We start from the raw sequence: 136445 nt of genomic DNA, 5'->3' as shown, positions 1-136445 counted from the left end.
ATACTGACTTGGTATTGAGCTATAAAATGCATTTGGAACATGAGAACTGTTTTTGCGAAGATAGGAACATTGGCCAAGATAGGCAAGCAATACAGAGGGAACCAGTATAACACAACTGCTCAGTTGAATTGAGCGAATGTTGAAATGACCCAAATCAGCAAACAGAGCTTCAGAACCCGTAAGGCATAAAATGACACCTCCAAGAGAAATCCAAGCATCCTTTTTATTCCTTTGAAAATACTGTATAATGTATATCGGATTGAGAGCTTTGATTGTACTTGGGTCATGCTTGAAGAAGTTGAAAACCCCAATAAATGCAATCAAAACAAGCCATAGTGCAAGAATTGGAGCAAAACTGTACCCAACTTTATGTGTTCCAAATCTTTGAATTTGAAACAAGACAATCAAGATCTCCACTGAAATCCACATTATTGCGTCTTGTTCAAGGCAAGGTACAGCCAATTTAAGACCTCCCACAGCCGATAGCACTGCACCCACAAATTCAAATACTTTTATAACTTCATTTTGACAGGGACGATCATGTTTTTTTTTTTTTTTTTTTTCTCTCTCTTTTTATCGGTCAATATTTAATTACCAGATATGCAAGGTGTGAGAATTCCATCTCCAAGGACCATGGACACACCGAGCATGGTTGTGATCAGAAGAACGTACTTCATTATATGGCTATTTTCTAGCCATGATTTTAGATATGAAGCCATTGTTGATGCATCAGAGTTATAGATGGAAGCTTCTGTATCCTGTGACTGCTGAGTTGGTATCAAACTCACCCTGACATGTCGGCATATCAAAGAATACAGAGCAAATGTCCCTCCTGCAAGTGACAAAATTTAAGAAGATCATTTACATATATATGTCTTGCTTGGTTTTTGGTAAGTTATTATTTACAGTATGAAGCTTACCACCTCCACTATTGTCTGCAGACATAACGATAAACACATACTTAATCAGAGTGATGACAATAATGGAGTAAAAAATCAAAGATAAAACACCAAGAAGATCATCATTGTGCTTTATCCCATTCTGGAAAACCCCAGGAAACACATACAGTGGAGAAGTAGCCAAATCGCCATAAACTACACCTATGCATTGGAATGCAAGCTTCAAAACAGTTCTCCAATCTTCTACCTGCATAACCAACAGTTGTAAATTAATGAATTTCCGAACTCAAAACAATCATAAATAAAATATTCTGACTTCATGTAAGTTAAAGAAACCAATTACCTGATGGTTTCTATAAGAGCTATTGCTTCCACCGGCCTCCATATCGAACAAGTCTTTTTCTTTTTTAACAGGGCCACTCTCTTGTCGTTGCTCTGTCCCTCGTTCTTCCATCTCCGACATTGTTTTTTCAAGAACGTTATGGATTAGAATCACTCAAATTTCACAGGCTAGTTTATTTTGCTAACATACCAATATATAAAATAATAGAAACCGCGTTTGCATATTATGTTAATATGATTGGTTCTAATAAGTTTCTAGATTGGATGCAGTGTTTCTAAACCCGGGAACCCGAGGATTTTGTCTGGTTTTTTCTGGACACATAGGACATTTGTGGGTTGTTTATCATTTTCTACCAGGGAAAGCAAATCCATTTTTACAGAGTTACTTGGTTTTGATTTGAACTGTTTATGCCTTTCGAAAATTTCCAAGTTTAATTCCTATTGTTTGATTCAACAATTTCTAGTTTGGGAGAGGCAAAATAGAAGAAGGCATTCCCTAGGTAGCCTCTTTTCCAAAAGTTCTTGTCAGACAGTGGCTGTAAGTATCACTATGACTTGTAAAAAACTTATCCTCATTCTTACAAGAAATTTGGTAAATCCCGTGCATGTCTTAGTTGGACTCTTAAGAATGGTTATGACTGATTAATTAGCTGCCTGTACAAAATTGGATGAAAATTATAAATATAGTAACAATAAATTTGATTGCAGCTTTCTTTCCCTATATTCAATAATTTGAAAATTAAAGGTGACCAAATGCTTCGGCCGATTTGATTCGATGAATCCACAATTATTTTTCGGCTCGGTCATAAGGTTCATTTAAAATTGAATTTAATCGATAAAATATTAATACTTCCTTAAATTTCTAAAATAATGAGTAAAATAAAAAAAAAAAAAGAAATGATGAGTCTTAATTAGACAGAGAGGTTATATAAGTTTAAGTTTTATTGCAAATATTTTTCCTATTAAAAGTATCAATTACATTGTTTTTTTTTTTAAACTTTCAATTAACTATAGTGTTATTGTAACTTCTAGAGAGAAAATAGCTGGTTTATGTTACAACTACCTATATCATATAAATTTATGACCAATATTTATATTTTTAAGCAAATGATTATAATTAAATTACTATTAATTACAAATTAAACTTATAGAATTTTATAAAACTCAATCAATTTTATAAAATGAGGCATTCATCATTAAAAATTAAATTTAATTAGTGGAAGGTTTGGTGATAATCAATTCAAATTAAAATAACTTATTGACATGAAATATAAATATTATGCAAGATCTAAACTTATTAATTAACCTTTTATAATGGATCAACGTATATAAGTACCTAAAACAAATACGAGTTTTGGTAAGTATTAAAAAAATTATAATTAAGTAATATTTGAACCACAAAAATATATGAATCGTTTTATTCAAACACAAAGATCCATTTAATTGATTTTTCCTTTTTTATTTTTTAAATTTTTTATTGCCTTACTTTTATCCTTAAAAAAAAAAAAAGTCTAAATGACTTGAATGTTTTAATCGCTAAAAAATAAAATATTTACAATTTTAACTTTTTTTTTTAATATTACGACTAGTATTTTTTTAATTAAAAAAAAGAAAATGAGGGAGAAATGAATAATAGAGGATCCGAGACCCGAAGATGGCCATATCTTCTTTCTCAACAGCCTCTTCGCCATCAATGCTTTGTCGGACCTCGTTTTCCTTCTTCTCCATCCACACTGTCTAGCCTTTCTTCTTCTCTTCTTCGAATCAGGTCTCTATCTTCTCTCTCTCTCTCTCTCTCTCTCTCTCTCTCTCTCTTATATATAGAGGTACTTACATATGTTACTCGATTTTATAATCGCATCTCTTGATCTCTTTCTATTGATCGTTTCTTCATCCTGGATGAATTGCTTTTTTCTATATTTGACAAATTCGTCAACGTCATCTGGTTTCGAGCTCCGATTAGAGCAATTGCTTTGTTTGGTTACTGAGAAATCGTAGGAAAACGGAAGGAAAGAAACCTTCAAGTATCATTTAGGGGAGCTACTCTGATCAAGACCTGAAACTCGATTTAGTGTATTCTCTAATTATTGTTTCGTCTCTTGCTTCTCATGTACCGAATGGTGAATTAGGGTTTTAGACGCCGAGTTTTTCGTTTTAGGTCAAGAAGAGGGGAATTTACAGTGACATTTGTCGTTTTTTACTTTGTGTATTTTAGATACAGTTAGGGTTTTTGTTGTGATGACAATAAGGTCCAGCTCTATATATCTGTTCGTGGAATTACTTTACTCGGACTAGAGTTTGAGTTTGTTGTAAATAGTATTGGTTTCTAAGTTCTTTATGAGTTAATGTCTTAGTCGTTGTGGTCTGTGCAAGAATGGTGAGTTTGTTGCTGTGTTGCTACTAATAAAGGATTTGTACATGATGTTTGCAGATTTTGGTTTGGAGGGTCTGGGAATTAAGGTTTTGGCAATATGACGATGAATGAGCGGAAGACGATTGACCTAGAGCAAGGATGGGAGTTTATGCAAAAAGGGATTACGAAGCTGAAGAACATCCTGGAAGGATTGCCTGAGCCACAGTTCAGCTCCGAGGACTACATGATGCTCTATACGTATCCTTTGATATGTTGCTTGCAATTTATGCTAGTGTGTACACGTTAATCAATCCATGTTCTGGTTTCATTTGCTAATGCTGTTGACTTTGTTATTATGGTTGCCATTATCCTTAATTTACTCTATAGTACCATCTACAACATGTGTACGCAGAAGCCTCCTCATGATTACTCCCAACAACTGTATGACAAGTACCGTGAGTCTTTCGAAGAATACATTACTTCAACGGTGAGGAAAATTAAACTGAGTCTTAGTCTTCCAAGCTGTTTAGTAGTCCATGCATTTTGCTCGTGGCTTTGAATCAAAATATCTTATTGTATGGCATGAAATTTAGGATGAAATGTACTTATTTGGGATCTTTTTATTGCCTATTTTTCTAAAAATTTGAGCATCTATGGGATCTAATGAACACTTAACCCCATAATGCTATATGTGTCATAAATATGTTGAAGTTAATGTTAACTTTCCTAAGTTCTTTGCAATACAGCTAGCTTTTTTTTTATTTTAAAGTTCACTCCATGAGAAATTTGTACTGTTTTTGGATGCTTGCAAACTGGTTTAATTTTTTAATCACTCAAACCATGGATTGAAAAAGGCTTGTATTTTCTCCATTCTTGTGTTGATTGTATTTTCCCCCTTAATTGTTCTCTATCGGTGGTCCTGTTGGGCTTGGGTTACACCATAGTGTGGATGGTGCATTCTTTCAAACTTTCATCATTCAGATGCATATTATCTGTTGGTTGTATTATTTTTGTCAATGAGTTTTATGGTTCAGGTTTTGCCATCCTTGAGAGAAAAACATGATGAGTTTATGTTGAGAGAGCTTGTGAAAAGGTGGGCAAACCATAAAGTTATGGTTAGGTGGCTTTCTCGTTTCTTCCATTACCTGGATCGATACTTTATTGCTCGGAGGTCACTCCCACCCCTTAATGAAGTTGGACTCACATGCTTCCGTGACCTGGTATGTGATGAATGAATCCCTGCTGTCATCTTATTTTCCATCTATATTTGTGAAGGCCATTTTTCCTGCCCTAGTCATCTTGCTTCTTGGACCATAATGTTAAGAACTCCTTTTATCACCCACTTTTGTGTATGCCTTTTCGAAAATCATATTGTAAATTTATGGTGTGCGCGTTTTTTTATAAATTCCAGGTCTACCAGGAGTTAAATGGTAAAGTGAGGGATGCTGTAATTTCTTTGGTATGGTACACTTTGCCTTAAATGTACGTTCTGCTTTATATTTCCTTCATGAAATTAATGAAAAATAATTGTTTTAATACAGATTGACCAGGAGCGTGAGGGAGAGCAGATTGATCGTGCTTTATTAAAGAATGTTTTGGATATATTTGTCGAAATTGGGATGGGGCAGATGGATTATTATGAGAATGATTTTGAAGCAGCCATGCTTAAAGACACAGCTGCTTATTATTCTCGGAAGGCATCAAATTGGATTCTAGAAGATTCTTGTCCAGATTATATGTTAAAAGTAAATTAGCTGTTGTTTAACACATTGAAATAGAATCTTGTTCCATGTTAATTGGTTTCTAATGTATCTTGTTGGTGACTCCAGGCTGAGGAATGTTTAAAACGGGAAAAAGATAGGGTTTCTCACTACTTGCATTCCAGCAGTGAGCCGAAACTGTTGGAGGTTAGTGTTTATTTTTGTATTCCAAATTTTTTGAATAGTTGATTTTATTAGTCGATGATGGTGCCACCCAAAAGACTGCAAAATATTAACTAATATGGGCCTTGACCAAGAATCTCCTTTGGAAATTTTCGGGCCCAACTTAAAATGTACATTTTTATTTTCACTCTTTCTATCGTGACACCATGTGTCTTTGTTTGTCCCCAATTTCTCAGAAAGTTCAACATGAGTTGCTGTCTGTATATGCAAACCAACTACTTGAAAAGGAGCACTCTGGATGCCATGCATTGCTTAGAGATGACAAGGTAGATTACGCATTTACATTTTAATAAACTTTTCTGGTCAGAATAAATTGGCTGATGGTTGGTGTTTCCTTCTATATTTTCTAAATTCTGTTTTAGGTAGAGGATTTGTCACGAATGTTCAGGCTCTTTTCCAAAATTCCTCGAGGCTTAGATCCTGTTTCCAGTATATTTAAGCAGGTAGTTATGCTTGAACAAGTATTTCTTTAGTTGTGGTTGTTCTGAGATGCATGTGCTGTAAGTTCTAAATTGTTCTTGGAAAATTTTCTGTTCTATGTTGCAGCATGTTACTGCTGAAGGCACAGCTTTGGTCAAACAAGCTGAAGATGCAGCAAGCAACAAGAAGGTCTGTATCATGACTGCTTAGTTTTGCCAGATTATGTGATATGGCTCCACTATAGCAATCCCTTCTCTCACCCGTAAATAACATAAAAAGGTTTCTCTTATTCACATGATGTTCTACAGTTGATATTTCTATGCTGTTTTGTGTGCTAAGATCTGTAGTTCTGATTGTTGACTTTCAAGTATTCCTTTTCAACTTGGTATGATTCATTATATTATGATAGTAATAACATTATGTTTAGTTATAAATTTAATTTGTTGATCAGATCAGCAATATTGTGGCATGAATAGTTATATGGAACATTATTTTGCATAGCTGCTTCTCCCTTCTCTTGTTTTGATGATGCTTTTACTGTTAGTCCCCTTTCTGACCTCATGATCTCATGGGTATGTCGCAGTGACTTTCGTATAAAATGCATATCCATGTTTCAACAAGTGAATTTGGACCGATTCTTCTGAGTTTGGATTATCTATTATGTGGCTTATATCTTTTGAAATAATGATTGATCTGCTCAAAATGGTTGCACACACTCTCAACTATTCTTCAACCGATGCCTTTTGTTGTCAAGGATAATATTTTTATATTGATTTTCCCTCCATTTTTACAGGCAGAAAAAAAGGATATTGTTGGTGTGCAAGAACAGGTGAATTTATTAATTTCTACATCTGAAGGTTGAATGTGCTATTAAATTGGTGGGGTACTGAATTTGGTTGTTTTCAGCTTTTTGTTAGGAAGGTTATTGAGCTGCATGACAAATACTTGGCATATGTCAATGATTGTTTCCAGAACCACACTCTTTTCCACAAGGTAGACTATTGTTTGTAACATTGTTAGATAATGTAATTCCAGGTCTATATTGTTTGAATGTTCTGTGTTCTTCCCCAGGCACTGAAAGAGGCTTTTGAAGTTTTTTGTAACAAGGGCGTTGCTGGAAGTTCTAGTGCAGAGCTATTAGCGACTTTCTGTGATAATATCCTGAAGAAAGGTGGGAGTGAAAAATTAAGTGATGAAGCCATTGAAGAAATGTTGGAAAAGGTCTGGTAGCTTTCATCAGTGTCTGATGAGTTGTATATGCTATTTCAGTTTTTTAACTGAATTCATTATTGATATGCAGGTGGTGAAGCTGCTTGCTTATATTAGTGACAAAGACTTATTTGCTGAGTTTTATAGGTAAGCAATGTTGTTTCCTCATTAATAGACATTTTAATTGGATATATTTGCAGGAAAGTTTTCCCCTGATTATTTTTTCTTGCCTGTCATTAACAGGAAAAAACTTGCCCGGCGACTTCTTTTTGATAAGAGTGCTAATGATGACCATGAGAGAAGCATTTTGACAAAGCTGAAGCAACAATGTGGTGGTCAGTTCACCTCAAAGATGGAGGGGATGGTCAGTTGCCTTTTGTCATCCTTTGCTGATCAAAAGTTTAAATGTGTATATGCATGATATTATGATATCAACTGATGTTTCTCAAAATTAATTTTGCTTTCTAGGTTACCGATTTGACATTAGCAAGGGAAAACCAAACCAGTTTTGAGGAGTATCTAAGCAATAACCCTAATGCAAATCCAGGGATTGACTTGACAGTTACTGTTTTGACAACAGGCTTCTGGCCAAGTTACAAGTCTTTTGATTTGAACCTTCCGGCAGAGATGGTATTCTTGTTTCATTCTAGTTTAGTCAGAACGTTAGTATGTTGGTAGAGTAACTAACATCTCTTCTGCTATATGTTGCTTTAGGTTAAGTGTGTTGAAGTTTTCAGGGAATTCTATCAAACGAAAACAAAGCACAGAAAACTTACCTGGATATACTCTCTGGGTACTTGTAACCTCATTGGAAAATTTGAACCGAAAACAATGGAGCTGATTGTGACTACTTATCAGGTAATGTGCTAATAAAGTTAAATCTCTTTTATTTATCAAGTTAATCATTAAAATACGAAGGGATGGGTTTTCATTGAATTTCTTTAGTGCTGAATGCTGATCAATTTCCCCTTCAAATAGGCTTCTGCACTGTTACTTTTCAACTCTTCTGATAGATTGAGTTATTCAGAGATCATGACTCAATTGAACCTGACTGATGATGATGTTGTTAGACTGCTCCATTCTTTGTCATGTGCAAAGTATAAGATTCTAAGCAAGGAGCCAAATACAAAAACAATCTCTCCTACTGATCACTTTGAATTCAACTCCAAGTTCACTGACAAGATGAGGAGGATCAAGGTGCTGAAGGCTTCTAAACATATCTTGTTGGATACTACCTGTTATCTATTACACGAGAGAATGAATTTGCTTTTTTCAACTCGCAGATTCCTCTACCTCCTGTGGATGAGAAGAAGAAAGTAATTGAAGATGTCGACAAGGATAGACGGTATGCTATTGATGCCTCAATCGTACGCATCATGAAGAGCCGGAAAGTTTTGGGTCACCAACAGCTGGTTATGGAGTGTGTTGAGCAGTTGGGTCGCATGTTCAAGGTTTATATGGCAGTTTACTCTTTGATGATTTTGTGTTTCATTTATTTCCTTTGTTCCAACTCTGATTTTTTAATTGGATTATGAAATTCTCAGCCTGATTTCAAGGCAATTAAAAAGCGGATTGAAGATCTGATTACACGAGATTATCTCGAAAGGGACAAAGATAATCCTAACTTGTTCAGATACTTGGCATAAGGTGGCCTGGTCTATTGTCCATGAATAATGAAGTGGTGACAGTGGCTGCTGCAATTTGCATTGAAAGAGAGGCTGTAGACAATTTGAAGAAGCACAAGAATATGTATAAATGCCATTAATTATGCTCTGCTTTTGGTGTTTCCTTAGAAGCAGGAGCTGAGGCTGCTTGTACATTTTGCCTTCAGAGCCAGGTATGAGCAACAACTGTAAGATTGTGCACCCGAGCCGGAGAATTGTAATTGATTCCATAAAGAGGCCCAAGCACCAATAGGACCATTTTGTATCTCGTCTTCTCATTGCTGCAAATCCCATCACATCACTTGGTGCCTCTTTGTTAATTGTTTATTTACCGCCCCTCTGGAAGAAGAGAAGAAAATGTAATTGGATTTTACTTGCACTATGTTTTGATTGCCAGTTTTAAAAACTATCAGGTTAATGGTTTGGTTTTGAATGTGGACGTCGTTGCTTATGCATTTCTGTATATTCTTTTTCAACAAGTACACTTGAGTAACTCTGTTGAACGCAATGGCTTAGCATTCATTGGACTTTTGGAGCTGCTGTTTTTAAGGTTGTAATGAATTACATCAGTCTTTCGTAAGTAAAACTTAAATGATAGCGACTTTTCTTTACTGTCAGATAAAAAGTACAACTTGGTGTTTGGTAAAATTTCTACCAAAATTTGGCATTAATAATATTATAAAATTGATATGAGTAGCTACATTTCAGTGACTGCTGAAATTTCTGGATAAATTCAATAATTATAGACGAAATAAATTGGTTTGAAGCATTAAGATCTGCAAATTTAATTTTCTGTAAATTCCTTATATCTTGTATATATATACTTTTATTTTATTTTTTTTTCTTTTCCCATTTTGTAAAGCAAAGAAGAAGATACACACAGGTGGTGCAGTGGTGTTAGAATAGGATTGGGTGAATGTGGTGCGTGATTGAACCGAACCTGTCTTTCAGAGATCTGCCGCAATGTGGAGCTAAATGGAATGAAATGATAAAGCAAAATTAACGGTTCTCTTAGCATTCCCTAACCACAAGCAAACCCAAACAGTTTGAAATCGCTTTGTCCTTTTCCAACTTAATATTATTGCTATTATTATATAATAAATTTGGGTTGCAACTTGTGATTAGAATTTGCCAAGCTCTGAGTTTGGGGTTGGGGCCCCCATTCGCTGAGCTCACTCTCTCCCCACCACTGAAAAGACCAAAAGAAAATGTAGAAAGTGAAAATCCCACAATGATCGATGCTGATAGCTTGTTATGAAAACACTAATAAATATTTAATTGGGTTGTCCATTCTTTAAATTCTTGTCTAAATATGACTTCATGGTTACAGAGTTGTGTTAGATTTGTATGGAAGGACATTAATTATTCAAGTTGAGCCATTATAGGAGCAAATGGGTTTGCAGATTCTTTTCTTTTCCCATGGACTTGGGATTGATGGAAGTGGAGACAACCAATCCATTTTCCTCTGTTTCCAGCACACGTCACTTGTTAAGTTAATGTGGTGAGTAGTAAAGTCTTTCTTCTTTTTTATTTGGACCACTAATTTGATTTCATCATCATCCTCTTGCTTCTCGTTCTTATTTTTCATCTCTAAATGCTTTTTCAAGCCTAATGACATAAGCATGCTTAATTTGGGTGAATTGTGCGACAAATTGGGCAAATTTAGAGGCTTTTTGAGCTAATTCTACATGAATTATAGGTTGAGGGGATATGAATTCAACCCAAAGATCGATTTTGTAACTTATTTTTTTTAAAGAATAAATTTAGGGAGACAAATTGAGTTTTATTTCTTAACCAATTTTATTTTCATTTCAAGATATAGGACAGTTTTTCTTTTCTTTCATAAAGTTGATCTCATCATCAACATTTCTATGATTCGTATTCTTGTTGATTGAGTTCAACCCAAGACGTGATTCACTCTTACTAAGGTAGTATCGTTTTTCTTTAAAATGGGGTGAATGATTTATTGTCAAAACATTCCAATTTGCATCATTTTTCATTGCCAACGAGGTTTCTTTACTCATTGAAAAAGCTTATTGTGAACCATGTGGCTGGTTTTTATCAATCGTTTTAATTAATATCTCCTGTTTACCTCACATCTAATGGGTTATGTCATGCATGCTAACTAGAGCTCTTCTTTGTGCATTGCTTTTGTTTTTAATTAGCACCAAGAAATGTCATTTCAACTTAGAATCACCAAAATCCCATCACAACTTGCTTGCCTAGTGCTTCCTTCACTTCAATAATAATGAACAACTTACAAGGTGTGGGCTCTCTTTTCTTTCTCTTGCCACTAACAAAAAAGCTTATTTTCCCTCAAAAAATGGAAGACCAGAGATTTTGTCCATTCAGTTTCATTCTTTCATAAAATATATATTAGTACTGGTGTTTTAGTTACCCCACTTGGTTGCAAGCTTCTTTCCTTAATAGGAACCTGATGCAAAAGAAACAGTAAAAGTAGCATTTTATGCTGTTCGGTTTCTTGTTTTCTCTTACTACTTTGTAGTTTCTTATTCATCAAAGTCCTCACAAATCTATTTGACAAGAAAATTGGTATCTTAATACAAATATAGGTTTTTAACACTGTTATTTTAACCTTGCATATATGTTCTACACAACAGAGAAACTGAAACACTAACAACAGTGTGTTAAAAATCTAATGGAAACTATTTAAATGCCTCGAGATGAGGAACCAAGTGGGGCCCTTTTTAACTAGATATTTTGCTTTTAATCTTGGCAAATTCTAGGGTTTTTTTGCCCTGCAACTTGTTAGTTACATAGTGTTTATTGTACTCTCCATGACTGTATCTTCTATACTTGCAGGGGTTATTATCATCCACCAGGTCTTCCATTGGGCCAAGCTCTACTTCATAGCTTGGAGCATAGAAAGTGACAATAGAAAGCCTGTCTTTTTCCTTATGAGTCACTGCCCTATGTTCCACACTCTTGTATTTTCCATTTGTTAGAACCTGTACAATCAAGAAAGACTTAGCTATATATAATATTTATAGAGAAATCAAAATTCAAGATTCTTACTTCTAAAGTGTCACCAATGTTGATTACTAATGCATTTGGAATTGGCTGAATAGGAACCCACTTATTGTCTTTAAGGATTTGAAGTCCTACTGAGCTATCCTTTCCTTGCTGCAACACAGTTAGAGCACTTCCATCTGAATGTGGACTTAGCCCTAAAACAAGGTCTGGTCTTGAACATGGTGGATAATAGTTCATTCTGATTGCTTGCACTGCTTCTCCAAACATTTCCTCAAAAACATTTTCTTTCAACCCAAGGGTCAAAGCTATGTACCTTAACAGATTCTGACATAACTTCCTCACTTCTCTTGAATAAACCTTCACAGTTTCACTGCAGAATAGCACGTGACATTATAGCTCCGAAGACAAAAGAGTCTATTGCTATACTGTAGTCAAAGCTTGTAACAGTAAAAAAAGTTATGGCCTTTAGAACTAACTCTACGGTATCATCGTACAAGAAGATTACCTGAACTTGGGTGGCTTTGTTGGCCATAATTTAGGGTTCCTAATAAAGTGGGGTTCGATCCCTAGAGCAAACATGTTACACCAATCAAGCTTTTGTTCCTCAGAAAACACGAAGGCTTGTCCATATCCCTGAACAGTCCCTGGTGCCATTGGATATTTCTGTTTCTCCTCTAAAGGTAGCATAAAAAAGTCCTTAGCTACTTCTTCTATGTCCTCTAGCAAACTCAAATCAATTCCATGGTTAATCACCTGAAAAAATTAATCAAAAATGCACAACTTAGCTTCAAAATCCATTTTCTTTATATTACTTGTATATATTTTGTTTTACCTGAAAAAATCCCCACTCCTCACAGGCTCTTGCAAGCTGGAAAATTTCAGTTTGGCCCTTCATTAGTTTTGAGAAATCAATAATGGGAACATCAATGACAGATGGTAGAGGTGTAGCCAGTATAGGCCTTTCTGCTATGTCCCTAACAAATCTATGAGGGATTGCTGTTGGCCTAGCCTTTCTTAGTTCTTGAACATCATCAATATGACCAGCTTTGATATGAAAACTAGGTACAGGAGCCATGGAACTAGAATTTAGAGACTTTTAAAAAAAAAATCAAAAAATAAACCCAAGTGAATGTAAGAGGGGCTGGCTACTACCCTTGCTTATGTAGTTTTAAGCTTATAACAGCTCTATTTTTATAGCAGGAGAAAGCATACACTGTGTTTGTGTATTTTTAATGTGGCTTTTACAGGGTGCAATGGCCCTATCATATGCACTTTTTTTCATAAAAATTTTACTTCCACAAGGAATCTTTTAGTGCTTCGATAAATGCAGAAATAACAAGTCTAGCTGAAAGCAGTTTCTTATTTATAACATAAACGACAAAAAAAAAAAAAAATAGTGAATAAAAACAATACTCCCGACATTGCAAGGTCATAGAAGGGTTGGATATAATAATCTGGGGATGGTAAATTTTAACAGTAGAAATTTCTTGACAGTTTTATAATAAGTAATTCGTACTGAAAGATTTATGATTATGAAGATGAGAATCAAAGTTATATATTTTGGTTTCTTTTGATTATGAAGGTCATGTAAGTGAAAACTGAAAAGAGAATGGAATCTGATAAGAAATAGTGGGTTCTGGTACATATATAATTGTCTCTGGTAACAAGACTCCCAAAGTGAGTGGTAGCAGTCAGTAGTACTAAAGGGTAGGTAGGGGCCATCCTTGAAAATTGTCCTAATTAGTTAGGTAGTTTCATATGTCCTATTATTCTCTGAACTTTGCCTTTCTTTCTTGTGTTTTATTATATCTTCTGGTTATGGCTCTTTCAGACCAGAGAGCTCTAGGAGGTCTAAGGATCATAATTCAAGTAGACTGTTTGACGTTCTTGAAAGACATAACAATTGAGGCCTATAATTTAACAAGTAGATTGTTTAACGGTCTTCAAAGACATAACAATTTTTTTCCCGTTTTACATTGTGGTTGTATTTTATGCAAATTGTGGTAAAAGTGTTTTCGTTTATAAATAGGCTATTATTGTCATGTCTGGCTCCAATCACTAGAGGAATTGTTCATTTTGAATCAAATCAATTTCATCACATATTGAATTGGGCTATGAGGTGGTTCTAGCCCAAGAAAAAAATCTTGCGAGCTTGAGTGAGTTTGGTCCAAAGCGGATAATATCTTGTTAGGCCTAAGATGCGACAGACTTGGTATAAGACCCAAGCCTTGTCCCTCTAGCTGGTGGTAGGGCAAACCTCATCTAGCATGTTGAGTCTCTAATGGGGGGGTGAAGCGTAACATCTGCCCCAGATGAGGAGCTAGCTTGAAATGTTAGATTACCTTAGACGAATCTCACATCCGCTAAGCATAAGATACATCACTAAAAGTAATGTATATAAGAATGGGTAAGCCTTAGACTAGTAAAAGGTTTTTTGGGTTATGAGATGGTTCTAGCTTAAGAATAAAACCGTGCGGGCCTGATTGACTTCGATCCAAAGCGAACAATATCTTGTTACGCCTAAGAGCCATAATTTCTCACTAAAAATAAATTTTTTTATGGGTTAGCTGAAACATTAAAAATTGCATCATAAACAAATTATATACTTGTGTCCGACAAAGATATATATAATAAAAGAGAAAAGTTGAAACAGAAAAGATTAGGATTCAATCTTGTAAGGAAGGAAGTGGATTGAAACAAAAAAAGTCAAGCTATCAAATCTAAATGCGCATGCTCTGAGTCTGAGTCTGTAAAGGAATTAACTTTAAGAAAAAGATCATAACGTTATCTCCATTCTCACCTTTCTTTTTACCTTATGGTTCTCCAAGTTCTTCCATACCATTCCAACTTCAATAAACCTTTTTTTTTTATTAAAAAAATTTCTTAACGATTATTATAATCTTAATCGTAAAATAAAATATAAGACCTGACTTGAATCTTACATTGAAAATATAAAATAATTTTAATACGAGCTTTATTTATATGAGATTAAATTAGATTTTTTTTTTTTTCATTAATTTTTGTGAGCTCTATCAAAGTCATACGACCCATTTTCTCATATTACTGGGTAAATTAATACCAAAAATTGAAAAAAGAATTAGCAAGAAAGGTGTAATAAAGATTGAATAAATGAAAAATGAGGTAGAAAGAAAGGGATGTGGTCCAATATTACAAGGAAATCCCTCTAATGACATGTGTCTTGACAAACCAAGCAATGTCCTTAGATCATGTTTATCCACAAAACCCCCCTTTGCTTAGCTCTTTGTGTTTAACTGTTTTTGCTTGTAATGCTCTGTCACTCTCAATCCCATTCATTTGTTATCTTTTCAATTCATTGTATCTAAAAGCCAATATATATATATATATATATATATATATATATATATATATATATATATATATATATATATATAAACCGAGTCTAATTTTATTAATCATATATCTTGATTTCCACCCATTTTATTTTTTATTAAAAATTCAATTTATAACCAATTAGTTATGATCTAATTAGTTTTCTCGCGTCTTACAGAATATATGAGATTTTCACTATAAATATTATTATCGATTTAGTGAAAGTTGTTCAAAGAGAAAAATTAATTTTATTAAACAGTATATAATGTTACTTCGATTCGACAGACTTTGCTCGCATGTATATAAAAAGGAATTCTACAACTCAATAGAGCAAATACACCAAACCATGCTTCTTCAAAGGGGATGAGTGCCCCATGGGCTCATTTTTTGAGCTTTAACTTCTAACCCAAATTTGTGGACGCCTACCCTTAACCTGCAAGTTCATATAGTAGAATTGAATCAAGCCACAAACCGAAGTTTCATATGGTAGAATCAGTTTAAATTGAATTTATATGTGAATCGACATGAATATAACAAGCTCAGTCGATTAGTTTTCACTGGATTAGTTCGATTTTAAGCTCTCTCTCAATTGGTTTTTTAAAATTGAACTGAGCAAAAAAAAAAAAAACTTAAAATTACAGTTTAAAGCAAAAATCGAACTTCCTTTTTATTAAACCGACTTGGTTCAATAATTTACGCTCTCACATTTTTTATGGAAATATGAAGACGAATCAAACCAATTCCACAAGTTAATTACCAAATTTCTATTTGGTCCCCATAAAAATATTTCATTTGTGTTTCACGAAATTTGTAAATTTTGAAAATCTAAACTTAGTAAACTCACCTCTTAATTAACTCAACCGTTGAAGTTAATAAAATATCAGGTTACCATATTGCCCTCGCCTGTCTTTTAATGAAAATTGTAAACCAAAAACCTGTGTATTTGACTCTTTTGAGTCTTTCCCTTTTGATAAATGAAGCGTCTGTTTAACGGAAAGTGCCTTTTTTCCTTAACAACCTTACACCTTTCCCGCCAAAAGAAACGGTCAAATTATCATACAAAAGCCAATTTCATTGAAAAGCTTCGTAATTGCAACCATTTCAATGCAGCTATCTCAACGCATAGTTCTCTATTCAAATCTGGGCTTTTGTTTGACACCTTCACCATCAATCATCTCATCAATTGCTACATTCGTCTCCACAAAACCGGTCATGCGCAGCAGCTGTTCGACGAAATGCCTGAACCTAATGTCGTATCATGGACTTCGATTATAGCTGGCTATGTCGACACGGGTCAACCCAAATTTGCTCTCTGGTTATATACGAAAATGCCTGAGAGTTCAGTAGTACCTAATGATTTCACTTTTTCAACTGTGATTAATGCGTGTTCGATTCTCGCTGACCTCGAAACTGGCAAGAAAATCCACACCCATATTGAGCTTTTGGGTTTTCAAGGAAATCTTGTGGTGTGTTCTTCATTGATTGATATGTATGGGAAATGCAATGATCCTGATGGAGCTAGGCGGGTTTTTGATTTGATGGAGTACAGGAATGTTGTTTCTTGGACTTCACTTGTCGCAGCATATGCACAGAATGCAAGAGGACACGAAGCACTTCAAGTTTTCAGAGAATTCAGTAGTTTGATGAGAGAAAGTCCTAACCATTTTATGTTAGCTAGTGTGATCAATGCTTGTGCAAGCTTGGGGAAGCTGGTTTCAGGGAAAGTTGCACATGGGGCAGTGATTCGCAGTGGCCATGAGATAAATGATGTGGTTGCAAGTGCACTCGTTGACATGTATGCCAAATGTGGGTGTTTTAGTTATTCGGATAAGGTTTTTAGGAGAATTACAGATCCTTCTGTCATTCCATATACATCGATGATTGTCGGTGCTGCAAAATATGGACTTGGAAAACTCTCTCTCCAGTTCTTTGATGAGATGATTGAGAGAAGAATAAAACCAAATGATATCACTTTTGTCGGAGTTTTGCATGCATGTAGTCACTCAGGACTTGTTGACGAAGGGCTAAAACATCTCAATTCCATGTACGAGAAACATGGAATAATGCCTGATACAAAGCACTATACTTGTGTTGTTGACATGCTCAGCCGAATTGGGTGTCTAGACGAGGCTCACCGGTTAGCAAAATCTATTAGGGTGAACCCTGATGAAGGAGCTCTCTTGTGGGGCACGCTTTTGTCGGCTAGTAGGCTCCAGGGACGAGTAGATATAGCTGTCGAAGCCAGTAAATGGCTAATTGAATCCAATCAGCAAGTAGCAGGTGCTTATGTCATATTATCAAACACTTATGCATTGGCTGGGGAGTGGGAAAATGCCAATAGTCTTCGGTCCGAAATGAGGCGTGTTGGAGTTTATAAGGAACCTGGGTGCAGCTGGGTAGAGAATAAGGATTCAACTTATGTGTTCTATGCAGGCGATCTATCGTTTGAAAGAGGAAGTGAAGTGTTGAGTTTGCTAAAGGATTTGGAGAGGAGAATGAAAGAAAAGGGTTATGTGGGGGGAAGCATGGGATTAGTATTTGTTGATGTGGAACAAGAAGCCAAGGAGGAAATTGTGGGTCTGCACAGTGAGAGGTTGGCCTTAGCCTTTGGATTGATAAGCATGCCCAAAGGAATCACTATTAGAGTGATGAAGAACTTGAGAATGTGTAAAGACTGTCACGAGGCTTTCAAACTAATAAGTGAAATTGTAGAGAGAGAGATTGTAGTGAGAGATGTTAATAGATTTCATCATTTTAAGAATGGATCTTGCTCTTGCATGGATTTTTGGTGACAATCATTGCATTATATTACTTACAAATTTACTATTTTTATGGTGTTTGGCAGTGATTATTTGATTATTAAGATAACTTTCAGTTTAATGGTTAGCACTTGCACTCTTCATTTGAAATGAAAACCAGAAAAGAAACTTTTGCCAAGCTTTTGCAATATAAACACACATTACATATACACCCATGATATTGATTGGTCATTTTGGTCCTCGTAACATTCTGTTTCTCGAAACTGGCGACCTTATCCTCAGGCTAATTAGTATGTATCACATACAGCTAGCTTTGCTTCTCGTTTAGAATTCCATTGACAGATTCTATCGACTTCGATAAAGATAAATTTAATTCAAGTATAATAAATGTCATTTATACTCAAACATGAAAATGTGTATTTGTAAATTTCATGAAATTCATTTATATCAAACAAATTTCTATTTACCATTTGACAGTTTGAGAAAGAGAATTTTGGCGATCCCGTCAATTGATACATTTTTTTTCTCTTACATGATCTTATTCCCCTAAATTTTAAAAGGGTAAAAAGAATTGAATCCAAAAATATAAATATTGGAGATTTTACAAACAAATAAATAAAATGGAACTGATTTTCTTTTATTTCCTTATCTTTCCAACTCCTTCACTTTTCTTGTCCATGGATTTCCTGCAACTAGCAACACAAGCATGTGTTCAGAACCCCGGTTAACAACGCCAACTTATAATACACCTGAAAGGAATATCGAAACTAGCACGAAAACTACAAATATCGTACAAGTAATGCAAATAAAGCATCGATTTGATCTCAATCCTCTAAACAGGTCAAAAATGTTTTGGGGAGAACAAAATCATACTGCAAAATCAACTCCAAGCATTAACTGTGGAAAAAAAAAAAAAGACAGCCTTTTGTCGAGGACAGATTCCGTGACCGTGTTAGGTCATTATAAAGGAGTGTACCAATCTGTGTTTCAACCTGTGTGGGTTGGGGCGGCTTAGCAATCAAGTCGTTGTTACACCCTAGTGGCCCTTATCCCATCCAAAGTCTGCGTGCAGGTGGGGTATTGTGCCGCGGGGCGAAACCAGTGTGGTACGGTATGGCAAGGCTTGCCTCAGAGCCAAAGTATTGCCAAGTGAGCAGGCTCTCAGGGCGCCGCATGGGCGCTGTGCTGCGCAAGACTCTAGGCCCGTGACACTTTGCTCTGTGTTTACCAGAATATTTTCACGATCAAGCAGAAGAAAGCTAAATTATAAACAAAAATATGAAAATAAGCAAATTTCTTGTTGATAAGAAAACTCGAGCAAAATAATGGAAAATGGGAAAGGACAGATGGACAATCTACAAGGAAAGAGAAGCTATTTATTGCTTCTATCCTAAGAGAGAGGCCCCATCTAACAGCAAAACAACTGAAAGTACACTAGTTTACCTCATAAATCTCTCTGCAGAAACAGCCAAGCAATGAACTGCAATAGGCTGAACTTCTGTTAGCCAAGCATCGGCGTAGTCTGTTCAAGTACAATGAGCTGATATCCTTGTGCTGTTAAAGCTGAACAAAAAATAATAAATGTGAACTGACAACAACCCACGAGGGGGGAGAAAGGAAGTAAAGGTTCAAAATGTCCTCGCATAAATAAAAATAACTATGCATACCTTTGGTCAAGGAGATCAGAACCCTTTATTCTTTGTTCTCACTTAAAGAAAATAACAATTGCGAGGACATCAAACTGAATCATCTGACGGAAGAAGCTACAGAGGAAAAAATTAATAACAGTGGAACTTCAAAAACAAAGAGCAGGAAAAAGGAACTCTCCTGAGAATGCTAAAATATTAACATAATTTATTACATACCTGTAGATTCAGTTAAACAGAGGTGATGCTGGCTCAAATAAAGCAAAATCTAAAGCTTGAGAACTCTAGAAAGATAAGAGAACCTTCCAAAGAATTTCATTTTCTATTCCATTAATGTTTACATAAATGGTAAAAATGGTATGCTCTTCATAAAAATTGATCAGTCATCATTGTATCAGTATTCAACCTCCTCAAAATGGTTGCCTAAACGAATTTCGGTCTCTATTTGATATTTTCTTTCCTCAGGCTCCTAATGAATGGGGCCAAAAAAGAACATATATATAGCTATATAATATATAACAGAGAATGATTTGTTACATATCCTCCGAATTCTGTTGCTGAACAAAGATCTCTTATCCCTCTTTTCCAAACCCAAAACCTTGAGGGTGAGCCTGCTTTGCCTTAATCCATGTCAAAGACAATACACTACAAAATCAGCAAATCAATCTCACTTTGTACACATATACAGAGGTATGAGCTGCTGGCAACCTGCATCTTTGCCGGTTTCCAATTGCATCTCTAAATGGGCAGCACCTTCTCCTTTCTTTTCCTTGACGCCATGCATCCATTATGGGGAATAAACCAGACAAAGGCACAGTATATACAGAGTTGAGTTAATCTCTAGCACCAACCAGACCTGCACGGGTTATAGCCTCCATTGCATGCTGAAGCAGTCGTATGAGCTCCTCCACATCTTGGAAGCTGAAATCAATTACCTTCTTAACAGATACAATACAATCACTATTTTCTGCCTCTTCCAAAGCTGCATTAGCAGCTGAGTAAGCATTCTGGGATTTTCTTGAAGCCTCCACCGCAAAATTCACATCTTGCATCTGCAAGAAAATCAAATATAAATAATTTCACCCTTCTAATATACTAATAAGTCAGCCAGTTTAATGTTTTATAAATCTAGTGCTACATAGACAACCACTAACTTAATTGTTTAGTAACATACATTCTTGAGAATGGAAGTTTAAACAAAGCCGACAAGTCCATAACCATAAAATCACAGACTATATCCATGGAATAGCAAGGCAAAGCATAAACATGAAAACCTCCAAAAAGGTTTGCTGTTGTCAAACTATATGATTTAGTTTACAACAGGTACACACAGTTGCATGCGAAGGTAGCAGATTGTGAATTTCTAATTTTCATTTTGTTATATTTATTTTTATTTTTATTTTCAGTAAACAGTTTGGCTCTGTTCTTAGCAGTATGTGGCAGTCGTGGCCACATTTATTTATGTTCCCTAAGATGGAGGAGAAGTTATTTCTCCATGGAACTATTTCTTTGATCTTTGATGAATGGGGAACTTACAAGAAAAATATCAGAGTTCTTGAGTACTTTAAACTCGAGATTACAAGTTCTCTTTGACGAGCCCAAAGTTAGCAACCGTAGGTCAAAAAAGAAATAATTGTTTTACTTTCTCTATAGGCATTCCTAAAGTTCCCACTCAGGGACCCATAAGTAGATCCTTAGCTAGGGACCATAGACATTTGTATTACAAAATACAAATTACCCCCTCATATTGCCAAAGGCAGGTCATTCTAAGTTCTAGTGATGATGAGAGCTATTATTTTCCAAGAAAACATTAACTCTCAACATCGCATATCCGAGCAGATATCTTTAAATAACCAGTTGACCAAGGCATATATCCAATTACATGTACCATTAAACCAATGCATTTATAATAGAAATTTTCTAAACAGGAACAAAAGAAGGAAACAGTTTTGAAGTATTGGCTCCAACAACCAAAATCAATTAAGGCAAACAGAGAATGCACACCAGCATGAGTGAACTTACAAAGTCAAGCAGCCGAAGAAAATTTGGGTGCTTTCTTGCAACAATGACCGGATTTCCAGCAATATGAGAAAATGTGCCCTTGGATATAGCAGCCTTGTCCATTGTTGCTTGATTATTTAAGTTATCAATGTCTGATGCAGATGATGATGGTGATTCACCTGAATAATAATCCAAGAAATTCATTGTCACACAATGCACATTTTAGCATGGTCGATTACTGTGCAAGCACTCACAAAAGAAAATGGCCTGAGATCAGTATAATATATGCTTACAAAGTTTGCTTGCCTAAAAGAAATAATATAAAACACAATTTTCTAATAACATTTGAAGTTACAATTTTCCCCTGATCTGTACCAGATATCATTATAAAAGCTAAAAGATTTGACTGGTGACTGCACATAAGCCCAAAACTAATTGAAAACTTAGTAAGAACAAATTAATTTTTGGATTCACAGGTTGCTATCCAAATAATGGTGCTTAAAAAAAAAAAAACTCTTAAGAAAAATAACCAAGGAAAAATTAGACATTCTAAGAATTTTTGGGCTTTGTTTGCTTAAAAAGGCAGCTCCACTCATGTCAAGTAAATAATACAAGAAGTATTTCAACAACAGTAAATAATACAAGAAGTATCATGGCTTCATTTTATTACCCTGGGAAAAAGTTTGTACGCATGCTTGCAACTCATTTCGATCTCGGCTTAAGCTAGAATTTTTGCAGTAGACTACTCTCCAATATGCAACTTCCACACACTTATATGCCAAAGCAGCAGCGGCCATTTCATGACGTCTTTCATATTCCAAGGCACAACATCTGCAAATTAAAGAGGTTAAATGTATAGCCAAACACACAGGAGTTGCAAAACAAAAACAAAACCTTCAACAAAGTATTAACTCAAAAAGTACTGAACAAAACCTTTAGAACTTCATGGAAATATAAACCACGTGAAACCACTGGTGTACCTAAAATGTCCTAGGCTAAAACATGAATTTGATGTTCACAACTATATATGCATGCCATACAAAAGCATGGCTCATTCTAATCTAATCAAACTCCATTCCTTTTTACTGGGAAACAGTAAAAAACTAAAAAGGTAGATTAAATAATACAAAGATATCAACCATGTACACCACAATGTGCAAAAGAACTGAGTCTCAGGTTTTTGAAACCCAACGAATCAGATTCCAAGAAACATCACCGCATAAATAAAAGTTCCATGCTTTGTCTATATATAATTTTGCCTACGGGAAAAATCCAAGAATAAAAACTAGATAATTTGTTCATTATCAAATTAAAATTCCACCTTCAATAAATAGCATCCCTATAATCATTACCACGCTATTACAATACTGGTACTCCATTCTGCAGCTAAAACCATCCTCATTCAAACCCCAATTACATTACTACCCCATTATTTCTCAATCATCAATATAATTGACACATCCAAAATCGCCACCTATTATCGCAACTGTCATAAGCATTTTTGCCACAGTTGCTTTCACTTTATTTCTCCCAAATTGGTATCTCGATCTTTTTAAGAATATTCTGTTAACCATAAAACCAAGCATCAAAACAGCCAAAAAGATGTCGAATTAATCATAAGAGTATCAGATGAAATGCAAGTTGTTATGCAGCTATGGCAAGAACTCAAGGCCTAAGGCCACTGAAGAACTACATGCAAAAATGAGCAATATTGAAGAAAGAAGCAGCAATGCAATTCAAAACAAAATGACTGAAAACTAATAGAATTGTATCAGACAGCTTTTTATAAGCAAACAAGTATTCATCTACACATAATTCCCATAAAAAAACAGAAGTATGCCAGAAAAGTATTAGAATAGTGATACTATTAAGAAATAAAAGTATGCCAACTATATGATTTAGAAAATCCATCAGTAGAAGACAAGTTCCTAATTACCAACACCAAGAGAGAGAGGGAGAATCAAGAGACAACTTATGTTTCAGTTCCTCATTTTTCAGACATTTTCTTATTTGCTCAACTAAAACTTGAACATAGTTGGAGGTATTAGTTTTCATCACCAATGTGAAAAATGAATTCTGACAAGGATAAATATGAGGAAGGAGGATGGGAGAGATATACCTCCAAAGTCACAGTTACACCAAATTTTATAAAAGAATTATCACATTTGTCTAATAAGAGTGATTTAATCATACAAGTCAGAAATATTCACTTACTCACTAAGTTTAGCTGCTGTACTATAAACTTGCATTTGAGTCATCTCCACCTGCCTGCCAACCTCATTGCTAGTTTCTAGAAGAGAAGCTCCATGAAGAAACTTCCGAGCAGCTTGGAAGTTTGTTTCATTGCTTTCAAAACCAAAGCCAGATACCTAAAAATCATAAAACCATTACAAAAGTTACAACAACAAAAGACAGCGGATTTTTTTCCCCTGCTGGCACAACAACATATGAATCCTATAAAAGAAATTCAAAAATTCAACAAGAAGTCAAGCAGACGACAAACCTTAAGACGATCCGCATAGTCTCTCAGATCTTTGGCTTCTTTCAGGGCATTAGAAGCAGATTGACTGGAGGAATTTGTTCCCCCAGGACTTGGAGCATTAAGATCTCTGCCCTCTCTCATATCAAGCACACGATGAGCCAAACTTTGGTGAGCTCCACTCTTGTTCGCAGGATTTCCAGGGTGTCTTGATGCCTTTGACATTTCATTGCTGCTAGAGGCATGAACCCTAAAACCAATAGATGCTTCTTCCTGCTGGGAGCCTGACACTGATTGGTGACTCTGACTATCATGTTTAGCCTCCCGTTCAGTATGTGCAAACAAATCTGGGGTCCCGCTTCTTGACTCTTTTTGTATTGTATTCCTCTTAGTTTGACTGTCAAAATCCTGGACCAGATTCTCCTTTGGAGCAGCATCCAACTTCCTGCTGCGTTTGGCACTCCTTTGTGCATCTGAATCATCATTTGCAATTCTGTTGTCTTTTGAGCATCCTATAGAGCTTACAAGAATCTTCTCATCCTTACTTGACTTACTGCTGGGCTTTTCAGGAATACTGTGTTTAACATTGTTTATTCTTTTACACAGTGCATGAGATCTTGGATCGATCTCTGAGTCATACCTTATGCTCTTCTTTGAAAACTCACAATGTTCATTCACTGGTTCAGAAAACTTACTGTCATCTCTATCAAAATCAGATGTGGAATTCCTGTCATTGTGCTTCAACCGTAAAGATGAACCTTTACCAAATTTCTGTTGGAACAACACATTCTCATGGTGTTTCCTATCTGCTTTGGCCTCATCACGGCAGTTCTGAGTAGAAGGCAGATCACTGGAGAACTGATGATTTTCCATGATTTCAGTGGCACCATTAAGCAAATCAGAGCATTTAGGTTGACCAATTTTGTGATTAGCACCTCCATTCTGGTAATCTGATGGAAAATTTTTAAGGTGGTCAGGGTGAGGGCCACCAGAGACTTTCTCCCTCCTTGCTGTCCCAGATTGATTAATCTGACCATCATCTTCCCCATGCCTGCATCTCCTACGTTCATCAATTATAGGAAGACCTCCATTTGAAGCATCGCCTTTTCCTAGAACGTTTCCTCTGGTTGAACCAAGTTTTTCTGTAAATGAGGTTCTCAGAGGAGAGGAGGAAACTGATTCTACTGGCGAGCCTTTCAAGTCATCAAAGTTTGCTCTTGTTTTGAGAGAATCTGAAACCTTTGAAGAGCTTGACGTGGCTGTCCTTGAAAGTTGTCCAGGTCCAAGATCCTTTCTTAATGAATCTACACCATCCATAGTTTGTTCAGATGTAAATTTTTTTCTATGTTTCCAGGGTTTTTTATCCTTCTTCATACTTCTTAAAGCTTCCACACCATCAATTTTATGATCTTGACTTCCCAATGATATAATGCGAGTCACTTTCTCTTTTTTGTCGAAATTATCATTATTGTTATTCATACTGGAAGCCCCACTCTTTGAAACCCTGAGTTTCTTTTCCTTTGTTAATCCTTTGTCACCAATTTCTTCTGTATTCAAATTGTTGTCAAGGCCCTTCTGATTGTCCTGCCACTCCTTCAATTTCCTTTTCTTTATAGAAATATTCATTTTGTCGTTTGCTTTCATATCAAAGCATCCACCATCTGATGAAACCTGAGTGACATCCCCAAGATTTTTCACAGAAACTAGTAATCTTTCATTAGTATCACATTGCACATCCCCCAAAAAAGAGTGCTCATTTGATTTTAGCAGGTCTTTGCCACTTGCCTTGGTTGACATATCACCTTTTGAATTGAGATCCATCCTCCGATGGTCCATATTCAAATTAGAATGCTTATGAGCATGAGATGCATCTTCTCTCTTGGTTTTTTTAGAAGTCCAATGTCTGTGATTATTGGCCTCCCCATTGTTTTTCATCTTTGCTCGCTTGGTGTCACCGGCTAATAGACATTAGAAAACAAGTTCACATTAGGAACTACAAGTTGAACAGACACAGAAACATAAGCCTAAAATGAAGTATTACCTCTAACAATATGATCCTCTTTCTGTTCTGCAGCCAAGTTATTTGATTTTGAAGGATGAAAACTAGATTTGTCAATTACATTCACTTCAGCAGGAAACTGGTTCATATCATTTAAGTTTCTGCTTTTTACAGAATCCTGCAAGTGATTTTTTGCAGAGCTTGACAACTGGATAATGCCACTATTTGTACCTGCCTTTGCTATTTCCTTCAGACCATGCTTCTTCTTTCCTTGTGAAGACACAGCACGAGAATCAAGACTTTGATAATTGTGATCAACATGTTGGACATTCACTCCTGAAGTGATCCCATTAGCATGATTTTGCATATGACTTTGACCCACAGCATACGATGCATGAACAGCCTTCGTTGTCTCTTCCTCACTAATGTCACAGTGGTTCATTCCATGCCTTCAAATTTACAAAAGCATAAAATCAGGCACACAGATGTTTATATGTGCAATATGGATCAAGTGTGTATTGCCACATTCACAATTTTTTTTCAAAGCGAAAAATTTCAAACAAGTTTATTTATTTCACTTGGACCACTCTTCAGAGCTATTATAAGAATGAAAATGATAGAATACTTATTATACGCAGTAGGTAAGAAGAATTCAAGTGAAAAGAATCAAATGCTAAATCTTTCCATTAAGCCAAAAAAAAAAAAAAATTGAACTAACTGATATTCATCTCCCCAAAACTTATTAAGAAAGGAGCAAGGCTTTGTTGAATTTTGATAAGTCCTGAAGATATAATTGAAAAATGAAATGCATGATCTCCTCTCAAAGCATCATCTTGCAGCCAAAGGCAAACAAAATTATATTTCCTACTCATATTTAAGCAAAATAAAAACAAAACTTACAGCCAGTTCAGCATACTACATAGCCACTTCTCAGGGAGTTGCTCAGGCTTTGTGCCATAGGGTAACAACCGCCATTTCTGACAGCTATCACAACAGACCCAATTTTCTAGTTCAATTATAGGATCCATAACAGGTGGTATTGCTTGAGAAGAAAATCCATTTCCACTTATTGAAGGGCCCACTTGAGAAGAAAATCCATTTCCACTAATTGAAGTGCCTGCATATGCAACATCTTTGGCAAAAGGCCCAGGTATCGGCTGGTTACCAACTCTTTTACCCCTAAATCTTTCCCTCGACCTATCAAGAGATGCATAGTGTTCCATTTCTAAATTATCTACAGTAGGTTCCTTCCGCCAACTACCAGAAGGTCCCTCCTGAAAAGCCATTTGACTATTTTTTTCCAATTTTAAGTCCAAAGGATCTCTAAGATTATGTCTGGACGTACTGATATCCTTCTGCAACTTCAGCTTGTTTGCCTTATCTTTACTCTTAGGAACTCTGTGAGCAGCACCCATCATATTTTTAGTTGATCCACTAACAACAATCCCTGACCTTTCTTTTGTTAGAATAGCAGGTGCTCTTTTGCTATTTCCATTGCCATGTGACTTCTTGCCCTGCTTTAATCGCTTTTCCTTAACACAAGGCACGGAGATTTCATCCTGTACATGAAACGCAGCTTGCTGACCAATCCTCTGTTTTGGAGGAGCTTGTGCTCCCACTTTAAGGTCGTCCTTGTATTTGGATACATCAGAGTAACCTTTTGAAGGAACAGAAGCTTTACCATTCTTGGATGTAGCATTACCCCTCAAGTTAACTGACGAATCCTTGTCAAAAATTACTGCTCTATGTTCTGAAAACTTTTCCACCGAACCACTACTACCATTTCTCTTCTCACTCTTGCCACTACCCTGGCAAGATCTGGACTCTGAAGAGTCTTCCTGTATCAAGTCAGAAGAAAACAATCCATCTCTCACCCCATCCTGATCAGGTGCCCTGGGAACTTCAAATGGCCTGCCAGTTGCTTTCTGAGTCTCATGATCATTTGCTGTACCTAGCAAAGGCATGCTCTGGAATTTGTTAGACAACATATCCTTGCTCTCTGGAGTACCATTTTCTTTCTTTTTCTTGGCTGAAAATGCTTTGGAATTCTCAAAAGTATCATTCCCATTTTTCACTTCTACTGCCCTTTCACTCTTCCCATCAAACTTCACCTCCTTCCCCTTCAACAGTTTCCCATTACCCATAAAATAAACTGACTCATCAGCCTTCGCAACAAAATTGTCTTGACTACACTTGATGAGAGGCACAGTCCTGGTGTCTCTGGAGAATCTATCCTTTCTCATCAAGTAAAGTAGACTGTCATGAAGAGGTGATATTAGGACACCTCCAGGGACCGGGAAGGAAGTCATCATCTGTTTCAAGACATAATTAGCCAGGTATCTTTTAGTTCATCCAATCATCATTATTAAATATTATAAAGAGGAAATTCATAAAGACAATATCGCTATGTTCATCCAACGCCCATGAACAAAATATAGAAGGAGAAAGAACCTTTACCTGAAGAATACTAGTGGGAGATTCCTTTGCAATCTGTTGGGATGAAGGCATCATTCCATCACTTTCCCTAGGACTGTTTCCCAATGATGATGATGGAGAGTTATCAAGCCCAAGACCACTGTAAATTGCAGCATTTTTTCGCACCACGCTATCAGGACCCACTTTTATCCTGACCTTCAGTGTTCTTTGGTCAGACAAATTCCCTGATTTGTTGAAATTTTCAACCTTTTTATTGGACTTCTGAGAAACTAGGGCAGAAGACATGTTAGAATCTCGCTTGACTGAAATATCCCCAGATGCCAGCCCTTGCTTGTGAAATGCATTGGCACTGTAGGAAGCAGTTCCAACCTTCACAGATGGGGCAATGTCGGAGGGAACTTTCAAACTCTGGGACTGGGAGGCACCCTGTATGGTAACATAATCCACATTTCTCAAGTAAAATAGAATTGCCCAAGCTGACAAAATGTCAACCATATATATCAGATTTTTACCAAATCATTAAAAAGAGGAGGGAAATTTTCCATATACCTCCACAGGCAAATTGTTAGGAGATCTTAGTGCTATAGAGTTTCTTTGTGGAGTCTTTGGATGTGGCCAAACAGAGTTTCGTTGTGGAGATCGTTCAAAAGTAGGCAAAAATGAGCCATAGCCACCAAATTTAGCCCCTAACAAAAAAATAACCGTCATTTTCAGAGAACAAAAACTGCTTACCATGTCATTTGTGGTTGATGGAAAAATTCCTTTAGGAATCACTTACCCAAATTCTCCGCGGAAACCCCACCCTCAAAATCCTTTTGTAAATGACCCAACACATTTTGAATCTTCTCATCCTTCAGGAAACATAAAGAAGCCTACATTAATTTGCTTTTAAAGAAACAAGGACAACAGCAGTTTTTGTATGAGGTACAATCACAATAGATACAATGAGCACAGCCATTGCTCACATTGGAGAAGGAATATCCGTCATTGTTAACGACCAATAAATCAACAGTTACGGATCATTACAGAGACCTTTATACTTCAATTGATTGTAATAGAAATGCATAACTTCAGTAAAATTTTCTATTTGTTTCACAGTCTATGTTCTTTCTATTTTCCTACAAAAATCAAATGTGAAAATTTCTTTTCCATCTGTTCTGCCCTTCCACCCATGTTCTTAGCAGTTACATGATTGATGATATTGCTAGGCTAATGAAAAGCTCCATTTGTTTCAAAATTCTAGCTCACAAGGCATTAAATCATTCTAAGAAGCAAATAGTTTCAGCAACATGTTCTCCACATATTTGACTGAGGGAAGTTTCTTCTTCCATTACTGAATATAACCTTGCAGTATAAAGATACCTTCTAATCTAATGACTTTATAAAAGTCCACAAAAGATGCACCTGATCTATGTAAATTTACAAACTAAAAGCAATCTGAAAAGGCTTTTCATGTCCTGTCTATCATCCAGATGACTGGAAAGAACAGAACAATACCAAAAGTGTATGTAAAAAGTAAATTTTCATAATTCAAGTATCAATAATAACTCTCGGCCAAATGACAAGGCTTGTGCTTGATTCTCAGAGGATAGAGATGCAAAACCTCATAATTTCCTTCCCCATCTTTTTTCAGAATGCAAACAAACTTTAATTTTAGTGATTAAATCCAAGCAAAAGTATAATTAACAGAACCGAAACTCACTATCCAATACATTTACATAAGACAAACCATTACTCAATCCTATTACAATTAATTGTTAATTAAATTTAGAAATTAGCATAAATGCCAATTAAAGAAACTCCAAATTTTAAGTTAAATAATATGTATTGATTTAAGTTAGAAAATTAAGCACAATCACCATTGAAAAAACTAAACTGAAGCAACAACATCAAATTGAACCCTTACAATGTAAGAGAGAGCAATCTCAGGGTCTATGTTGTTGTCGTCATCATCCTTGTACTGGAAAGCCTCGCCTTCCTCAAGCTCAGGATTCTCTTCCATCCCTACACCTCCCAAAGGACCAACACTAAAAACCTAACCCTGACCCCAAAACCCTAACCATACCTTCCCTAAAGTCCAGCATCACTTAAAACTCCTCAAAACAAAATTCCAAAAAAGGGAAAAGAAAAGAAGAAGCAGAATAGAAGGGGCCAGACCCCCTCTTCGACTTGAAAGAGGGCTCAAAAAATACGAACTAATTGCCCTAACAAACAACTATCACCTTCTCAAACCACAGACCCTCATTGATTGAGATATTAAAGCCAATCAAAATGGCGATTAACCATTAAATTATCTATTAAAACTCACGATCGGATTCGGCGATCGGAAGTTGAGAGATTGATTGGACAATCTCAATCAGGAATAACTCGAGCTTGACTCGGCTGGGTCACGAGAGCGAGCTCAATTGGATTCTGAAAAAATTAACTTCTCCCTTGTTCCTTTGCATTGATGTATGCAGCAATGGAAAGAAGCTTGATGTGTTTTTTTGGGTATCTTGCGGGTTTTGTTTGTTTTAAATTTAATTTAATATTAATAATTAATTTTTTTTAAAACTAATTTAATTTAATTAATTGATTAATAATTATAATGATATTCTGATATTAATCTTTCACTTTCACAGTGTTTTCTCATGTTTTTAAAATTAAATAGTAATTTATGATTGTAAAAATTTTTATTTTAAATAAAACAAAATAAATTCCTTTCTTTTATACCTGTTTAGGTACTATGCAAAACGTCATCGTTTGGCTTGTAGCAAGTTACTAAGCTATGGCCAGGTTGAATGCGAATGTTGTGCCTTGGGACATGTCCCGTTCGGCCCATTATGCAAATTCAAGCCCAATTTTATTAGGCCCATTAAAATCCAGGCCCAACATCTGGCCCATTATTGATATTCAGGCCCAATTTTATTGGGCCGATTTTGGATATTTAAGCCCAATATATGGGCTAATTGTGTAAATTTAGGCCCGAGATGGAGCCCATTATGCAAATTTAGGTCCAGTTTTACTGGGCCCATTATTGAGATTCGGGCCAAATGTGGCCCAATATGAAAATCTTGGCCCAGCTAGATGGTCTGATTGTGGGCCTAAAAACCAATTGGGGGCTCAAATTATTGGGCTCTCTTGGGCCCATTACAAAATTCAGACCCAATTTAACCTATCGTAGCCTAATTCACTGGGCTCATACTTTCGGGCTTTTTCAAAATCTGACTTTGTTAGCATCATTATTATTATCATCTTATAAATGAAGCATTAAAATTTCAAAATGAATATGATAATGAAAGTAATACTTATGTTCAGAAAAAAAAAAAAGAAAAAAATAAAACATGAAAATCATACATACATGTAATTATCTAATAAGTAATCCATAATTATCTCAAATTACTGATTAAAAAGTTCCCCCAAATATGATGCATTTCAAATTACTCAAATCGTATTTACATATGTGGAAAGAAAATTAATTAAATGATGTAATTATCCTAAATAAATTAGGAAATTAAAATAAATTGTTGATTAACAAAAAATTCCATGAAACTATGATTGGAAGAGAGCCAGCAGAATTTGGGTTGGTCCCCACTTGTCTCCACTTTGCATCAGCCGCACGTGTTAAAAGCTATCAAAAAGTTAAACCATACGTCACTCTTATTTTTAACAGTTTTACCTTTTTACCACTGTACCTAAATAAACCGCCCATTATTTTTCACGAACCCGTGGACTTTCTTTTATTTAGGGAAAAAAAATTTTTTTTTTTCCACCAAATGGAATACAATGAATCAAATTACATCTCTATCAAAGTTTCTGTCTTTTGTTTTTTGTGATATTTTATTAGGGTTTGAAAATTAGATTCGATCGTATCGCTTCCTCTCTCGATCTTAACCCCTTTCGCCATTATCATCGATTCTTCTTCTTCCTCTTATTATTATTTTCATTTATAACTTCGTCTATTTACAACTATATAAATTATTCATTCATCATTCTCATTAGGGTTCGAATTACTTATCCTCAAGGTCGATTAGATTTTACCATTTCTTAAATTTCGAAGCTCCTTTAGCTTCTTCTTCTCGGTGAGTTTTCGTTCTTGGTACTGGTACTGCTCCGGACAGTTGCCAATTATTGATCGTTTCGATTATATTTCTGAAAATATAATTTTGTTTCGCTTTTTAGTGGTTTTATTTTATGAGAGAATTTTTTTTTAATTGGTAGCTTCAATATCTTTTGCAGTGAATGAACTAAAGGGGGCATTTTTTAAAAAAATTTTATTTGTAAAATTGGGTGAGGCACAATGTTTGCTTCGGGCATGGATTCTGCACGAGAAGCTGGTGGTGCTGGAGTTGCGGGTACGGTCTTAATGCGGTTTGTGTGGCCTCACGGTGGTCGAAGTGTATTTCTCAGCGGTTCCTTTGACAGGTGAGAATTTTTTTTTCTTTTGGGTTATTTGATTGGGAAATGTTACGGCTTTGATTGATGGGTTGCCCTCTTAATCTTATTGTGAAGATGGACCAGGCTTGTGCCTATGTCTCCGATGGAAGGTTGTCCTACTGTATTTCAAGCCATTTGCAGCATAACACCCGGGTATCACCAGGTGGGTTTGCCTTGCTATCAAGCGTAATGATATTTTTACTTTATGACATGCACTGGTGAAGTCGTATATCAGCATTTTGATTTTTTACGAAGTCTCAGTATCAATGCTATGAGTGGAGGATTTTTTTTTTTTTTTTTTTTTTTTTAAAGAGAAGTAGTTCGTATAAAATTCACTTATAAAAGTTGGGAGTTCATGGCAATCGCTTATCCACAATATGGTTGAAGATTTGTCAATTTCATAATGCATGCTGAAATGGAAGTTTTCTTTCGAGGTACATGTGGACCCTTTGATCACTGCTGCAGAAAATAAGCTTGAATTACTTGGATATAAAATTGATTCATCAAACCTCATGAAAACTTGGGACCTGAGTAAAATATGCTCTAATATACATTTTATATCATTAATAGCACATTGAATGTGCGATAGTTTTTTCCATATATTGATGCACTATGATATTTGACCATGCAGTATAAATTTTTGGTTGATGGAGAATGGCGGCATGATGAACGCCAACCTTGCTTAACAAGTGAATATGGGGTGGTGAACACTGTCTTATTCACTGGGGAATCCAATTTTAATCCTGTCATAGGTCCAGAGGTGCCATTGGGTATGGAATTGGACAACGAGACTTTTAGACGTGTGGTGAGATGATGTTTTGCCTTAATATTTGACATTGATTTCCCAAATCTTACGTTAATGTTCTTTTAACATTTCAAAAACTGATATTCCACTTATTGTCAATGAAATGCCTTTCCTTTTCATTTCTTGTTTAATAAATTGATTTCATGCTTTTTATTCTGCCATAGGAAAACCTGAGTATCCTCATATTGCGGATTATCAGTTGCTATTTTCTTGGTTGTGTTGACTGTCACATATTGGTGTTAGATTGCACATAATGTATAAGAGATGTGATTTATAATGCAGGTCCATGTATCAGATAACACAGCAAGTGATGTGGTAACAAGGATATCGGAGGCTGACTTACAGGTCTCTCGTCATCGGATTTCTGTATTTTTGTCTACACACACGTCATATGAGTTACTTCCCAAGTCAGGCAAGGTTTGGATCTTTTGCCAACAGTCTTTATTATGAAACTTCTCATGCGGTTATTCTTTTGTGTGCTAATTACTTGCTTATTCTCCTAATTTAGTACATAATGATTACAGGTAGTTGCATTGGATGTTGATCTACCAGTAAAGCAAGCATTTCATATTTTGTATGAGCAGGTATGCAATTTTTCTTTTTTTTTTTCTCTCATAACCTTACAATCTTGTTGAATGTACCTATGTACTGAGATTTTTGAACTTTCTGTCACATATTCTGAATAGAGATGCCTGGAGGAAAAGAGAGAGAAACACATTTGGACTTAATGCTATATTGACTCTTGGTTTAGTTAAGTTGAGTTAATTAACTTTGCATCTAAAGCAAATTTAAACCCTTTACGATTTGCATATGAAAAGTACTCTTCTTGCATTGTAGTGATTCATTGTTGTGAAAGTACTAATGAAATGATGATAGACATATTCTAAAAATGGAAAGAACATCATGTAGTAACTAGTATGCTATAATCTGTTGGGCATTTTTGGCCCCTCTTGGTACTTCCTTATGTGTAATTTTCATGTTAGCACTGATCATTTATTTCATGTTTGAGAGTGGGAGCAATTTTTTGTTTGTTCTCAAAGCCATTTGGCTCTAGAATCTTTGCCCAGGGCTTTTTCATCTTACCATCTTTCACTTCTTTGTCGGTGATGGCATTTGTGCATATTTACTTTTATGGACGAGAACCTGGATATGCATTTTTTCTGAGTTAAGCTGTTTCCAGGGAATCCCCATGGCGCCTCTTTGGGACTTCAGCAAGGGCCAGTTTGTTGGAATGCTTAGTGCATTGGATTTCATTTTAATTTTGAGAGAGGTAATTGCATATCAAATCACATTCTCTCTTGCCTGTTGAGTTTTCTAAATGTAAATTATTTAGTTGTTTATAATTCTGAAACTCAGTTCCTGATTATTTTCTATTGGTGGATTATAGATCGAACAAGATAATAATGCCCCTACAATATTTTGAGGCATTGTTCCTCATATTATATTATACGATAGGTACTGAAGTTCAAAAGTAATTTGAACCTTAAAGCAAATTCTATATTGAAGTTCTTCCAACCCCTTCCGTCACTTTGTTCTTGGATATTGTTTTCCTCTGGAATATTATGCATTAGAATAAACCATAATGTACTTGATGATCTTTAAGATGTTATCATGATATCCGGCAACAACTACTTGCTTATTGATTCCTACCAGATGCTACTGTAATTGGAAAAGGTCTTTGACTGTGCTGTTCTCTGTTACCTGTAATGCTGAGTTACATTCAACTTGCAGCTTGGAAATCATGGATCAAATTTGACAGAGGAAGAGCTTGATACACACACCATATCTGCCTGGAAAGAGGGAAAAGCATATCTGAATAGACAGATTGATGGGCATGCGAGGCCATTTTCTAGACGTATCATCCATGTGAGTTATCGATATGACGTGCTTCTCCTCATTGTAAATGACCTACTAATATGTGTTTGTAGATGTGATTATTTCTTCTTGTTCCTCCATGTCCTTTGCAATGTTGTTAACTTATTCAAGTCAGCATTAGATAATGTGATGTATGATTTGCCACGGAAAATTTCAGTAGATCTGGATTTTGTTGCTTGATCAAGGGATTTTCTGATTGTGGTAGGCTGGGCCATATGACAATTTGAAAGAGGTTGCTTTGAGAATATTGCAAAACGAGGTGGCTACAGTTCCCATCATCCATTCCTCTTCAGAAGATGGTTCATTTCCCCAGCTACTGCATCTTGCTTCACTCTCTGGAATACTTAAATGTAAGTCCTTTGGTTGGCTTGCTGAACTATTTCACAAGTTTTATTACTAACAAAGAGACTTTAATTTACAGGTATTTGCAGGTATTTTAGACATTGTTCTGCCACTTTGCCCATACTCCAACTGCCAATTTGTGCAATCCCAGTAGGTACATGGGTTCCAAAAATTGGAGAATCTAACAGGCGCCCTTTGGCAATGTTGAGACCAAGCGCTCCACTTAGTTCAGCTTTAAACTTGTTGATCCAAGGTATGATTAGTTTCCTTCAAGTGCATAAAATGGAAAAATGGTTATCCACGGAGAAACAGTCATTCGCGATGAAGAAGTTCATATTTCAATGATATTGACCCATATCTTTTTCTAGTAAACTCCTTGAAATTGTTTTGCCAGTATTAAGTACTAACCATGCAGTCGGTATATTCATCTGAGATTGCAAATGACCCAGACTTATGAGATTCCACAAATAATCCCAAGTATTTCTCAAAGTTAAAATATCAAAAAGATATGTGATAGGCCTATTTACTTACAAATGGTGCAAATTGGTTAAATAAAATGTATGAGCCGTTTTTTTCCCTTGACAAATTTTCTTAGCTGTAACTTTGGATTCAGAGAGAAATAAAGGGGTCTTAGAAAGGCTAATTGGGGATTCCATGGAGATTCATTAGCAAAAAAGTACACAAGACTGGTAATAGAATGGATATTATCGCATACCTGGAATTTTATACCAAATGCTTAAATGCCAAGAAACATGTTATTTGGTCAGATGGTTTTATATCTCAGTTAATTTTAATATATAATTAGCCCTTCTTTCTTTATTCATACTCTCATGGGGGCTGATTACTGCCTATGTGAACTTGGATTACTTCATCTTGCTTAGTTCCTGTTACCATGTGTGAGCAAGATTTATCATAGGACTTGACTAACTTAGCTAGTTATTTCCTTAGGATATCAAGTTTAGTGGATTGGCCTGATCATATCAGTTTGTGAAGAAGTGGTTCTTATGGTATAATCAACTAGATGATGATATGCTCAAGTCAGTCTAAATATTATGTGAATCCTTATGCTATTGTCTTGTCTTTGCAGCTCAAGTAAGTTCAATACCAATAGTTGATGATAATGACTCGTTACTAGATATATATTGTCGAAGGTAAGTAGTTCTTCTTAGTGTAATAAGACTGCATACGGAGTTCAATTTGCAACTGTTCTTTGATTTTGGGGATAACTGATTGTTTGAACAGTGATATAACTGCTTTGGCAAAAGACAGAGTCTATACGCACATTAATATCAATGAAATGACTATTCATCAGGTACTGCTCTTTTACCCCTTCCAGTTTCTTGAATGAAGTTCAGTGAGCTACCTCATACTGGTTAATTTGAAAGACGTAACTTAAATTAGTTTTTTCTTTCACGTTCTCAACTTCTTTTTGAACTGGATTATTATATGGCAATACTCCTTAGATTCTCAAATTTGGAATTGTCAACATTGATATGTATTGGTCTCATAGGCTGTAGAATTTGAGTGTATATTCTATGGGGAGTGAGGACCTTAGTAGTACGCAGGTGCAATTTTATTGGAGAATCCTTGATATTGCCTGTTAAACTTAAACTTCAGAGAGCTCATAAAAAGTTTTAGATTGTACCTACTTGTTGGACCTTCTGCATTTGTTTCACTTCATAGCAATCTACAAGATGTAGTTTTGTTTATTCTAGGCTTTGTTTTTTATGTATGCTTCACCTTATTTAAACTTTTTGCAACTGGGCAGTCTTTGCAATTGGGACAAGACTCATACACTCCATATGAATTGAGAAGTCAAAGATGTCAAATGTGTTTGCGTTCCGATACATTGCAAAAAGTAATGGAGAGACTGGCAAACCCAGGTGAATTAAAATTTCTTTCACAATTTCCTTACGAATGTAACTGCACCAAACTAATGACCCTCAACCCTGGGATTTCAGGTGTAAGACGGCTCATAATTGTGGAAGCTGGCAGCAAACGTGTAGAAGGCATTGTTACCCTGAGTGACATCTTCAAATTCTTGCTTGGATAGTTTAAAGTGACCATGAAAGTTTTAATTGGGAAGAGATTGTGCAGTGGTTTTATGACTGATGGCAAATGTTTTTGCTGCATCTCCTGCCTTGTTCCAAGGAAGACCCACTTTCCACGGTCACTTCGATCCCATTTCTTTGAAGTCTACCATTTGATTGACCCTGTGCTTGGTAGCCTAACTTTTAGAATTTAGGCTGAAAAGAGGGGTATGCAATGTGAGAGCTGATTCTCTCCTGATTCCCTAATTTGTTCATCTCCCCGTCCTTTTTACTGAAAACTACTGCGAGCCATTGATGTAAATTTCATGTATTTGGGGAGCATGGGACGTGTAATAGTTCTATGCTGCTTCTTTTAAGTAGTAAAAAGAGATGGGGAGGAGCAACATTAAAATGAAATACTCTCCTATGTTAGTCTGTGATTGGTCCTTAGAAAATTTGACAGGGTTGTAACTGCCTTAATTTCTTTTCCATTTTTCTTTCATCCTTTTTCCTTACCCCCCCCCCTCCTTCCTTTATGTGTTACTGGTTGGAGTTTTATACCAGCAGGAGAAAGTTTAAAATTTGCATTTTCTTGCTCGTGAGGCAGCAATAGAGAACTGATGATGTTGATTACCGGTTTCTAGCTGCTAAATGTGAGATTTCAAGTTTGTGATAAGGGGGTGAATGGGAGAAGGAACTTATGTTATGATAGATGTAGTCAAATTAGATTACTATTATAATTATAATTATATTGTAATTAACATCAATTTGCTGATAAACCTGATGGTCTAGATGCTAATTTTATACTTTAAATCTTTCAAGTACTTTTTCAATGTAAATAATCTGTCGTTCAGAAACTCGTTTTTCTATTGTGCTGTCGTTCTGATTGCCTCGAGTCATTTGTAGATCGGAGAGGAAACTTTTACCTCCGCGCAGGATTATGCGCGGTTTGTATGTATGACTTGACAATTGGCATTCTCCATTTCTGTTAATGACGGGAAACCTTCCCCTCCTGTGGTAAAACTACGCCATTTACCGATGACCTGGCATATTGTTCTCAGTTTAATATGATGACCCGACCCGACCCATAATTATATACAAGTAAATAAATAAATATATATATATATATATAATAATATGATTGTCGTCCTAAACCGGCCGCTATTCAAACTAGAACAAACGTCAGCCGAAATGACGTCGTATGACTAATAGAAAATCAGTCATCCCATTGTCAGAGAATTGAAAGAATCGTTGCGTGAGACGGATGGAAGACCTAAGTGAAGAAGAAAGGAGAGCTCTCAGGGGTAGCAAATTCGCGCCTCTCCCTCCTCCCTCTTCTTCCCGTTCCTCCCAACCCAGGTTTTTTCCTCTTTTTTCTTTTAATTCTCTTTTCTTCTGAAGTTTTCTTCAATTTAGGGATTTTGATTGATTTATTAACTAATCTCTGTTTATACCAATAATCCATTTGTTTATCTATCGATGTAAGATTGGCTCACCCGGGCGGACCGTTGAAGACGAACAAGGCTTCTGCACTCGCCAAGTTCCTTGAGAGAAAGCTTCAAGATCCTAATGGCTTGTCTTCTATCAATCCCGACCTTGTTGAATTGGCTGTAAAAAACGCCAAGAACACTGTCTCTTCCAGTAATCAATATTTGCGTCTTTCTTTTTGTTTGTACTCCTTGATTTCTTGCATTGGATTATAGATTGATTCACACTAGATAAATTTGGTTTTGAGGTTTACTTCGACTCATAATATCCATTTTTAGAAGCATTATTGATATTCGGGTTTGGATTACTTGCTTCTGTATATTGTTCTTAATTCGTTAGTTAAATTTAGTTATTAGTCCTTTCAAATTTGACATGGGAAAATCTTGGATTTTTCATGATTCTTCATTTAGATTCTGTGAGTTCTTAGTCTATGGTCTAATTTTCTCGTCTGCAATATCTTTTAGATCATACTAAGGAAGCTGTCAATAGAAATGCTCCTGATTTTCTTACTTTGTTTCATATATCAGGTGGCACTTCGAATTCTGGAAGAATTATTCATCATGTTACTTCATTTGGTGACTCTGAGGTGCTTGGATTTAGCATTCCCATTTTCGTCTTTGATGTTCCTTCTTGTGCAGTTTCTTATTGGTTCAAAAGTTTTCAGGACTCTGCAGAAGAAAGAGTGGAAAATTCTTCCCTAAAGAAGAAGAAGAAGAAGAAAAAGAAAAAGGAAAAGAAAAATAAAATTAAAAAACAAAAGGTTCGTCATTGATGGTTTGTTACTCACTCTCCTTGCATTTTATTGCAAGAAAAAAGTTTGTTATTGACTGGTAAGAATTCTTTCTGTTGCAGCTGGTGGACGATGATGAGTGTGCAAAATTGAAAAAGCCCAGAAAGAAGCTGAAATTGTGACCAAAACTAGTGTTTATTGTCGATATAGCACTTGAAGAACTTGTTAGATGCTATGAGAACTAGGGATTGAGACAGCAGAGTGCAGAGAGGATACAATATGATGATTGGTAAACTGAAAAAACTAGAATTAGATGTTCATATACCAAAAATCCACAAATCCAAGGATGTGTTGTTGACTTCTTTTAGGGGTCGCCACTGTATTGATTGACTAGAATTTATCACCATTTTCTCCGGATTCCTTTCCTCAATAATTCTTTTATTGGTGTAAGAAATTCTGATGTTTAAGTTGCTGGGGACCAGAGCTAGTGATCTGAATGTTCTAGTTGGTGAGAGTTGTCTGTATGCCTGTTCCAAAGGATTTTCTTTTTTCCCTTTCTAGGTCTCATTCACTTAAAAATTTTGTATCAGCCGAAAAACGCCGAATCTGGCTTCTGAAATTTTAATGGATGTTTAATCTGGTCTTATTTATCTTATTTTAGGAAAAGAGTACAATATTAAGTTTCGACTTCTAAAATTCTTTTAAAAATAATAGGCTATCAAGATGAAAATGAAAATGGGAATTTTAGTGAGTATTTTTATGTTTCCTATGTATATATATACACTTGTTTTTATCCGTTTCTTCACTTTGTACCATCAATTTCAGAGAACCAAGATTGATTATGCCTTTGGAGATTTCAGTTTGTAATGGTAGAAACTAGAAACATACTGGCAATGGTTATCAAGGTCTCAAAGAATGATAGAGGCTGATTCTTGTATTAATAACAGCCGTGGAACCAACTACAGGTACTTTGATACATGTACAGATTCCTGTTTAAGATTACCAAACATGAAACAGGAAAAAAGGAATCGAGGGAAATACATTTCTGATTGCCATAATCAGATATTGTACAATTCTTTCTCTTTTCCAGAGGGAAGAAACTAAGAAAAGCAATCATTACGGGCTACGTAGGTATGAGTGCCAATATCTGGTTCCTAATAATCCCCATGTATTTCTGAATATCTGCATATATTGGAAGATTCTGTGAACAACATGGCTTCAAGCTCGTAACTGCAGAATCCAGTGCCTCAGCAACCTCACTCGGGGGAAACTGTCGTTCTGTACATTTCTGCATTTTGTTTTATAAATATATAATAATCAGAACCAGAGGCTCTCAAGTGTAACAATTAGTAGGGAAAAAAAATTTACCGAGAAAAAGAGATTTTGTAAAGAACAGGAAAATATGGAATAAACCCTGAAAGTCCAAAACTCACCTGAATCATGAGCAAAGTAGCTACACATTTTGTAATGAGTTCTGTAGGGATTTGTGTTGCATTTTGATCAGACATATGGTCAGAGTCAGCATCAGGAGCATGATAGTTTGCCCCCACATTTGCTGCACAGGAACTTGACTGATCCTGAGAAGCCAGATTACTCTGAACCAAATTTGTAGTGGTTGAAGATCGCATGGCCGGAGAGCTTAAATCATTTACTTGAAGCTGATTATTTACAAAATCAATAGCCTCCTCAATATTCTCAACAACGCTTCCCTCTTTCAAAGATGTCATTGCCTGAAACAGTTTCAATTGGTAAGAAGAAAATGAAGTAATCATTGGATACCCTTATAAACCACCTATGCTGTAAGATGGCTCATTATATGAAATGGACAAAAACACACGTAACCAACTACGGAGCAAGACATTATCTACTGTGACTCTGACTTAAAAATTAACAGGGTGCAAATGCAAACAAGAGATCAGAAGAAGAAGTTAAGTGATCTTCCACACCTGCATAGCTGCGTCAACCATGGTCTGGGCTTTTGCTCTTGAACTTTCCAGAATTTCAGCCACATGAGATCCAGATTCCTGAGTCTCATCTGCAGAATAATCAAAAACACTGCAGTGCCCAACTGGTTCACCTACGCTGGTCATGGGCTTCAACCACATTTGTTGGCTGCTTCCTTGATACGTGTTACGTTGCCTCAAGCAAAAGAGAGCAGAAGAAACCTACACAAAGAAGTGATCAATTCAAGCAATTGCCATAACACAATGAAAATTAGGGATGAGGCGTTTGGTTCAGTCTATTCAGTTTTATTCAGACTGTTTGGTCTATTCGATTTCCTTTTCAGATTAAATCGATGCAGTTCCCAACAGGATATTGAATTTTTGGTTTTTCAGTTTTCAGTTAACATGGAAAGACTGACTGCAAATTGCTGCACTTTATCCTTTCTCAAAATGCAGTGTCCATCCCTGCTAAAACTAAACTAACAAGATCCGTAAATCCCATCTTCATTCCTTTTCGATCTCGACTCCTCAGTTTTCACTTTTCATTCTCTCTCAATCTCACTCTCACAGCCATTCACAATCACAAGTCCCAACTTGCCCCTCATCACCCTCATCAGCTTTTTTATCAGCAATTGAGAGCTAATAGGAGGGAAATTCCAGCCATTTCGTGTCTCTTTTCTCCTCATCCGCAACAAACAACAAATACATTGTGTTTTCTACGGTTTTTTGTTTGCTTGATTGTGCATGTCAAGGTACAATAGACTTTTTGCTTGAAAATTTTCCAAAGCAGTGAAAAATCCAAATCTATGGCTTTTTATTGTTTATTTATTTGCACACATCTCTATATTTCTATTTTCACCGCTTCGCAAATTTTCCAACGTTTAGAGGTTTTTTCACTCCTATTAAAAAGCTGTAGTTTTCTACCGTACATTGCTGACTAGGGTTAAATGTGGCTTAGGATGGGATGTTGTGGCTTTTTTTTATTTTTTTTGGTGTGTGTGTGTGTGTGTGTGTGTGTGTGTGTGTGTGTGTGTGTGTGTTTTGGGGTGGGTGGGGGGATAAGATGAATGGTTTTTAAATTAGCAGGTATGGAGAAAAGAAGTTGATTGAAACATTTTGGTCTGGTTTGGTTTATTGAGTGCATTTTCTTTTATTCGTTTCAGTTGGAAAGTCAGGTGAAAACCGACCGAACTGACCGAAAGCTCACCCTAATAAAAATATGCTAATCAGTCCATGGAGTCCTCATACCTGCTCATTAATTTCGTTTAACTGAAAAAGAACTGCAGCATAGTGCTTCTTAAAAAGTTCAGAATCCTTGAGAGAATTTTCTCCGTCCTTTTGGTTTTCCACCTCATCATTCATCCTCTTCAACTCAGACACCACAGCCTCCTGGAAGTTCAAATATTTATCAGCTTCTTTATTAAATATACAAATGTCACCAGGAAAGAGTACTATATATGTCTATCATTGCACTACAATGCAAAATATAAATGTTTATAACGCAGCATATATGATAAAGCAAATTCAAATAGCACTTATGATGCAAATATGCTACAACCTAGTGAAACCCAATCATGAAGTAGAGTAAATGAAAATTTGCCAAACAGATATATCAAATATATATTCATAAGATGAGAGAATATGAACAAAGAAATACAGTGTTCTTTTCTATACTACTTTTTTTCTAAGTGCTCAAATAAATAAAAATTATTCCGCCAGCAGAAAGTATCTAAAGATGGTAAATTCGACCTTCTTATCAAGAGCACAAGTCAACTCAGAAAGAGCTTGGATATCAGCTTCCTTTGCTTGGATGTGTGCAAGAATAAATGGTTGAGCATTTACTGTTGGTTGAACAATAACAGTTTCACCTGATTCGTTATTAACTTGTGTATTAGAATTTGCTGAACCCCCCTGCATCAAATCAGTTTGTTCTTGAAGCGATAATAAACAAATAAATAATTCTAACTACAAATGTCAAATGCTAGGCTACAGCAATGAAATTATAGGGATATGGGTTGTTTAAAAAAGAACTCAAACTAAAGCTCAATTGAGAAGATTCAGGCATAGCAACAAGCAAAGAAGATAAGGGCAAATAATTTTGATCTCATTACCAAAGTAGAAACATATTTGTAAAGAACAATCTGCCTCTTTGACATAGATCCACTTTAAATTCAAGATCTTAATAGAAGGCCTGTCCCATTAGAGTGCAATTACACAACAAGGAATTTTGTTCGACATTTGATAGAGATTTTTCAGGGCATCTGCCCTAAAGCATAATCTGACTGAAAATTCTAGCCCAAGGATGATGGATCCATTTACAATATAAACCTATAAATATCCTTCAGCAAGTATTCAAGCAGTTCACGAGGACAAATAACAGGCATCCCCCACTCCTCTCTGAACAGTGAGGACTTCACGAAGCACAGAGCAACGGAGTTATAATGCAAAGAGATCCTTACCATGATTCATCTTAAAATATTCCAATTGCTCATTATATCTAACAGAATTAACCAAATGCCATAAGCACACAATAAAAGTTAGATTCCAAGGACTGCTGACCTTTACATGCTGTAATGAATTGCTGATGTGATGAGTTGACGGGGAACTATGTGGAAGACCATCGGTATTCTCCAGATTTTCACATGTTGCAAATTTTATGTATCCTTCCATCTTCCTTTCTATAGGATGCCCATTCATCTTGAGATCATTCAAGTTCTCAATAAATTTATTCAAAACAACATTGTGCCTGTTAAGAGATGCAGGCATATTGTCTGATGGATTTAGAGGCATGCAATCAACATCCTGAAAAAACTAGGTATTACACTATGATATATGAAAGAAAGAAAGAACAATATAAAATTGTTAAAAGGGAAATATGGCAAAATAGAGTCTCAAAAAGTTAAGATAATTGAGGAATGCACATGTTATCTTTGAAGGATATTCTGAAGTAGCAAGTTTTTCCGCTTCCCACGTGATACAGTTGTCTTCACTTGGGAATTAGAAACAAGTAGCGACATAAAGAGTTTTTGTATTGTGTTGAACAGAACCTAAATAGAGTAATAATCCAGAGCTTCCAGATATACAAAACAAACATCATATTCAGGAACCTAAGTTACCAGCATGTAGATGTCACATTTTGAGTTTTAGATGCTTAGTTGCTGAAACATCTGTTGTTATATGTCTTCCACTTAACTAGTAATGATGAAATCTCTCCCAGTAAATGAAGGCACAAAGTGACATGCATTTCTAATGCTGATTTAGTCACACAAAGCAAGGTCAGAAGCAATCCACCGGTACTAGGAAGGATATATATAACCTTCATCTTGCATCACAAAGAGACCATTTTTGTGGTTTGAACCCATGGCCTCCAAGTCACTACAGAAGAAATTTATCATTGCGCACATGCCCACCTCCAATTTAATACAAATATGAAACCCATAATTTTTGAAGGCAAAAGGAAAAAAAAAAAAATCAAAATGAACAAAATATCTCTACAGTCATAGCTAATGTGATGTCACTTTCACAGCAGATACTAGATAAACTAACCAACTTATTATTAGAGTAACTTAAAAAGGAGCAAGTTCAACAACTAATGAAATACAAAGCTTCTGAAATATTCTGAGTCAATGAAAAGAACATGCAAATTTCATAAGCAAATTACCTTGACAAATTCAACCCCTAGTTCAGGCTGGTCAAACTGAACTCGACACCTGTTATGATCAACAGTCAGCACACTTCCATCATGAATCTCCCTTGTCTTTGGGTGAAGAGCAATAATACGTTGTCCAACTGCTAAGGGTCGAGCCAAATCAGTAGGAAGCCCATCCCTGGTACCTGCATGAAGTTCAGTATAGTGTTTCCTAACGGATTCCCGGTATTGATTAAGCTTCTCTTTCTCTTCCTTCAAAAATTGCTCTGAAAACCTCCGTGGCTTACCAAGGGAACTGCAATTGTGAGAGCAATAATTTGTAGATCATGTTTCATAAACTATCAAAAGCATGGTATGAAATATGCACAAAAGAGAGCCATATACCTTCTTATGACACCCCATTCAACACGAGTTAACCTTGGAATGTGGCCCAAGCCAACATGATCCAAGTATTCCACAAACTCCCTTTTAGCGAACCATGGGTAATCAATTGCACTGTAGAACCACTCAAAAACACACCATCTCCGAACTTGATACCGGGAAAGACAACTAGAAAGCTTTTTCTGTATTTATCAAATATAAATATGTCAAATATGTCAGAAATTCAAGAAAATTGTGGAAATATAAATAAGAACCGTGCATCTGACCTTAAGTCTGAGTGCACCATCTTTGAATGAAGGAATGGGTATAATGTGTTGGCCAATTACAACATTCTCAGGAGATGGAGAATCTTTATCGATCAATGGTTTTGGTGTCTTTATCTTACGTCTACTCCTCACTTTAGTTGGTAAGTTAAATTGGTTTGAAGACAAAACTTGTACGGAAGTTGGAGCTGAATCATTTGACTCCCTCCCATGGTCCATACTGGAAGTAAATTCTGAAGGTTTCGTCAATTTTCCTTGTTTTTGGTATGCAGTATCATGAGAGCATTTAGCTTTCTTTATTAAGTCATTTACATCCTCTGTAGCCTACATGAAGAGTGGAGAGATAAGAACAACAACAATAATGAACCTAGAAATAGGAGTACGCAATTTTACATATAGACAGTAGAGTTCCAAGGAAAAAAAGTTTTCAACTAGTTATATAAGGAACCCATATGGCAGAACCAAAACAATAATATGGATCCTAAATAGCATAGCACTGGGAACTATTATTGGAAGGAAAAAAAAATTATTGCTAATCATCCATAACAAAAGCAACATAAAAGACATTGAGAGATTAATAACCATTAACAAAGAACTCGAGAGGTCAAGGATTACATATCCTTTTTACTAATCAAATAGATCCGATCTCAAAAACATAAACACATGAGGGAAGGCAATCCAGATAGAAACAAAATGAGCAGATATTGCAATTTGAATCCTCTATGTTTAGAAACATAACAGGAAGTAATAACAGCAATACCTACGCCCAAAAAAGCAACTTACATGACATCAGAATTCATCAATCTTATTCACTTCAGCAAGTGCTGATTTTAAGGAATATATTGAATAAGAAGAAAACAAACAGACAAATGCCTCTATATTCTAGAGCAGTTAAATTGTCAAAAGATTATTAGGGATAATATGACCATATATTTGGTTGGCTCTTGAAAACTTCCAAGAAGGTCTTGTGTTCCTGTTGAAGTCTTTACAAATTTAGCTACATTTGTTTCTTGCGTGGTTTAATTTGACCACCTCAGTTGATTTTATTAATTTAACTACTCTGCAAAATAACTCATGGTCAATGTGCTATCTTGGGCTGACTCTCAATTTAATCTTGAAGCAATCACTTTAGAAGGTAGCGTGTACCTTAAAAGACTCATTTTTTTTCACCATTTCTGACTGCTCCTCTGCTAATTAAGGCCTTTGGTTGAAAGGATTAACTTACATGATAATGAAAAATTTTTATTTTTGTATTAATCTCCTTTGCCTGGATTCACATCTCCCAAAAACTTTTGGGAGCTCTGCTTGGTTTTTTGACTATTGGGAATCTTTGAGTGTTTTTACTTGCATTATGCAATTGATGGGAATATTTAAATTCATCTATTTAATAAAATCATTGAAAGGACACCTGCTAGAATTTTGAAGCTGAAAAGAATTACACACCTCAACCTTATGAGATTCATCCTGATGAGAATCAATGAGCTCTTCATTTTCTAAAATCTGCAACTTACAAACAATATACTGATAGAGATAAATATATGTAATATGAATGATACACCATTAAAGAAAGCTTTAGAAATAAACTATTTGGCATCAGATAAGATTACAATTAATCCTTACCTTAGATGGCGAGGACTTCTTTCTCCTTTTCCGAATCCCAACACTAATTTGATGAGCTCCATCCTTTACATCCGGAGCAGTGCTAACATCATGAGGGAAAACTTTTCCTTGTTTAGTTGTTTTGGAGGAGGCGACTTTAACTCCAGAACTTGAACGAATCCCTTTCAGCTTGGATTTGGCAACATTTCCAGTCTTTTGTTCCTCAACATGCACAGATGACTCTGGCAGACATAATTACTCAAAATCAGAAATAGATTGCCTTAACAGTAACAACACAGCATATAATCACTAATTTTCCTCAATTTCACAAATCTTCATAACATATGGTTAAGACAGATCAACAAAGACGCTCAAACTCATAATAAGTGAAGATGAGAAAAGGACAATCAACATTGCGATAAGAAAAAACTTTGGCTTGCACAAATCACAAAAACATTAAAAGGAAATCTCAAGAGTACCACATTTCTTGGCTTCTTGAATCCTACGTGTATGAATCTCTATTTCACTACACAAACTCACCTCGAAGCTTATAGGTCAATGTTTTGAGCCTTTAAATTAAATCCATATTTTGAAGATAGTGAGAAGGTGAATTATTATTGACCAAGAATCAGATAATCACTTTAGAATTGTCAATAAAACATTCATAACTAGTAAGTTTTTACAGTAATGTGACAAACAGCACAAAGGGCAGAACAACAAGTATCGCATTATTGAAAAGGTTGTTGATTCTAAATCACTAAAATCATCGCTCAATACCAATATCCAGATGTTAAATCAATTCATAACTTCTCAGGAGTAATTTAATAAAAATACATTGTATGGCTATTAATATTGCATATAAATTATCATGCTAACTGCACGAATTATTATTGCAACCCATCAAATTTGCATTGACTAGATCTTATGGTACAAATTTAATATCAATAAGAAAAAAGAAATAAGAAAGAGATTATCTAGGACTTCTCTTCGATATTTTCAATATCCAAGTTTCCTGTATAGCAATGAATTTTCACCTTGAAGGAACATAACAATTTTTAGAAGAAAATGAAGAGTAGCAAACTATATCAAAGATTTGTCCTTGCATAACCTGTCCTCCAAAACATCTATAGGATTACCTGTATCAACAGGTGCTTCCGGCAACCTCAATGACAGGTCTGCTAGAGCTTGCAATGCGTCAAATGCATCAGCTTCACCTACACAAAAAGAAAAGAAAAAATGAGAAAGGTTATACAAGGACAGCATGCTTCAACAGAATGATCAAGGAAGGCAGGCCAAAGTTGACATTCACAAAGCAGAAACTTAAGAAGTTGGTGAATCGCATTGGAACCAAGTGGACAATGCCATCTCCAACCGCATAAAATTTTCATTAGCAAAACCTTACAAAGGTTTCCATTTTTTTTTTTTTTCTCCTTTTATCCTCAGAGTTTCACATTATTTCACTGGAATGACTCCGAAAAAATAATTAAGGTTCTTGATATTCTTTTTCTATTGTAAAAGATACCATTTGGTTATGTGAGGAAGGCCAACCACAAATTAGGCATTAGATATCAGGTAATTTTTTCAAACTTTGAGATGGAAATCAGAATTCTTAATAGGTGAAATTACAAATCCAAATCAATTACTTTTTTTTTCGAAAAGTGCTTGAAACTGCATGATTTTGGAGATATGAAAAAAAATTTGATAAAATTGCTACCATACCTTCTCCAAATAGAACTTTTTTACTTCTCTTTCTCGGACCCTTATTGGACCTTGAAAATTTTGCACCCACAACCTCCATTTCTAATTTTCCTTTGACAGCACCCAGCTTCTGTCCTTCCTCTGTCCCACTACAGGCCTCTTTTACGTCATCCAAATGATTGTCTGCATTCTCTTCTGATGCAGGCTTCTTCCCCTGGTATCTCTTCCCTTTTAAGAGACATTTATCTCTTGTATAATGTCCGATATCAGCTTCCGTACTTCCCAAGCTTAATTCACAGCCATCCTCGTCCATCTCACTACCACGAAACTTGGTGCTGGTCATCTCTGATTCAGTATGCTGAATACCATGATAAATTAGTTCACAGTTCTAGAACAACGTCTATGAAAAAATGAAAATGAATTACCATATGTTCACCATTCCGAGCAGGTGATGGCGTGTCTATTTTTCTGTTTGGTGTTTGTGAGACCTGAGGAGAACCAGCTCTTTGTGAAGCCTCCGTTAATACTAGTGCTATTTCGTGAGCAACATCATCATCCAGTGCGTCAGTCTTGAATTTCAAACCTTGCCTAATTGGTGAAATATACTTCTCCCCACTATCTTTGTCCAATGAATATGAAACAGGGACACGAGGAGTCCTTTTTCCAACAGCCCAAGGTCTGGTTCCTATAAGGATTCCAAGGCATAAACAAAGTTGATCCTTATGGACAATTAATGATATTGGAAAGGAGAGAATCGAACCAGAGAAGTGCAAAATATAGTCAGAGGTGCTAAAGAGGAAATAAATTTAGTGCTGAATTCAATGCAGAAACTTCCAAAAACTACAGCAGCCTCCAATAGAATTTATTAACTACTAATTGTAGAAAAATGCAGTTAACCAACATAGTTAAAGCAACTTTAACTGCTACCATTTTCAAGCACATAATAACAACAGATATGATTTCTCAAAACTCATCGCCTCAGAAAGAAAAAGAACAGATCATGGTACACAGACACACGCACGCACGCTCACACACAAGCATAGAGTGAGATAGAGAAATATTTCTACCAGAGCGTCTCTTCTTCAACAGTGACAAGCAGCCTGTTACAGCTGGCTGAGATTGCACCAGTTGTGGAACTGGTGACATATCTAATTCTTTCATTCCCCGAGCACGTTTTTGAGGCTTTCGAGGGGAGACTATGGGCCTATTAGTTTCTTGTTCACTGTCACTGTCTTCCTGAAAAATAATAATTCATCAGCTTTACTGACACACCTTATCCAAAGCAGGTACCATTCCCTCTAATTAGGTTTCCACAACCATATACTTGTATACACATCTGATGCAGACATGTAGATACATGTACAGGATGCTAAAAAACCTTTTTGATTAACCTCTATTTGCAACACAAAAACTTGTGCCATATGTTTAAAAGGAGCAACAACTGAATCTAATTTAGAAAGCACGAACTGATGGGTAATCTTCAGCTGCCAAAATAAGATGCATGAAGCATGCCCACAAATATCTCACCAGATTATTATAGTGATCCGTCATCATTGCTATTAGTCCAGCTGCAGAAGCATACCCCCTTGGAAGAGATAAGTAAGCCTGAAAATACAGCATATTTTCATTAGTGACATCAATAAAAAAAAAAGGCCATGCAACATACTGTGTGAAAAAGAAGAATCTAAGGGAGATGAAAAACCATCATGTGAAATTTTAAAAAATTAAAATGAACGTACAAAATCTAGAACTTTCACAAATCAAGATACAATAATAACAACTAAGCCTTAGTCCCAAACTAGTTGGGTTCAGTTATATGAATCGTTTGTTTATATCCACTCAGATCAAATTGATAGCAATGCAAAGCAAAATGTAAGTTCGAAAAAAAATTTTGAAATATTTTTTGCAGGAAAAAAATTTTGAAAGGAAATTTTTAAATCATTTGATATATTAATAGATAGAACAAAGCATCAGACAAACAACAAGAACTAATTAGGTTCTGCTACATGAATCTTTTATCTCAATTATGTTCTGTTCATAGCTATATCGTCATTAAGCATGAAGATAACTTATACAATATACTTAGGTTATCAAAATCACTACTTACCTTGTTCATGGTGTAAAGGGTTTCCACCATTTCCACAGATCGGTCATGCACTGCAACAGCCACCTAAAAACCCAAGGGAAAAGAGAAGATAATGAGATAGTGACATAATGGCCAACAAAGCAATAGTTTTGATCCCAACAGACTTAATCCCAATTACAACAAGAAGGATCATATCACGCTGGTTCCGAATTGCCATGAAAAGAAGCATATTCGTGGTGTTCCATTGACATTTTATATCTATTTATATATACTAACAAAAAAAATCAATACTGACCTTTTCCCAATCCTGTCCATGCTTACGATATGCCCGATAGAATCGCTCAAGCTCTTCCTTGCTCCATTGCGGTCCTAACATGTCAGACAACTTCCTCTTCTGCACATGAAAAAAAGTGTTATCCACTAGGAATGCTCCCAAAATCAAACTTTTAATGAGCTAGTCATTAATTCCATGGGGCTACCTTAATTTGATGTAGTTCAATAAAGGTATCTGAAGTGGATGTGCAAAGGAACAGTATATCTTAGGTAATCTAATAAAACACAATAATCTTCTGACCAAAGCCAGAAACTCACCTTTTGCCTGTTTTTGCTCGCGTTCTCCACATTTTTATTAGAAGACACTTCATTAACGTATGAAAATTGCTTATTCACACTTCTAGACTTTCTTGATGGAGCCATGAGTAACTTGCTAAAATGTCTGAATCATGCCAAGAAAGCAAAACCTATGTTAGTTTTTAATATCATTAACAGTAAAAGTAAAAGCCTGAAAAGATACTGCAGTCATATATTTTCTCCATAATTTCATGCCCAAATGCTTCCACAAAGTAAGAAAGAAAAAGCAACTTCATTGAGAAGAGAGAAATAAGTGAACAATACCTCCTATATCTCTCAAAAGACAACAAGAACATAAAAACAAACTATGAAGTATGCCCTCCAATCTTTTCATCTGAGCTTAGATCTACCCAAAACGAAGCCCATTAGATTTGAGCTCAAGACCAACAACAACTCAGCTGAGAGAACACACAATAGTTCAACTAAGTTTCTGAGGATTTAATCTTACTTGAAGATGAAGCAATACAGAAACAATAACATCCACGTATTTTCTTAACACTGATTGTTACATTAGTCAAATCAGCTTAGTATATAACCGTGGACAATTTTATGCACCCTTTAATGTGCAGTTTTCTACAATTTTATGCACCCTTTAATGTGCAGTTTTCTCTTCAGCACAATGCGGCCACGACACTTCTAAGATTTACAGTTATCTTCACATCAATATTCTGTGTCATCTAAGTGAAATAGCTCACTGAACCAACCTTTCACTTAAGCAACAGTTAGCACAACAGAAATGAATCATTTGATAAAGCGGGGGCAAGAGATGCATTGTGCACCAGTCAGGTAACAAACAATTGCAACACAGAAGAGATAGAAATGTAGGAGTGGCATAATTGGCTTTGAATAGAAACTAATGCATCAATTTTCCAAACAACTATTAACTGATTCGGGGAAAACAAAAGAAAAATATAAAATTGCAGGCAGAAAATACTAAAAGAAAAAAAGCTGGAGCAGAATCTTCAGTGAGATAGAGTTCATTGCTAATGTTTGGACTAACTAAAATGAATTTTCCAATTTTTGACAAACCAAAAAGATTTAACGGAGAAATATAAGACACCAAAACAACCAAAATTTGCAGCTAGAACATTGAAATTGAGAAAGAAAGAGATGAAATAAATAATAACAAAACGAGCACTCACGGATCCTTGATTTCTGGTAAACAAGAAGGAGAAGAAAAAACAGTTGCATTTCGAATACAAGTTTCCAATTCAAAATCTCACTCAAAGCGAGCTAATTAGCTTGGTCAATTCGAAGTTCGTCTGACAAATGTAAAGCACAAGAAAGCGCAGAATTCAATATGAGGATTTATAATTAACAGGTCATTCATGACTCAGCTAAGCCCCAAATGCACGACTACACTCGTTTTACTTCTCCAGCCTCTTCAAGAACAAAGCAACAGCAAGGGGAAAAAAAAACAAAAGAAATAAAATCGAAATCAAATTCGCATTGGGTGTTTATTCCGTTTTCCCGCATATTCCCGGGAAACAAACGGAGACGCTAAGAAGCAGTTTGAAATTGCTCAATTGCATGACCCTAATTGAGAGATTGATGCAGAGAGGAACACAACAAAAGTGAACTTACCGATCAAAGCATAGGGTGCTGTAATCTCACCATCAATAGAAGAGGAAGATGTTAAGGCAAAGCAAATCGAGGCGGGAAGCGATCGATCAAGAGGCCATACAATATAGTGAAGAAAGATTTGACAAATTATAATGGAAAAGAAGACGAGGAGGAAGATAAAGAAATTTGGGGGTATAACCGCGAAACTTTAAAAATAATGGAAATTAAAAGACTAAGAGAATTTTGTAATTTTGGTGGGTTACTTCTTTAAAACTCTTATTTTATTTTTTGGTGTGAAATTCAGAGCACCCCTTCTGCTGCACGTGGGACCTCTTTTTGGTTCCATCTGCATCGACCGTACGCGTGGCGTTGAAGATTGGATCTTGGTCCGTTGGTTTTACGTCGTTATAAATTGTTTATTTATTTTTCGAGGATGTTTAACAAAATTTTTATTTCTTTTATTCCTTTCACGGTTTAATAGATAGAAAGGCATTGTTGGGCAAAACCATTGAATACAGTGTTTAATGTTTTTCCTTAATTAAAATATTATCTCAATTATTTATAATATTTAATTACATAATATTGATACTAATATTTATAGTTTAACGGTTATAATAAACAGAAAAATAATAAATAGCTATTAAAATAATTATTTTTATCAAATAAAATTTAATATGAATTATAATAAAATAGTGATATCTGTTAATAGGTTTAAATTCCGTGTGAATTTGAATTTATTCAATCAAAAAAATACTATATATTAAGATTCAATTGACCTATAAATTGATATAGGATTGTTCGATTTTAATTAATAAGCTATGTAGTGTTTAATATTTATTTGGAAGTTTAATTGGTTTAAATTTTTTATTTTTATTTTGCTTACAATCATTATTTTAATTTTTATATTTTATTTTCATTTTACAAAAAGATTACTATGTAAATTTTTTTTTACGAGTTCGTCTTTTAAAATTTTCTTTAACATTTTATAGTTAAATGTAATATCTATCTATGTAAATTTTAATATGTTTTTTAGGAAAAAACCTGATATATAAGTAATGTTTTCAGCAATGTATATTGACGGTTTCATTATACAATATTTAAATTATTTTATTTTAAAATATAATTTTATATTTTATAGGAAAAAAATAATTTTATATAAATACTTAATAGTTACTAAAAATATATTTACCACTTTCCATAAGAATTTATATTATAATTGTGTAACACTTAATGGATCATTTGCTACAAATTAAAATAGATGGCCAATTTAGTTTAGGCTACTAAATATAATATGCCCTTTAAAAATTATATACAATTATATACCTAATGATATTAATGTTTAATATTATAATAAATAATCAATAATAATGTTGTAATTATAGTATTTATAGTGTTTCAAAGAAGAATATAGCACTTATAGTAATTAGTAGTGAGTTTATTTTAATAATAAAAACGAAATACTTAACCCTTGAACGTAGGAAGAGCTAGATTTAAGTCCAACATAAGAACTGCGTCGTTTTGACCTAGGTTTTTGAAAGAAAACTCGTTGGTTTGTCTTTCAATCAATTCCAAAGCTTGCTTTCTCCCTCAACTCATCGCCGCTTCCTTCGCGCCCTTTTCCCAGAAATTGAATCCGATATCTCGACTCAGCAAGCACCAATCTGCTCGACAAGCAGCCATCTTGTCAACGACAGGTCAGCTCCACGAGCAGCAATCTCCTCTGTGTCTCTCGACGCTCGCAAGTCGCAACACTAGGTAATTTTGCTACTGATCCATGTTTTTCTACATTGTTTTTTCTTTTCACTGTAAATTAGTTTGTGGTTTGATTCATTGCTGTAAATAAGTGTCGATAACTTGATAATTATTTTTTATAACTGAATAAGGTGTATAGCAAAACTGAATGTCTGATCAATCACATACGCGGCTAAAAAAATTAAGCTTTTCTCTTTTTGCATTTTTACAGGGAAAGATGGCTTATTTTTCCTTAGATAGGTTATATATTAGTTCCAAATATTTGTTCGCAGTTCATTCCTACAGGCAGCAGCCAAACTAATTAAGAGGTTCATAAATTAGAAAAAAGTCTCTTTTTTTGTTTTAGAAAAAGCTTTTCAATAATCTGGTTGTACTGTTTACATCACTCATCAAACAAACTTATTGTTTGTTTTATTATCATAATGGTCAATTACCATACATGCACATTAATTTGGATATACTTAGAGGAAAATGATCCATTTATGTACTTTTTAAGCCTTTAAAATGGCTTCATTTATGTGATTGTGAAGATTTACTTTTTTTGCTATAAAGATTATCAAAAGTAACAAGTATCATCTTTTCTGTGGCTTCCTTCCAATTCTTCTGGAATTTATATTGTGCAATTTGATAATTAAGTGTATCATTTTTTTTTCTTCCAGTAATCAAGGCTGACAAGTTACGCCCAAAAATGGCTGCTTGGGTTTCTAAATGTTCCCGCGGTATGATATTTCGCTGCAATTTGATTGCTATTTGTTCCAATAACTACTTGCTCTCTTTTGAGTTTTTTTTGTCTTAGATGCCAACTTGTTTTTGCTTTCTCAATGCTCTGCATACTTCCGCCTCTTGGGGTACTAGTTTTTAGTGTGTTTCATCTTTATGATGGTATAGATGCTTGTAGATGCTGATATTGGAAGTTCATTTTCTTCCTTATGAGCAGTTTAGTTTGGATATGTTAATAAGAAATGGTGGGTTCATGCTTGGATTATGTTGTGGTGTTTCATGCTTGGACGCATTGTATCACAGTAGCTTAGTTCAAGATGATTTATAAATAATGATGTCGGGCAATTATCTGACTTCTGTGAAGCATGCATCTATTGTGTGCAGAAAGTCATTAGTTAATATCTTCAGCATTTTGTTGTATGGTGCACATGCAATAGAAGCTGCTTTATTTCCACATTGAGTAAATGTACGTTTTCGATATTATGAAGTCTTGATCTGCCAAGGTGTATGTAAGTGGCCCGATGTTACAACTTGACTTCTAATAGCAATCTAGAAAACTTGTTCATTAAATGTGAAGTTCTGGTCACGATCTCAATAATGGCTGCTTCTTACTAAATGGTTATGAGTGTGCGTAATTTATGCAAACTTGAATGATTTTATGTTTGTTGGCCTTTTTTTTTTTTTTTTTTTTTTGGTTTTCATAGATGTCATGTTATTGCCTTTATTCAAGATCATCTGAAGTTCTGTTCTCCTTTTTGCTTTTGATTACTTTTGATGAAAGTATCTCTTAGTATTTGTTCTTGTCATTAACTGGTGATTTCATATTTGACTCATTTTGTTTCATTTAATTTATTGGAAAACATGTCTAGCGGGCCGGTCATTGTTGGGGGCTCTTGACAACAACTTGTCTGGTTTCTTGGGCTCATCACATCAGATTACATGCAGTAATTTCATGACCCAGGTTAGTTTATTCTAAATCTGACATTTAAGCTTGTAGCTTTGATCATGCAAGATTTTGATTTAGTTTGCTACCCATGTGCTTTGATTTCTTCAACTGATAAAATCTCATGTAGAGGCTTGAGAGGCTTTTCATCTAATCTTATATGCAATAACGTGCACCGAAATCACCGAAATAATTTATAAGCTGTTGACAATATCTAGTTTTTTTTATGTGTTTGAGGGCTTTCTGCTCTTCCTACTATAAATGATTGGAAAGAAGCATTTTTATTGATGTTTTCCTCCTATAAACAAGAAATGCTGGGTTATGTCAACCTGTCTTTAAAAAATTATGAAAATACAAGTTTATATATATATATATATATATATATATATATATATAGAGAGAGAGAGAGAGAGAGAGAGAGAGAGAGAGAGAGAGAGAGAGAAGCAATTTCAGGTTACTGCATCTCAAACATAACAGAATCTCCTTTTTAAATGGTTCCAGATTTGCAAATATTATTCTCTGCTATATCCTTTCCTAATCATGGCATTAATATTTCTTTGCATTTTTGCAGCAGCAGAGGACTTTCATACAAATGAGGACTGTTCTCAAAGTTGTGGACAATTCAGGTGCAAAAAAGGTGATGTGCATACAAGCTTTGAAAGGGAAGAAAGGTGCAAGATTAGGGGACACCATAATTGCTGCAGTGAAAGAAGCCATGCCGAACGGAAAGGTGAAGAAAGGAAAGGTTGTATATGGTGTTGTTGTGCGTGCCGCTATGCAACGGGGCCGTTGTGATGGAGGTGAGATAAAGTTTGATGACAATGCTGTTGTACTGGTTGATAAGCAAGGTCAGCCAATTGGGACTAGAGTCTTCGGGCCAGTTCCACACGAGCTAAGGCAGAAAAAGCATGTAAAAATCCTTACTCTGGCAGAGCATATTGCCTGATTGATGGATCATTTTCCTTGAAATTTCTGGTCTCTCTGGTGCTAGGGATTTTTCTATTGTATTTATCCAACTTTTTTAGTCTTTTGTTAAAGAGCTAAAGTTTTTCTTGTCACTTTTACACTTAGATACTGATAATGACTTTATCCTTAGCATTAGCATCTGGTCTTTGTTCTGGAGCAATAAAAATGAAATCTGCGATGATAATGTTTTGAAATCAAATTCTAACTCTGACGATCTTCTTAATTAAAACGAGAAATGTACTATTTCATCCAAATTGGCAGAAATGTTCATTTTATGTTGTTTCTCCAAATATTGCACTGTTTAAAGAATTTTGATTATTGTATTTTAAATTGAAAATTTAGTTGCAATCATCTTATCAGCGCATTACTCCCAGAATTGCCATGCCAGAGAAACCAAAAAGACAAAGAATCAGAACAAATTTGAAAAGCCCAAGCAAAATGATATCAGTTGGATCCATTATCGCCTTTCGACGCTTTAGCTCAAGCTCCAGGCCAGCAACGACTGAGAGATAATAATTATTTAATAAATAAATAAAAGGCCCAACTAAGAAAAATAGCTCGCCGACATCTGGTTGATAAGATATGGTTACAACAGTACAAAACCTAGCAAATGCAAGCAAATCTTAGAAAAGTGCTGCTTGTGGCCGAATCTTGTCCAAGTCAAAAAAACAACTTTCCACCTGATGACTGGTTACACCGGTCTTTGCCCGTCACAATCACCGCTATCATCCACCGGATACACCCGTTCCTTGTTCCTTTTACCTGCTGGACAAATAACTCCGCATTTATAGACTTCTTACCTACTACACTACCCCTAACACCTCCAGTCATTTCCAATGCAAATGCTGACATTATACATATCTTAGCCGTCCATTTTACCGGAATGGATCTGAGCCGCTGAATGGGAAATTTACCGCAACTGAATGCAACTGAAACAAACCTCCTCATGATGTTTACGTGCTTTGATTTTTATTTAACAGATTTGGCGACGATGCCCACGCTCTACTCAAATACTCGCTGCTTACTCGCTTCGACAATTAATTAGACCAAACTAAATGCATTACTGTACGTAAGCACGCTAACTTAGTCTTGATCATCTTAGACTCTTTTTTCTTTCTTTTGATGCCGCTTTCATATTGCATACTCTTTCTGATAGAAAATAACCAGTCACCCACCTTGGTGATATTTAGGTTTTTTTTTTTTTTTTTTTTTTTTTTTCAATTATAGGTATCCAATTTACGGGATTAAAATTAATTCTGTTTGCATTAAATTGGGTATTAAAAATAAGATCGAACTACTCATTTCAATTCCCGTCGATTAAATCAATTTCTTTTTTTATAATGAAGATTTTAAATTTTAAAATCTTTGACTTTACAGATAAAATTTATTTAAAAAAATAGTTAATTTTACTACGATAAAATTTTTTTTCAGAATTTTACCCTTAAAATAGCAAATTTTTTAATTGTAATCATTAAAATTAAATAGTAAATTTTTAAATTTTATTAAAAATAATAATTTTATGTATTAAAATGTTAAAAGAAAAAGAGAAAAAAAAATCTGACTACTCCATGCCCGTTCCCATTCCGACTCTCCTATGCCTGACTTCCCAAAGAAGCAGCCGTGTCCCACTCATTGCAAATTCTACTTGAATAGTTGAAGTTGAAGTTTCTATTCTATGCATTATGTTTGTTTGCGCGTGAGGACGCTATGCGATGGAACGTTCACAATCCAGCTAAGGTCACCGCAGGATTTTGGTGAATACGTGGCATTTTTTGTTTGGTCAATAGAAAAAAGCATCAGCACCGCCGGGTGTCTCTATCTTGCGTTCTTCTCCCAAATTTCTTAGGTGTTTCAGATTAATAAAAATCATGCAATAGAACTAATTTGTCCCTATTTGCTTCCTGCTTTGGAACTTTTAACCAAAATCAAAAGTCATTACACTGCCAAATCATTATTTGTCCATGATTAGAGCAAGAAAAGGCCATGGATGAAGCCCTGTAATAAAGGGCACGAGCATTAATTGACATGGGCTTTTAATTTAATTTTTGAGACTTTAGTTGTTTAAAATATAATTTTTTGAAAAATAGTTTTTGGGTACTTTAATATCTGAAAATGAAAAAATTAGTCAATACAAAATGTTTTTTACGAAAATAATAAAATATTTTATTGATCAAATGAAAAACTATCTATAAATCCATTAATTATCGAAAGCACTATTATGAAGACCGTCACCATGCATTACTGCAATTTTATTAATTTTATATATTTTTTCATATTTAACAATATATTTTGAAATATTAAGTTTGTTTACATATATTTTTACAATTTTGTAAATACAATTTTTATTTATTGTTAATGAGTTTTTAATATTGTAATCAAATAATATAAACTAAATCATATTTCTAATAATATTTTTTATTTTTTAAAGTAAATTATTTTCTGTAAATAAATGGAGTTCAATTTTTATTTTTACTTTCACAACTAGCTTTAGAAGCTAAAAATGGTGGCAGCAAATTCATTTAAATCCCAACTTTGGTGCAAATTGGACCGACGGAAGTACATTGTGATATTGTTGATAAATGGAATCAAATTTGGAAGTCTACTCACTATATTTAGGAAAGTGGGAGAATATAATAAAGGCATTTTATGTTTTGTTTTATTTAAATGACAAAAATAATTATCAAACACGTTTCATGCTATATAAGATTTTATTGCCATCTACCTACTGGGTTTCCATATTTATATTATATATAAATATAACATATCTTTGTTTAAGCTAATATATATATATATATATATATATATATATATATATATATATATATTCAAATATATTTATTGATTTGGAAAGCCGATAGACCGAGCTAACACTGATTGACTATATATTAATAAATTTTATTAGCTATATTTCTTTCCTACCCGATAAGTAATTTCTCTTTATCATCTATATTTTGTCTCAAAATTTTAATTAACACTTTTCAGCGGTGAAAAAGTAACCAAATCCATCTAGATTTATGTTCGGATGCTAATTTAAAAATATGATATCAGTTAGGAATTTATTGTTATAAAATTCATAATTTTATAAAAAATATTTAAATTCATTTTTATCATGATATCTTATAATTTATTAACAATGTTACAAAATATTTATTTTTATATAGTTAATTACTCATACAAAAGGCGATCTAGTGGTGCACATTCAATGCATTGAGATGATGCTTTTCACAATTCCATAATGTATAAATAATTTTGTCATACTCATTGCAAATTAGTTCATAAATTTCGAATACTCTATCTAATTGGATTGATAATACAAATATATATGAAATGCATGTCATCATAAATTTTTATTATTAGAAAGCAAAACATAAATCTTTATATGTGAATTTAAAACAACCTCCAACCTAGAAAAATAAATAAAATAATTAAATTGATATGGAAATTTATGGTATTGGAAAAACTATGCAAATAATTAAAATGTGGTGCAATTTTGGTCACATCATACAATAGTGGAGGGGGCCAGGGTGAGGGTGGTCTTGGCCCCCTTTACAAACTTATTATTTTAAACATTTTTAGCATTAAAAAACATAAAATGTATATTTTTTCTGTTTAAAAAATGAAATTTGGTGAAATCATTTGATATTATATATTGGGGATCATAAATGAAATTTGTCATGTACAGCAAATGAAAAAAATAATTATTAACAGTAGAAATTATGAAAATATAATACATTTAAAATATAATTTAATAATAAATATATGTATGACTTGATATTAGATTTATGTTTAAATTTCATTTCTCAGTATTTATATTTTATTTTAAGGAAAAGAATAATTGATGTATATGACATATAAAATGTAAAAAAAATTATAAAAAAAATATGGTCCCCTCTTTGTACCCTTTTTACAAATTTAAGGAAGATCCTCTTTTCGTGCCACGTTGCCCTCTTCTCTTTTCATTACACTCACTGACATAAGATTAGCTTAATTAGTTAAATTAATACTTCCATTAACTCTTTTGTAATAACCTCACGACAAAAAGACATCTCTATCACAACCAATAAGCACCGCCATTCCACTAAAGAAGATCAAAAGTCAAGGGCATTAAAGCCATTTCGTATAACAAAATGACCATGAGTAGCAACAGTTGTTGGTTGCACAGTTTCTTCGACTTCTGCTCCTTCCTCAACATATACTTTTATTTTATTTTTATTTTGTGTGTGTATATATATTTTTTTTATTTACATTAAAAATAAGCATTATTTTAGGTGATTTCTTCTCTGTTTGGCGCGTATATAAACCACCACAGCAGAGGAAGAAAGAAAGATAAAAAAACCATCGCTTTGAAAGCTGATTGAGCGAGAGAGAAAGTAGAGAGAGAAACACAAAAATGAAAAAAACCAAACACTGTGCAAGTCTGTGTCGAGAGTGAAAGAAGAAAAAGAACAAAAAAGAAAAAAAAAAAAAAAACAAAAAACCCCAAAGCAAAATCTAAAAAAGAAAAACTCTTTCTTCAGTTTATCACTCTACTTTCTCTCTCTAGAAGCGAAGACACGAGCGCACCCCACTTGATCGGAGCCTCATTCTGTTAACTGTCCGAAAGCCGGTATAATTCCACCGTTTCCGTCCGGTTCCGATAATTTCGGGATGGACCGGTACGGTCGGAACCAGGAGGGCTCACAGTCCGATCCGTCACCGGAATGGACAACCCCGGGACCTGAAAGCGGGCTTGAGGGTGAGTTAATTTCACCTGCATTCCAATTTCGGGAAATGGAAATGGGTATTATAAGTATGATCTTATTATTTTTGGTTTTTGGATTGTGATTGTTTGTTTATTTGTTGTGATTGTTTTTGTGTGAATGTAGAGGGTGTTTGGCCGCTGGGATTAGGGGAAGGAGAATCCGGGTATCCGGAGAGACCCGACGAGGCCAATTGTATCTATTACTTGAGGACCGGGTTTTGCGGGTACGGGGCGAGGTGTCGGTTCAATCACCCGCGAGACCGAGGCGCGGTAATTCTAGTTGATTACCTTTTGGTTTCGTCTTGAATTAAGCTTTGATTGGAGCTGTCATGATTCATGCTTTCAAAGTGATAATTGAATGTTTTTATTGGGTTCGATTGAGTTTGATCTTGTGGTTTTTGAATTGAGATGGACAACGGTTTGCTAATTTGATAAGGGAGTGTTTGATATGTGGGTTTATTATGAAATGGGTGAACTCTGAACTCAGTGTAGAAAGTTTACGTTGTTACTTAATAAGATCTGGCATGATAACTTGTTTTCTTAATATGCCCAGGTAATAGGAGCTGCAAGAGCTGGTGCTGGGGAGTTTCCTGAGCGAGTCGGCCAGCCTGTGTGCCAGGTGCTTAATTCACTTGTCTTTATTCAAAAATAGACCTTGGATATATGCCAATTTTAACAATGTACATTCACTGCATTCTTCCTTGTAATGTGGATACATATGGCTTAAGTGAGAATTGTTGTTGTTTTGTGATGCATTGTTCAGGTTTATGTTTAGTATAATTGCAAGTTCTAGTAAGCTGATGATGCTGTTCTTACTTGATTTGCAGTATTATATGCGGACAGGGACATGCAAATTTGGTGCTTCCTGCAAGTACCACCATCCTAAGCAGGAAGGTGGTTCTGTTAGTCCTGTGTCCCTAAATTATTATGGATACCCATTACGTCCGGTCTGTATATTTTGGCATTGGTGTTTAATGTCCTGTCCCTTTTATCACATTGGTCTCCTCTCCTCAGCTTGAAGTTAAGTTTGCCTAACATTTGAGTTTTTAACTGTCACAGGGTGAAAAAGAATGTACATATTATGTAAAAACAGGGCAGTGTAAATTTGGTGCAACGTGTAAATTCCATCATCCACAGCCAGCTAACTTACAAATTGTACCACAATCACCGGCTCCCCAAGTTGCACCTGTGCCAGCTCCAATTCCTGCTCCTGCATTGTATCCTTCATCTGTTCCTTCTACTCAACAATATGGACTAGTAGTTGCGAGGCCTTCTCTTCTGCCGAGCTCTTATGTACAAGGTCCTTATGGTCCAATGCTGCTTTCCCCAGGTGTAGTTCCCTATCCAAGTTGGAGTCCCTACCCGGTATGTGTATGGATGCTTTCTTTATTGCATAGAATCTGGTTGAATTTATTTATTGTTATCATTTGTCATTCGTCCTTGTGCAGGCACCTGTAAGTCCAGTTGCATCTCCTAGCACTCAGCCAGGAGTTGGATCAGGCTCTTTGTATCAACTATCTCCTTCAGCACCTGCTTACACAGGAGCATATCAGTCCATGCTTTCTTCAGTTGGTCCATCAAGCAGCAGCCAGAAAGAACCCTTTTTTCCGGAAAGACCTGACCAACCAGAATGTCAGTATTATATGAAAACTGGCAACTGTAAATTTGGATCTTCCTGTAGATATCATCATCCACCAGAGTTGATTGCACCAAAAACAAATGTTGTACTTAGCCCTATCGGCCTTCCTTTACGTCCAGTAAGAATCATCTGAAAATTTCTTTATATTGTGATTCCTTATGTCTATGGATGTCTGACATTCCTAAAAGTTGGAAAATAAATCAGGCATATTGTTTTCTAGATTGCATTATGATATATGTATTAATTTGGTGTTTAAAGAAGATTTATACAAAGGTGTGTACATATCTAATTATCTGTTTCCAGTGATACCTATTCAATCTCTCCCTCCATCTTTCCTTATCTTCTTCTCCCTCTCTCTTCTTTTTCTTCTCTCGATAAATTATGTTGGATGTGTTCTCAAGTCTCTTTCTACACTTCCCTCAACTTCTTTCCTTGTGAGAGTATTTTTATACATGTACAAATTTTTAGACCTATTGTTACAACAGTGACATGCAAGCCACATGCAAACCCACATAACTTTTATGAATGGTGAGAGCTTCTTAGAGAAAGTTATCTTTACTTGTCTTTAGTGTTTAGTGCTTGCCTGGACATGTCATTTTGTTGGTTTGCATTGTCATTATTGCCACCTTTAACACAAGTTGCACATGCTTTAATTTTTTTTTTCCTCTTTTACTGCTCAATGCCATAGTTGGATTTGAAATATAAAGTTCATTAATTATTCCTAGTTCAACATTTTCTGCGCATCGTATTTGTCAATGTTTCATAGGCTTGGATTAATGTCTTTCAAACATGTTTCTATTGTTGGAAATAAGTGAGGAGCATTCCTCTGCTTCCTTTCTTCCTTAGAAATTTTTAACTTAACAAGACAAGAAACTCCTATGCTCTGTAATCATAAAAATGGTCCAGTAGTTGTAGGTGTAAAATTTAAACTTTGTCATTTCTTTGTAATGGTACTTTGAACATTATGTTTTGATCTGTATAATCTTGTCAGTGTTGCATGATGCTAGTTCTTCTTGCACAATATTTAGGGTGCGACAGTACTTGTTGTGCTTTTGAAATACAAGAGGCTATAAATTATGGCCTTCAAATTGTTTTTTGGATGCGGATATGTCTATCTGAGGTCATGTGATAAACAGACCGCCCATGCATTCAAGCCAATAGAAGCTCCGCATCCCTGTATGATTGGCTATAAGAGTGGAATGAGTCACTGTAACTGTGTTGATCAGTTTTATTACCTTTTTTTTGGCTTGGATGAATGCTGGAAATAGAAAATTACTTTTGACACATAATAATTCTCCGCTTGCCTCGTGTGTCCTGTCGTTCTTGGCATTTTTTACACATTTCAATTATCTATCATTGTTGCAGCTGACTTTGGTCTTAACTCGATTTTTTAATATTTAAAATTGAAATTTTGGCTAATTTTATTCGTTTTGGAAGACTGTCAATTTATACTTTTGAAAGATGTCATTTTATGGTTAATGAGAAACTTGTTAGTTCCTCGTTATTTTCTAGCTAGAAACTTGTGCTATTCTACAATTTTTTTAAATAAGCTGTTAGGTGTACTTGACTTGTTATTTTCTTTAACCTTAGGGTCTCCTCGGGAATAATTTGCATCAGGATCTTTGTTTGTTGCAAAATCCAACCTATAGTGAGCAGTTTCCATAACTTTTTGATATGAGTGGAAGGTCACTTGCAGTCTTCTTGTCTACAGAAAGAATTTTTCTTTCCTCTTTCATTTCATGTGAGATGTAAGCATCTTTGTCATTCTTTGTTGGTTGCTAAAATTTGTGTATCAGTTCATTTCATTGGAGTCTTTCTAACAGGCGTTATAGGTGAGCTAGCCTGTGGTGCTCCAAAGAGTTTGCTAGATGAATGAGGATATTATGCTACTTGCATTGATGAAAGTTGGGTTGTTTATTTTTGTTGAAAAGATTTGTTCCCTGATTTACTGTGAGAGTGCAATATTTTTCTATGATTGACTAAATAATTGATGACTTATTACATCTTGAGAAATAATTATGGCAAGAGGTCATCTTTGTAAATTGTTCAACTTTGAATGAGAATTTTTATGTTCCTGGCATTGTACAATGTGCTAATGCTTTATTGTACAATCAACTGAACAAGTTTTTTGGAGTTTGTTTTGTTAGTTTAAGGTTTCCACATGAAGGGGTTTTAGTCGGTGGATTTCTATATCTGCCTGATATAATTTTTCATTGCTGCAACTATTGTAAGTCGTAATGTTGAGACATTTAATAAAATTCTTTCTCTTGTTAATTCTCGGTGTATCATTGGGAGTTTGGAGATGGTAGGATTCCAATTCGTCTTAATCACTTTTACGTTAATCTTTACAAAGCTATATCTTGTTTAAGGGACATGTTTGTCTGTCTTCCTGACTTTTCCATTTAATCTTTAATTGTACAAATGTCTCTCTGCTGTGAGTTTGGCAAGCAAATTTAGGCCAGCTTCTGAAATTCACAGAGAAATTAAACAATTCTATAAAGCTCTTGGGTTTTGTTGTGTACTTAAAAAATAGCGGTGCAGATTAGTGGAGTAACAGGAAATAGATGAATCAGATAAATTAGTTTTTGCAAGTTATTTTGCATTTGCAATTTACTGATCCTGTTGCATCTCTGAAATGGTGTTGAGTTCGTAGACAGCAGATATTTATTGTCTCTGCATTCTCTCTCTATTTCTCTTCTGCAAAATTCATGATTTTTGTGCATGCTTTAGCACACTCATATAAGGTTGTGAAAGCCAATTTTGAGGAACGGTCAAGCATACTCATTGTGATCTATAAACATTTAAAGGTTTGTCATTGTCAATGTGATATCATTTTTCAAATGTTAAGTCATGTCTTTTTTATTTAAGAGATCTTCCATAATGCATTTAGATGCATTGGCATGATGTCATGCATCTGGGCTTTGTTTCTAGAATTAGTCAATTCATCGTTTCCTCTATTTACTACATGCCGAAATTCTCCAATTAAACTATAAAACTAATTTGAACTTGGTGTTTGAAACTACTCTTTACAGTATCCCGATCAATGTTTCGTTTTCTGTATTCATACTAGGTCAAAATATTATTTTATTTTTATTGTTTGTTGTGCATTCTCCACCTGCGTATGTTGGTTCTGAAGATTTAATCACATGTGAAATTTATGTTTCCTGGTGCTCTAGTTTCCTATGAGTTTGTTTATGCGTTGTGGTGCATCTGATGTTCTTTTATTCTGGTCAGGGTGCACCACCTTGTACTCACTATACGCAACGGGGACAATGCAAGTTTGGACCTGCTTGCAAATTTGATCATCCAATGGGAACATTAAGTTACAGTCCATCTGCATCTTCTCTTGCTGATATGCCTGTTGCACCTTATCCTGTGGGTTCTACAATTGGTACTCTAGCCCCATCATCCTCATCTTCGGAGTTGCGGCCTGAACTTATTTCAGGGTCAAGCAAGGACTCCAGTTCGACCAGGATGTCTTCATCAATGAGCACATCTAGTGGATTGGTAGGTTCAACTTTTTCAAAGATTGGACCTGTCTCCCATTCTGGTGTGCAACAGTCTAGCCAGAGTTCTGGCGCTTCATCAAGCAGCAGCATGGAGGCTCACACCTCAAGCTAAGCAAAAATATCAAACAACTTTTTGATCAAATTCACGAAAAACAACTTTTTTTTTTCTTTTTTCTTTTTTTTCTAATATGCTTTGCATGAGCTTTGCTACATACGCAATATCAGGTAAACTTTTGGTAGAAAAACAATAATTACTTTCTAGTAATGGCCGTTGCAGCTAAACATTGGTGCAACGCATCTTGAGCGTGAAAAAGGAGCCTCCAGCAACAAAATGAAAAAAAGAAATAGATGGAATCATTTTTTTTTTCTTAAAAAGAAACAACAGATCCAATGATTTCAAGATAGATTTATTGAATAATCATTATTTGGATTGTTCCAAGTTGTTTGAATGTTATTATATGGCCCGAACACTGACAATATATGTGAATGGTAGGATGTACACAATTCTTGTGTTATTATCTAGCTTGGTGTTAGTCAAGCAAGCACCTTCTGATATTGTGGAAATGGTCTTTCCTTCTGAATTATCAATTAGTTTACATGATTACATCTCCTGTTCTTGAAATTAGTTAAACATTTCCTACGTGAGGTGGATGAGCGTTCTCCTAGTCCTATATTCTGATACGGTCATTGTAGGTCTTCAAATTCTCAGACGAGGCTGAGTTCTTTGCTAGCTATGTTAGTTGATTGATGGGTTGTATAATAGCTGTGCATAAATAAAATTTGATTGCTGCAAAGCTGATGCTATATATATTCTAGGAATTCTTTCAACTCTACTGATTTTGAAATGATGGTATTCTAGACATACTATGCAGTTGTCAGCCTAAAGAGTTAATCCACCCTTGACCTCATTATCCTTGTCATTAGCTAGCTCCTAAACAACTCCTCAAATTAAAATACATATATAGAGTTACTGTTTCTTCTGGTATCAAAGTGAAAATGGTAAAGATGTAAAGAACCGGTTATTATATTATATTTATGTAACTAGTCCATAAATGCAAATTTTGGCAAATAGATGAACAACCAATGTTTCTAATTATAGCTTTTATGTTGGAATGGTCCTATTTAATATCTGGATGTTAAAGGGTTAGGACCAACTACAAATGCGATAAAGTTAATAATAGGATGGACCAATTAGAAACCAGAAAAATATAAAGAAGGGCATAGATAAGGACATAGCTAGGGGCTTTGTGGTGGTTTAGTGATTAATGAATCAATCATTCAGCAACTTATTTGTCATTTTTTATATGTAATGTTAGCATTGTCGATAAAAGATAAGGCAAATAGCCGTAAAGACAGACTCCAATCAGTCAATAATATTTGTTATATGTTGCATATCTAATAATGAGCAAGTTAAAGAACACTTTATGACCTTGAAACCAGAGAGACCATCGAGGAGCTTTTCAAACCCACTTTTTTTTTTTTTTTTTTCATAGGACTTATAATAATAGGGATACAGATTCCATAGCTCTTTCTTGCTCACACATGGAAACTTTCTTTGTAATTACATTGGAAAAGAAAGAGAGACAAAAATAGTGCATGTTAATGTGTGACTAATAGTTATCCAACAGCACATGCAGGCATAATCTTGTGATTCTATTGCATTTTTTTTTTCACTGCATAACAAACCGGGATTGGACTCCTTTCTCTCAATATTAAAAAGAACATAAAATAAAATAAAATAAAATAAAAAAACCCTACTTAATTATCAATAGAGTGAATAGCCAAACTCAATTGTATCGCCATAAGGAGGAAATGATGGAGTGCAAGATACTGAAGAAGAAGAAGAAGAGGAAGAAGTACTAGCCTGAGGCATTACTGACCCAATATAACTAGTATGATTATTGGTGCTTGGATACAAAGCTTCCATGCACACATCTCCTGCCATTAATGGGTTATTGATTATTGCAGATAACTCATTTGAGTTAAATTCCCATGACTGTTGATCTCCCCAGAATCCATTGTTGAGTTCTTCAAAGCAGGGAAAATTCTCAGGGTTAAGTGCTTTAGTTGGTGCACTTGTAGTATTTATAGGAAATGCATAACTATTATTGTTACAATGTAGTTGGTTTTGGATAGAGCCAAAGTTTTGATCATTTGGAGCTTTGAATTTGTAAGTTATGGAATTTGTAGCACTTGTGGGATTATTAGAAGGGGGTGGAGGCCTTAGGCAATTATCGGGTACAATGCAACCCAAATAGCCCGAGTTAGTATCATCTTTGGAAAAGAAGAAACTAGTATCATATGTTGATTGATCAGTTGAAATCTGATTATCAGAAGTACTTATTTGGTTATTGGGTATCTGAAAATTCTGACAAGTCTCAAGCTTTGGTGGGCTGTCATTGTTAACGGGTTGTTGCTTATAATTACTTTGAATGCCACTGAGAAACTGTGATGGTGGCAAGAAAGCTTGAACATCAAATGGAGTAAGAAGAGAGTGAAAAGTACCATTATCAGCGTAAACAAAGTTAGTTCTTGCTTGAGTGCCTTTCATATTAAGAGCAGCCCTATCATAAGCAAGAGCTGCTTCTTGAGCTGTATCGAAAGTTCCAAGCCAATGCCTTTCTTTAGTCGTCGGGTCTCTAATTTCTGCAGCATATCTACCCCAAGGTCTTCTTCTAACTCCAAGAAACCTACCAGGCTCTGCTTGCTTTCTCGATCTGCCTCTTCTTTCTCCACTTTGAGTTGGAGATGTGTTTCTTTGAATAAGAGCAAACCCACCATGTACTTTAACTTGTTCATATAAGGGTTTATCTAAGGTTTTGGAGGTAGACATTGCTATATTAAGCAGCTAAGAGAAAAAGAAAAAGGAAAAGGAAAGAAAAGATTTTCGAGTTGAAAGAGAAAGAGAGAGAGCTATAGATGGAATGGGAGTGAGTGAGTAATTGAAGTCTAAAAAGATTTTGTGTGGAATAGAGAGTGAAGGTGCAGTGAAGTCTTTTAAAGACACTGATTTAATCATGGAGCGAAGGAAAAGGACACTGTAGATGTCATTTTGGAAGCCATGCTCTCCCCTTTTACACCTACTTTTTAAATATTTCTTTTTTTTTTTTTTTTTCTAATTTCCAATATAGCCAATACCTACTGATTCTTTAACATAAGTTTTGGGTTTGTATTGATCTGTTTCCCATAATAATAATAATAATAATAATAATAATAATAATAATAAATAGTTGCCCTACAACTCAAGTAATTAGGAGCTTTCATCTTACAATGGAGAAATTAAAGATTCCTCTTAAGTCATTGCAAGGAACTAAAAAATGCAGGGCATTTTCTATTTAATAACCCTTGTTCTTATTTTCATTTTCTTTTTTTTTATTAAAAAAAAAAAAAAGAAATCTCTCTATTTTTTAATGAAGTAATCAGAACAAATGCAAGCAATAGGAGTTTGCCAATCATAAATTCATTAATTCTATTCTGATTAATATAAATTAATATATTAATTAATGAGCGCAACATTACATCAGGCGAATGCAAGCAGTAAGAATTTGTTAATTATAAATTTAATTAAGGTTAATTAGATTTAAACTAATTAATAGCATGCCTGGTTCACGTGCAAACTCAGTAGCCAGGCAATCAATCTACTAGAACATGGATTATGGGTAATAGCTCCCTCACCATTTTTTGACGTCATAAATATTGCCAATTGCAAAGGAATTAATGTCGAAAATATATATATAAATCAAAATTTATAGATAAAATTAGAAGAAGAAGAAGAAGAAGAAGAAGAAAACCGTATCTGTGTTGGATTTACTCAGAATCACCAAATATAAAGAATCTGAAATATGCACATGTGGATCCGCATTTTATGCAAAATGAACCGATGAAATTAGTTTGTCTGCTTCATAATTTTCAAAGGGAGCAGTTAAGGTTTTAGTTCTAATCAAACCAAGACTTGTCTTAATAACTATAGCTAATTAGGATTAAGATATTGTAGTTAGGCTCTCATGTCTTGACTCGTGCAAACAACTCCACTTCATAGTGCAAAAAACAAACCATGAGTCAAATGTTTTAGCTTTCTTCTGTTTGTCATATTACATTTACTTAACATAATTTTTATGTTTTTACCTCAAGGGGTTATAAATAAATAAATTAAGAATAGGGAAATTATTTTCTTTATCTATTTTCTATAAATATGTAGATAGCAGTTGACGATGGTCTTTTACATATGGCAGTTTCATTAATTGTCAAGTGGGTTTGAGTGAATAGGGAATAGAAAATTAACAAAAGGTCAAGATATTAGGAACATTGAAAATAGCAAGTGTTGGCCAATTCTTTTTGCTTGAGAGCTTCTTCTCCTCCACTTGTAACCCTAAAGTGGAAATTGTTTTAGGTCAAGAGATCCCACCACTTTCAGACAATTCCACAATTTTCAGCTTATCAATATGAATTACTGTTGGGCCTTTGGATGCTATAAATGTTAATTAATAACTTCATTATAACCCTATGAACCATTGTTGAAAGTTTAAATCACAAGAGAATTAAGAAATATAACCTGAAAAATTGCCTTTTTTTTAAAGAAAATTCAGCAAAAGTAATTACAGAAATGAGGGTCTCTGTCTTTGATCTCCAAAAGTTGGCAAAAAGGGATATAGTCAAAAGGGCAATGAATCAAAAGCTTGAAGAACACTATGGATTAAACTGCCCAAACATAAGTTATAAGTGGGTCAGTACCATTAAATTAAATTTAATTAGTTTCAAAAAAAATAAAAAAAAAGAGGTATATTTGTATTCCTTTTAATGAATTTACATCATACATGAGCCTAAAATGGCATTGGGAATGACATTAACGAATGATAATAAAATGGGTCAACCTCTTTTTCTTGTTTTTAGCATTTCTTAATGCTGCAATATGCTTTTTATCACTGACCATTATTGTTGTTGTCTGTTCTAAACTATAGACCTACATAAATTTAACTAAGGGGAAAGGTGGAAATGAAAACTAAGCAATCATATATATTAGTAATTTATGAATAATAACAATCATTTTAACATTTTCTTTTAGAATGAATAACATAGTCATAGAATCTATGACCCTTGACTCTTCCACTAAGAATTTGAAGAAAGAAAGAGCAAAACATATAGTTCCATTTGCAAATTGCATGTGGACCACATAAATATATAATAATAATAATAATACTGTGAAAAAAAAAAAGAAAGAGAATAAAACGAATAGTTAGTGGTCTGATTGGTCTTTTCATATTTTATAAAAGATATGAAAAGCGAAAAATTTCAAAGTGCGAATCATCTCCAAACTTAAAAATTCATAGCTAATGATATTTTTGAATGGGAGAGATATAAATTTTACCAAATGAATAGAGAAAAGGTTAGTCAAGAGCCATTCTAAAAAGGAGTGAGCTAGTTGGAATGCAAGAGTACAGTTTTGACAAAGTTTTGAGTTCCTTAAAATGGATGTTTTTTTTTTTTTTTTTTTTTTTTAAATAAATAAATAAATAAATATAATAATAAAACTTTTAGGGTTGGACGGTGTAGGGGTCTCTTTCTCCCAACTCTTGACATGGAAGATTGATTGTACTTGTTTGAGTCAGATGAGAATTTTGCACTTTCTCCTAAACACTACAACTTTTTGTTAGTGTTAAAGTTGATCCGGATTTAGGGGAAAAGATACTTAAGTATGTCTTTCTAACCACTTAAGACTTTGAATTTGAATTAAGGTAAGTCCAATGAATCACTGTATGAGATATGATGCTTTTGGTATTACTGAAAGCGTGTGAGCTCGTTTTCGGATCTTACATTACTTATGAAATGTGCCCATAAAATGTATGAGTTAGTAAAATAATTTTGTATATGATTTATTTTCTCTTGCAACAGTAAAAACTTAACTTTAATTCCACACTTGTTATAATTTTAGAAAAGAGAATTTGTTACTGGCATTTTTTATCAATTTGAATTACTCATTCGGATTTGAAAAATGAGAATTTGCATAATGGGTCGGGTTAATTACTTAAATTGGGATGAGATGGACAAAAATGATAGCCAATCATATAACAGAATTGATTCAGCGGACAAAATTTATTTATTTCATTTATTTATTTTCTGGTGATTCAATGTAAATCTTTTAGTTTATTTTACTATATCAAACAGTAAAAATCTTACGGCCAACAAAGAAACACGATCTCCTCTGAAGCCAACAAATGGAGCATTGCCACGTAGGAAGAAGAGACCGAACCTAGTATATCAGGGACACTGTTGCCACGTCAACAAGAATGCAATTGTTTGGAGTTGGACCCACCGAGACAACGTGTCAAGGAAGCGAAGCAAACAGTGGGGTCATTACGATGACGTGTGGGAATGTGAATGGAAGATGATCTTATCAGTTTACAGTTGAATGTACGAGCTACGTGTCAAAGATCTGGACGTGAGTCACAGTAATGTACGGAGATGATTTGTTGAGGAATTGGGCACTTATTAAATAGATTTTGCCCGTTTATGAATTACGATACAGTAAAAGCGAATCTCTTGGTTCCGGTCAAAGATTCATTTAGAACGGTTGGATATAATATGGGACGGTCAAGAAGTGAGAATCACTCTTTGTACTTTGTCTCCTTTTTCAGGACACATTCTACGGGATTTCCTCTCACCTCCGCATGCTCCACATCGCTAAAATGTTTTTGTTTGATATGGTCACTGTTTTTTATCTTTGATTTTTTTTATTTTTCTACAAAATTAAAAATAAATGTATTTCAATAATACATTATTCTTTGATTAATGAAAAGCAAAAACCAAAAAAAAAAAGGAAATCATCCATATTATTGTATCTCTAAATAAAGGTAAGATGCTACCATATATAGTTTCACATTTCTGTACTAATTATTCTCCCACCCCTTTCTGCCAGATGCAATAATCAAATCCCAACCTTCCTTTCTATTATACAACAAGGTCATAATTTAGGAGCTGATACATATATTCTATCATCTGCAAAAACTAACAAATACATTATCACACTACAAAATATTTTTTGAAAAAAGATCTCTACTAAGAAAGAATGAGCATGAGGGTCTCTAGTTTCGGATATCAGATGGTGCCTGAAAATCCATTTGCATCCATTAGTATCATGGCTCGCTGGAAGACAAGCTCAAATTTACTTGCCTTAAAACTTTTGGGTGCTGCAGCTACCCTGAAGTGTCCATATCACTCTTGTAAACATCGATTCCCCCTGAAATGTCAACATCACTCTTGTTCAAGCTACGTTAATACTGCAAATTCTCTTAAATCTTGAAATCCCACAAACTTGGATAGAGACAAATTTACACATTTCTGTTACCAAATTAACATATCCATCAAATAAGAGAGTTGTGTGCAATGATCCATGCGTCCATGCATGTAGGCTGTAGCAAATGCCTACACGCAAGCCCGTAATTGTTATAGCAGCTTTATTACCAGTATTGAAGGCAACAGTATATTATTTAGTCTAGATGTTCCCTATAATTTTATTGACAAAAGGTAATAAAATCTCCCCATTTATTGTAAAACTTCAACCCAAAAGAAGAGAGATGGTTTTACCTGCTGTTATCAATGAAAAACAAGAGGACTACATCAACTGCGGCCATTTGGATTTCATATTGGATGGACTGGAACTATCGGTGGAAGAATCATTCCACACCATTGCCATCTGGCACGCAGAAGAAAGGTGATTATTGAAATTCTAACAATGATTCAAATACAGTATAAAAGAGCTGCAAGATGTACAAGAGGTTGGGCTTCACAAAATGTTATCAGGCAATAATGAGGACTCGTACTTTTGTGTGCTTGTAAAACTTTAGCTATGTGTTAAATGACAACAGGCTTACAAAACACACAAGTTACAAGCAAGTAGAACCTTGATAGAAACAGCAAATTTAGCTGTGTACTTACTCAAGATGCAAAGGTTTTAAAGGTGCCTGCAGCAATAAATCATATAATCCTACCATCATCGCATACAGATCCATGCATATGTGCGTGAACATGGGAATAGCACGTGCATACAAGTTTCAGCGGTAAAGTGAGGCATTGCTAGAAATAGGAGTGAGTTTCCAATTGCAAAAGTATAGAGTATTACCCCTCCGACATATACTGTGTCACCTTCTTTGACACCCTTTTTTTTGAGAGCCTTATCCACACCACAAGCTGCCAAAACATGCTGGAACCTTCTTACAGAGTCCCCATAGCTGTCAAAAACAAGCTCAAAAAACATAAAACATGAAACAGTTTCCATACAAAACTAATGAATTAGCATTATATAAACAGCAAGATGCTAGATTGAACTCAAACTAATTGGAAAGTTAAGGTATCATCAAGTAGTAGCATCAAATGCAAAATTAGTACAGGTGCAAACAAAAGTCAGGCTGTCAAAACCAAACCCCACCACCTCCCACCCCTCCCCTCCCATCCCCTCTAAAACACACACACACAACAACAGCCAAGCCTTATAATCCCAAACTGGTAAGAGTCGGCTACATGAATCTTTTGTTTCAAATATCAAAGCTCTGATCAAATTAATATTAATGCAAAGCCAAGTATAAGTTGGAAAAAAATTTTTGAAAGAGACTTTTAAAATTTTTTTCTATCCAACGCCACATTTGGGCACAGATATGGCGGAACTAGCTTCTTTACCCACACCAGTCCTTGATGTGAGAACCCTTGCTCATACTCCCTCACACTCGAGCGGCAATGTGGTGGAACTCCTTGCTCATTTAACACTACACCCAAATGTAGCGTGTGCCTAGTGAGCACGTCCCAACTGTGTCTGTATAATCAAAGGATCCATAATGTGTGTTTGACTGCTTTTTACACTGGCAGTCAACCTTTTGATCGCAACCCTCCTCCTTTATCCGGGTTTGGAACCAGCTATACTTTCCTAGGCTCACATAGGCAGAGTTCCGCGACGCTAACACACATACACACACTGACAAAAAGGAAAAAAGAAATCCCTTTTCTGAAAGTGATAAATTAAGACCAATTTGAGAAACTTGAACCAAGTTGTAAAAAGAAGATGGATGATAATTCTTATCCAATCTTTAAAGAAGAAGAAGAAGCAGAAGAAATGCCAGACAATTGAAAAGAAGAGGGATAAATTGCAATGATTCTGATGAGCAAAAGCAACCACAGAATGCATATCGCAGGCTTATCTAATTCATTATTTCATCCATCTATACTCACATTTTATTTATGCTGTTCCACATGCGTTAGATGGCTTACTATAGAAAACTGTATTATCAGTTTTAAACATTCTGTGTGTCAATAATGAAAAACATTAAAAACTCTAGTAAAACAATGATGTACAAATTAGATATATAGCTTCTCACATGGACTGAACCCTAGCTTCAGCTTGCACTACCAGCTAAGTTAGAAGAAGTTGTAAAGTCTGACCGCAAATATAAGGTGCAAATACAATATGACACATTTTCCACATTGTAGTTCCAGCAAATTGTTCTTTAAAGAAACAGGTTGGGCAAATTAGTCACATGGAGAGCATTAACGGGAGTCTGATAATTAAACAACCAAGAATTTGGACAGCAAGAAATAAGAATAAGTGACAATAACTGGACCCCATTATTGCCAATAGTAACTTACCTCCAATTTGTCATCTGAACAAATCGATCCAAACCAGTGCCAACAATTTGCCAAAAATTGGAACCACTATCATAAAGGATCTCAAAGTCCGTGATAGGGGCTCTCCGCCGCTTCTGTACCATATCAGCTACATGATCCAAATTTCCTGGCTCTGTCAAACCTGAATCAGGTGCAACTTTTGAATACAATGTGAACTTGAAGGAGGATAAAATTTGAAGAATACAGAAGAGAATTTTAAGCATCCAGATATGCTACAATGAAGAACAAAATTAGTAAGAGTTTGACCTTCAAACTCCTGATTGGATTCTTTATATTTTCTTAGAAGCTCGTAAGCAGCACTTATCACTTCATAAGTGCCTTCTCTCTTCACAGCACTCATGCAGAAAGGCACAATTCCACGAGCTTGTAGCTTTTCCTTGAATGATAACCAATTTTCATATGCGTCTGGAAGGTCCATTTTGTTATAGGCAACTACAAAAGGTTTCTCAGCAAGTTCTGGATTAAACATTTCCAGCTCAAGACGAACAGCATCATACTCAAATTCTGGTTGCTGGGAGGAGCCATCAACAATATGCACCTAGAAATTCCAAAGAACAATTATTCCAAATGGCAGCCTATGAAACAGAGGATAAGGTGGATCCAGATGAACTTACAGTAACAAGAGGACAAAGAATACTAAATATGACAAAAGTCAGCAATAGCATCACTATCAAATTATTTTTCATGAGCCGCAGTTAACTGTACAGTCAACAGTACTACGAGTTCCTTCTCACAACATTGTTATCATGCATATTCATTGGCAAAAAGCCTTGGCAGATCTTTTCAATGACATTGAAGTCACATAAGATCATTTCAGATGATGAAGCCACTTTTGGACTTTAGCGAATTCAGTTGTAAGCAAAACATTGAAATGACAAATTACAGCACGTTAAAAATAACACAGGAAAGGTAGATCAATTTCTATTGGCTCAAAAATTGAGATAAGGCAGTGAAATACAGCAATGAAAAGCTTAGAAGACAAGAAAAAGCCATTTCAACTGCACACGAAATATAATCTCACTTCTAATAAAGTTGCAGTTCATGATAGAAAGCCTGTACCAGGGCAGAACACCTTTCTGTGTGTCGTAGAAACTCATGGCCCAAGCCAAAACCAGAATGTGCTCCTTCAAGCAGACCAGGCAGGTCTGCTACTACCAATGTGGAATCATAATCAAATGAAACTACACCGAGGTTAGGAAGTAAAGTAGTAAAAGGATAATTTGCTATTGTTGGCTGTGCAGCACTTATCACACTCAAAAATGTACTTTTCCCAGCATTTGGGGCACCCACGATTCCAACATCAGCAACAAGCTTTAGCTCGAGCTCCAACCACCTGGTCACGAATGCCATTATTGCTAGTAACGTGCACAAATCAAAAGTAATCTCTTCCAAGCCCTCACATCCCATGGACTATGAAATTTATAAGTTCATAATTCTTTCTGAGCACAAAAAATAAAAAATATAGAAATTTGGCATTGCCAGATAAATCACATAGGAAAATCAAACAAATGCTATGGAATAAACACATATAATCACATATAGTTATAAAAAAAGTTTGCAAAAACAGCGAAAAAGAAAATACACCGTATAAATTGACCGATCATTACTCAATACTTACATTTCTACACCTTCTTCACCGTTCTCTGCAATTTTGGGCACCTTATTGCTGCCACACTTAAAAGCCGCATTCCCTCTGCCACCTCTTCCACCTCGCAACAAAAGAGCCCGTTGTCCTGGATGCAACAACTCCAACAATACCTCCTCTTTACCCGCCTCCATAACAACCGTTCCTGGTGGCACTTTCACTACCACGTCCTCTCCTCTCGCCCCATCTTGCATCATCCCCATCCCGTGAGACCCTCTTCCCCCCCTGAAATGCACTTTGTTCCTAAATGGCAACAACGAATTCATCGAACCATCGACTTCTACATACACATGTCCCCCTCTCCCTCCATCCCCACCGGACGGACCACCCATGGGCACAAACTTCTCTCGCCGAAATGCTACGACGCCATTTCCACCATCTCCGGCTCTCACGTAAATTTTGGCGCGATCGAAGCATCGCATTACTGCTGGCACTCCTTTCTCCTTCAAGTCTATATTCTCGAAATCCGGTAAATTTGAGGTTTCGCCATTGGCAAACTCCTCAATCTCCTGTGCTTCATTACAATTGCTATTACGATCATTTAAACTTTTCTCATTGAAAACATTTTTTTCTTCACTCGAGTAAACGCATTCATCACCATCATATTCAGATTTCCCAGAATCAACCGGAAAATTTCCATTGATTTCATCATCATCTTCTTCTTCTTCTTCTTCTTCTCCTTTGCTGCTTAAACGGTTAACCTTACTGTCACTATTAATTTGCGCTACACTTGAATGGGAGAGCTTAATTTCCGCTGCAGCAAAACTGAGTGAAGGAACCGTGAAATCTTCTCTTGGAGGAAGGCTGGTATAAGTGGTAGCTTCGCCGCCAGCTAGCGGTGGTGGCACAGACTTGTTCTTACTCTTTTGAGGCTTGAAATTAGAGCTGCGGTTCCCATTAGCGATACGAGAATGTTTCTCTGGAGAGTATTTTTTACGTTTAGGGTTTTGAGTTCTCGGGCGCGCTAGAGCTTGTGGAGAGAAGCAGGTTACAGACATGGAAGCCATTTCTCTGCTCAGCAGATAACAGATAGCGGGGCGAGGAGAGGCAAAAGTTGAGGAGATAGTTTCGCTGATGCGACACCGTTTAGAATATCGTTTTATCAGATCAATAATTTCATGCCACGTGTAAATTCACACGACTCCTTATGGTCCCGCAAATGGGTTTGATATCTGGCCCAAATATCGGATAAATTTGATACAAGTTAGCCCATGTCAGATCCACCAGGCCCAATAGAACAACAAGTTGTTGTTGTAGCAGAGCCATAATGTAAAAACGTAAAATACTGGGGTAAAAATTTAAATACGGTAAACAGTTGGCGCTTCCCTCCATGAAAAGGCGAACCGTGCTTAGGTGATCTCTGGTTGAGAGCTCTCATTACAGCTAAGGTAATGTCCCACTCCAAGATTCTGCAACTGCAACACAATCCTATCGTCTCTCTTTCTCCTCTTTTTTTTTTTTTTTTTTTTTTTTTTTTTTTTTTTTTTTTTTTTTTTTTTCAGGTATCATTTACTTTGTCCAAGTCTTTAGCTTATATTCTTCTGGCCAGTTAAAATTTCGTTTCTTTTTCCTGTTATCATAACTGAAACAGAAAGTTCCATTAGTGTTAAACTTTTCATGATCTGGATGTTAATTTCTGCTCTGTTAATTTGCATGGCATTTGTGCCTGTCTGAATATTAGCTCCTGTTGTGTGTCAGCTACTGTATTCTTTTTTTTTCTTGTGTGAATTTGAAAAACCAATAGATTTACCCTTTGCTTGAGCAGTGTCGAGATAAGGAATTTAGTAGGGTAACCAAAAATCTTTATGGACCCGCTGCTGGAATCGTGGTGGATTTCATTTGAACAAAAGGGGGGACAGAGAATCTTGTGGGATGATGTGATTTGCGAACCACTTGTTTCATTGTTTGGTTAAATGGGATATTTTCAAATCATTTTACTAATTGTTGATAAGATGGTTTTATATGTATAAAACACAGATATTATTCATGTCCATAGATAAGTAATACTATTTCAGTTATTTGTGCATTGTCGAGCAATGATTCCCCACTAATCATGTCTTGTCATTACATCACTATCATTCCTAGTAGATTTAGAGGTTTTTGTGCATCTGGACCCATGTTTATGTATTGACGGTGATAGAGAGGAAGCTTGTCATTATCCTTAACTTTATGATCTTTTGCCACTGAAATCGACTGATTATAATTTGCTCAACAATGTCAATTTGATGATTATCAAAAAGCATGGCCATTATGTAGTATCTGTTACCTTGTTCATATCCTTCAATCTTGTGAGTTAGACTTGAGTTTACCTTTCTGGTTGTGGCTGGAGAATTAGAATTAGTACTTTTGGTGCCAAACAAGTTCAGCTTTCAGCAACAGCGTGCTGCTTTTGTGTATTGATTTGAGTTGGGAAATGCCCTAGGTCTGTTATTAGGAATTTGTTGTTGACTGAGCCCAAGTCCTCAGCCAAACTAGTTGCGGTCTGCTTTATGGGTCTTTTGTTCTTACCAACAATTAGATGCAACTTTCATTTACGTAAAACATGTGAGTTTTGACATTGTTGAATCAAATAAAGTATGCCTCTTTTGGAATTAGCACACGGGCCAATGTTATTTCCTCATTCACAACTTATGTTTTCGATTATATGGATTATTAATTTTTTTCGTCAAAGAGCTTATCAAAATTTGCTATTGCTATTTCCACAGGGAGCTGAAGCAAAAGAGAAAAATTGTGTGGAATATAAGGAAACCCTACAACTGACCGGAAAATTAAGACTTGGAAAACAAATGTCAATTTAGGGCGTTCGAGGTTTCTCTTTAAACACATGTATGATAATTATTTGTTCCTGCTGAATATTATTCTATATCAAATTTTGCAGTTTTTAAGAAGCTTTTCTCTACTGATGCATGTGATAATTATGCTGGAATATATAAATTTGCTCTAGAAACTGAGTTTTCTTGGTTATTCCTTTTTTATAATTTTCATCAGATTAGAATGTTGTTTTGAAGGTGCTTCACTGGATAGAAATAAACTACTGTAGTATTTATGGACACAGATAGTTTCAACCTCCTGAATGACAATACTATCAAATTTGAATAATAGATAATTGATAGATACATGCTTCTCTAAAACACTATTATCTTGCATAACTAGAAACACGTTCATACTTACACATGCTTGCACATACTTGACTTAAATCCCTTTGCAGTTATAAAAGACCTTTCTCTCACTCCCTCTCAATTGTTGTTTGTTGCTGGTACCATTGAGCTTAAATTTGGCACATACATAACAGATGCCAACTATTTCGTAAATTTGGTTTCATTTTGAAGTAAATAGTTCGCTACCTTTAATAAATGTAGCAGTGCCGTCGCCCGTGACGGTTGTTAGTGCCATCTCTTTCTCATGAATCCGCTCAAGTTCGACCACAATCATTTCCATCTTTGGTCTTCCTATTCTTGGAAAGCTCATGCATTGCAGTGTCAACCTGATCAAATCCCTAATCCCATCTTCAGTGAAACTCCCCAAAAGTCTACGGTCCACAAAATTGTTTGAGTTCAGCCGAGAAGCCACCTTCACAAAGTTAATTCTCCATTTTAGTTTTTTTTTTAAATTCAGCTCAGTGTAACACAAACTTGTACTGAAATTTCTGTGGCCAGCAATTCCTTCTAAGCTCTGACCTTTTCAAGTTGAAATTTTTGACTGGGAACATGACTGGAATTTCATAAAGCAACATCTCTTTGGTAACTTTTATAGCTTAGGTTTAGAATGACAGAGTGCTGTAGCTCCAAAAACAAATCATCTATCCTAATTTCTTTTGAGTTTAGCTGAGTGACATCTACTATATCTTGAATCTCTATATATGTGACTCCAAAATGAAAGCTAAACAAATAAATATAAATAAGGACATATTTATTTACCCACTGAATTAAGCCTTCATCATATCCTAAGAAGCCGAGATGTATTGCCTCCTGTCCAGTTATAAGCTCCAAAAGGAACACCCCAAAGCTGTAAACGTCACTCATTTCAGTGAAGGTCCCCGATACTCCTGTTCTAAACATTGGATATATTTTAAAAAGTGAAAGTCATATTTCACACCACAAAAATGCAGTAGGAAGAAATTTACTCTGGATCCCAGAAAACATTTACACCAGATGTGTAAGATGGTCCTGCTTCTTCTATCTTTTCAAGAAGTTTTGAGATCCCTGCATCTGCTACTTTTACAAGGAAGTTCTCATCAACCAAGACGTTAGTTGTTTTGAAGTTCTTGTGTACCAAGGGGGGGTTTAGGCCATGCAAATGGCACAGACCTGCATTATTTCAAAACTCTTCAATTTAAATATCTTTTATGATTCTCTTTTAACTTTGCATTTACCTTTAGCTGCTCCCAGGGCTATGGACAGCCTCTGCTTGAACTCTAGTTTGGTTGATGACGTCAAACCTGTATCTGTCAAAATGATGAACTGCTATGAGATATATCTCATGGAGGATCATGGAAAATAGAGTTTGCTAATTGAGTCATACCATATAAATGGTTGCCAATACTGTCATTGGGTACATATTCAAATACCAACATTTGTGAATCTCTTTCCTGGCAGTAGCCTAGAAGTGAAACTAAATTACGATGTCTAATTTCTGACAAATAGAATACCTGTTTGCCATGTGAAATTGTCAATGTGTATTTGAATTGTAGTAGCTTAAAGCTTCTGAAAACATATATATATGCTAAGCAGCAGGACATAATTTCAGATTTTCTTCATTTTAGGCTTACTGGGATATTTATGAATCCTAGTCAAGATCTTCATGCACAGCAGAATTTTACAAGTGAGGATATCATGCACAAAGTGCATTATTGCCTAGTAGGACTTAGAATTTGAATGCATGTGGTGTGGTGGATAGATCTCAAGGAAACGTGATCTACAATTTGGAAGTTTATACCTCTGCAACAAAGTCCTCTCGAGGAGCACTGGGACGCCTTTTTATTGCCACTGTAGTATCTTGAAGCAAACCTTTATATACTGACCCAAAACTTCCATATCCGATGAGATTGCTTTCACTAAATTGCTTGGTAGCTTGCTCCAACTCATCCATTGTGAATGCTCTAGCCCCTTGTGACCCAAATAGAGGACGGCCAGGTGCTGAACTGCATTGACCTCCCCTATTCCACTCCACTGCCACAAGTTAGAAAGAGAAACAGTGAATATCACTGGAAAAGCAATAACAATTTCTCCATGTTCTGTCCCTTGAGGAACATTACCTACTGCATATGGATCTGAAGAACCTGTTTCTGAGTTTTTGTTTGAAAAGTTCTTACAGTGTGACTTGCAGAACCACAATATGATGAATATTGCAACAAGTGCCACTCCAGCAGCACCTCCTACTATTGCAGCGTATGGCTTTGACATGAGGAACAGTCTTAGTGTCTACTTCAACAAATTCAAACAATGAAACTGCACAGAGCCAGCTCTCACAAATTAGAGTGTGTAAACAACCAAAAATTTGTCACGATATTAAGGATGCAAGAGGAGACTTTTTTGCAATTGGAGACCAGATTTTGTAAGTTGGAACTCTTAATTTCAATACCAGTAACAGCAACCACTGATCAAGTTGTCTTTTCTATTGGATTTCCTCTTGTTTACAGGGGGCAACAGGACTTTGAAGAACTTTAGCTGTGACAAGTATTTAGGAAAACAACTGGCTGATCTCAAGTATCCACTAGCAAAACAGATATGCTTGGCAAGGTTCAATGCCAGTAAAGTCTGAGTAAGATAATAGTAGATAACTCATTTCTTTTTCCAAGTACCCCCACTTTGAGCACCTCCAAAAAAATTGACATTAGAGAAGCCGTACACCGAAGAACATCCTATGTTTTGCTCTTTGCCAACTCAAACACTCTTTGTATTTGATTTCATGGGAAAGGGGCTAATATTGGAGGAAAGTAGAAAACATAGGCTACTACTGCTGATAGACCTCATGCTGGTTTATATTTGGCATTGCTTGCAGAAAGAGTCTCTCAAGAATTAAGCCCCCAAGGAGGAGGAAGAGATTTTAGTGCATGGGAAGAAGTTGTTTTATGATGACCACTACACTCATTCATTCATGGTGACATATTTGGACATACATTGGGTTGGTTAATCTCTCTAGCTGCTTTATTTGGAATCTCTCTACCAAAAAAATCAATGGCCCATGTGGGTTGTTTATTTTCATACAGTAAAAATTTTTGGTTTTTACCATGAATATTTGGACATGAAAACGACATTATTTGGGCAGGCACTGGAAGACATAATTATTGAAAGGATCAAAGAAAAGGTAGTTATCACTCTGTCAATTTCAAGCCTCTTCCCTGAATTCACTCTTATCTTCCTTTTTGCCTCTTTTTTGCCATCTGATCTGGAAAGAAAAGAGGGATTCTGATTTTGGTATAGAGAGATGGGACTTCTCATCCTCAGATGGGGTCTATGACAACCGGGCCAACAAGACATTACAACAGCAATTCAGCAGGTACTCAGTTTCCATGGCTAGATGTTCTTGGTTTGATGTTCCCTAAGAATAAACGTTAGCTATTCTGGGAAAATGAACTGTTGGGTTTTCTCCTCTACTTGCTTGCTTCTGTATTTATTTATTTCTTGCACATATATGATTGAGTTATGAGTTGTAACCATGATAGTGAAGATCACTAAGCTGTAAGTCTGTCTCTTTCTCATTTATTCGGTTTGTTTTCTTTCCTCAACTTGTTATGTTATGGGTTGGGCTGGAAAGTAAAAGAGAAAGCTAGAAAGCAACTTGTCATGTAGTGCAAGTCATTAGACTCAAGTATAAAAGGCCCATGTTAGGGACAAAGGGGGAAAGGAGCTGGGAAAGATGGATTCAAAACTGGGTATAGCAAGCAAGTTATGGTGCTTATGCATGGCCCTGATTGCAAATGCTTGTTCTTTTCTTATAGGGGTGAACTTGTTTGTTTTCTTCATTGTATGAAACCTACCATACACAAAATTTAATAATAACAAAAATGTCTCTCATGGTGAAATATAATCCTATTTGAGTGAAATGAAGATATGAATCTTGTGACTAAATGCTTGTAGGGCATTCTAGGTTGCTAAAAATGACATGGTTGCATATATTTAGATAATAGTTTTGTTGCCAGGTTTCATTTGCAAGATTATTTTTGAATTCTCAAACCTTTCTAGCTTAATTATGTTTTCTTTTCCTGTCTTCTTTATATATATATATATATATATATATATATATATATATATATATATATAAAGAGAAAGGAAGTTTGTTTTTTTCTTGTTCCTTTCTTTTTCTTGATCCTATTGTATACCAGAATTATTCCCAAACAACCTATTAAGTTGGGGGCCAGTAATATATTGCTAAAAAGGCTTACAGAATAAAGCCTATTTTTTCTTAAATGTCAATAGAATAAGAACAACAGTGGTAAAAAAAAAAAAAGAGCTTAGCTCAAAAAGCTAACATAGTAGGATAAATAATAGTGGAACCAAAAGTAAGGTTTGTACCTTCTTCATAAATGTTATTTATTTATTTAAATGTAATGGAACATGATAACATAATAAGCATTCCAAGCAACCTTGAAGAAAAATAAGAGCAAAACCTTTGCCAAATTTCAAGAAAATATGATTTGCATGTTGAAATTAGTCAAATCTTATTTGAAAGAATCTCAATTAATTACTGATTGATAATCTTTGTATTATAGTTTTTAAAAGCATAACTAACAAACAATTTTTTTATGAGGAAATTATTTTGGGTGCCAATTTGTGCATGATTAACCTAAAGCTTAAACCAAAAGGAATTGCAATCTATTTTAACATGGTACTATAATTAATTTTTTAACAAAAAATAATTCATTATGTGGTGTCACGTATGAAATCAACAATCAAGCATCGCGGATGGGGTGTCACAATCAACGGTAGAGAAAAAAAGAAAAAGGTAAAAAACGATATCTCATTATGCCTTTTCTTCAATCAACCATCATAAATATTTCTGTTTCAACAAAAATTATTTTCCTTGATTAGGTTTAAGTAAGTAAATTCCTCCAAAATTAAAGGAAATAACAATTTGTATTGTATTGTTAAGGAGGTGAAGGATAAGAGATCTCCAATTTGTATGCATACGGTCTTTTTTTTAGACTCTAAATCATTGTCCATTTTGAAAAACTTACATATCCCAAATTAAGATTTTATGTCAAATACCAATATTTTTAGAATTTAAAATTAAAAAATATTAGACATTAAAATGCAATAAAGAGATAATTTTATAATAAAATATTAAAAAGTATAGCCATTAACAAACCTTAAAACAACAAAGTTTTCCGTCAGTTCACTTTAAGGGAAAAAAAAAAAAAAAACAAAAAATCATCTGAAAGCTTACTTCTACTACGAGATAAGCAATAGCAAACGTCCAAATATTTAAAGAACTTTCTGCGTTTACATGCTTTACTATAGGATTGAGGTGTTTATTAAAATATCTCAAAAGTTGGGGGGCTAGGGCATTATTTAAAATATTAAGTGCACTATTTTGAGATTCTGAAAAATTGTGGGAGGTAACTCAAATTTACGCAAACGGAGTTGCAGAAATGCCTTTTCTTCGCAAGTTCCCATTTTTCACAGAAGTTTACAGATCAAACTGAAAGAGCTAGGGTTTTGGGTTTTCACTCTGTAATGCGCAGGGTTTTTATTCTTCGATTCGAAACCGTAATTCAACTCTGAACTCGCTCGATTAAACTCAGTTAACCTGGATTCGTGAACTTGGAAATGTACAGTGGGTCCAGCGATGGCGAGAGCCACGAGGCCGCCCAGAAGAAAATCCCGCCGGCTTCGTCAATGTTGTGGGTCCGTAATCTCCGACGGTACATCGGATCCGGTGCTGGACTAGGATCCGAAGCCCTAATGGGTCTGTTCTTTATTTCCTCTCATTTTGCTTCCCTTTACTTAATATTTTCATATAGTTTTACATTTCTAGCGAATTCTAATTCTGCTACATTTACTATTATTTTTTAAGTGTCATCATCACCAATAGCATAATAAATTTGGAAAGCAAAAACAGAGTTGTAATTGTGATATTGCGATAACATGATTAATGTGAAGCAAGCGCAGTTAAATCAGTTTGGGATTTTTAAACATTTTATCTTTTAGTTGGCACTTACATTGAATAGATGCATTGTTCTGTTGCTGTTATAAGCAACATGTAAAGTTGGATAAAAAATTTACTGCTTACAAACACATTCAGATTTCTTTTCTCAGGATGTAACTCTCTCTCTCTCTCTCTCTCTTTTCTTTTTTGTAGAGCTTGAGACAAAGAGGATCTTGCTTGATATTTTCAAAGAGAAGCAACAAAAAAGTGCTGAAGCTGGCACAATACCCAGTTTCTATAAGAAGGCATGTATTGCAATTGTATGCTTGATGTTAAATAAAAGGTTGGATGTTACCTAGGGGAGAAGCACCTATGTAGGAGGGTTACTTTTTCTTCCTCTTGTGATTTTTCATTGGCGCGTATGAGATCTGTGTCATGGGTTCGATTTGTTAGACAAAAATTAAAAAGCTGATGGGATGTTTTTCATTTGTCACCTTTGTATTTGACCTTTCCTATGGGCTTTTGATTTAAGTGCTCCTAATGTGTTCTCATTCTCTTCTTGTTGTTGCACTTTCTTTGCTTTAGAAACCTGAAGAAGGATCAATCAGTCACAGGGTCCAAAGGTTAGCAAAATACCGGTTTTTAAAGGTATGATCTGCTCTCTTTCTTGGTGTACTTGTTAATTTATTGGTATTTGTTTTCTGCTGACATTGTCATTTTATTTTTGCAGAAGCAATCAGATCTTTTGCTTAATGCTGATGATCTGGATGCAATGTGGGTTTGCTTGAGGGAAAACTGTGTTATTGATGATGCCACTGGTGCAGAAAAGGTTTGTAAGAGTTGCAGCATCAAGCTGTAATGCCAACTATTGTTAGTGTAGTTGTAAGGGTTCAGTTGTTTCTTTTTTTTTTTCCCCTCACAAATTAAAAAGAAAAAAATGCTGTGTCTTTTGGGAAGGAAAATATAAGCTTAATACTGACACCAGCCGTTTTGATTTGACTTCTATTTGTAATGTTTGTTGTTTGCCTTCTGACAAGAATTAGCTTTATTATATTTTAACTTTTCTTATTTTGTTAATATTGAATATTGTGATGTAAAATCTGAACTGAAGTGTTTACCATGAAAAGTATAAATTTGAAAGTTCTTTCTGCTTCATAGTTTTTAAATATCTCCAAGTCAAAATAAGTGTTTTCTTTAAATCTTTGGCTTGTATATTCTCGAATCATTTGTTTTAACCTCTATTGATGCTTACTTATATACTTCTTTTGTCATGCTCTAGATGAATTATGAAGATTTTTGCCACATAGCCTCAGTATGTACAGAACAAATAGGCCCCAAATGTCGACGCTTTTTCAGCCCGTCTAACTTTATGAAGTTTGAGAAAGATGAATCTGGAAGAATTGCCATTTTGCCCTTTTACCTTTATGTGATGCGCACAGTGAGTATAGTCTTTTGATGTAACATTTTCTTAACAAAATTCTTTCATTTAGCCTAAATGATCTATTTATACAAACACTTCTTACATGGTTTTGGTTGTCCTCATGATTGTTGCTTATGAATTTGTTGGTCAGGTGTCACTCACACAGGCTAGAATAGATATGAGTGAGCTTGACGAGGATTCAGATGGTTTTCTCCAGCCGCATGTATGGAATTTATGCATTGTTGTGCCTTTGTTCACTTAAAGTTTTTTATATCTAATTTTCCTATATCTGATATCTTCTTTGGCAATGTTAAATTATTTGGTGCCAACTTACTAAGTCCATCTCATGCATAATCATAATTGTTCTGTTATTTATCAGGAAATGGAGGCCTATATACGAGGTCTTATTCCTAATTTAGCACAACTACGTGACATGCCTGCAAAATTTGTTCAAATGTACTGCCGCATAGCTGCACACAAATTCTTCTTCTTTTGTGATCCTCATAGACGAGGTTTGCATGACTATTTTTTTAGTTAGAATACAAATTGTTGTCTTGTATTATTTCAGTCATCAAATACTGGATTAGTCATTTAGAATATCTGTAGTCCTATATGTGGTAATACAAAATGGTTGAAACTTATATTTTTTTTTTTGTCTTTTGCTTACAGGGAAGGCCTGCATAAAGAAGGTCCTTCTTAGTAATTGTCTTCAGGAACTAATGGAATTGCATCAGGTGAATTCTGCTCTTTCTGTTTTGCTTAGTTGCCTTAGTAATTCAAAACATTGAAGTGCATGAATAGCGAATAGCTTATTAGATTCTGATCTGAAGTTAATTTTTCGCTACAAATCTTTGCTATGCTAGGAAAGTGAGGAAGAAGTAACTGACACTGAACAAGCTGAAAATTGGTTTTCTTTGACTTCTGCACAACGCATATGTGGTTAGTACTTTGGTTGTGTGTTATATTGTCTTCTCTCTCTCTCTCTCTCTCTCTCTGGTAATTCTTTCCCTGGTATGAATCTCATCAATTACTATGAGTGTATTATTGATGAAAAAATTAGCCCTATTAAATGTGGTCCAAGACACACGAGAATGGAAATGAATGGTATCTCTGGGTTCTGTTATTCATAAAGTTTACTATTTTGTTTGCTGTATTAATCGAAGAAATTATAAGTGATGGACTGTGTCGACTCAAGTATGTAATCGATGCATTAGACTTTTATTAAATATTGCAATTTGGTTTGACAGCAAACAGCAAGTGGCATTATTATAACCAGTTAATCTTCATTTTTCTATAGATATGTTCCTTGCCCTTGATAAAGATATGAATGGAACATTGAGCAAGCACGAGCTTCGAGAGTATGCAGAAGGGGCTCTCACTGAAATTTTTATTGAAAGAGGTAGGGTTTAACATTTTCTTTATATATCATTGATCATGTCAGAAGCACGGTTGTTTTTTATTTACTCAAGATTATAACTTGTTATAACACACGTGAACAACATTAGCTCGACAGTTCATTTCGCATTTGCCTTTGTGTGAAATCTGACACTCATAATTGCCTAATGTCGAAATAGAAATTGATTCTCGTGATGGATATTTGAGGTAATTAGTCAATAAGTTTCTGCATTTTCATAATAGTTATTTTGAAAGTTATGAGATGTTACTTCCTACTTCATAGGCCATCTAAAAGTGGTGCGGTAATTCTTTTAATATGAACTCGCTCTCTCAAAATTAAAAAATAAGGTTGCCTAATACCATGTCACTAAATTTCAATTCAAGTGCTTTTCTTGTATGTTTGTTGCAGTTCTTTTTGTATTGTGGAGATACATTTCCCCCCAAAATAGGAAGTGTTACAGGGATAGGTTATCTTTTTTCATTGAGATTATGACTCAAGTTTTTGTGTTTATGCATCTCTCTTGACAGTATTTGATGAGCATGTCCGCCGAGGAAAAAGTGGAGGAGGAAATGCTCGGGAGATGGATTTTGAAAGCTTTCTCGACTTTGTTTTAGCCCTAGAAAATAAAGACACTCCAGAAGGTTTAGCATATTTGTTCCGTTGCCTTGATCTTAATGGACGGGGATACCTAACGACGGCTGATATTCACTGTCTTTTCAGGTTGGTACTATTTTCTTCTTGATACTTGAATTTCAAAATTCTATCATTTTATTTAGTTGCCGAGCAAATTTAGTTTTATTAATTTTTTCGCGTCTTGGTATTCACCTGCTCATTGCGAGCCATCAAGTGGAAGTATAGAAGGGGAGCATCTAAAAGCTGAGATGCTACCTGATACAATCTTCCTAGAGAAAACTCTGTAGTTTCCTGCTTGTAGTACTCGAGCAAGTTCTGCAAGTCTCAAATCTTCAGAGATATATTGGACCAAAAACAGAGAACTTTGTAGCAACCGGTACTAGCATGTGTAATGTTTCCCTAACGCTTTCTTTTCCCTGTTTAACAGAGATGTACACCAGAAATGGATTGAGGGTGGAAACTACGAGTTATGTATTGAGGATGTTAGGGATGAAATCTGGGATATGGTCAAGCCAAAGGATCCACTCAGGATTACCCTGTCTGATCTGCTTTCGTGTAAACAAGGTGGGACTGTAGCCAGCATGTTGATCGATGTGCGTGGTTTCTGGGCCCATGATAATAGAGAAAATCTTCTCCAAGAAGAGGAAGAGCCTGAAGAAGAATGACAGATGTGTGCTACTGCTACCCAAAGCTTGCTTTTCATGAACTAACACCAAATGGTTCTTAACTTGTATTGCGCACTGGCAGGATTTCAATTGGCTTGTGATGTATCTTGTTAGCTAATGTTATGTAAAAAGATGTAGCAATTGATACATGCTCATGGTTAACATTTACTATAGTAGATTTGTTTGTAAGTTGCATGATTTCCAATAACATTCCCCTTCTATAGAGTTAACTCGTGCGGCAAGGCGCCTGTGTACCTTGATTAATAATGTTGGTAATTCAACAATGGCTTGATACACTACTGAAACAATAGTAAGTTGCACTCTGTCCCCACCGTCCTAAACACATTTTTTTGTGGAAAAAAAAAAGAGACAAGGTAAGAAATCTAATATATATATATATATATAGAGAGACACACATCGAACGCTATTCACTTATAGTCAAGGACCAAGATTTCGAAGAAAAGAAAACGGAACCAAAGAGACTGGATCCACTATTATAGCAGTGTGCCGGTAATTCAATGGCATTGCCCCAGGCCATCAAAGGTCATAAGAAAAATTATAGCAGTATATAGAGAAGCAGTTAGCCGTTGTTTTGCATAAGCAACTACAGTTTCAGATAATGGAGATTTCCTCCTTTCACCCTCTGCAATTCATTTCCCTAACAATGGTGACTTTTGTCCATTGCCTTGCAGCACAGGCATTTTCATCCATTCCAGTCAACTGGTCGTGCAATACGTATATGGATAATTTGAAGTATCCTTACATGGCACCATTAGCATTCTCTTACACGCAATTTGGGATTGGATTGAGCAAGCACATAAATGGTGAATTCTATCTTCATTTGGGACAGAAAGGAACTCGGTCCAAGAAGATGAACAACCTAATAACAGACACTAGAAGCTAGAGCGAAGTTGATGCTAAGATCTCTTAATTGACCCAAGTTTCTACATAATTATCTCCCTGTCCACCTGTTGCAGATTGATTCTCTCCAGCCAAAATTGACTGCAATTCCCCTCAAAGGTGATTTGAAGTAGACTTAATTGATCCGTTTGTTCTCCAGGCTCAAGTTGACTGCAATTCCCTTCAAAGGATTTGAAGTAGACTTAATTGAACCGTTTGTATGTAACCACAGCATCATATGTTTCCATAGCGAGTGAAGTTTCTGCAAAACATCTAAAAGACATTTTCTGCTCAGAATTTATTTGTTATGGATTAAAAAAGGGGGGTCAACGGAGAGTATCCATGGAGTAGGACATGCAATAAGACGTCCAGTTTTTGATAAACCCTAAACTAAGAGCAAGCAGCATCCTATAGGTATACTGCCTTTGACTCGGTATTTTCTACGTGGTTGCATTAATTACAAAACATGGAAATAATTATTATCTAGTGAGGTTGGCTACATTGCTTTGGAAGCACCTTCACAACCTCTCACAGAAAATTGACATGGTAACTACTCGCAATCTTTTCATAAACCAAAAGACCCTAAATATTTTGTATGTGTTTCTCCGTTTTATAAGGATGTCAAGACTGAGATCATTTGATCTTGTAAGTCATGCTTTCTACTGTTGAATTCAAATTCTAGATGCTAGTTTCATAATTAACGAATAAAGATGATCAGTATTTGAATTTTGTACCTTAATTCATGCCAAAACATGTTTGTCCAATTATGCAAAAAAGGTCGCAAAGGTGCAAGAAAGTTGTCTTCAACACCATGTTGTGCTGCTTGAACATCAAAGTTTCCTTCAAGGCTTGCAATGTAAAGTGATGATGCAACATGAATAATAACAGATGGATCCGGGTCCTCAAGGATTGCCTGCAGCTCCCTTTTAATCCATGGTTCTATTTTCTGCAGTACTCTTTCTTTCAAGTAGCCATCTCTTGATACCTTCTACAGGTTCGAAAAAAAAAAAAACAAATTTAAATGCATAAATCAAATTATTTACCAATAATTAGAACTAAACTACAAAAAATTTTGGACATTAATTTGAGCATAATATGAGCTAGATTTTCCCTAACACAAAGGAATGCTTCATAAATATTGAATGTAGCCATAAGAACAGCAACATGTCAACCGCTACTGAACATGAAAAAAAAAAAAAAAAGAGATAATAACACAAACCTGCTCAGGAGATGAAGGAACAGCTTGCAAGCTTCTTTTGTATACACTGCGAAACAAAGAAATAAAACAATTTTAGCTACCGCCAGAGGCCCGCCCAAAGCAAACTAGTTCATATTTACAAATGTTTCAGCAACAAATTTTGCAATAAAAAATCAATATGCAATCTACCTAGCTCGCCATTGAAGCTTCCTTTCAGCAATAACATCAGAAGGCACAGACCCTGGCCGCCCAAATGTTCGCCTCCACGGCAAGGGCCTACTTCGCATCATCCTGAACAAAAAACAATTACGATTTCCATATTCAAGCAGTAATCATTTGATTATTACGGAAATTAAAAATTATGAGCTTGAGGGCTCACTGTTGTCTAACTCTGGAGCTGAAGTCAGGTTCAACAATGGCTATTTTACCCTCCTTTAAAGCACGTAACTTCTCCGTAAGGAAATTTCGAGATGAGAAACTGATCTTGTAGAATAAGGAATCGAACGCCGCGTTGCAGAGAGGGCACTTGCGCTTCAAATCGCTCCACTTCCGAATGCATCGCAAACAGTAGGCATGCAAGCAAACAGTGATCACCGCAGTTCTGCGATGGTCCCCGAGATCTTTCAAACATATTGGACAGGTTTGCCCTCGTATCGCCGGCCAAATTACCCTTAGAAGAAACTTCTCGCGATTGAGGTCGTGCTTTTCTGAATTTCGTGATGACGAAGAAGAAACAGAAGAGGAATCCATTCTTTAAGAGAGACAGAGAAGAAGTCAACAGTGCCCGGTGGACAAAAATCGGAGGCCTTTGAAAGGCGGTTGCATCTCTGGCGACATCATCAGCCGTATTGGGCTTTTTGTTTATAAACACGTCATCACTTGCGCTCTCGGTCATAATACAACCGACTGCAGGTTACCAACTTGCATACGACAATAACCAAACTTAAGGTCGTTTTATCTGGGCATCAAACTTAGTATTTATCCAACGACATGAACGACAGAACAACCAGATTAAGCATATGTACTTTTTTTCTTTTGAAAAAAAAATGGAGGACCAAAATTATAATTTACTATTACATGTTTGTGTGCAAAAAGATACAGACAGAAAAGTGGAAGATGGAGACACTGATTTCAAACCAAAGAGAGAAACCGGCGGCAATCGGCTTTGTAGTGTACTATATCCAGGCAAGAAATTTCGGTCATAAACCCTAAACCCTTTGCTGATATCCAAATTTCGACACGCCAACTCGCACGATTTGAAAATTTCCTCATCCATTCTCTTCTCTTTCTCTGCAAATATGGAAATTCCAAAGGATCAAATCACCACTCTCTTCGATAATGACCTCTACAGCTCTGCTCAAATGCTAGTAATTACTTTTTTTTTTTTTTTAAATTCCAAATTATCCTTTAACCCTATTCTGTGTTACTTATATTCAATTAGAACACTAATGAATTTCTCTCTCTTTTTGTTTTTCTGAAAATAGGGTTGCTTTCTTGTTTCATCGTCTTCTATTAATCCTGAAACTAATCCCCAACTTAAGGCCGAAAATCTGGTAATGGTTTTTCATTTCCTTTTCTATTCAACTATTTTAGCTCTTATACATCTTTTCCTAAATTATTGCTTTGTTTCAGATTTTCCTTGCAGACGCATTTTTTCGTGAGAGGGAGTTTCGTAGAGCAATTGTGAGTTATTTAACTGATTGAAGCTAGTCGCTTCAAATTATGGATATCAATGTTGTTTTTGAAGTTATTTTCATTTGTTATTTTGGTGGCAGCATACATACAAGCAGGCTTTACAGTATTATAAGATAATCCCCAAACAAAATTCAACAACTTCTAGAAGTTCATTGTCAAACAGGTCTTCTTCTCCGAATTCTTTTAACATTTCGGCAATTAATGAAAATGAGGTAGCTTCATTATTTGTTTTGACAAGTGAAGCAATTAATATTTGTTTTAGTGGTGAAGTAGCTGATGTTTGTGGAATTGTATGCTTGGTGTTGAATTTTCTGTGGCAGGTGAAGTTCAAGGTTGCTTCTTGCCATTCTGCCTTGAGTGAAACTAGAGCGGCACTTGTTGAGGTTTTGCGTCCCTAGTCTTTGGTTGCTATGTATTTCTGTTTTGTTAGCTTTTTACGTGTAAGCATATTATGTTGCCTTTTTTATTGCAATTGAGCAAGTTACAAGTTACCTGACAGTATTTAGTTGTGCATTTCCTTTTGTTTTCTCTTCTTATATAAGCTCAATTATGCAGATGGAGGGAATTCCTAGTAAAGCAAGAACTTTACAGATGAGTCTATTAATGGCCAAGCTTTATCGAAACTCTAGACATAACCGCTTTGCTATTGCCTGTTACAAAGAGTGTTTAAGGTTTGTTATGTCCAGTCTGTACCTCTTTCTCTCATGCACATCTAATGGCTTTGTTATAGGGGGCAGAACTCTCCCATTCTTTAAAACTCTCAATCTCATTCGATCCCCTTGGTCTCATTGCCAGAGTACTTGAATAGGCACTCTAGTTGGCACTTTCTCGTGCTGGTTGCTTTATGTTAAGTCTTCTCCCTAACACATTAGTAAATATGAGATATTTTATTTTTTTTCCCCCAATGTGTATTAAAACTATGCATACATATGTACGTGCTTATATTGATCTTATGTCGAAAAATGTAGCTTGCTATTTCTAAGTCATTGTTTTTACCATACAGATTCCTCGTTCTGACTGCATGTTGATTCACATACATGCATGAATTTGTTACTTTTATCAAATTTTAATACAAGTATTGTTATATTGCCATTCTGAAATACATTGCTCTCTTCGCTCCCTCTGCAGGCATTGCCCTTATGTAATTGAGGCTATAATAGCATTAGCTGAACTAGGAGTGTCTGCCAAAGACATCATTTCAATTTTTTCACAGGTTTGTTCATAAGAGTTTGAAGCCATTTTCACACAGCTAAGTAGAAGCTTTTCTTTTGTCCAAGATCAACCACTTTATCTCGGTGATTAATTATATTTCTTATGTAAGCCAGAAAAAGTTTCATAGAGATGGTCCGGTTGTATAATTTTTAACCATGCTCTATCTATTGGAGTTACTAGATAAAGGAACTGAGATTAGCTGTGTTGAGCTTGATTTGTGTTGTGTATATGGAGCTTCAGTTTCTAGCCCACTTGACTAAGACTTAATTGGTATGGAGCTTAGTTTGATTGAGTAGAATTAGGGATTAAATATTGTAGTAGAAGCTCTAAATGAAAAGAATCAACACTTTAACAATAACTGAAATAAATAGCGGTGTGGCTTTCCATGAAACTTACACCACTTTTACATAAGTATGTTTAACTTGAGCCTTTATTATGGGTTATAAATTGGCATAGCTTTTTGTAATGTCTGATTTCGAGTAGTTTGCTATCTTTGTGGCTATTTGTCATGTGATTGCAGGCTTCAAATAGAAGTGGAAGGGCATCAATTGATCATGTTGACTCAAATCGTTGGCTTCAAGTGAGTATAGGATGAAGTAGTTGGGATTCGATATCTTTTACAAACCTCTCATTGCTTTGTATTTCTCTCAAGTATTTGTATTTGTTTTCACTCCCCACTATTTTTTTATAGAAAAATATATTCTATGATTTTTTTTTTTTCCTCCTTGAGTTGCATGTTATATCGTAGTTAATGCTCAGCTTGCTAGCTTAATGATGTTATTTCTTTGCAGCGCTATGTGGAGGCACAATGTTGCATTGCTTCAAATGATTACAAAGGTAAGGTCTTTGTGATTGCTGTTTGAGTTTAACAATTGATTGATGTCTCTCTCTCTCTCTCTCTCTTGGTAGGTGGTTTGGAACTCTTTGGAGAACTCCTACAACGTTTTCCAAATAATATACATATGTTACTTGAAATCGCAAAGGTTAGAAATGTTGCATTATGTCGCATCAAAGATGATTAAAATTGGGTTTATCTGTGTGACTTATGCATAAAAACAATGTTTTAAGGTTGAAGCCATTATTGGAAAGAACGATGAAGCCATAATGAATTTTCAGAAGGTATCAGATTTTTCTTTTGTTCTATAGATGTCCATAATCATCATGCAAACTAACGTATTATCTTCTGGTCTTCCAGGTTCGATCACTTGATCCATACGTCATGACCTATATGGATGAGTATGCAATGCTTCTAAAGATAAAGTCTGATTACTCAAAGTTAAATAAGTTAGTGCATGATTTGCTGAGTATTGACCCTACAAGGCCAGAAGTTTTTGTGGCTTTGTCTGTCCTGTGGGAAAGGAAAGATGAAAGAGGAGCATTGTCTTTTGCTGAGAAGGTTGACTTGTTTTTTTTTTTGTGGCATGTATTTTGTTATTTTTTTGAGTCATAATCTCACAAAGTTCAAAATTTTGCAATCAGAGTATCCGAATTGATGAGAGGCACATTCCTGCTTACATAATGAAGGTATGCAGATGATATATCTCTCTGGTAGAATAAAGATTATCTTGCTCGAGGTTTTTATGTATTATTTTTCTGGACCTTTCTGTAGATACATACCTAACCCCAGCTAATAGATCCATATAACTTACCCAACTAGATTGGGGTTAGGACTTTAGCCTATTTATCTTCGATGAAATGAGCACACCACCATATTATATTTTCAGGGCAATTTGCTCTTATCACTGAAGCGGCCAGAAGCAGCTGTAATTGCTTTCAGGGGAGCTCAAGAATTAAGACCAGACCTTCGTTCATATCAAGGTGAAATCTGCAAAGATGAAAATGAGATAAAAATATCTATATTTTTTATTGCATAGCCTCCAGGTTATTTGTACTATTAGCATGCATGCTTGATGCAGCTCTTTTATTGAAGGAAATGTGGTTAAAGAAAATAAGCCTTGAAATTAATTGGGGTGGATTACAATTTCAGGTCTGGTTCATTCTTATCTGGCTTTCTCCAAAATCAAAGAGGCTTTGCATGCTGCCAGGGAGGCAATGAAGGCCATGCCTCAATCTGCTAAGGCTCTAAAATTAGTTGGGGATGTACATGCTAGTAACTCTGGGGGCAGAGAGAAGGTAAACCTGTGACAAATCATTTTAGAATCTCCTCTCCTTACCTTTTTCTAGGTTAAGGTCATTTTGTATCAAGTAAAATGTTATCACCAAATTATGAGTTATGAAGAAGCCATTATTTACCTCAATTGGAAACAGGCAAAAAAGTTCTATGAGTCGGCACTGCGGCTGGAACCTGGTTATCTTGGTGCTGCATTAGCTTTGGCCGAGCTCCATGTAATCGAGGGTCGAAATGGAGATGCAGTATCTCTGCTCGAGCGATATCTAAAGGACTGGGCTGATGACTCTCTTCATGTCAAACTGGCTCAAGTATTTGCTGCCACAAATATGCTGCAAGAGGCTTTGTCACATTACCAGGCTGCATTAAGGTTAACCTCATTTAATGTGCTCTGATTTCTTTAATTCTAAAACTGCAATAGAGCATTGGTCTTTGGCCTTGTTGTTTGTAAGATGCTGTGTCATAGGCTGTGAATAGTGCACCAGATGGCGATGCCCCAGTTGTTATTGCCTTCAATTTAAACTGTATTTTGCTTTGCAGAATAAACCCGCAGAATGAGGCTGCAAAGAAAGGGCTAGAGCGTTTGGAAAAACAGATGAAGGTTTGTTTTCTGCTTGTATACTTTTTGTTACATCCACATTTAGTTTTCACTTTTCATCCCCACAGTGTTTGTAACTGTTACATGGAATTTGGTGATCCTTGAATATTTGTCTAATGTGAACCTGCAGTTAGTTGAAACTGCAGTATTGTGACATTCGTAAGCAAAATCTATTCTAGAGTTTTGTTTTGGGGGTGAGACCACAGGTGTCTAGAATGGTTTTAGGGGAAATTTTTCAACATTTATTGTCGGAGTTGTAATGGGCAACTTATTGTAGGGAGTGGATCCAGATGCACCCGAGGAAGATGAAGAAAATGAGGTGGAGGATGCTGATGCAGACCAAGAAGAGCCTGAGCTTTTGTGAGAGCATACCCAAACAAGGTCTTGGAATTTTAGTAGTGATGGAGAAATGACATCATGAAGATTATGAATTTGGAGAAAAAAAAATGCTACACAAACTCTGCCGCCACAGACCGTGCCTCTAAGCACTTGGATAAATCAATTGAGAGACAATCAGAAATTGCAACGTTACCGCAGCACTTTACAGTCTCAATCGATTACTATTGGCGAAAGTGACATGAGGTGAATGAATGTTTTTTTTTTTTTTTTTTTTTTTTCAAAACTGTTGCCGTAAGAAGATATCATTAAGGATTCAATGAAGCCTGAAGGTCTCACGGGCGATGTAAAAATGAATATTTTGACTGATGTTGTATTATTGCTCCTTTTCAATTGTAATGTCATAAAAAGAGCTTAAGAACTTGATTGGGTATCAAATGAACTCTTATGTAATTCACTTTCCAAATTTAAATTTTCAGGTTTACTATTAAGTAAAGTTTTAATTGGAACTTTACATTTTTGTTTTTATAAAACTAGTTGGCCTAAAGTTTACTAAAATTAATAGCATTTATAAGCAAAATCTAAACTTGAAAGGAGTACTAATTGAAACTATAAATTCTAGGCACAAATTAGTAAAATTATATTTTCAACAAAACAAGTATGCATTACATGCACATCAACGTGGTTTTTTAAATTAAAGTTTGGGACAGGTTGACCAGTCGGATAGCATAGCATGTTCTTGCCTTCACTTGCTATTTTTATCCTTTCAATTTTCACTTGCTAGACATTGAATGGTTTTCTTGGGGTGGGAACTCGATTTTCCATAGATTGCAATCTTTGTTTAAGATGAAACACTTCAACCTGCAAGGTGATGCACTGTTAATACCAGAGTCTTAATTAAGATGAAGAAAATAACTGTTAAAATGAGCATTCTTCTTTCTTTATTCCTCAGGTATATGGTCTGGACTCTGGAGTCATTACCTGTAGTTGGAATGCTCTAGCCCTTTCCCCTGCAAGGACTCCCCTTGTAGAATGTAGCTCCTGCAAGAAAATACAATGTCAAAACTAACATTAAACGACCAATCCCAATATTGCGAACTTGTATTTTGGAAGCTACCTTCTGCGTATCGTCCAAAACTGCCTTAAGGAAAGCCACGTCATGCTCCAACCTTACATTGTCGGAATGAACAATATTTGATAAGCTGTTGGCCTCTTCTTGTGCTAGCTCTACACTAGCTAACCTCTCTTTTAACAATTCCATCTCCCTCAGTGCGTCTGTCAACTTTTTCTCTAACTCTTGTTTACTCTTCAGAACAGATGATAGATTTTTCTCTGCAGAATCTCGACTTGATAATGCAGCAGCCAGTTGTCCTTCTAGAACCCCATTTTTTCTTATTAGAGCAGCTATTTTTGTTTCATACAATTGATATATGCTTGAATGAGCACCTCCTGCCATACCATCAGTCTCTGGTACTAATACGTCATCATTGTCAACTGGATGGTTTCCAATTGCTGGGTTTTGGGAGTTCAAATTTTCAGATTCAAATCCACAAGATGCCTCCTCCGCAATAATTTTACCTATAGAAATGTTAGTCTGAATTGGCATATGTGTTTGATTCATTCGATGCTCCCTTGCCTGAAAATAAAATCATGTTAATGTCAATAGAAAATTCAAATACATTTCACTTTGAACATATGTTTAACTACTTATAGAAGAATTGAAAGAGTAGAATAAAATGCATGCAAATGATGAATTGCAAGGATAGAGCAGACCAATTATTATGAGGGGTAAACAAGTGCAAAAGGACTTTAACAAACCCAAAATTTGCGTAAAAACTTAGAAACCTCAGATTCATAAACTGAAAACTGAGCTTTATAAAGCATGCTTGATTTCAATTAAGGATATTTAATTGGAGAACTATCAACTTACAGGAGATGAAGAAGTTCCTTCTTCTAAATTCTTCACCATCTTAACAGCTGTACCGTGTTCTTCATCATGAAATTGCTTGCGCAGTGAGACATTGCCAGGATTTGGATCAACAAGTGTCTCTGACAGAGATTTCCTAGCAGATCCATGCTGCTCAACTGCAGATGCCAAATTTTGTCTTGCAGTGGAATCAACCGAACGCTGGGAAGAACCAGTAGTAAGTTGTGCAGCCAGCCCTACGGATGATGAGCGTTTTCCAAACAACAAACGTCCAGTACCTTTATTAGCAGCAGACTGTCGACCCATGGATTCATTCTTATCCATGCCTATAACTTCAACCTGTAATGCATTGTGAAATAAATTAATTCAGTAAAATCAACTCCTTGGCAAAAATGCGATTTCAGCTCCCAACCTGATTTGATGGCTCCTTTTTGGATCCTCCAAATGCAACAAGAAAATCCTTTTCCTTGTGCTGCACAAGCACCAGGCTAAATCCCTAGGAGAGAAAATAATGATTTAGACAGACAAATATAATGAAAAGGGACAAGAATAATGCATGCTCATCCCTTTCTCTGCAAATTAGTCTTCAAGATTATTCCACCGTGAGCTACATTACTGGTGACTGGATTCATTTTGTAGCAGGGAATTATGCAGAAGCGAATATCACCGTGAGCTAACCTTATTTGATGTGATAGAAGATGGGGATGATGCAAAGGCCACAGACCATTCCACTTTCAGAATATCAAAAATCAAAGTTTCTGAGTGTCCTGCACGCATCATGAGAAAAGTTTTCAACTGCAAGTACAACTGTGTGACAAAATGTCGATGAATACACAAATAATGCATCCATGAATTAGTAACAAGGAATTAAATCAACTCTTAAGGCATTTAGGCATCAAAGACCTAGCAAGAACTGAAGCTAAAGGGACCAAAAGAACAAAAGCTAGCAATTAATGGAGCACCAACTTGAACCTGACATAAAGAAACCAGAAAACTCACTAGCACAATGCAATACTAGAGAAACAAACTAAAAGAGTATTGTCCTTTTTATTGCAGCTAAAGTTGCAAGTATTAAAAAACATATGCTTCTTAGCTCATGAGGCATACGTTTTTTTCTGCTACCACCCCCAGCAATGTACCATTTATTTCCACATAAGACTCCACAGCAACCAGCCCTTGGAGACGGATGGAAACCTCGTATCTTTATTCTCGACCAAACCATCTGAGTAAAAATATAATGTATCAATGCACCAACTACTATGAAGTTACTTTTATCTGGCCACAAAATAACCCACATAGCAATATTAGGAATGAACTGAGCACCGTTTCGAAGTCAAGTGAATACAAGTCATTCAGAGTTCGCGACTTTGATGCTCCTCCAAATATAAGAAGCATTTTATCATCACAAAGAGCAGCCACATGATTGGATCTTGGAGATGGCCCTGTTCCACTGCACGCACAAAGGAATGCTAACTGAAAACCTTAATGCGTATGCCCATCATGTATACCAGAGAACAGGGTAGCAAAATCAACTCACGTGCAATGTAAGGGAAGCCATGTTAGAGACTTCAAATCAAACATATGTAGATCATTTAATTTTCTCCTCTTACCATCTTCACCTCCAAATAGAATTAAAACAGAGCTTGCCCTAACTACTGTATGACCACTGCGAGCAACCTGCAATGCAAATTAAATTTCACATCAGGAAGCATGCTTCAATTTTCTAAGCCAAATTTGTCCAAAAAATTAAGATCAGAGCTCAAAACGGAAACAGCAAAATTAGATCATCAATTCAATCAAGGGAATGATTCGATAGAATTGCAAATGTACACAAGGAATAGATCTTTTTGCTGAAAGGCTTTGAATTGAAAATGTCACAGCAATTGTCAGATAGGCTGTGATCATACCGGCACATCCCCTTTTGCTTCCAAAAGAGACCAGCACTCTGTTTCTGTGTCAAATGCCCAAACTGCAAAAGCCAGAAAGACAATAGAGTAATTGCACATCACCTGGGAGAACCAAGCAATGCACGAAGATCCATCCTGAAATACCTGAAATTCTATCGCTAGCAGGATCAGTTTTTCCTCCAATTAGAAGTGCCTTCTTCCCCCATGAAACCTACACAATGCATATGAAGTATTTTAAGCACATATTTACACATCATGTTTAAGTAAGAAAAAACAGCAAATTAGCACACATGAAACTCATTATATCCATTTAAAACAGGAACAATATCTTTCGCGGAAAACTAAAACCAAACTTTCATCCTTATAGAATGATACTGTCACATATAACTGGAGAAATGCCCTACATATAACGATGTAGTTGAAAGGTACTGGTAAAAAGCTATGTGACAATACCAGACTATGGCCTCTGCATGCAGGAATCTTTAACGGCAGGCTGCTTGGTGACAAGTAAAGCTTAGATGAAATTGCGGTCCAGGTAAATTGGTCAAAATTAAGCACCTGAATTGGAGATAAAAATGACAACATTAGCTCCACCGTATAGTTCTTGACTCGACATACATTTACCATACTCTAAAATGAAAGATTTGAGTGACCACACTCAAATTTGATCACTTCCGAACAAATAATCTAGCAATGGAATATTAAGTAATTTTTTCTTTTGTCCACATCAAACAACCAAAAACAAATGGAATGTGAAGAAAAAAAATCTGTACCTGTACATCATCTAACAATCCATTTCCAGATTCACCACCAACCACAATCATTTTTTTACCAATCACAGTCGCAGCATGCTATTCAGAAAAATGACAAAAAAAGACAAAAGTTTTCAGTTTTTCCTTAGCATATGCACAAGGAGATAACCAATAGACTATAAAAATCAACAAAATATTACATTGAAACGAGGCATGGGTTTTTCCCCAGATACAGACAACACCATCCAATTCTCAGAGCTCCCTGAAGTAGAGCTATTAATCTCGGGTGGAGCAGACGAACACTGACAATCAAGCTCATCGAAATGACTGGTTGTAGGGGCAGCACCTTCACCCTATCGAAAAACCAATTAAAGATCTTAGCACAACGCATACAAACAAAACCATTGATGCCAGTTCACAACCAAACAAGTTGCGAGTCTTACATTGGGATTTCGCTTCTGGGTTCTAACGGGACTTCTAGTTACGAGTGTCGAATCTGACAGTTGCACCTTCTTCACTCTGAAGAGCAACATAATTGGAATTCAAATTTAGAAGCACTATATCAGCATCAAAGTCAAAATCTAACTTTTTGGACAGAACTGCATGATCAATTAGTTACCAGTCAAAATCTAGTTAACAATTAGATTCCTACAAATGATTCTTAACTGCATCTCAAAGTTAGTTTCTCGAGTCTCAAATGTTTCAAGCTTATATACCATAAATTTCCTCTACCTTTATACATTACTAAGTTTTTGAAAAAAAAAAAAAAAGAAAATAATCCCAAAAATAAACAGGCAGTAAAAGGAAACTTATATAAATAACTGACCTGCCAAGCTTCATGCGTCTACGAGAGAAACCAAACATTTTTGCTTGGAATAAAAGTGCAACTAACACCTTCTCTATCTCAAAGCCAAAAGCTACCAACGAAACCCTAAAAATTTTGGCAAATGCAGCCAAACATTATCAAGAAAAGACTCCCCAAAGAGGCAACAAGAACACACACACAAACACACACACACACACACACACACACACAAAAGAAAAAAAAGCAGACGGTCAAAAGATAAAAACTAATAGGAGCTTCCAATCAGTAACAAACACAAGAACAGACAACCAAATACATAATTACTGGGTTATGAACTTACCTATCAAAACAGACATTCGACAGAAAACAACAATGGACCCATGTTTGGTTACTGAGAAAACACAAGTATTGAAGAAGACGAAAGATTCCAAAAGAAAATGAAAAGTTGCTGCAAGTACTACAACTGAAAAATAATACAATGTAAATCACTGGTCTTAAAAAGCCGGTTATGTAAAAGGGCTACTGCTTTCTATTAGTGAGCTGTAAGTGAGGCGAGAGAGAGAAAGATAGAGGTGTCAAAGTTATGGCATTTGTCGTCATTGGCTTTGTTTTGTGATTCTGGTTGAGATTTTAGGAGAGAGAGTAGTGATAAAGGTTGCTTTTTTCTTTTTGGCTTTTTCCTTCCAAAAAAAAACAATTAAAAATATCATGGAAAATGATTAATCTTGTCATTTTGCGTCCTATTTTTTTTTTTTTTTGAGAAATAATTAAACGATTTTTAATTTTATCCTCTTTCTATATAACAGAAATATATTGAACTTTTATTATGGATAATAGTGACGGAACGTGAAAAAAAAAATCAAAATTTAAAAAAGCAAAATTGGAGAATTTTCATAAAATTTTTATATCTTATATTATAACTTTTAAAAAGATTTTAAAACTAAGGGGCACGGCTACTGCTAGGAGAAAATAAATTTAACTAGTGTTATTTATTTTCTAAGTTTTACTGTTTAAAATTTTAAATTATCATTATAGAGAGAAATAATATTTTTGATTGAAGTGCAAATTAATTTCATTTGCATATAATTAAGTGAAGGCAGCACGTGATACAAATAAATAAAATAAAATAAATTATGAATCAAATGGTAAAAAGAAGAAGAATGGATTATGAATAGTTAAATTGAAATCTAATTGCAGTACTTATTACCGCAATTATTGTAATAATAAAGAAACAAATCCTGAAATAGAAATGACCGTTTGGGTTTGCGTTTTAGTTAGTCGAGGCTCCTTCCGTTCAGACAGACCAATAAACATTAATTAGCTGCGGCAGTGGGCTCCACAGTCATTTGGGTGACTTTCTTTTTATATTGGGACTTGAATCGAATCTGTCCTCCACCCCACGTGTTACTACTGTTTTGTTTGGAATCTGTTTGGACGTTGTGTTCCTTGCACGGCCCAGCCCATCACTTATTTCTTAATATAGGCCCATATCAATATAAGTTACTTTGAATTGGCCCAAACTTAGCCCAATTTTGAAGACTTTAAGCTAAGCCCACTATCCCCAAACAAGCAATGGATCAACTGCCGGCGTTTGATGGGTTCCGTTCCGTTTATGGTAACAGTGTGCATGTAATGTAAGTATAGCCATCTCAATTATTATTTAATCTCCCTTCCATCTTCATGCAAGCTTTTATTTGGATTTTCTACCAGCAAAAGTTAGAGGGTTTGAAATCAAAAATTGTCACTATTAATAAATATTATCTAAATATAATACTCAGCTCGAGCGTAGGATCATTGGACATATGGAAAAAAAAGAATTAAAAATAATATTCGACATTTCTCCATTTTATCTATTCTAAATCTACATAGTTTATGCCAATGATGAAATAAGAGATTCTATTTGGTTATTACACATTCATGTCTCTAGATAGATTAAAAGTAATAGGAAGTTTGTGTATGTATATGTATATATAAAACTAGGATCTAGCTGTATTAACTCATAATAAATTAAGGAAACTACAATAGTTTTATTATTAGCAAGAAGAACATAGCATTACATGAAATACTACATTACAAAAAGGAGTACTACGTACGCACCTGATTACCTATTAACCATACATATAGTATAGAGCCTCATTGTAAGTATATAATAAACTCAGCTTCCGATACATAGAATGTACCATCATCATACATATATATATATATATATTTATTTATTTATTTATTATATTATAATTGTATATTATAGGACCATGATAGTTAATTAATTGTAATTAATTACTCAAACCCACAATGCGCCTGCACGTATAAGCATAGGGATTAAGGAGCGATTGAGGTGAAGAGCCATAACCTCATTGGCTCCACCCACAAGTTCACCACCAATGAACACAGCCGGTAGGGTTGGAGAGCCAAGTCTTGATAGTGCTTGCTCTATTTCTCTTCCTCTTGCTATCTCATCTAGCTCATGAACTGCCGGGTTAACCCCAAAATCGCTAAGCAATGTCTTGATCGCATGGCACATGCAACATGTGCTCCTGCTAAATATCACCACTGGTCTTTGTGCTGCCAATTGTGTCACCCTCTCCATTGATGAACTCTTCTTTCTCTCTGTATCTATTCTTTTTTATTTAAGATTATGATGGATTGTGCTGTGGGTTGATGGGGTCTGAGGAGAGGGATATATATAAGGCCGGGTTCTGAGGATGAGAACAAAAAAGAAGGTTTCAATATGAAGCAAAATGAGAATGTTCTATTAGATATTTGTGTTTGGTTTGAGAACCACAATTTTGTTCCACTAGAAAAGGAAATGCAAAAAAGAAAATTGCACGATATGGAGAATATTTCATACGGAAATTTATAGAGACGTATCATCTTAGTACGGTTTCATTCACATTTATTGCAAAACTGATAGTTGCCCACATTTCTATTGTTCATTTTTATCTACACAGAGAGTGTCTTTTTCCAAGAACGCATATATGTTGAGGTGGGAGAAAAGAAAATTTGTTGCATTTATCCATCTGGGACCTTTCCTGATAGTAACAAGATTCCCACTCAATTCAAGGTGTTTCATCCAATCCATTCCCATGAAATATTAACAAATTTCAATTTTCAATCAATAAATAATGGTCGATCATCAAATAACAAGTAAATTTATATAGAATATCTGAAGCAGGAATTTGGCTTCTTTTAAATTGGATATAAAGAAATTATCTTTCATTCTTTCTTTCTATGGACGCTATAATGAACTCAGCCTCCCCTTCTAGCACAGAGCTTTGCACCAGTTAAAAGCGATCGTACATGGAAAGATATCAGAGACATAGATGCCTGAGGTCCCCATTGGCATTACCGACATCATCCCTTGGCATGTAAAAAAAGGAGATGTGGGTGATCCGATGCAAGAACGATAAGATACTTCTTAAGATGTCCATACATTTAAATCTTGAGCTAAATTTAAAATGTAAAAAATACGGGTCTTTTTTCTCAATTATACTAGTATAAATAAAAACGAATTTGATCTCTCTACATATAATAACAATTAATCAATCGCAAAAAGGTACGACATTAGAAAACTCGAGAAACTCGATCGAGATGATATGCTAAATATATTATAGAAAAAAAAATCATTAATTAACCTAAAGTAAAGCTACTTAACTTTCTTCTTTTTCCACTTTTTGCGATTAACTCAAATCCTTGTCATTTTAACGTGAAAAGCAGATACGTATTCTTCATGAATGATCGTTATGATGTGTTGCTTTCTGTGTCTAGCTTCGGGTTATTGTCATCCCCCTGAATATGTGTATGTATATTTATATTTACATTTGTATAATTGGCTCAAGTCAGGAGCCAAGGGGCACATTCTAGGGTTACTTGATCGTAGCACCTACGTGTTCTCCACTTCTCAATCCGTATGCATGTTATATATGCATGTCTCATCTATTATCTCCATCCATTCCTTCTATTGCTATGAGACCATCATCTTTAATTATTTACAAATTTGAATGTCTTTTTTTTTACTATATATATATATATATATATATATAAAACTTTTACAAAAAAAAATCAAAAACTAATCATTAACACATATATAAACAGAGATCTCAAGGCTCAATAATGTTTTGCAAATGAAAGCAAAAAAAAAAAAAAAAAAAAAAAAAAAAAAAAAAAAAAAAAAACCATTTCAACTGCATGGTTTAAATCTCTACTAACTCTTGAATTATCCGCTAACTAAAGTCTTTAATTAAAATTTAATAGTATCCAGTAAACTTTGTTTTGATATTAATAATATTTTTCGGTATAACCAAGAGGTGTAATCCCTTTTGGACCGCAGAGTGTGAAATTTTTTTATCCTCTCAGTAAAGTGCATTTTTCAGGATCAAACTTATATTCTCACGTGAGTTCGCCTATAACGTAAACTAAAAGGTTGTTGGTTTCGATATTAATAATATTAATATGCATGCATGCATGACACACATATGTATATATGATTTTTGTATGTAGAAAAACTTATGTATAATGTGGGAGAGAATGAAGGGGATAAGATCCCCATAAAGAGGAATAGTGGCGAGTGGAAAAAGAATGTCAACTTTATAAAAATTATATGATAAAGAAGAATGCGAGGACGTATCCTAGCATCACATTCATATATATTTTTATTTTTATTTTATTTTATTTTTTCGGTAGGAGAGGTACCACCCTTACCTCCGCTGCTTACATATTACATATTCTCCTCTTTTCTCAAGAAAAGGAGATAAAGAAATAAATTAATAAAGCCAAGAGAGGAACATTTTTCTTTTCTTTTATACTATATACTCTTTGCCTTTTCTTTTTCTACTGTTACGTACCTTTTTCAGATACGAAACACAAAGAATACCTCCATCCATTATTAATAAAGAACGAAGAACAAGTATAATAAATAACAATAAATTGATGATTTCATCTTTCTATATCTCAAGATTAATTTACAGTTTTCACGTGCTTTTCTCTTAATCATTTATTAATTTTCTATGTTATTTCAATTCTTAGTAGTTAGTGATGTATAGAATTGTCCGAAAGATAACTAACAATGATGTGTCGATGTTAAACACGTGCATGGATATATTATATACATTTGGAATATATGTTCTGCTTTGTCATGATCTTGACAAACATTGAGGTTTTTTTTTCCTCCGTACCAACGTTTTCTAGGGTTTGATTCTATCCTTATACGATCTGATTGTCCATCGCATATAATCTGTGATTTTGCATCCTAAACGAGTCGTTAGAGTTTGGAAATCCGGTTTTTGCCTAAACGAGTTAGAGTGCAGTATTAGGTTTGAACCTGCGCTGATAAGGCTTGCTAAGTAATAAGATCATTGAGTGTAAAGATTTTAATCCTTTCCAACTTGATTAGCTTATGCAGTATTCAATTTCTATTGGCAAACTTTGAAACCTTGGCCCGATTTTACTACCTCGATCAACATCTTATTAGTATTTTCAACTTGATTGGCTTATGCAGTGTCCAATTTCTATTCGCCCACTTTAAAATCTTGGCCCGATTTTAGTACCACAATCAACATTTTATCGGTAAACCAACGTCTTCTTTCTTGCTTTTTTAAAATACATAAAGTTGTTTCCCAAGTAATCTGAGATGGAAATTCTTTTGGAATACCGATACATACAGTAAATATATTTGCTGTTTACATTTTTAATTGTCAATAAATGTAGGATATTCTACCATGCATATGCAAATATTAACGTTATCATCCTATCCAAAGTTGACATTCCTCAACCTTACACAAGCAATATATATCAACTCTCTTACCAAATGGTAAACTGGAGATGCACTAGTGGCACTCTATCATCTGTCTGCGAAAAGGCAATAGCACACAGTACCCTGCGTTAAAAAAAAAAAAATCTTCTTTTACTTTCGGCACCATTTGGCTTATCCATATACTTATATTTTTCAGTCTTTTGGATTCCGGCTCACATCAAGTCCTTATCATTACATAAACAAAGATTAAATTTTGAGCATCCATATTAAAAGAAAAAAAATAAGAAATAAAACAACACAAAATCAGGAATCAATCCAAATATCTTAAAGAACCTTCACCTTTTCTTGATTTCTTTGTCGCCTTGTATTAAACAATTAATTCAAATAAAAAGAAACCCTCTCTCTCTCTCTCCATGCACTTATATATATATAAAAGCTCCAAAGAACTCCATAAGCATACACATAAACTAAGCAACAACCTTAATTTCCTTTCTTTACCTCTACACATGCTCCATTAATCGTGCTCTCTTGCATTATTTTTGTCAAACCTTCGGTTATAAAATTTGCCTGAAAACCTTCAAATATAACAATCTTTATTCTCCACATTTTGTTTTATATATAACATTTATTATATTATTGCACATTTTGTTATAATATACATACATATAAACAGAGAGAGGGAAGAAGATTTATATAAATGGATAGAGTAGCGAAGTTGGCTGGGCAAAAAGCAGTAGTTATATTCAGCAAGAGTTCATGCTGCATGTGCCATGCAATAAAGAGGTTGTTCTATGAACAAGCAGTGAGCCCTGCAATTTACGAGCTCGATGAAGATTCAAGAGGTAAAGAAATGGAATGCGCTCTTTTGAGGTTAGGGTGCAACCCTTCAGTCCCAGCTGTATTTATTGGTGGCAAATTTGTTGGATCTGCTAATACTGTCATGACCCTTCACCTTAATGGCTCCTTGAAGAAACTGCTTAGGGATGCTGGAGCTATTTGGCTTTAGTACTGCTTCTCATCTTTCTATACCATAACTACTTAATTAATAAAGCTAACTTGATCAGCTGTATTTTTCTTTAGTACATCTTGAGGCTATGTGTGTAATATTATGAAAAGATGCTCAAGTGAGATTCTTATAGTTTAATGAATTCGGTTGACTTGGGTATTCATTTTTGTTGATCAACTTCGCTGGTATTCTGTCTTGGCTTCTTCATGACATTTATGTAACTTTTTATTCTAGAATGTGTAGCTAGTTTTTAAATTGCATAACAAGGTGTTGCTAGATCATTTAATTGTTTATATAACGAGTTAATCAAGTGTCGTCTGCCTGGTCTTTTTACTTATATAAAGAGTGGGAAGGCTCAAATTCGAGTCATCTCGAACGCAAGTGGTTTCATAAATTTAGTAATTGATGAGCTCAGGGGAGGTCTATCCCATATTCTGTAGACTGCAGTGTTATTTCGTCTCATCGTGCCTCGCAATGAATAAAAAAAAAAGTTTATAGAACGATGTTAATTTATATAATATATAACCGTGAATATTACTATAATATAAAATAAGCACAGTGTTTGACGGCGTCTTCTTGACTTTTACATGATATTAGTGAGATTTCATATTTTAGGATTCGCTGATAATTATTTTTCCTGATATATGCTTTCTATATATATATATAGATAAAAATGGAACCTATACAATTTGGAGTTGGAATGAAGTTTGAAATTCAAAAAGCTAAATATGTATTAGGTGTCTGTCAATCGTAAGATGAAAATGAAGTTGCAAATGTCATATCGATCGAGAAATGGATATATTCCTCTATCAACAACTAAATCTCAGCCAGCTAGTGCTGTGTTTTTTCCATGATATGACCTTCGGATTTTTTATTCCAATATCGAGAAGCCAAGATATATCAATTCACGGTTCCTCAATGCCAATTATCTTCTTGCATTTCGAATTTTCTAGGGTTTGGTGTTCCTCTTTCAGAATCTTTGGATATGGAGATATCAATAATATCATCATCCTCACGAACCTCATGTTCTATCATGCAAATAATCAAAAAAATATAATAATAAGTAGTGGCTTACACACTCAGTATCTATGAGTATGACTCATCAACGAAAGGGATGTTGAATAATCAAAATCTGGATGAAGAGAAGATGCATGCATGTAATATAATAAAGAAGAAGATTGTGAAACCTGAAACAACTTAGACCACCATTTTTCAATTTTCTTCTTTTCGGAAAGTTACATATCCACAAAAAAAAAGTTGCTTAGATAAACCAACGACCACCATTCTTCTTCAATGTCCATATATATATATATTGCATGGAAGTGCTCATGAAATTGTGATTTTATTTTACAAATTAATCATACCAATTATTTGATTGCAAAAAATAATATGATTAAACACTTAATTAGAAAATTTTTGGTCCTTCGAAGCACCAAACTTAAGGGGAAAAAAAATCAAACAAAAATTTTTTTGATGGTAGCTAAGTAAGTAGGAGTTGGTGGCTAGTCCAGTGATTATCCAACCAGCATGAGATGCCAAGAAGAGACAGAAAACAAACGGATACTTCCATCTTTTGATGCCGCCAAACGTTTGTGAAATGGAATTTATTCCGCTTTATCTTAAAATAGCTTTGCTAAATGACACACTCTGTTTATAATTATAATTCCANNTTTTGCAGGGAAAGAGGAGAAAGTAATTTGGCACAGGCCTATTATTATTATTTTTTTTTAATTTTAATTTTTTTTATTATCAGAGCACAGGTGCCGAAATTTCTGGTATTTCAGTGCATCAGAAGTATCCCACTGATAATGTTCTGTATCCCCTTATTTTTGTTCACTCAGGGTCAGAATCAATTTATCTGCAACATATGGATGAGATTAGAGCTTGTTTAGAGTATGAACTAACAAAATTCTATGTATTTATTTAAGGTTAGTGTTGTATTAAGGGTACGTTTTGTAATGATTATATTATTAATTTGCCTTTGAGTATTTAGTGAATTGTGGCTTCAAGTCTGAAATTCCTGTCATTGGCGAAAACTGTATTCAATTTATTTATTTTTTTCATTTTGGGGATACAGAATAAGAGAAAAACTCCAGAGAAAGAAATAAGACATAAGCGTTTCATAGAGGCCAAGCCACCCCTTATACGTCACACCAAAGGAGTCGTACCACCCCAGGAGGGTGACAATTTTGTTTAAATATGAGATTCCTAAAGAAATTATAAATAGTATTATTCAAAGTTTATAATTATAATTATATTATATTATAATACTATTAAAAGTAAAATACTAGTGATAATTATAATAATTATACTAGTAATTACTATATTAAAGATAAAGGCTCTGTGATTTTTGATTTCCATTCTAATAGTGAGAATTGATCTCTAAAATGGCAAATCTTCGCACCACAACCGCCAACTATAAGAGAAACGTTGAACTGGCAAAGACCCAACTTGGGTGAAATTTCTTTGATGCTCCAAGCTGTAATTTTACCTCCTTTTGTTGTTTTCCGGCAGTGGTTTTGTCGTCTTTGGTTTTAATGTCCTCTGATGGAAGCATTAACAGAGGCGATTCATAACTTCGAGTTAAGGAGCTTGCTTCGAAGAACGCCGGCGAAGCGGTTAGTGATTTAAGCATCTAATTTTCCGGATTAGATTTAGGGCGAGCGAGCCAGTGGAAGCCATGGCCGCTCCCGCACGCTCTTGTTGAAGTTGAGCAGGACCGTCGAACTAGGGCGGACAGATTGGGTTCAGGATATGTTGGGCCCATGAAATACTGGGCTTTTATTGTTCGAGGTTTAAGACGCAAGATCGCTCTTTTTCCTTTTATGCCTTTATGGGTTTACACAGCGTGACGTCCTCTTCCGCTTAAGAAACCACCATTATTGATCTAACTGCTCCTCTGTTTTAAGAAATTTCAAAGCTTCTTTTATCTTATCCTCTCTACATTTGTAAGATTAAATGAAACCAAACTTTAGTGTTAAATCAGTTTTAGATCTGTGAGAATAATCAGATAGTAACAGAAAATGCACCCACCAAAAGAATATCATGCAAATGGAAGGAGATACTGCGTTAGAAGTAGAAGAAAAAGATGAAAACTTCCTGTATAAGCCGAAACTCGACCTGACTCAAGAAATCCATACACAAGACCGTATTTTGAGTACAAGATGTAACACCAATGAGAGACACCCACACCAAACCCACATATATGGGGGCAAAAATTAGCTATCTTCCCTGCTTTCCTGTAACAACAACTTCAAGAAAGGAAAAAGGAAAAAAGAAAAAAGAAAAAAGCCCTAAATACATAAGATTTAAAATCATGTTGGATACATCATTCTGCAGTGAGGATTTCCCTTTAAAAATGCCCTCCGAATCCATACACAACCCCAACCCTTGCCCTGAACCCTTCTTTAACTCTGGGTTTCCTTCCTTCAACCACATAATTGAAGCATTCAATTTTCATATCCCAACTACAAGAATGATACAGGACAAAACAACAGCAGTGAAAGTTGGTTACAACAAGAGTCTTATTCCCATGGAAACCAAGACATCGAGGATGGTGTATCTGCAACTTTTAATCTTTTTTTTTTCTTCTTCTTCATGACCCTCAGAAAGCAAGCATACAACATATTTTGCCATCACCAAACCAACATGAATGGGAACCATTTACTCATTTGTAGCATCGAAGCTACCCATTGCATTTGCTCGCTTTTTCTCTCTCCAATTTTCACCCCAAACTTTTGCCTCTGCAACTGCACGCTCTCTATCTAAATCTCGATTTCTTGGTGTTTCCCTTGCTCTGCTCGTATTTAATGGACTATCTCTCTGGGAATCTTGTCTCTCAGAATCATCTGATCCCCATTTCCTGCCAGACCCACCACCAGTTTCACTCCTTCCTAAATCTGCACCAGAGCTTAATTCCCTCACAGGATCACGCCTTCTATAATCAGGTGAATTTTTATAAGTAGAAGGGGAGCCATGCCGTCCGCGTCCATGTTCGTCTGGGCTATCTAGCCCATCTGCCATGCCCCTCCTGTCATCCCTGCTCCTAGGAGTAGATGGCCCAATTCTGTTACTTTGATTGGCAGCATTAGGGTCATAGGTCTGGGAAGCCAAATATGTGAGAGCAGTCACAACATCACCTATCAAAGGCCTCGTGGCTGCTTGTTCCTGTAAGCACATGGCTGCAACTGCAAGAGCTTGATATAACCCTCGCATTGGATAACGCCCTTGAAGCAGTGGGTCAGCCATTTTGGGGAACTTCCTGCGATCCTTGAAAAGTGGCCGAGCCTAAAAAAATCCCCCAGGTCCAACAGAATAACAAGGAGACAACAGAATTCTTGTTTTATGTCAATTCAACATAAGAATTTTTTTTTTTTTTCTTGGGAAAAAAAAGGAAAGAAAATTCCAATATGCATCAATACATTATTAAAAGAGTTTCCCATGGAAGATGAAGAGCAGAAAGCTTACCCATGCTACAAGATTATGCTCTCCAGGAGCCCGGGTATTATCAATGGCCTTGCGCCCGGTGATAAGTTCAAGAAATACGACTCCAAAGCTATAGACATCGGACTTTAAAGTAAGTTGACCAGTCATAGCATATTCAGGAGCACAATAACCATATGTTCCCATCACGCGTGTAGAGACATGAGTCTTGTCACCAACAGGACCCAACTTAGCAAGTCCAAAATCTGATAGCTTGGGGTGGTAACCCTCATCAAGAAGGATGTTAGATGATTTCAAGTCTCGGTAAATGACGGGTGGGTTTGCTTTGTCATGCAAGTACTCCAACCCCTTAGCTGCACCAGCCGCAATCTTCATCCTTGTGTTCCAGTCTAGGGGCTCCTTGTCCGCTGGAAGATCTGAAAACAAGATTAAAATACAGTAACAAGAATGAGTTGAAGAAATCATAGTTAACCAATTCACACTTCTAAAAAGTCATTCAAATTCATTACAGGAGAAGTTTGTAAAGCAATATCAGTCGAATACATCAGATTGCCATCTGTGCAATTGAAAATCCTCAACCTTTGATGGTAAAGTTTCAATGTAATAATGTTAACTAAAAGCATCTCCAGTGTCACAAGATAAGCATCCTAGTTGGTTTTATGATATTTTAAGCTAATTATATTTCCTTGCTGCGCAGCTCAGCTTAGACATTGACAATTGATTTATATGATCAAGAGCTCAGGTATTCAAAAGAACTATATCAACCGTAGGACTCAGTATTTCACTGATCTCAAAATAAAAAAGTGGAACTAAAATTCACAAAGGGAAACATGCAGTAGTGAGAGAGAGAGAGAGAGAGAGAGTAAGTAGTGGGTCAGTTGTTGGGGCGTGCTTTTTCAAAGACTACTAGAGAAGGTGGAGTTCTCTTTCTTCCATGCTTGCCTGATAACCAAAGACATACTGTTGGCTTGTGACTCGTGAGTACTTGGAACATGCAGCCATAGTTCTTGACATACTTGACCACAAGCAGCGAGACCACCTTTAACAGACTTTATTAAGATGATCAATTAGTAAACTAAACAGATTTTCCCAATGACCTATCAACCTTTAAATCAACTTTCAAATTAAGCAGCAAAACCGTCCTTTTCCATTCAGTTACATCTAGGAGCTGTTTCCTTCAATCCTTCGATCACTTCTTTTCTACTTACTTTTGGTCTTCATATGATTATCTCTAGTCCTTTCATCTACTCACAGTAATTTATTCACATAGCAGTATCATCAATCATCTAATACTACTTCCAATTACTTTTCATCAACGATTATAAAGCTAATGTCAGTATAAGTATCACATGCTGCTGCTTAACCATCACAATATTGAGAGAGGGGCTTGTAAAGTTCCAATTAGCATATTAGCCATGCAACATAAATCATATCAGTTAAAATACCATCAAATCTTACAAATTCAAGTTGACTAACATTATGAAGGTTTAATCACATCTTAATATTCACAAGCAGATCTCTTATGAAAGAATATGCATGTGAGCCATTAAAACCATTATTCAAAGACGAAAAACCCCTTAAGTGAGGCTGCATCATTGAATGCTTTGATATAAGTATGAAGTTAGATACTCTAAAATCTTTTAGAATTAAAGAAGTGCAAATGTCTGATATCTTATAATACTGGAAATTTCCTAGACAAAAAAAAAAAAGTTCAAATTTTAGTCCACACTCCATAGTAGACAGTGGCATGGTAACAGAGTCCATGAAAATTAGCAAAATATGTGTACTGGCATCATGGTTTACATATAACATTCTTCTAGCTGACCACCTTGAAAACGGTCAGCAATTTGACATGCATGATTGAAATCAATAAAACTGCAGCCATATCATCATTTTTGGAACAAACTGAGGGAGAAACATGAGCCAAGAAAAAGATATCTGATCAGGTAGTAGCCCACAGTGATATATAAGTAGCATGGCAGCTCCACAATATGCTTCATTTAGATAAGAACATTCACCCATCCAAGCTGAGGCAAAATGCCTAGTATCAGTTGAAAGATCAAGCAGTTTTAATTGCCAATAGGAATGTGAGGTTTAACTATAACTACCTTCTAGCCAAATTATATAACCTTAACTACTATCAGATATCTAATTGTTGCATAATATGATGCAAGCGAATAATCATATCAGATCAACATTTACTATTGTTGTAAGCATCATACATCAGTCATTAACATATGCAGCTGCTCCCACATAAGAAGCGATACCTCCCGATTCTCTTTTCAGATATCCACTATTTGCTTCTATTTGCATTCTACATTCTTACATGTTTCAGATCAATACGTTGAGCCCAGCATCAAAAAATGACAGACATAACTAGTAGACTATTCCTACGTTATCTTAAATGCTTCTGTTTCCAACGACTGATATCCACATTCCACACAAATGGAATACTGAAACACTGACTGAGATATCTTTGGAGAAACAACTAGAACATCCGAATTCCTTACTTCATCGTGCTACTCCGTAAATGGAAGTCCATGAATTGTGTCCCATAATTCCATCCAAGTTTCAAAAGAACTCCAAAATTATCACTTACCTTTGTGATTAGATGGCATTTAACCACAGCGTGCCATGAGAATTACAAAATAAAACTCCTAGGTATGGTAGCTCAAAGATTGACTTATCCTCCGAGTGGTCATTCAATCAGTTGACCTAGGAATCTCTTAAAGCAATCGGTACACTAAAGTGATAAAGTTTGCTTTGCATTTGATAAACTTTCAATCATCTTTAGGTCCATAAAATCCTTCACATATCCAAGTCATTCTCGATATATCAAATTGTAAACCCCCACACAGAACATATAATAACTACATGTATAATAAGAGAGAAGAAATAACAGAACAAATATGACTAAACAGTATGTTTTCAAGCCTTAATAAACAAGAAATTGATCTGTGTTCAAAAGAGTGAATGTTATTGCTGCAATACTGACAAAACCCTAGCAAAACCATATGACTGGTAAAGGGAAAATAAAGATCTAATATGAGTGCAAAACAACCATTTTCTTAACAATTCCTGTTATATGTTATGCATTATGACATGAAATTTTGAACTGGGAACAGCAAAGGTCCATCCAATATCATATATTTAAGTAAGGTAGTCTAACCATGTAAGTGATCCTCTAATGATCCAAGTGGCATAAACTCATAAACCAAGAGGCGTTGATCCCCATCGGCACAATAACCAATCAAATTAACAAGGTTTGGATGGTGCAGCAGGCTAAGCATGAGCACCTCCACTAGAAATTCCCTATTTCCTTGAAGGCCATTCCGATCAAGCTGTTTTACAGCAACTACCTGCAAACACATTTTCCATTCAAGTCGAAATAAAAGATGGAACTTAGTTATCATATTTTTTAGAATTATAGTTCATAGAAGGTGCTTATAGAGGTAAAATATACACAATACAGAAGCCTGACACAAAAAAATTGCAATTACAACAGAAAGTACAGGCAACTATAAACGACATGCACTGACATATTTCATTGCATAATAATAAGGGAATCCATTTCAAGTCTCAAATTACCTGTCCAGTGCTCTCCAAGCGACCTTTATAAACACGTCCAAACCCCCCTTCACCTAACAGACACTCTGGTCTAAAGTTCTTTGTTGCAGCAGCAAGCTCTCTGAATGTAAATGTTTGTGCTGCAATATTAGCAGTTGGTCCATCTTTAGGAATTATTGGCTCCTTCTTAGGATCAGTACCATTTCGTAATTTTGATTTATCTGCATGATAAGTGCATTAGACAAAATATTGAAATGGGGAAAAAGTAAATAGTTTATGAGCAAATGATTATGAAATATAATTGAACAGCCCCAAGAGCGAAAAATATATGTAAGCAATAAAATGGGACATGTTCATGTTTCTTGTGTCTAAGTTTAATAATGACTTCTTCAGATTAAATGGCCTATTTGTGAAGAATGCCTATGCATGACAAGATGCTGGTCATCAGATTTCTCATTTGGGTTGAGTACTCAAAGCCTTTCTTGTTGTTCTGTGACATATAGCTTTATATGAAATGCAAATTTACTCCTAATAGATTCCTATTTCATATTCTTTCAAGAAGCACAAAAACTCCTTAAACTTTTGACTTAGCCTTTTCCAATATACTATGCAATGGAAGGGGCATTTTAAAATTTTCCAAATTATAGCATTCAGTCATTTATTAGGTTGACAGTTATGATAGGAACAAAAAAAAAATTCAAGGAACACTGAAATAACTATAAGAATCCTAAAACTAAGAGCAGATCTCTAAAATAATGCTAGAAACACTCTCTTAGCATAAAATCAAACACCACAAACAACACGCAATCCGCAAGCACGAAATCCTTCAAATAACTGCAGCACCAAAGCTATAAAACAAAAATCCCAATTCAAACACAAGATAGATGAAACGGATCAAGGAATCAACAAATTTTAACAGAAACATGGCACAAAAACACTCAAAAGCAAAATTCAAGACTTACAGCAGCCAAATTAATCTTTCAAAAGAACCCAGAAATTATTCACCAAAATATTTTGCATAAAAGAACTTTTACCTGAGCTAACTCTTCCAACATGGTGAGACTGAGCAACTGAACCATCTTTGACCGAATCCTTCTTGGCCACTTCTTTGACGGCACTACCACCACCACTTCCACCCTCCTTGTTTGATGATCCAAAACAAGGAAAACACCCACCCATATCAAATCCGAACGAATCAAACCCGACCCACCAACCTCAAACTCGATACAACACTCAAAACCCAACAGCCGAAAAAGTGATTCCAAAGTTAGAAGCTTTAGCAATCAATTCCTCAAGAACTGATACAATTCACTATCAAGTCACTCACTTTGCTTCTGCTTTTTTACTTTCTCTCTCCATGCTTCTCTCTCTAGGATCTTTAGTGGCCATTGAAGGGAAAGATCGAGAGAGTAAAAGTTAGATCAACAAATCGAAGAAACTGATGTGGAAACAAGCAAGAAGAGAAGGTAAGAAAAGAAAAGATAAAAAAGCTCAAAACAAAAAAAGAAAATTAATAAAAAGATATGTAATTAAAGGAAATAAATATAGTTTTTTTTTTTTTTGTTTAGTTAAAAAGTGAAAATTGAAATGTAATTATCCGCTAATTGTGGGGATTTGTCATAACTCAGACATTATTAAAAAAATGAAATAAAATAAATTGCATAAAATCTGTTGGAATAATAAGAAGATGCCATTTGATGATAATTACATACAAGTACACACCTCTCGATTTTTCACTTTTTTTTTATTTTAACCTTTTAACCCCTAGAAAACTGAGAAATTACGGTTTGCAGTAATAATCATCATCACTCTTGGGAACGTGGGTCCCACATTAAGGGATGTGCTTCCACACTTGTGATGGACATTCTTAACACATGTTTTAAAAATTATGTAATAAGAAAGAAGAAGTCTAGGCTACGGAGGGGAGTAGTGTTTGTCTGTTCTAAGTTGTATTTTATGTCCTGTAAGGTATGAGTTTTGGGCCGTTGGATGAGAATGTGATTTCGTGGTTAAATTCATGCGTGTGACGTCATGGCGATTGATCCAACGTCTAAGAAACTTGCTGTCGGAAGTACGATTTTTGAATTAAAAAATGATTTTGCTAAAAAGGTATAATTTCAGAAAGAAGTGGTAAGAGTAATAATAGTAAAATACATTAACCCAATAATAAAATGAACTAATTGGGCTTTCCAATACAAATAATTCAATTTTAAAAAATTGCAACCCGAGTGCCATCATATTTATTAAGGAAAATTATTATTTAATTTATGTGACTTGGTGAAATCAATTTTTTTTTTCTTTTCAAAAATACATTAACACTTTTTTGGTTTAAATAGTTGAATAATTTTATTTTTCCATTCAAGTTTTATATTTTCTACTGTTAATTTTAATAAAAGCGAAAATACTCTCATATATATATATATATATATATATATATATATATATATATATATATATATATATATATGTCTAAATTGACAAGAATAATATTATCTTCTTAACAATTTAGTTATTGGCTATTTATTATTTTAGTAATTGCTCGTATTATTAAAAAATAATTTTTATTTTTACAATAAAGAATTGCAATAGAAATATAATGAAGGATGTTTTAGCCTTTTTGTTAAAAATTAACAACAAAATTACAAATTTTGGGTAAAATGACTTATTAATCCAATAAAAATAAACTATATGAATGGGTTTGTGTATCTATTTTCGGAAACGTACAAAGTAAATAGTTAATTTTACCAAATTAAAGGGACTAAATAGTAATAATTTTTTTCTTTTTTTTTCTTTTTTTACAAATAAGCATTGCTACTTCTAAACAAGGAATATAATAATAAAAAATTATTATTGGTTTGCAATTTAATTTAATCGTAGTATAATTATGTAATTGTCAGCTAGTTTGGATTTTTTATATATATGCAACAGTTTTAATACTTTTAAATGTTATCTCCTCTTATCTCTTACACTTACTATAAATTTTTTTTTTATTACTATAATTATTTAAATTTTAGCAAACCATGAAAATTAAACTTTTCTTTCAAACATATTCTGCTTTTGGTTAAGCTAGGGGAAACTAGCTTGATGAAAGAAGAATTGTTGACTTTGGGATATTTTTATTAATTTAATGAGAATAATTCAAACAATAGAAATATGGATAGGATCATGTAGGGCCGGAACTATGACAATTAATTTAGAGAGCTAATGAAAATTTTTAAAACCTTAGAAAGTCAAATATAATTTTTTTATATTTTTTAAAGATCAAAATGTTATTTTTCTTATATATATATAGAAAAAAAAATAAAAAAAAGGAAAGAATAGTGAAAAAAATGAAAACGGTAAAAAATTGAATAAGAAAAGAGGAGCATGATTGACCATAGGATTGGACTAGGATGAATTTGGGTGGACCCTATTTATTGATGATATTAACTATGACATTTTACATTATACATATGATCCAGCAAATATAAAAGCCAAAAACAACCAACACCACATAATATCTAATATATTAAGTAAAATTGATTGTTTCAGTAGCTGCTTTAGTAAATTTTCATAAAACATTAAAAATTATAAAAATATACGAATTAATTTTTTATAAAATACTATTTTTAACTTTTAAAAATTAATTTAAATATTATGTCACTGAACACCGTAAAAAATAACATTTTACATTTTAAAAAATTACTTAAAAAGCTGTTGCTAACATTAATCTTAACAATCATTTTTAGTAGCCTCTTTCTCCTTGCGTGCTAAGCTGGAATAAACCCATCTCTCTCCACTTTCAAATGGTTTGGGCTGCCTAGTAATTTTTTTTTTTTTTTTCTCTTTTAAAGGTGGGAATCTTCTTCTCCTTTGCTTTTTTACCACCGTTTGATTGATTGGTGTCGACAGAGAAGGGGGAAAATGTAAAAGAAAGCCTGACTGTATCCCTTAAACTAGCAAATTATATGCAACAACCTTTATAAATAAAAAGTTGATTATATAGTAAATATCAAATTTTAAGGATGCTTTTTAATTTCTGAATTTTAATATCAATTGTTTATTATTAACTAAACCGAATTAGAAAATGACCGTTAATCTGAGTGAAACTGATTCAGATCACTTAAATAAAAGGTCAATTGTTTGATTATTATCTGACACAACATGAGCTGATTTGTACATTACAGAATTAAACTTCAACAGAAATTATTGAAGTAGAGGTAGAAAATTAAATACGGGCACTTAATTAATTTCTCCTAATCAGAATTTAGACGGAGATAAAAGGGAATATTCCTCTAATTTGTTATTATTGTTTATAATTTATATATTCGTGCAGGACACATATAGTAAGTTACATATGATATGAAGCATGTGATAGAGATATACTATTAACCATGCATAATTAATAGTATAGCTATGAATGATTTTCTATTGACAATTATTTCTTTGTATTTAATTGGAAATTTGCATTAAATAAATGTTATTAGCATATGAATAATAATTGTGATTAGTACATTTTATATGTATTTAATTGGACCAAGTAGAGAATGGATGTTTAGTACTGACTGTTAAACATATTCTCTAGGACATTAGAAATAATGTTTATTGTTCTTAATCTTGATTTATTTTAATATGAGCAAACATTGATTGTCTTGTGCTTTGATTCATTAAAGGGTGAGTTTCATTATTGGAATAATATTCTCGGTGAATTGGGCAAAGATTTTTTGTGTTTGTGAAATATTAATTAATGATAGAATCCATGTCTCGGTTTAGAGTTTGATGATGCACTTTAAGTAAGCTTATAAGGTTTCATAGTGTAAACCCTGCAGGTGGATATTGAATCCGACACATGAAATAAGTTGAGCGACAATCTTAAAGTTATATTGTGATTTAAATAAATTGTCAGTAAGTTATTTAAATGACAGCATCTGTAATCTTAACATGGGGAACATTATTTTATTATGTTGTGGAATAGTAAAATAAATAAGGAGTTCAGTCATGAGTTTTTAGTGGAATAATTCATGATTAATTATAATAAGAATATGTTGGTCTACATAGGTTCTTATTATAATTAGTAGCCTGATTTATTTTATTCCTGCGGTCCCTGTAGTGCCCTAATTATTTGGAAAGTTAAGGGTGTATTAAATAATAGATAAACTATTTAGTTTTAAAATAATTGATTTTATTTTAATTAAATAATTTTTTATTTAATTTATTTTATATTAAAAAATATCTTCCTATCGAAGAGAGGTTTTTTAATATAAGATTTGAAAACCCTAAGAATATAGAGACACACGTTATTCTATTCTCTGCCACTCAGAGAGTTCCAAAAGAGAGATAGTTAGGGATTACTGCAGAAGATCGTGGGTGACTCCAAGATCTCTGAAAAGAAGACCGGTGAGCGATTCTACGCTTCAAGAGGTCAGTTTATTGATTTGTTCGATAATGTTTTTAGTTTGCCTCATATGGTTTCGATAAGGGTTGTTTCCGCTTTATACCCGCTCCCATCAATTGGTATCAGAGCCATACGAAACTGTATGATGGTGGCTATTTTGTCATGTTTCAATCGTGTATCTATTATCTGTTTTGATTGTTTGATTGGTACATGGTTAAGAGAGCTTCAAGAGTTTTTGAAGGACAGCAGCACAAAAGTGCAGTACCTGATACAAATTTTTTTTGAAACTGTAGTTTTTAATGGGCAATTAATATATATAAAAAAAAAAGCATATATATATATATATATTTTGGGTGTTGTTTCGATGAACAGGAGAGGGGCAAGAAAAGACAAAATTTTATTTTTGTTTTGAAGATCAGTAGAGGGGCAAGAAAAAAAAAAAAAAAAAAAAAAGCCGGCCAGCAGCGTTAATGCAGGTTGAAGGGAAAAAGGGGCGGCGGCTAGGGCTTCTTCGTGAAGAAGAAGCTGCTGCTTGCCAAATTTCCCTTCTGGTCCCTCAATTTGTTAAATTTTATATTTTGACCCCTGATCTTTAAGTTTTTATTTTTTGACCCTGGATCTTCTGTTTATTATATTTTAACCCCTGAACTTTAATTTTTTATATTTTGACCCAGAAAGTATCAGTTATTCCGTTTTAGCCCCCTGGAGTTATTTAAATTATAAAGTGACCCTGATTGTTTCTGGTATTATTAAAATTGCCTAGATGTTTTCCGATTTTTGCAATTTTGGCCCAATAGTTTCTGTTTTATGCAAAATAGTCCAAACAAGTTCTGAAATTTGCGAAATGGCCCAGAATGTTTCTGTTTTTGCAAGATAAACCCAGAATGTTTTAATTTATTTGCATAAATAGACCAGAACACTAAATTTTAACATTTTCAACCAAAAAATGTTAATTTTATTTGCAAAATTGTCTTAAAAATATATTATTTTGCAATTTTGATTATAATTAATTTATTTTAATTATATGAATTAATTTGTGAGTGGTTTTTTATTACTTTCTAGTTGTAATTATTTGCATTTCTTCCCCATCGGAAGATGTCATGTTTTAATATAATTACTGAGCTAGTCTAATTTGTCTGTATTGATTTAACTCTCCATCTGAGTAAATTAATTAGTGACATGAATTAGATGTAATATTTTCTCACACATTAATGTTAATTTAAGAGGCATGTTATCTCCCATCGAGTAGTATGTGCCGGTCTTATCTAATTATAATATGCAAAACATGTGATTGGTTGAATTCTCCCATCGAGGTTGCTATTCATGAATGTTGTGAATGTGTATTTTTTTTTGAATTGTGATATCAAAGTTGTATATTTGCAATTTGATTTATTCAATGTTTATTATTGATATGCTATTTTGTTTAATGCATGAAATAGAAATGGCATCATTCAGTCCCCTTGCAAACATCTTAACCCAAAACAAACTTGAGGGTCCAAACTATGTTGACTGGAAGAGGAATTTGGACATTTTGCTTACTGCTGAGGAGTATAAGTTTGTGCTTACTGAAGTTTGTCCTGAAAAACCCGGTGAGGGTGCCTCTGAGGAGGTCACCAGAGCTTACCAGAAATGGGTTAAAGCTGATGAGATGGCGCGATGTTACATTTTGGCTTCTGTGTCAAATGTTTTGCAACATCAGCATCAGAAGATGGACACAGCTTTTGACATGCTCGAAAATCTCAAGGAGATGTTTGGAGATCAAACTAGTGCAGCAAGGCAAAATGCACTGAGGGAGATTCTTACTTCCAAAATGGAGGAGGGAACTCCAGTTAGAACTCATGTCTTGAAGATGATGAGTCTTCTGAATGACATGGAGGTTCTTGGTGCTGAGGTTGACAATGCTACACAGATAGAAATGATCTTGAACACTTTGCCAGCCAGTTTTCAGTAATTTCGTTTGAACTATAACATGAATAAGATGGATTTCACTCTGTCTAAGTTGCTGAATGAGCTGGTGGCTGCTGAGACTATCATTAAGCAAGGAGCTGCACCTGTTGTGCTTAATGTTGAGCGAGGTTCTTCTTCTGCCCAGAACAAGGGTAAGAAGAAGAAAAATGCTCACAAGACTAAGCCTAAAACAAGTGGTGCATCTACTAGTGCAAGTGTTGCTGTGAAAAAGCCTAAGGGTAAGTGTTTTCACTGCAAGCAACCTGGGCACTGGAAGTCACAATGTCCAACCTGGTTAGCCAAGAAAAAGCAAGGTATGTCTCTGTTTTATATGCTGATAGTTGAAACTTGTTTAGCGGTGTTGACTACACTCCAATGGTGTGTAGATTCTGGAGCCACTAATCATGTCTGCAATTCATTGCAGGGGTTTCAGGTAACTCGTCAGCTAAATAAAGGAGATGTAAGCATTTTTCTGGGAGATGGCACAGAAGTTGCAGTTCTAGCTATAGGAAATGTTTCTTTGAATTTTGAGAATAATAGAACTTTGTTTTTGAAGGATGTTTTATATGTACCTTCAATTAGAAGGAATTTAATTTCAGTTTCTAGTTTGAGCAAGAATGGATATTCGGTTTGTTTTAATGAATTTTATGATGATTCTGTCGTTATTAAATTTAGAAAACAAATGATATGTTCTGGCTCAATGATTGATGATCTTTTTATTCTCAAAGTTTCACCTGAATTGCAAATTCCTAATTCTGAAGTTAATAACTTTGATGTCATTGTTCCATTGAAAAGAAAACGTCCTATTGAATTTAGTCATACTTATTTGTGGCATTTAAGGCTTGGTCATATTAATTTAGATAGGATTTCTAGGTTGGTCAAGGATGGACCATTGAGTTCATTGAAAGTGGAGGCACTACCAACCTGTGAATCTTGTTTAGAAGGTAAAATGACTAAGAGGCCTTTTCCTATAAAGGGTAATAGAACTAATGATGTACTTGAATTAATTCATTCTGATTTGTGTGGTCCAATGAGTGTCCAAGCTAGGGGTGGTTTTGAGTATTTTGTGACTTTCACAGATGATTACTCAAGATATGGATACATTTACCTGTTGCGCCGTAAGTCTGAATGCTTTGAGAAATTCAAAGAGTTCAAGGCAGAAACGGAGAAACGACATGGAAAATATATCAAGTCGTTACGGTCTGACCGTGGTGGCGAATACCTCTCTAGGGAATTCATTACTTATTTATCAGAACAAGGAATTACTTCACAGTTGTCTGCACCTGGTATGCCACAACAGAATGGTGTAGCAGAAAGAAGAAATAGGACGCTTATGGAAATGGTTAGATCAATGATGAGTTATTCAGATTTGCCCATTTCGTTTTGGGGGTATGCCATAGAAACGGCAGCATATATTCTGAATTTGGTTCCATCTAAGTCAGTACCTAAAACTCCTACAGAACTGTGGACTGGGCGAAAGCCAAGTCTAAGACATGTTCGGATGTGGGGTTGTCCAGCCCATGTGCTGAAAGGGAAAGCAGATAAGTTGGAATCAAAAACAGACTTATGCTTCTTTATTGGATATCCTAGAGGAACGAAAGGTGGTTTATTTTATAGTTCTCAAGATAAAACGGTCATTGTTAGCACCAATGCACATTATCTTGAGGAAGACTATATTAAAAACCATATTCCCAAAAGTCAATTAGCCTTGTATGAATTGAGAGGAGAAAATATACCAACTAGAACCTTTCCATTAGAACAACAACCTAAACCATCAATGGTTGGAGCTGACATTCCATTGCCTAGTCGTAGTGGAAGAAATGTTAGTCGACCAGTAAATCAACATCAGCCTGAATATTCAGTACCTAACATTTCACTACCACCTGAAAGTAGTGGGAGTTATGTAGAAACTGAAGTGGCAGCTGTTGATCCAAATATATAGGAGCACAATGTTGGGGCTTCTAACATTTCATTGCCTCCTGGTGATGACAGACATGTTGAAGTTCCAGAACATGATCAAGATGTAGTCCCACCAGTCATGGACTTGCCGCCTTTACAGCCACAGCAAAATGAAGGTGTGATTGCAGAACCTGTAGTACTTCGTCGTAGTGGGAGAATTAGACGACCACCGGTTCGATATACACTTTTGGGAGAAGCTTTTGATAGAATCCCTGAAGAAGTGAATATTGAACCTGTCTGTTACGATGAAGCACTACAAGATAAAGATGCTGATAAGTGGCTTGTAGCTATGAAATCTGAGATGGAGTCCATGTACTCTAATCAAGTCTGGGAACTTGTAGAACCACCTGAAGGGGTTAAACCCATCGGATGTAAGTGGATCTATAAGAAAAAGAGGGGTATAGACGGTAAAGTGCAAACTTATAAGGCAAGGCTTGTTGCGAAAGGGTTTACTCAGAAAGAAGGGATCGATTATGAGGAAACTTTTTCGCCGGTAGCCATGCTAAAGTCTATTAGAACTCTTCTATCCATTGCAGCTCATTATGATTATGAGATTTGGCAAATGGATGTCAAGACAGCTTTCCTAAATGGAAGTCTTGATGAATGCATCTATATGAAGCAACCAGAAGGTTTCATAAACAATGGACAAGAAAATTTGCTTTGCAAATTGAATAGGTCCATTTATGGGCTTAAACAAGCATCTAGGTCATGGAATACTTGTTTTGACCAGGCGATCAAAAGTTTTGGCTTTGATCAGTGTCATGATGAGTCTTGTGTGTATAAGAAATGGAATGGTAGTAAGGTTGTTTTTTCTGGTACTATATGTGGATGATATTCTGCTTATAGGGAATTGTGTAGGTATGTTGAATTCTGTCAAAGATTGGCTATCCCAACGTTTTGATATGAAGGATTTGGGAGAGGCTGCTCATATTCTTGGGATTAAGCTTATGCGAGATCGCAAGAAAAGGATGATTGGCTTATCTCAAGCACTTTATATTGATACCATTCTTGCTCGTTTCAGCATGCAGGATTCCAAGAAGGGTTTTCTTCCCTTTAGACATGGAATCACTCTATCTAAGGACCAATGTCCTAAGACACCTGAGGAGATAGAGAACATGAAGGCAGTTCCATATGCTTCTGCAGTTGGAAGCCTTATGTATGCAATGTTGTGTACCAGACCTGATATCTGTTTTGCTGTTGGCATGGTTAGCAGATTTCAATCTAATCCTGGGCGAGAACACTGGACTGCAGTCAAGCATATAATCAAGTACTTGAAAAGGACTAGGGATTATATGTTAGTTTATCAATCTGACGATCTTGTACCCATTGGGTATATAGATTCGGATTTTCAGACTGATAAGGACTCTCGGAAGTCAACCTCTGGTAATGTTTTTGTCTTGGGAGGTGGAGCCATAAGTTGGAGGAGTATTAAGCAAACTTGTGTTGCTGACTCCACCATGGAAGCTGAATATGTGGCAGCTTCTGAAGCTGCAAAGGAAGCTGTATGGCTTAGGAACTTCCTTATGGATCTAGGCGTAGTTTCTTCAGTGCAATTGCCTATTACACTTTATTGTGATAATAGTGGGGCAGTTGCAAACTCGAAGGAGCCACGGAGCCATAAAAGGGCAAAACACATTGAGAGGAAGTATCATTTGATACGAGACATAGTTCAAAGGGGAGAAGTGATAGTGACAAAGATTGCATCGGAAAACAACCTGGCAGATCCTTTTACAAAAAGCTTACCAGCAAAGACTTTTGACAGTCATGTAGAAGGAATGGGAATTAAAGTTATAGATGCATGGTTATAAGTCTAAGTGGGAGATTGATAGAGATATACTATTAACCATGCATAATTAATAGTATAGCTATGAATGATTTTCTATTGACAATTATTTCTTTGTATTTAATTGGAAATTTGCATTAAATAAATGTTATTAGCATATGAATAATAATTGTGATTAGTACATTTTGTATGTATTTAATTGGACCAAGTAGAGAATGGATGTTTAGTACTGACTGTTAAACATATTCTCTAGGACATTAGAAATAATGTTTATTGTTCTTAATCTTGATTTATTTTAATATGAGCAAACATTGATTGTCTTGTGCTTTGATTCATTAAAGGGTGAGTTTCATTATTGGAATAATATTCTCGGTGAATTGGGCAAAGATTTTTTGTGTTTGTGAAATATTAATTAATGATAGAATCCATGTCTCGGTTTAGAGTTTGATGATGCACTTTAAGTAAGCTTATAAGGTTTCATAGTGTAAACCCTGCAGGTGGATATTGAATCCGACACATGAAATAAGTTGAGCGACAATCTTAAAGTTATATTGTGATTTAAATAAATTGTCAGTAAGTTATTTAAATGACAGCATCTGTAATCTTAACATGGGGAACATTATTTTATTATGTTGTGGAATAGTAAAATAAATAGGGAGTTCAGTCATGAGTTTTTAGTGGAATAATTCATGATTAATTATAATAAGAATATGTTGGTCTACATAGGTTCTTATTATAATTAGTAGCCTGATTTATTTTATTCCTGCGGTCCCTGTAGTGCCCTAATTATTTGGAAAGTTAAGGGTGTATTAAATAATAGATAAATTATTTAGTTTTAAAATAATTGATTTTATTTTAATTAAATAATTTTTTATTTAATTTATTTTATATTAAAAAATATCTTCCTATCGAAGAGAGGTTTTTTAATATAAGATTTGAAAACCCTAAGAATATAGAGACACACGTTATTCTATTCTCTGCCACTCAGAGAGTTCCAAAAGAGAGATAGTTAGGGATTACTGCAGAAGATCGTGGGTGACTCCAAGATCTCTGAAAAGAAGACCGGTGAGCGATTCTACGCTTCAAGAGGTCAGTTTATTGATTTGTTCGATAATGTTTTTAGTTTGCCTCATATGGTTTCGATAAGGGTTGTTTCCGCTTTATACCCGCTCCCATCAATTGGTATCAGAGCCATACGAAACTGTATGATGGTGGCTATTTTGTCATGTTTCAATCGTGTATCTATTATCTGTTTTGATTGTTTGATTGGTACATGGTTAAGAGAGCTTCGAGAGTTTTTGAAGGACAGCAGCACAAAAGTGCAGTACCTGATACAAATTTTTTTTGAAACTGTAGTTTTTAATGGGCAATTAATATATATATAAAAAAAAAAGCATATATATATATATATATTTTGGGTGTTGTTTCGATGAACAGGAGAGGGGCAAGAAAAGACAAAATTTTATTTTTGTTTTGAAGATCAGTAGAGGGGCAAGAAAAAAAAAAAAAAAAAAAAAAAAAAAAAGCCGGCCAGCAGCGTTAATGCAGGTTGAAGAGAAAAAGGGGCGGCGGCTAGGGCTTCTTCGTGAAGAAGAAGCTGCTGCTTGCCAAATTTCCCTTCTGGTCCCTCAATTTGTTAAATTTTATATTTTGACCCCTGATCTTTAAGTTTTTATTTTTTGACCCTAGATCTTCTGTTTATTATATTTTAACCCCTGAACTTTAATTTTTTATATTTTGACCCAGAAAGTATCAGTTATTCCGTTTTAGCCCCCTGGAGTTATTTAAATTATAAAGTGACCCTGATTGTTTCTGGTATTATTAAAATTGCCTAGATGTTTTCCGATTTTTGCAATTTTGGCCCAATAGTTTCTGTTTTATGCAAAATAGTCCAAACAAGTTCTGAAATTTGCGAAATGGCCCAAAATGTTTCTGTTTTTGCAAGATAAACCTAGAATGTTTTAATTTATTTGCATAAATAGACCAGAACACTAAATTTTAACATTTTCAACCAAAAAATGTTAATTTTATTTGCAAAATTGTCTTAAAAATATATTATTTTGCAATTTTGATTATAATTAATTTATTTTAATTATATGAATTAATTTGTGAGTGATTTTTTATTACTTTCTAGTTGTAATTATTTGCATTTCTTCCCCATCGGAAGATGTCATGTTTTAATATAATTACTGAGCTAGTCTAATTTGTCTGTATTGATTTAACTCTCCATCTGAGTAAATTAATTAGTGACATGAATTAGATGTAATATTTTCTCACACATTAATGTTAATTTAAGAGGCATGTTATCTCCCATCGAGTAGTATGTGCCGGTCTTATCTAATTATAATATGCAAAACATGTGATTGGTTGAATTCTCCCATCGAGGTTGCTATTCATGAATGTTGTGAATGTGTATTTTTTTTTGAATTGTGATATCAAAGTTGTATATTTGCAATTTGATTTATTCAATGTTTATTATTGATATGCTATTTTGTTTAATGCATGAAATAGAAATGGCATCATTCAGTCCCCTTGCAAACATCTTAACCCAAAACAAACTTGAGGGTCCAAACTATGTTGACTGGAAGAGGAATTTGGACATTTTGCTTACTGCTGAGGAGTATAAGTTTGTGCTTACTGAAGTTTGTCCTGAAAAACCCGGTGAGGGTGCCTCTGAGGAGGTCACCAGAGCTTACCAGAAATGGGTTAAAGCTGATGAGATGGCGCGATGTTACATTTTGGCTTCTGTGTCAAATGTTTTGCAACATCAGCATCAGAAGATGGACACAGCTTTTGACATGCTCGAAAATCTCAAGGAGATGTTTGGAGATCAAACTAGTGCAGCAAGGCAAAATGCACTGAGGGAGATTCTTACTTCCAAAATGGAGGAGGGAACTCCAGTTAGAACTCATGTCTTGAAGATGATGAGTCTTCTGAATGACATGGAGGTTCTTGGTGCTGAGGTTGACAATGCTACACAGATAGAAATGATCTTGAACACTTTGCCAGCCAGTTTTCAGTAATTTCGTTTGAACTATAACATGAATAAGATGGATTTCACTCTGTCTAAGTTGCTGAATGAGCTGGTGGCTGCTGAGACTATCATTAAGCAAGGAGCTGCACCTGTTGTGCTTAATGTTGAGCGAGGTTCTTCTTCTGCCCAGAACAAGGGTAAGAAGAAGAAAAATGCTCACAAGACTAAGCCTAAAACAAGTGGTGCATCTACTAGTGCAAGTGTTGCTGTGAAAAAGCCTAAGGGTAAGTGTTTTCACTGCAAGCAACCTGGGCACTGGAAGTCACAATGTCCAACCTGGTTAGCCAAGAAAAAGCAAGGTATGTCTCTGTTTTATATGCTGATAGTTGAAACTTGTTTAGCGGTGTTGACTACACTCCAATGGTGTGTAGATTCTGGAGCCACTAATCATGTCTGCAATTCATTGCAGGGGTTTCAGGTAACTCGTCAGCTAAATAAAGGAGATGTAAGCATTTTTCTGGGAGATGGCACAGAAGTTGCAGTTCTAGCTATAGGAAATGTTTCTTTGAATTTTGAGAATAATAGAACTTTGTTTTTGAAGGATGTTTTATATGTACCTTCAATTAGAAGGAATTTAATTTCAGTTTCTAGTTTGAGCAAGAATGGATATTCGGTTTGTTTTAATGAATTTTATGATGATTCTGTCGTTATTAAATTTAGAAAACAAATGATATGTTCTGGCTCAATGATTGATGATCTTTTTATTCTCAAAGTTTCACCTGAATTGCAAATTCCTAATTCTGAAGTTAATAACTTTGATGTCATTGTTCCATTGAAAAGAAAACGTCCTATTGAATTTAGTCATACTTATTTGTGGCATTTAAGGCTTGGTCATATTAATTTAGATAGGATTTCTAGGTTGGTCAAGGATGGACCATTGAGTTCATTGAAAGTGGAGGCACTACCAACCTGTGAATCTTGTTTAGAAGGTAAAATGACTAAGAGGCCTTTTCCTATAAAGGGTAATAGAACTAATGATGTACTTGAATTAATTCATTCTGATTTGTGTGGTCCAATGAGTGTCCAAGCTAGGGGTGGTTTTGAGTATTTTGTGACTTTCACAGATGATTACTCAAGATATGGATACATTTACCTGTTGCGCCGTAAGTCTGAATGCTTTGAGAAATTCAAAGAGTTCAAGGCAGAAACGGAGAAACGACATGGAAAATATATCAAGTCGTTACGGTCTGACCGTGGTGGCGAATACCTCTCTAGGGAATTCATTACTTATTTATCAGAACAAGGAATTACTTCACAGTTGTCTGCACCTGGTATGCCACAACAGAATGGTGTAGCAGAAAGAAGAAATAGGACGCTTATGGAAATGGTTAGATCAATGATGAGTTA

General features: G+C 35.1%; 20 protein-coding genes, 4 long non-coding RNA genes and 1 other non-coding gene across 46 annotated transcripts in view; 14 read left to right on the top strand and 11 right to left on the bottom strand.

Annotated features, from left to right (window-relative positions):
• LOC149495148 (potassium transporter 5-like) overlaps window positions 1–1433 on the bottom strand; it is a 2937-nt gene extending 1504 nt beyond the window's left edge. For 2 of the 3 annotated variants that reach the window (XM_089724256.1, XM_089724258.1), the window contains exons 1-4: window positions 1243–1432; window positions 921–1146; window positions 596–832; window positions 9–488 (exon numbers count right to left, since the gene is read on the bottom strand). In XM_089724256.1, the coding sequence (XP_089580382.1) occupies window positions 9–488; window positions 596–832; window positions 921–1146; window positions 1243–1362 (1063 nt within the window). In that variant the 5' untranslated portion in view covers window positions 1363–1432. Of the gene's footprint in view, window positions 1–8; window positions 489–595; window positions 833–920; window positions 1147–1242 lie in introns of all 3 variants that reach the window. The other variant, XM_089724257.1, reaches the window with a different exon arrangement.
• Window positions 1434–2850: 1417 nt separating this feature from the next.
• Window positions 2851–9357, top strand: LOC105631798 (cullin-1). The gene is made up of 20 exons (XM_012213976.4): window positions 2851–3009; window positions 3673–3852; window positions 3982–4081; window positions 4629–4814; window positions 5006–5053; window positions 5136–5339; window positions 5424–5501; window positions 5714–5803; window positions 5900–5980; window positions 6084–6146; window positions 6751–6786; window positions 6864–6950; window positions 7029–7178; window positions 7258–7313; window positions 7410–7530; window positions 7635–7796; window positions 7881–8024; window positions 8145–8363; window positions 8450–8617; window positions 8711–9357. Exons 2-20 carry the CDS (start codon window positions 3713–3715, stop codon window positions 8810–8812), a joined length of 2235 nt encoding a protein of 744 aa, XP_012069366.1. The 5' UTR covers window positions 2851–3009; window positions 3673–3712; the 3' UTR covers window positions 8813–9357.
• A 486-nt stretch (window positions 9358–9843) lies between these two features.
• LOC110009278 (uncharacterized) lies at window positions 9844–11865 on the top strand. Its single transcript, XR_002284169.3, has 2 exons — window positions 9844–10331; window positions 11654–11865. It is a non-coding gene; the product is annotated as an uncharacterized LOC110009278 (long non-coding RNA).
• LBO1 (2-oxoglutarate (2OG) and Fe(II)-dependent oxygenase superfamily protein) lies at window positions 11368–13332 on the bottom strand. Its single transcript, XM_012213977.4, has 4 exons — window positions 12657–13332; window positions 12330–12577; window positions 11867–12194; window positions 11368–11799 (listed from the first exon to the last, which is right to left on the bottom strand). Exons 1-4 carry the CDS (start codon window positions 12897–12899, stop codon window positions 11539–11541), a joined length of 1080 nt encoding a protein of 359 aa, XP_012069367.1. The 5' UTR covers window positions 12900–13332; the 3' UTR covers window positions 11368–11538.
• Window positions 13333–16005: 2673 nt separating this feature from the next.
• LOC105632191 (Tetratricopeptide repeat (TPR)-like superfamily protein) lies at window positions 16006–18001 on the top strand. Its single transcript, XM_012214516.4, has one exon. The coding sequence runs from the start codon at window positions 16150–16152 to the stop codon at window positions 17965–17967; it is 1818 nt and encodes a 605-aa protein (XP_012069906.1). The 5' UTR covers window positions 16006–16149; the 3' UTR covers window positions 17968–18001.
• Window positions 18002–18550: 549 nt separating this feature from the next.
• Window positions 18551–30985, bottom strand: LOC105631800 (cysteine-tryptophan domain-containing zinc finger protein 7). 2 transcript variants are annotated; one of them, XM_020678465.2, is made up of 14 exons: window positions 30402–30985; window positions 29274–29346; window positions 29045–29181; window positions 28517–28921; window positions 26960–28371; window positions 26102–26508; window positions 24085–26018; window positions 23796–23950; window positions 22252–22412; window positions 21603–21760; window positions 19800–20632; window positions 19602–19697; window positions 19378–19497; window positions 18551–19193 (listed from the first exon to the last, which is right to left on the bottom strand). In XM_020678465.2, exons 1-11 carry the CDS (start codon window positions 30495–30497, stop codon window positions 20414–20416), a joined length of 5157 nt encoding a protein of 1718 aa, XP_020534124.1. In that variant the 5' UTR covers window positions 30498–30985; the 3' UTR covers window positions 18551–19193; window positions 19378–19497; window positions 19602–19697; window positions 19800–20413. The 2 variants fall into 2 exon arrangements, with proteins under 2 accessions (XP_020534124.1, XP_012069368.1); XM_012213978.3 differs by having other exon boundaries at window positions 18551–19152.
• Window positions 30986–32242: 1257 nt separating this feature from the next.
• On the top strand, window positions 32243–38465 carry LOC105631801 (sucrose nonfermenting 4-like protein). Its single transcript, XM_012213979.3, has 14 exons — window positions 32243–32556; window positions 32714–32899; window positions 32987–33074; window positions 33543–33716; window positions 33999–34133; window positions 34241–34300; window positions 34897–34986; window positions 35448–35582; window positions 35797–35941; window positions 36013–36186; window positions 37021–37084; window positions 37176–37245; window positions 37702–37816; window positions 37895–38465. Exons 2-14 carry the CDS (start codon window positions 32775–32777, stop codon window positions 37984–37986), a joined length of 1467 nt encoding a protein of 488 aa, XP_012069369.1. The 5' UTR covers window positions 32243–32556; window positions 32714–32774; the 3' UTR covers window positions 37987–38465.
• Window positions 38466–39115: 650 nt separating this feature from the next.
• Window positions 39116–40836, top strand: LOC105631802 (E3 ubiquitin-protein ligase). Of its 2 annotated transcripts, none has more exons than XM_012213981.4 (5): window positions 39116–39322; window positions 39450–39604; window positions 39979–40037; window positions 40109–40211; window positions 40304–40836. In XM_012213981.4, exons 1-4 carry the CDS (start codon window positions 39228–39230, stop codon window positions 40193–40195), a joined length of 396 nt encoding a protein of 131 aa, XP_012069371.1. In that variant the 5' UTR covers window positions 39116–39227; the 3' UTR covers window positions 40196–40211; window positions 40304–40836. The 2 variants fall into 2 exon arrangements, with proteins under 2 accessions (XP_012069371.1, XP_012069370.1); XM_012213980.3 differs by having other exon boundaries at window positions 39119–39322; window positions 40116–40211.
• Window positions 40837–41078: 242 nt separating this feature from the next.
• ALY3 (DNA binding protein) lies at window positions 41079–54231 on the bottom strand. Of its 4 annotated transcripts, none has more exons than XM_020678480.3 (21): window positions 54015–54230; window positions 52695–52828; window positions 52392–52515; window positions 52096–52194; window positions 51822–51884; window positions 51242–51319; window positions 50782–50950; window positions 50140–50399; window positions 49736–50072; window positions 49153–49230; window positions 48038–48258; window positions 47861–47923; window positions 46421–46741; window positions 46158–46336; window positions 45786–46068; window positions 44684–44926; window positions 43874–44035; window positions 43373–43513; window positions 42128–42346; window positions 41615–41911; window positions 41079–41469 (listed from the first exon to the last, which is right to left on the bottom strand). In XM_020678480.3, the coding sequence occupies exons 2-21, from the start codon at window positions 52724–52726 to the stop codon at window positions 41305–41307; spliced, it is 3534 nt and encodes a 1177-aa protein (XP_020534139.1). In that variant the 5' UTR covers window positions 52727–52828; window positions 54015–54230; the 3' UTR covers window positions 41079–41304. The 4 variants fall into 4 exon arrangements, with proteins under 4 accessions (XP_020534139.1, XP_012069373.1, XP_089579735.1 ...); XM_012213983.4 differs by having other exon boundaries at window positions 47861–47917; XM_089723609.1 differs by lacking the exon at window positions 43874–44035 and having other exon boundaries at window positions 54015–54231.
• A 1281-nt stretch (window positions 54232–55512) lies between these two features.
• On the top strand, window positions 55513–58509 carry LOC105631805 (Ribosomal protein L14p/L23e family protein). 2 transcript variants are annotated; one of them, XM_012213986.4, is made up of 4 exons: window positions 55513–55748; window positions 56405–56464; window positions 57335–57426; window positions 57983–58509. In XM_012213986.4, exons 2-4 carry the CDS (start codon window positions 56434–56436, stop codon window positions 58352–58354), a joined length of 495 nt encoding a protein of 164 aa, XP_012069376.1. In that variant the 5' UTR covers window positions 55513–55748; window positions 56405–56433; the 3' UTR covers window positions 58355–58509. The 2 variants fall into 2 exon arrangements, with proteins under 2 accessions (XP_012069376.1, XP_012069375.1); XM_012213985.4 differs by having other exon boundaries at window positions 55520–55748; window positions 57980–58509.
• Window positions 58510–62687: 4178 nt separating this feature from the next.
• LOC105631806 (Zinc finger C-x8-C-x5-C-x3-H type family protein) lies at window positions 62688–68867 on the top strand. The gene is made up of 7 exons (XM_012213988.4): window positions 62688–63109; window positions 63240–63385; window positions 63669–63734; window positions 63943–64062; window positions 64175–64480; window positions 64564–64872; window positions 67989–68867. Exons 1-7 carry the CDS (start codon window positions 63022–63024, stop codon window positions 68373–68375), a joined length of 1422 nt encoding a protein of 473 aa, XP_012069378.1. The 5' UTR covers window positions 62688–63021; the 3' UTR covers window positions 68376–68867.
• A 560-nt stretch (window positions 68868–69427) lies between these two features.
• On the bottom strand, window positions 69428–71205 carry PUCHI (Integrase-type DNA-binding superfamily protein). The gene has a single exon (XM_012213989.4). It carries the CDS (start codon window positions 71094–71096, stop codon window positions 70029–70031), a length of 1068 nt encoding a protein of 355 aa, XP_012069379.1. The 5' UTR covers window positions 71097–71205; the 3' UTR covers window positions 69428–70028.
• Window positions 71206–75072: 3867 nt separating this feature from the next.
• EMB269 (GTP1/OBG family protein) lies at window positions 75073–80634 on the bottom strand. Of its 2 annotated transcripts, XR_002286243.3 has the most exons (8): window positions 79551–80634; window positions 78992–79265; window positions 78179–78470; window positions 77894–78053; window positions 76380–76488; window positions 75845–75953; window positions 75606–75682; window positions 75073–75497 (listed from the first exon to the last, which is right to left on the bottom strand). XR_002286243.3 is itself a non-coding variant. In XM_012237499.4 (7 exons), the coding sequence occupies exons 1-6, from the start codon at window positions 80582–80584 to the stop codon at window positions 75873–75875; spliced, it is 1950 nt and encodes a 649-aa protein (XP_012092889.1). In that variant the 5' UTR covers window positions 80585–80634; the 3' UTR covers window positions 75073–75497; window positions 75845–75872. The 2 variants fall into 2 exon arrangements, 1 of the variants encoding a protein (XP_012092889.1); XM_012237499.4 differs by lacking the exon at window positions 75606–75682.
• Window positions 80635–80687: 53 nt separating this feature from the next.
• Window positions 80688–86606, top strand: LOC110009267 (uncharacterized). Of its 7 annotated transcripts, none has more exons than XR_002284154.3 (4): window positions 81138–82121; window positions 82283–82403; window positions 84340–85130; window positions 85216–86606. It is a non-coding gene; the product is annotated as an uncharacterized LOC110009267 (long non-coding RNA). The 7 variants fall into 7 exon arrangements; XR_002284151.3 differs by having other exon boundaries at window positions 81176–82121; window positions 84340–85700; window positions 85845–86606; XR_016321597.1 differs by lacking the exon at window positions 81138–82121 and adding an exon at window positions 80688–80965 and having other exon boundaries at window positions 82283–82385; window positions 84340–86304.
• On the bottom strand, window positions 82637–85024 carry LOC105631808 (proline-rich receptor-like protein kinase PERK3). Of its 4 annotated transcripts, none has more exons than XM_012213993.3 (7): window positions 84889–85024; window positions 84513–84745; window positions 84099–84225; window positions 83950–84021; window positions 83701–83884; window positions 83495–83627; window positions 82637–83147 (listed from the first exon to the last, which is right to left on the bottom strand). In XM_012213993.3, exons 1-7 carry the CDS (start codon window positions 84977–84979, stop codon window positions 82896–82898), a joined length of 1092 nt encoding a protein of 363 aa, XP_012069383.1. In that variant the 5' UTR covers window positions 84980–85024; the 3' UTR covers window positions 82637–82895. The 4 variants fall into 4 exon arrangements, with proteins under 4 accessions (XP_012069383.1, XP_012069380.1, XP_012069382.1 ...); XM_012213990.4 differs by having other exon boundaries at window positions 84832–84979; XM_012213992.4 differs by having other exon boundaries at window positions 83495–83582; window positions 84832–84979.
• Window positions 86607–88108: 1502 nt separating the features above from the next.
• On the top strand, window positions 88109–93008 carry FASS (tonneau 2 (TON2)). Its single transcript, XM_012213994.3, has 12 exons — window positions 88109–88484; window positions 88878–88969; window positions 89250–89312; window positions 89395–89493; window positions 89944–90102; window positions 90236–90307; window positions 90464–90596; window positions 90754–90818; window positions 90948–91023; window positions 91382–91483; window positions 92008–92200; window positions 92541–93008. Exons 1-12 carry the CDS (start codon window positions 88346–88348, stop codon window positions 92776–92778), a joined length of 1431 nt encoding a protein of 476 aa, XP_012069384.1. The 5' UTR covers window positions 88109–88345; the 3' UTR covers window positions 92779–93008.
• Window positions 92341–92457, top strand: LOC119371032 (small nucleolar RNA snoR104). The gene has a single exon (XR_005178591.1). It is a non-coding gene; the product is annotated as a small nucleolar RNA snoR104 (small nucleolar RNA).
• On the bottom strand, window positions 92538–95733 carry LOC105631810 (RING/U-box superfamily protein). 2 transcript variants are annotated; one of them, XM_012213996.3, is made up of 5 exons: window positions 95256–95733; window positions 95066–95167; window positions 94898–94943; window positions 94413–94663; window positions 92538–93951 (listed from the first exon to the last, which is right to left on the bottom strand). In XM_012213996.3, exons 1-5 carry the CDS (start codon window positions 95624–95626, stop codon window positions 93882–93884), a joined length of 840 nt encoding a protein of 279 aa, XP_012069386.1. In that variant the 5' UTR covers window positions 95627–95733; the 3' UTR covers window positions 92538–93881. The 2 variants fall into 2 exon arrangements, with proteins under 2 accessions (XP_012069386.1, XP_012069385.1); XM_012213995.3 differs by having other exon boundaries at window positions 94413–94666; window positions 95256–95732.
• A 184-nt stretch (window positions 95734–95917) lies between these two features.
• APC7 (tetratricopeptide repeat (TPR)-containing protein) lies at window positions 95918–101283 on the top strand. Its single transcript, XM_012213997.4, has 18 exons — window positions 95918–96243; window positions 96361–96429; window positions 96509–96559; window positions 96652–96783; window positions 96892–96954; window positions 97127–97242; window positions 97700–97784; window positions 98304–98363; window positions 98575–98620; window positions 98693–98766; window positions 98852–98902; window positions 98979–99179; window positions 99263–99307; window positions 99508–99601; window positions 99771–99916; window positions 100052–100281; window positions 100452–100512; window positions 100787–101283. The coding sequence occupies exons 1-18, from the start codon at window positions 96175–96177 to the stop codon at window positions 100871–100873; spliced, it is 1680 nt and encodes a 559-aa protein (XP_012069387.1). The 5' UTR covers window positions 95918–96174; the 3' UTR covers window positions 100874–101283.
• Window positions 101284–101461: 178 nt separating this feature from the next.
• LOC105631813 (Galactose oxidase/kelch repeat superfamily protein) lies at window positions 101462–106841 on the bottom strand. Of its 3 annotated transcripts, none has more exons than XM_037640398.2 (17): window positions 106577–106841; window positions 106258–106362; window positions 105875–106030; window positions 105632–105784; window positions 105453–105530; window positions 105133–105237; window positions 104824–104890; window positions 104680–104741; window positions 104310–104449; window positions 104096–104222; window positions 103880–103994; window positions 103451–103539; window positions 103185–103268; window positions 102776–103111; window positions 101963–102481; window positions 101827–101886; window positions 101462–101706 (listed from the first exon to the last, which is right to left on the bottom strand). In XM_037640398.2, the coding sequence occupies exons 3-17, from the start codon at window positions 105962–105964 to the stop codon at window positions 101626–101628; spliced, it is 2106 nt and encodes a 701-aa protein (XP_037496326.1). In that variant the 5' UTR covers window positions 105965–106030; window positions 106258–106362; window positions 106577–106841; the 3' UTR covers window positions 101462–101625. The 3 variants fall into 3 exon arrangements, with proteins under 3 accessions (XP_037496326.1, XP_012069388.1, XP_020534195.1); XM_012213998.4 differs by having other exon boundaries at window positions 105875–105950; XM_020678536.3 differs by lacking the exon at window positions 106577–106841 and having other exon boundaries at window positions 105875–105950; window positions 106258–106514.
• A 1402-nt stretch (window positions 106842–108243) lies between these two features.
• On the bottom strand, window positions 108244–108900 carry LOC105631814 (Thioredoxin superfamily protein). The gene has a single exon (XM_012213999.4). It carries the CDS (start codon window positions 108821–108823, stop codon window positions 108518–108520), a length of 306 nt encoding a protein of 101 aa, XP_012069389.1. The 5' UTR covers window positions 108824–108900; the 3' UTR covers window positions 108244–108517.
• Window positions 108901–112415: 3515 nt separating this feature from the next.
• LOC105631815 (Glutaredoxin family protein) lies at window positions 112416–113154 on the top strand. The gene has a single exon (XM_012214001.4). It carries the CDS (start codon window positions 112683–112685, stop codon window positions 112989–112991), a length of 309 nt encoding a protein of 102 aa, XP_012069391.1. The 5' UTR covers window positions 112416–112682; the 3' UTR covers window positions 112992–113154.
• Window positions 113155–116487: 3333 nt separating this feature from the next.
• Window positions 116488–122392, bottom strand: LOC105631816 (Protein kinase superfamily protein). The gene is made up of 5 exons (XM_012214002.4): window positions 122036–122392; window positions 121023–121222; window positions 120604–120793; window positions 117459–117850; window positions 116488–117278 (listed from the first exon to the last, which is right to left on the bottom strand). The coding sequence occupies exons 1-5, from the start codon at window positions 122178–122180 to the stop codon at window positions 116655–116657; spliced, it is 1551 nt and encodes a 516-aa protein (XP_012069392.1). The 5' UTR covers window positions 122181–122392; the 3' UTR covers window positions 116488–116654.
• A 5992-nt stretch (window positions 122393–128384) lies between these two features.
• On the top strand, window positions 128385–129023 carry LOC149495147 (uncharacterized). Its single transcript, XR_016321800.1, has 2 exons — window positions 128385–128636; window positions 128747–129023. It is a non-coding gene; the product is annotated as an uncharacterized LOC149495147 (long non-coding RNA).
• Window positions 129024–135145: 6122 nt separating this feature from the next.
• On the top strand, window positions 135146–135784 carry LOC149495146 (uncharacterized). Its single transcript, XR_016321812.1, has 2 exons — window positions 135146–135397; window positions 135508–135784. It is a non-coding gene; the product is annotated as an uncharacterized LOC149495146 (long non-coding RNA).
• The last annotated feature ends 661 nt before the right edge of the window (window positions 135785–136445 follow it).

Source organism: Jatropha curcas, chromosome 7 (genome assembly GCF_041381405.1).
Source record: "Jatropha curcas cultivar XTBG-Jc1 chromosome 7, XTBG_Jcur_1.0, whole genome shotgun sequence".
Lineage (NCBI taxonomy): Eukaryota > Viridiplantae > Streptophyta > Magnoliopsida > Malpighiales > Euphorbiaceae > Jatropha > Jatropha curcas.
The sequence above is the reverse complement of the archived record's forward strand: the minus strand, read 5'-3'. Positions and strand labels throughout refer to the sequence as shown.

Coding starts and splice junctions, on each gene's coding strand:
- LOC105631815 (XM_012214001.4), top strand. CDS start 112,683: ATGGATAGAGTAGCGAAGTTGGCTGGGCAAAAAGCAGTAGTTATATTC.
- EMB269 (XM_012237499.4), bottom strand. CDS start 80,584: ATGGCTTCCATGTCTGTAACCTGCTTCTCTCCACAAGCTCTAGCGCGC. Junction 76,489..77,893: donor GTTCAGATGACAAATTGGAG/GTAAGTTACTAT, acceptor TGTTTTTGACAG/CTATGGGGACTCTGTAAGAA. Junction 75,954..76,379: donor ACACAGTATATGTCGGAGGG/GTAATACTCTAT, acceptor TCTGCGTGCCAG/ATGGCAATGGTGTGGAATGA.
- LOC105631813 (XM_012213998.4), bottom strand. CDS start 106,295: ATGTTTGGTTTCTCTCGTAGACGCATGAAGCTTGGCAG. Junction 105,951..106,257: donor AGACGCATGAAGCTTGGCAG/GTCAGTTATTTA, acceptor GTTGCTCTTCAG/AGTGAAGAAGGTGCAACTGT. Junction 103,112..103,184: donor AAAAGGAGCCATCAAATCAG/GTTGGGAGCTGA, acceptor AATGCATTACAG/GTTGAAGTTATAGGCATGGA.
- LOC105631798 (XM_012213976.4), top strand. CDS start 3,713: ATGACGATGAATGAGCGGAAGACGATTGACCTAGAGCAAGGATGGGAG. Junction 6,147..6,750: donor ATGCAGCAAGCAACAAGAAG/GTCTGTATCATG, acceptor CCATTTTTACAG/GCAGAAAAAAAGGATATTGT. Junction 7,797..7,880: donor TGAACCTTCCGGCAGAGATG/GTATTCTTGTTT, acceptor ATGTTGCTTTAG/GTTAAGTGTGTTGAAGTTTT.
- LOC105632191 (XM_012214516.4), top strand. CDS start 16,150: ATGAAGCGTCTGTTTAACGGAAAGTGCCTTTTTTCCTTAACAACCTTA.
- APC7 (XM_012213997.4), top strand. CDS start 96,175: ATGGAAATTCCAAAGGATCAAATCACCACTCTCTTCGATAATGACCTC. Junction 97,243..97,699: donor TGTTACAAAGAGTGTTTAAG/GTTTGTTATGTC, acceptor CTCCCTCTGCAG/GCATTGCCCTTATGTAATTG. Junction 99,308..99,507: donor TTCCTGCTTACATAATGAAG/GTATGCAGATGA, acceptor TTATATTTTCAG/GGCAATTTGCTCTTATCACT.
- ALY3 (XM_020678480.3), bottom strand. CDS start 52,726: ATGTTCTTGTTGTCTTTTGAGAGATATAGGAG. Junction 50,951..51,241: donor CGGATCACTATAATAATCTG/GTGAGATATTTG, acceptor ATTATTTTTCAG/GAAGACAGTGACAGTGAACA. Junction 46,742..47,860: donor ATGAATCTCATAAGGTTGAG/GTGTGTAATTCT, acceptor CTCTTCATGTAG/GCTACAGAGGATGTAAATGA.
- LOC105631801 (XM_012213979.3), top strand. CDS start 32,775: ATGTTTGCTTCGGGCATGGATTCTGCACGAGAAGCTGGTGGTGCTGGA. Junction 34,301..34,896: donor TTCATATTTTGTATGAGCAG/GTATGCAATTTT, acceptor AGCTGTTTCCAG/GGAATCCCCATGGCGCCTCT. Junction 35,942..36,012: donor ACTCTCTGGAATACTTAAAT/GTAAGTCCTTTG, acceptor TTTAATTTACAG/GTATTTGCAGGTATTTTAGA.
- LOC105631800 (XM_020678465.2), bottom strand. CDS start 30,497: ATGGAAGAGAATCCTGAGCTTGAGGAAGGCGAGGCTTTCCAGTACAAG. Junction 28,922..29,044: donor CTAACAATTTGCCTGTGGAG/GTATATGGAAAA, acceptor GTTACCATACAG/GGTGCCTCCCAGTCCCAGAG. Junction 22,413..23,795: donor ACAGCAGCTAAACTTAGTGA/GTAAGTGAATAT, acceptor TTTAATTTGCAG/ATGTTGTGCCTTGGAATATG.
- PUCHI (XM_012213989.4), bottom strand. CDS start 71,096: ATGTCTACCTCCAAAACCTTAGATAAACCCTTATATGAACAAGTTAAA.
- FASS (XM_012213994.3), top strand. CDS start 88,346: ATGTACAGTGGGTCCAGCGATGGCGAGAGCCACGAGGCCGCCCAGAAG. Junction 88,970..89,249: donor TACCCAGTTTCTATAAGAAG/GCATGTATTGCA, acceptor TCTTTGCTTTAG/AAACCTGAAGAAGGATCAAT. Junction 90,103..90,235: donor ACCTTTATGTGATGCGCACA/GTGAGTATAGTC, acceptor TTTGTTGGTCAG/GTGTCACTCACACAGGCTAG.
- LOC105631810 (XM_012213995.3), bottom strand. CDS start 95,626: ATGGATTCCTCTTCTGTTTCTTCTTCGTCATCACGAAATTCAGAAAAG. Junction 94,944..95,065: donor AAGCTTCAATGGCGAGCTAG/GTAGATTGCATA, acceptor TTTGTTTCGCAG/TGTATACAAAAGAAGCTTGC. Junction 93,952..94,412: donor ATGTTTTGGCATGAATTAAG/GTACAAAATTCA, acceptor AATGTCTTTTAG/ATGTTTTGCAGAAACTTCAC.
- LOC105631814 (XM_012213999.4), bottom strand. CDS start 108,823: ATGGAGAGGGTGACACAATTGGCAGCACAAAGACCAGTGGTGATATTT.
- LOC105631805 (XM_012213985.4), top strand. CDS start 56,434: ATGGCTGCTTGGGTTTCTAAATGTTCCCGCG. Junction 56,465..57,334: donor GGTTTCTAAATGTTCCCGCG/GTATGATATTTC, acceptor AAACATGTCTAG/CGGGCCGGTCATTGTTGGGG. Junction 57,427..57,979: donor GCAGTAATTTCATGACCCAG/GTTAGTTTATTC, acceptor GCATTTTTGCAG/CAGCAGAGGACTTTCATACA.
- LOC105631816 (XM_012214002.4), bottom strand. CDS start 122,180: ATGGGTGGGTGTTTTCCTTGTTTTGGATCATCAAACAAGGAGGGTGGA. Junction 121,223..122,035: donor TGTTGGAAGAGTTAGCTCAG/GTAAAAGTTCTT, acceptor CTTATCATGCAG/ATAAATCAAAATTACGAAAT. Junction 117,279..117,458: donor AGCATAATCTTGTAGCATGG/GTAAGCTTTCTG, acceptor GGATTTTTTTAG/GCTCGGCCACTTTTCAAGGA.
- LBO1 (XM_012213977.4), bottom strand. CDS start 12,899: ATGGCTCCTGTACCTAGTTTTCATATCAAAGCTGGTCATATTGATGAT. Junction 12,195..12,329: donor ACAAAGCCACCCAAGTTCAG/GTAATCTTCTTG, acceptor GCTATTCTGCAG/TGAAACTGTGAAGGTTTATT. Junction 11,800..11,866: donor ACATTGGTGACACTTTAGAA/GTAAGAATCTTG, acceptor TTGATTGTACAG/GTTCTAACAAATGGAAAATA.
- LOC105631806 (XM_012213988.4), top strand. CDS start 63,022: ATGGACCGGTACGGTCGGAACCAGGAGGGCTCACAGTCCGATCCGTCA. Junction 63,386..63,668: donor ACCCGCGAGACCGAGGCGCG/GTAATTCTAGTT, acceptor TAATATGCCCAG/GTAATAGGAGCTGCAAGAGC. Junction 63,735..63,942: donor TCGGCCAGCCTGTGTGCCAG/GTGCTTAATTCA, acceptor CTTGATTTGCAG/TATTATATGCGGACAGGGAC.
- LOC105631808 (XM_012213990.4), bottom strand. CDS start 84,979: ATGTCAAAGCCATACGCTGCAATAGTAGGAGGTGCTGCTGGAGTGGCA. Junction 84,746..84,831: donor TTCAGATCCATATGCAGTAG/GTAATGTTCCTC, acceptor AACTTGTGGCAG/TGGAGTGGAATAGGGGAGGT. Junction 84,226..84,512: donor GAGAGGACTTTGTTGCAGAG/GTATAAACTTCC, acceptor CATGGCAAACAG/GTATTCTATTTGTCAGAAAT.
- LOC105631802 (XM_012213980.3), top strand. CDS start 39,228: ATGGAAGACCTAAGTGAAGAAGAAAGGAGAGCTCTCAGGGGTAGCAAA. Junction 39,605..39,978: donor CAAGAACACTGTCTCTTCCA/GTAATCAATATT, acceptor TTCATATATCAG/GTGGCACTTCGAATTCTGGA. Junction 40,038..40,115: donor CTTCATTTGGTGACTCTGAG/GTGCTTGGATTT, acceptor AAAAGTTTTCAG/GACTCTGCAGAAGAAAGAGT.